The sequence below is a fragment of the Anoplolepis gracilipes genome, chromosome 10, assembly GCF_047496725.1.
Source record: "Anoplolepis gracilipes chromosome 10, ASM4749672v1, whole genome shotgun sequence".
Taxonomy (NCBI): Eukaryota; Metazoa; Arthropoda; class Insecta; order Hymenoptera; family Formicidae; genus Anoplolepis; species Anoplolepis gracilipes.
In genome coordinates this window covers 10352670-10496848 of record NC_132979.1, presented here as the reverse complement: position 1 = coordinate 10496848, position 144179 = coordinate 10352670, and the positions used below count along the sequence as shown (strand labels likewise).

Here is a 144179-nt window from a genome sequence, read left to right as displayed (position 1 = left end):
TGTAAATAATTGGCTAGTTTGTATACAGGACTATTGTTATACATGTAAAACATACAGTGACATTATAAACAAGCTTACCAAAATAGATATCTAGCATCATGGAAAGAAAGAATAAAAACAACTTGTAATAAAGAGGCAATTTGTCATTATTCTCATTGTAACACCGACTCGGTAGTAAAGATCTAGTTTATATTATACTACATTTGTTTCTATTTCCAATATTAATTTAATTTATTAACCAACAAATTTAAGTGATATTTCTTTTGTGGATAAAATGACGTTTAAAATTAGAATTATACAACATAATTTTTTATTTTTTATTTTAACAATTAGATAAAAATAACTATGGTGTACATTCAATGGCCATCGAACCAGAGAAGTGTCAGCTACCGTCACAATCCATGGAAAGCCATTTAAACAACATTATTTTATGGAAAATGGAAACAAATCAAATTAATTTACAAATGATACGCAAGTCGATGAGATATTACGTTTTTATAACACTTTGCGACAAACACGTTTTAACATTTACACATATTAACTTACTAACATTGGATATTTTCATTAGTTTTAATACGCTGAAGAGGATCAGTAAAAACTAATCGAAACGTCCGTTCGAATAATTATGACACTCAATGTATATCGCAGTTTATTAATAATGTTAGTTTTAAAAAATAGACTTTTATTATAGATGTTATTCTTGTTAAAAAGCTGATTGTATAATTTGATATTTTTGCTCTAAAACCAAATATATTCATCATTATTTAAAAAGAAAACTAAAATATTTTATATCTCATGATCGGTTACAGATAATTGAATTTAAAAAATATACAAAAGAAGACATCAAGGACACAAAGGAAGATTGTATAATTTTTTTCAGACTTCAGATGTCTATATAGTATACTATATAGACATATAGTATACTAATGCTAAAAAAAAATTAAGATTTTTTTAAGAATTTTTTTTTAAATGAACCCTTTGAGTAATCCTTTCGAAAAAATTTAGACTAAACCTTCTTTTATACTTTTTACATGAAAAATATGCCAAATAATTCGATTTGGTAGAACAGGTTAAAAACAAATTAAAATGGTGATTTAAAGACTCAATGAATTTAAGTTTATTATAAACACATCAAATAAGCTAGCTTTAAATGATTAAAAAGAGATTAATTCTATTTTCACTTTTATTATTCACTTTCTTTAGTTTTTCAAGGTAAACTGGTCTTTTTTGAAATATTGAAGTAAAAAAATTTTGCTTAAAAAAATATTATTTATTTTTAGGGATTGGTATAGGAAATATTATGTTAGAGTTAGTAGTCATTGATACACTATAGGCAAATCTTTTATTTACTATTTGCAAAATCATATATCAGTTAAAACAGCGTTTAATGACTAATCAGGATAAAAGACGTAAACATTTCTCTTCTTGATAAATCAATAAATACTTCGACGAATAGATTTTTATAACGCTCAGATGACCCTTGTTTTCCTCTCACTCATCACATATTTTTAAACATTACGAGCCCGGTTTAGTTTAATTTAGATATTCATAAATAAAAGGATTTTGTATTTGTGTGATTTTATTTTTAATTATTTTAAATTTTTAATTATCCTAATACTTATGTTATTTTAATTTTAACTCCTTAAGAATGTCTTGCAAATTAATTTTATAATATCTCATTATCAAGATTTGATTTATTCATTTTTTTAAATTTATTACACTCTTAGAAAATAACTAACATTATTGAAAGTGACTAACCAAATTATTTTTTCAACATTTATACCCACATTACATTTAGCAGCTAGTGTTTCTTTTAGAAAATCAATTATAAAACATTTCCAATTCTCCTAATTTTACAATCCATTAAGAACTTATATTTCTTACAGATAGGACTGTTAGAACTTATGCAAGAGACAAATATGTTGATAGAAAAGATTAACATAGGTGTGCTGAACTACCTCGAGAAGAAGAGATTATTTTTTCCGCGATTCTTTTTTCTTAGCAACGATGACATGTTCGAGATTCTTTCAGAAACTAAGGAACCGCTCCGTGTTCAACCGCATCTGAAAAAATGTTTTGAAGGAATAAATAAACTGGGGTATCTTATTAATTTCTCTCTTTATGTATATATTTCTTATACACTTTTCAACAAAATTAAAGGATCACTTAAAATTAGTGTTAAAAAGAGTCAAATTAAACTTCATGTATCTTTGCGAAAAATTGCCGCAGACCGATGTTTAAAAAAGCATTTTAAACCTTGAAACCTCAACTTTCCAATGCTTCAATGAAGATTTTTCTACAGATAGCGCTACTTTAAAGCGAGCCTTGCAAAGTTACAAAATAAACTTCAACTTTGACGGCGTCCACGGGCAAAACAAAGTTTTTTCTACCAACTTTATTAATTGTATTTTAAAATTTAACAATTTTATTTTAAAATTTCCTCTTTAAAGTGCATTTATAATCATTGCGCTACAATTTTTTTTCACTGACAACTTGGATAATACCAATACTGGCGGCAGAATACAGATTTTTGCAGAGAAAAACACTGAAAGTTCACTGCTCACTTCAAATCATCATAACTCAATGAAAAAAAATCGTAGCGCAATGATTAAAAACGTATTTTGAAGAGGAAATGTTACATTTTAAAATACAATTAATAAAGTTAGTAGAAAAATTTTGTTCCGCCCATGTATGCTGCTAAAGTTGAAGTTTATTTGGTAAATTTGCAAGGGTTGCTTTAAAGTTGCGGCATCTGTAGAAAAATCTTTATAAAAAAATCTTTGTTGAGGCGTTGAAAAGTTCAGGTTTCAGAATTTAAAATGCTTTTTAATCGGTCTACGATCATTTTTCGCAAAGATACATGAAATTGAATTAAACCCTTTTTAACGCTAATTTTAAGTGATGCTTTAATTTTATTAAGAAGTGTATTTATTATTATTAAATATATTTATTCTCATACATATATATATTGTTGAGTCCGTGCCACCGATTTGATAATAATCGAAACACACACACACAACACATCAACACTCGCGAGCCGCAAAATAATTAAATTACTTATTTAAAGGAACAAATAAGAACGTTTTAATAAACAATAATAAATTATGTATACCAAATGAGAAATTCGCGAAGCCGTTCGAAAGTACGTCCGACACGGTCGACAGCTATTCAAAAATCTGGCAATCGTTATTTATTTATTAATCTCTTGACAACGGAGACTTTTCCGAGACAACTTTATCTGAAGATAACTTTAGCCCACCGAAAGCAGGGCTGCAACAATATATATATATATATATATATATATATATATATATCATATATTGTTATGTTTATATTGATACACACACATACTGAGTTAATATTTTCATAGGATCTTCCAAAATGCAGTCAAAACAATTTGAAATAAATATGAAATATACAGGGTGTTCGGTAACCAACGCTCGTGAGTAGGTAAAGTGCGGTAAATTGAACATAAAAGTCCTCTACCATTTTGCGATTTTCGCATAATAATAATTGTTAAAATATTGATTAAAAATGCTCATCGAATGAGGGCGCGCTTTGTGCGGCTAGACTATGGGCCGTACGCTCTTTTTTTTTTTTTTTTTTTTACAAGGGAATATCCATCATGGATGGACCCACCGCTCCGAGGAGAGAGATGGGTTATGTCGGACTCCTACCGGCTAAAACCCCTTGGTGGTTTTTCCGTGGCGGTTGAGTGGGTGGACCCTGAAGTCGCTTTTAGCATTCTTACCAGGATCCACCCCCGCCAGTGCCCTCTCTTCCGAAAAGGAGAGAGTACTTCCCTCTCCCGATGCGCCGCCTCAAAATACGACGGCACATCGATGGCGGCATTTCAGGACCACTTCGCAACACCACCGCCACATCCGAGGAATCACGGTAAAATGGAAGGTGTGTATCCCCGCACGCACCTCCCCGTGACCCCTGAGGAGGGCAGAAGTATAAATACTTCCACTCTCCTCTAGTTAACCGTCAGGTCTGACAGCCAGAGTTGGGGTGAGACGCTATTTATTTAAAATAAATAACTCCGAGTCCACGGTCCCGGCCAAATGTCGAAGAGGGGGAAAGGACTCCCCCTAGTGCATCCGGCGACTTTCGGGCGCAAAGTACGCCATAGAGGATGGGTGGGAGCAAACTCCCACCTTCCTCTATTGACCGTCCCTTGTTTGGTGTGCTTTTAACAGTCCTTCCATCACCCGGCGTCCATGAGTCCTAATTATAAGACACGACGGAATACCGGGATTGCTTCAGGGCTGAGCCCCCCCCACCACGACAAGGTGGCACACCATTGGGGGGAGGGCCGTACGCTTTAGGCGTATCAGGGGCGAGTGTCACCAAGCAACGAAAAGTATTGTTTTTGCAAAGCGCGCGCTCATTTGCTGAGCATTTTTAATTAATATTTTAATTATTATTGCGAAAATGCAAATTAGTAGAGGACTTTTATGTTCAGTTTATTACCTTCTACCTGCTCACGAGCGTTAGTCTGTTAATTACCGAACACCCTGTATATAGAGGCGAAATTAGATAATGTTAGTTGCTCTAATTTCATGCATTTTTATTATACCTTTTATACTTTTCGATTTGGATTGTTTTCCGGTATCTCATGGAATGCTTCATAATTAATTCTCGCTGTTGATTAATAAAGGTCAGTAGTTGTGCTATTTCAACATGGCCGAAAGTGATGTATATGCAAGTACTATCAATAGGCTCTAATAATCAGTGTGTGACATTAGATCGAAGTGCAAAAAACATACTTTTTTATTGCATTGAAGATGTCAGATTTCGTATAAAAAAAAGAGCATTTGCGGGAAGCATTACGTTTCTGCTTTTATGTCAAGAAATCTGCTGCTGAAAGTCATCGTTTGCTAGTGAAAGCTTGTGGGAAGCATGCTCTATCTGAAACAACTTGCAGAGATTGGTTTAGACGATTCAAAGACAATGATTTTGACGTAAGTGACAAAGAGTGCCCTGGTCAGTCGAAAAAGTTTGAAGATGGAAAATTGGAGGCATTACTGGAAGAAGATTCATGTCAGACGCTCAAAGAGTTGTCGGAAACATTAAATATCGATCAATCAACTGTTAGTAAACGTTTGAAAACAATGGGAATGATCTAGAAACTGAGAAACTGGGTCCCACATGAATTGAGAGAAAGAGACATTGCAAAACGTTTAACCATTTGTGAATTGCTGCTTCAAAGACAAAAACGGAAGTCGTTTTTGCATCGAATTGTGATGCGATGAAAAATGGATTCATTACGACAATCCTAAGCGCAAGAAATCATGGGTGCGTCCCGGCGAACCATCAATATCAACGCTATAACAGGATATTCATGGAAAGTCATGTTGTGCATTTGGTGAGATCAAGTCGGTGTAGTGTATTATGAGCTGCTACAACCAAGTCAAACTATTAATGTTGAACGTTACCAACGACAATTACTCAATTTGAATCGAGCACTCAAAGAAAAACGCCCGCAATATGTCAAAAGACATGACAAAATTATTTTTCTCTATGACAATGATAGACCACATGTTGCAAGACCAGTGAAGGAAATCTTGGAGGCACTTGGATGAGATGTCTTACCCCACCCGCCCTATTCACCAGACGTTGCTCTTTCAGATTACCATTTATTTCATCGATGCAGCATGGCCTTTCTGAGCAGCACTTCAGATTTTTCGAAAATATCGAAAAATGGCTCGACAATTGGATCGCCTCAAAACAACCTGAATTTTTCTACCGCGGAATCCATGTGTTACCCGAAAAGTGGGAAAAGGTTGTAGCTTTCAAAGGACAATTTTAAATAAAATATAATGTACTGTTCTTTTGAAATAAACATGAGTTTTTGTTGCAAAAACAGCGAGAATTAATTCAAGCATCTAATATGTTTAAAACAATACGACATACAGAGTGTCTGGGAAATCACCCGCAGTACTTCAGGAGGTAATTTAGGACCAAAAAAGAAACAAAAAAGCTATATAAACATAGATCCGGAAATAAATCGTTTCCGAGTTATAACCACTTTTATGTTAAAAATGTAATTTATTTTTCATAATTGTAATTTTCATAATTTATTTCACAATGCTGTAACATAAATAACTTTATTTCGGATTTTTTTGGCGTAACCCAAGATGCACCATGTAAAAGCATAGTCCAAGAATTTAATTTTTTAGTTTTTAATTTTCGTACTCTTCATTTCATATTTGTCATTTTCTTATTTTTACTAAACTTTCGACTATTTTGTAAACTATTTTGAATGTGTAGTATGAGTTCATGTTTTATTTATGTTACAGTATTGTGAAATAAATTATGATTACAATACAGGGTGTATCGTTTTAAACATATATATATATATGTATATAACAAGCTGTATGTATATATATATATACTGTGACCATATATTTCTTTTACTCTATATCAGTGCTCCTTGAAATCATTTTTAGCCGATGAAATGGCCTACGGCACACCTTCGGCGCGATTGCTCTTTTCAATCAATATACTAACTCCCGGAACGATACTAATTTTGGGCGTCAGACACGAAAATTCGCCACTCTAAATTCAATACCCTAAAATCTCAATTTGCAAGAAACGCTAAAAAGAATTGCAACCGCGACGGCAACAAGTCGGCTAACCAGCCTTCGAATTGGTAGAGGGGGGGAGGGGTCTTTAAGAGCGGTTCGGGATCAAGAATCGACAGCGGCAGGTTCTAAATTCTCAGATTGAAATACAACGGATTAAGATAAAAATAATATAATATATTGGAGATAACAAATCGGTGTAGACAGCAGTATAATAAGTCACGGAGAAATAACATATATCTAAAGGCAGCTATGAGCAGTGGTCGCATTCACTGTGCACGTGAAGGGCGCGTGATGACGCGATGCCGCAACCGAACGTTAAGTATCAAATTACATCCGATTTTGGATATTCTGTTAGATGTCAAGAGCTGCTCGTGGTTTGTTAAGGACGCGGCGAAAGTAATATCAAATTAATGTAACTCTTGGTCACGGAACGCTCAAAAATCTCGCAATTAACATAATAAAATATCCTCAAGAATGCGTGTAAACAAGCGCGGCCGACAAGCTTCGACCCTCGATATTTCTAGCTCGATACTGACTGTATTAAAATTCGGCAGACTTACTGCGCAAATACCCTACATAATATTTAACAGATCACATTAACCATTACAAGGTACAAATTATACTCCATAAAGTCCCGGATTACAAGTCGAAACGCGGCGCAAGATACAAAGGTCGCACGCAGCACGTGTTATACGAACTCGTCTCCTGACGGACAAAGGAATGGTACTTACGCAAATAAATGCGCGATAACTAACACTAAAATTAACGCAAAAATTACGGTAATGACTGTCGGCGGCGAATGAGAAAGAGGCGATCTATGCCCTCTAACGACTCGGACGGAACGAGAGCCCTTCGCTTTCTCGACACGGTACGGTACGGTAACGGCAGCTAGTACACGAGTTGGAATATCTGATTTTCCGCTAATCGCGACAGCTACTCAAAACGATAATCGCGATAGGACAACATCCGTCAGAATCGCGTCGAGTTACCGGATTGGCGACCTTACAGGTTCGTCGACTGTCGTCCTCCGGTATCGCTTCAGTTGGTCGTTCGGAATCAGGGGCCTGTCGTCCTCGACTGCTCGCCGAACAGTGACGAGCGGAAGGCCCGCGGGAGACACGCCGGCGAATTAGAGCCAAATTAGGCCACCTGTGGCGGTATCGCGGCCCTCAGGGCCAATCGCGGCTTTGCCTTATCGCGGTCGATTTAATTGCTTGCAATTTCTCGATTTTCATATAGGCTACTTCCTGGCGCGGCTTCTCGGCAGCTTACTGTCGGTTCAGTCTGGTGCCCATGGCTTCTCCGGACTCTCTGGTTTGAGCACGAACCGGTAGCTCCTCGTTGAGGCTCCGATGTCCGTCACATCTGGAGTGGCCATCTTCTTGACCATTTATCTCCGGTCTTTTGTTCCAAGCGAAGGTCCTATGGGTACGAGATTCTTAACGGCAGCCGATGTTTCCGCCGAATTTTGTATATAATAATGTAAACACAATTCTTACCGGACGTGATCTCCCCGCATTAGTTCTGAGCCTCCGCTCTTCGCTGAACTCAGCCTCCGTCTCCCCTCTTGCGTCCGGATGGGAACTCGTTGCTGCCGCCAAATCCATGTAACGCAAATGCGCGAAAAAATATAACGCAAATAGGACGCAGGCTTGTATATATATACATATATATATATATATATATATATATATATATACATATATATATATACAGGGTGTCCGGTAATAATCGCCCAACCTTTCATGGGCAGATAGAGCAGGTCAAACTGAATAGAAAAGTCCTCTACCATTTTGCAATCTTCGTAATAATTACCGAGACATTAATTAACAAAGATTGACAAATCCGGGTGAGTACAAGCGCGCGGTGAAAAGGCCCATCCTACTACTACGCAGTTACTAGGTGCTCATTGAATGATAGGAGGAGCGGTCTATGACTGGCAATGGTTGCGTATGAGTAGCATGCCTAGTAATATACATATATATATATTGTAAATCGCTTGCCTGCGACCTGCTTATGTTTCGAACCGCTAGTAATTCGCACCGCTCGCACCTGTACATAGCCGTAAGCTCTCGCGCAGAAACACACACACACAAATACACCCGCGACAACACGCACACGAGCACACTTGTAAATAAAAGACACCCACTCACACCCATTGTATATAAACACACTCACACGTTACACACAAGCCTGTAAATATTTTGCTTGAATAAACGCTTGTCACCAACAACCCCGTTCTCGTTAATTGGAGTCTTCCCCTTCTCCTGAATCCTGGAACCGACGAGCTAATCCGAGATGTCAAGAAAGGTGAACCGTTACAAATTCTATACTGAATATATGCTTCTGATTATAACAACTGTAGTAGATATCGAAATCTTTCTTTTGGGATATGCTATTTTTAGTGGATTTCTTGAAATGCAGTGAAGTGCGTCTTATATTTTTTCTTTAATCAACATTTTTAAAAACTTATAATAATTAACACGTTCCAAGTGAATAACTACACATTGTGATTTCATATGGATCCTTTTTCCATGCTAGATCGTCGTTATACATCTTGATCGGCTACTTTTCTTTTGGCTTTCTAAACTGTAGGTTTTTATGAAGCTAAAATATTAGCATAGTTGTAATAAAATAAAAAGTAAAATATAATTTGTCACCTCGATCAAGGACATTGCATCTTTAAAATTTAATAATACTTATATGTATAAATATATAAATCGATAACAATAGCATCAATTGTTTGTTTCTGAAATTTAGTCAGTAATTGCGCTCATTACAAAATAAGTCAAGAAAATATTATTTTTATTAAAATATACTTTATAATAAAACTGTAAATTTTCTATCTGATGTGTAAGTGTTCATCATTTAAATAAAAACAAATTCTTTAGCCTTATTATGTTGTCGCGGATACAATAATAGTGATAAAAATATAACAAAAATATGTAATATTATAATAAAATATATACAGTATAATACGTACACACATATCATAATATATTAATATATATTATTCCACGGTGTAAATATATAATATAATTAAAATATAATACACGTACCCTATAAAAAAATTTACGATATTTCATATATACATATATATATTTTGTTTAGTATATTTTTTAGTATATTTATTCTCATTATTTATCGAATTCTTATAGGTTTGACGAAAAATTAGAAATTTATTCCATGTTCAGTGACGATAATGAAGAAGTAACGATGAAAGAATTCATTTCGACAGCAGCAGCGCGCGGATGTGTCGAACGATGGCTCATTCAAGTATAACTTTGTTATTTTATTGAAATTCTTGCACAATAATGTCGAAACACTTACTCAGAAAAAGTTTGAGAACATGAAGGGCAGTGTAAAAGTTTAAACCGATAATTGAGTAAAATTGAATAAAAATCGACACTTGATCGTTTGTGGACGAATGAATAAACATACATAAATTTTCTCTCTAACATGTTTTTAATGCTTTCTTAATAAACAAAAGTAGCTTAAAAATCGAAAAAATAGTGTGTATAATATACATATGTATACTGGGTATTCTAATAAAGGTGGGCAATCTCTTGTGGACATGGTAAGCAGAGTCGGTGGAAGTCATTTCGAATATTTTTTGTAAATTTGGCTAAATTCGTTTTCTTTTAATTAATTCTAATACACAATGTAATTTTGTATTATTTTCAAAATCATTATTCAATTATTACGAATAAAGGTTTACTTTCTATCGATCAAATGCATTTTCCTTGAAAACAGTTTTAACGAAATGAAACAAGAATACCTTTTTTTTAGAGAAAATGTGAATCTAAAAACATAATTTCAAAATAAAAAAGCTCACCGACTTTAAAGTTTTGTAAGTTAAAAGACTTACAGGTGATCTGATTCTGGCTCTCCGAGATGATATAAAAAAATTAATCACACTATGTATATTAAAGATCTTCACTTAATAATAAAAAAAGTTCTTATATATTATGAAAATCTACAGAGTAATATAAAAGTTATTTAAGAAAAATTATTCTCCAGGACACCCTGTATACAAGACATATCATATAGTTTATATCTACAAATTATATATATACATAGCCTTATTTTTTAATAAAAAATGTACCGAAAAAAGAATTTTTTCTACGATATTATTTTAAATTATAAAAATTAATGTCCCCTTTTGTCTGTTTTGTCTAAAATTTAAATTTACGGGTTTTGAGATTTCTGTGGATAAAAATGAAAATTAAAATAAGTCATTCTATATACACAGTCTATTCAGAATCTGGTGTACTGATACCGAAAAAAATGTAAGACGTCAATTATTTTTAAAAAAATTTTTTTTATTTAAAATAAATTTTTTTATTCAATATAACTGGAAGCAATTAAAAATTTGTTTGAAGCAGCTATTATATTCTATTTTCGGAATCACTTTGAAAACCACGATCTTTTGGTTATCTTGAATAGTATCGTAATGCTTTTATTGTTAACTTGAGATTTAAGAATAGTTAGATGTCAAGCAGACAACTACGAGGAATATTCGAACATTGTAATACCTTTCCTGACCAAGAAATCGCATATAATCTTGGATTTATGCATTGGTGCACGATCGTGCAAAAGTGACCAAGAATCTTGTTCTCGATATGCAAATCAAATTCAAAGAATTCTATTCTACAAACAAAATTCAGAACACCTAAATAATAATTAGCATTATTTAATCTTCCGATGAATTCCTTAGACAATGCTTTTTGAATTGAAAAAAACGATAAGCAATGATTAATTTAGTTCTTTCACATGCACACTTCCTTCGATACATCTAAAGACATTGGAACGATTCAAATCACTACTGTACGATCTAAGAATCACTTCTACACTTTTTATTGTTTTACCAGCTATTTTGTTCAGCTTAAAACAAAATTTAATATTGTTCCATAGTATTTTTTCGAATGCCAATAAGGTTATATTACATTTAATCTCCACATTAATGATGCACATGCTAGCCTTGTAATTTTAGGTGATCGTAGCTGAAATAGTTTTAACCAGTAATTAAAAGAGTGCTACAGGAAAAATTAAAAAAAGTCAGTCACATCAGATTTTAAACAAACCATGTACTTATTTAACATAGTTATTTACTTATTTAAAATAGAAGTAATACTTGATAGGAATACTCCCCTTATCTATTGCAATCGGTGTACTTATCTACTTATTATTATGTTAACAAAAAAAATATTTCTTAATTATTTCTATCATCATTGAGCATCATTAGAATTTTCAGTTTTGTAAATTTGTTTCGAAACGCAGAATATAATAATTTTAAATAATTTGCTAACAATAAGTAAAACTAAGTATATCTTTATTATTTTGTACAACAATTGTGCGATTTAATTTTATAATTAATTGATTTTATATTGATCACATTGTATTTAGTCTTATTGCATCAGCTAAATAGAAAATTTATACATACAAACTGAATTTTAGAGTTTTAATCGAATGTTAACATAAGCGTATAAAAAATTGATTTTATTATTTTTATAATACATTTAAATCTAACTCATATTATAGGTTGAGAAACAGATGATACTATCAGTAAGAGAGGAAGTCTATTTAAGTTATTTGGACTATGAGATAAACGAACGAATAACGTGGGTGCTAATTTGGCCTGGCATGGTCGTTTTGTGTGTTTCACAAATCTATTGGAGTCTCGAAGTACAAAATTGTTTAGTTGAACATGCACTTTTTGCGATGGAATCACTTTATGAGAAACTAAAAGTTCAGATCTTGAAATTGGTCGATCTAGTTAGAGGTTTGTATTACAATAAACATTACACTATAGGTATACATATATGTTAAATACTTTGTTCTGGAATGTGTGAAAATTTTGATTAAATTGTAGGACAACTCTCTAAGCAAAATCGAACAACGTTGAATGCTCTTATCACCATCGATGTACATGCAATGGATGTCGTTAAGTCTCTTATCGAAAAACAGATCACTGACGAGATGGATTTTGAATGGTTAGCGCAACTTCGTTATTACTGGGAAGACGATGTTTACGTCAGTATTATCTATTCGACAATAAAGTATGCTTATGAGTACATCGGTAACTGTCCGCGTCTTGTCATCACGCCATTGACTGATAGGTATGTTATCTGCAGAATAAGATAAGATATAAAAGGCGAAATAACAACTCGCTATATAATCACATTTCATAATAATATCACATTTCATTAAATAATAAATAGCTTTTTAATTAACGTAACAAGAAGAAGTTTATAAAAACCTATAACATAGGCTTTTTATAATATTGTTAAGGGGATGCTGGACTACCAACCGAATTCTAATCTAGCAAAACAATATATTTACTTAATATAAAAGTTGCAATTTATACACCTAAAATACAATTAGTACATCCAGGACAGAATTGCATGAAAGAACATTTGTAAACTTTTAGAAATGAGCTTAGAAGCCTAGATAAAAAAATTTTGTTGCAGAAAATGTTGTGCGATCTAAGCTCAATTCTAAAAGTCTACAAATATTTTTTCATACAATTCTGTCCTGAAAGTACCTATTTTATTTTATGTGTATAAATTGCAACTTTTATATTAAGTAAATATATTGTTTTGTTAGGTTAGAACTCGATCGGTAGTCCAGCATCCCCTTAAGTCCGCGAGAAACGATAGGGGAGTTGCCGATATTGTACCGGCTCTTAAATTGTACCATCTTTATATTTTATAAAATCCGAAGGCCTAGTGTCATCTATGTATTATGCGAGATTTGTCTAACCTTATAAAGTTAGTAGAGAGAAGTAAATGTTTGTCCACGAAAGCATCCTATTAAAAAGAGCAAGTAAAGGATTTTTTGTTTTAGAAATAAGTTTTACCTACTTTAACATAAGACATTTAGAGTGTTATAATAGATGTATTAATTGAGCTGCTTGTCATTATTAAATTAAACTATATTAAAATTGGCATATTTGCATGGCATAGTTTGAATATAACCTCATTTTGGTATACTTTATTATTATAATTTGCAAAACACAACTAGCCTCTTAAATCATACCACCTATTGGTTCTTTATATTGTAGCGGTACAATTTAGGAATTTCTTTTCTTTTTTATAAAATGAGTCAAAAGTGAGCTCACAAACCTTGTGCTAACATTGTTTCTAAGAAAGACGATATCTGTGATTGTTGTTCTTAAAATCCACAGAGAGAAAGAGAGTGCGAGAGAGAAAGGGGGGGAGGGAGGAGGGGTGGGAGGGAGAGGGAGAGGGAGCAGTTCATTTGTTTTTTTTTTTTTTTTTTTTTTTGTATTACCTATATTTTTTTGTTTTAATTGGAAAACAAATTTTTGTTTAATGGTTGTCTTTTGGTTTCTTACAATTAGTTAAAAAATGATTTTCTTATAATATTTATACTTTATTGATATAAATTATTTATTAATATAAAAATACTTTATTTTTATAATATTAGTTTTTTTTTTAGTTTTGTAAAGAAAACTGTGATTTTTATAGAAACATGATTTCAACTGTAAATTAATTTGTTAGTTAAGTTTTTAATATAAAAAATATTTTAGTTGTAATAATTAGTTTAATAATTAATTTTTAATTAAAACATTTTTTTATTTAGTTTTTATATAAGTTGTGGTTTAATAAAACAATATTTACTTAAATTATTTGTATGTTATTTTTCTTCTTTCACACTTTTTAAATAAATCATATCGGTACGACAAAAAATACACGGTACAATTTAGGAAACTTTGTGGTACAATTTAAGCAACTGATTTTAAAGAAACGTATCTGCAGTAGATATTGTTGTATAAAAACATCTCAAAAAAATATAGAATATCACAAACAGATTAAAGATAAATCCTAATCAGTTTTTTATTCATTTTTATTAAGTTTTTGCAAGTTATAAAAAAAATTAAAAACTGGTCCAAATTAGGCAATCTTACCCTATATCGTACGCGCGTGATATGAACGGCACTCAAAAGTCGCATCAAATAAAGAAACAAACTTTTAAAAAATAATCACTTTAATAAAGAATACAGTCCAACATAATAACACAATGTACAATAAATAACCGTATAATAGCTAAAGAGAGTGGAGCTGTCGCAAGATACGGTCGCACAGCTCGACAGTTATCACGGAATCTGCGAAATCCGCCGTTTGATAAGAGACTCGTGTGTAGTCCCGGAGATAATTTTCTATTTTTTTGCATCGAGCGGCAAGACATGATGTAGAACATTATACCTGGGAACATAACAATATTAATATGACAAATTATAGTATCAGGTTATTTCGCTGTTTGTTACTTGTTCAGAACATTTATACGTCGATACTACTGTTCAACATTTCATTGTCCATAACATTGCATTGTTCAATATGTTTGTTTATCAATGATTTTATGACAATAAAAGGGTAAAAAAGGGGCTAGGTATTATAAAAAAATTACAACAACGAGTTAATATGAATGCAAAGTCGTATACTCAAGAAAATAAATATAAATAAATTAAAAATAATGATAATGATAATGAATAATTATTAATTCGGCATTTTCCGCTATGAATAATTGTAATTATATGTAAATAATTTATTTGTATTAATTTTATTCTTGACTTACAATTAGCAAAAGGGATACCAGATTTAGAAGAACGTTTTTTCGTAATTTAAGCCAACTTTTAATCTAAAAAAGAGTTTCTCAGCTAACAGTTTCTTTGGCAAATTGTTGATCAAATTTTATCAATAGCATAGTAGAATAGAAGAATATTTGCTAAAGCAAAGATCTTTCAAAATAAACTGTACTATTTTTTAAAATATCTATCACTTCAATTGCCTGTGAGAGAAGTACCTTTAGCTTTAGTAGCTTTAATGCACTATGCAATACACGTTTCCAAAAGAAATAGAATAACAAATGGTGGACAATGGTAAAAATTGTTCACATCACACACGATTTAAAGTTGCAAAATTTAGAACAGTTTATTATTTCTCAAGATATCATCAGCACTAACAAAGAGCCTGAAATTTTTGAGTATCAGTATCGGAATCCAGAGCAAGTTTAGATAATAAAACTGACGAAAATGAAAGCTGTTATTTACATCTCTAATGGAAACTAAAGATTTAAAAAATTGCAATTTAAAAAATGCTAAAGATATTAATTCTTTTTAAGCTTTCAAAATTCATTATTTAATTGTCAAAATAGACAAGTTAATAATGCTCTAATGTGAAACTTTGAATTTTACGGACCAATAAGAATCAGACGCAATGTGATTGTGCGTCAGTTTCATAGAAAATTAACTTTTTATATCAAATACCAAGAAAAAAATTAGTGCTTTGTGTACAGTAATTAGTTTCAGAAAAATTAATTTTTTATGAAACTGACACACAACTATCCTGCATCTGATTTGCGAGATTCAAATTTATGCCAAAATAGACATTTAGCATCAGTCATTTAAATATTTGCTTGAATTATCTTTATTATCTAATTAAATTCTATCAAATGGTTAAAGTAAAATATCTTGAATATTGTGTGTTTAAGATAAATATATTAAGAAAAAAGTTTTAATTTTGACAATTAATAAAAAAGTAATAAAATGTTTCCATTTATAGGAAAGTAAAATTGATTTTGAAATAACCAATTTCTTGATTTAATGTTAAATTAAAATCACAATCTTTTTTCCCTTTTGAAATCAAACAACTTTGTTATGAAAACTTTTACTTTATTCATCTAGATAAAATTTTCTAAACAGGTGTTTTATTTAAATTGAGACACAAAATATTGAAAAAAGTACGCAAAATTAAAAAAATATATTGGATAAAAGTTGTTTTGTTTTGATAAGGCCAACTTAAGATAAGCATAATTCAGTTCAAGTGTTTCTGAGATTTCAAAATTATCATACTTTTTTTTAAATAGAATTATCCTAACATTTTTAATAATCGACTTTTTGCAATAATTGTCAAAAATTTTGAAAATAGTCACAAATTGAATAGTTTACGCGATATTTTGCATTTTAATTTAGAATATTATTTTGACACAGAGGAAATATCTCATAAAATATTCATTTCTTAAATCTTATTTGGTAAAAATTCCGAAAAGGGGACCCAGTCTCAATGACCTTAACTTTGACATATGTTATCAAGATCACACTATTCTGAGTAAACCTGTAAAAGGTTTTAAACTTCGATCGTTGTTTAACTACAAAAAAAGTTTCAGTTATTATATGTATTTTTCATTATATATATGTATTGAATGTGGAACTATATAATGACATAAATTATCATTTCTCCATAGCGAAAGATACGTATAACTAAAACTTTTTTGTTTAAAACTTTTTAATAAACAACAAGCGACGCTTAAAACTTTTTTGAGGATACTTAGGACAGTGATCTTGGCAACATATATCAAGGTCAAAGAGGTTAAGTTTCTTTTTCGGAATTTTTATCTCTTATTGTAATACTTTTATAAATAGAAAATAAGACAAATTAATTGTGTGAAGAAAACATACTCTTATTATAAAAATATGTAGCTTACAGTATGCAACTAATTATGAATTTTTTACATCAATTAATTTTGTAGTGTTTTACACTAGTTAAAATGTATTAAAAAAATTATTTGATTTTGAAGATGAGATGTTTTGTGGTGAGCATTTTATTTTAGGTTGTTTCTGAAATTTCATTATCATTTTTATAATGTTCTAATTTTTAATGTTTTATTCTAACTCTTTCTACATAAATTTTTGCAATATTTGACATACAAAATTGTAAGAGTAGAATAGTCAACAATTTACTTACTTATAAAAAATACTTTAATAAAATTTTAAATTAGGTTCAGTTACAAAGATATGATAAAAATTATTTTTTTTAATACCACTATACAGAATGAGTAAAAAGTATGGAACTGCAAAATCACGAAAACAAGACATTCAAAGAAAATTATTTCATACAAAAGTTATAAAGCGTAAAAAGATGTATTCAACGATAATATGAGTTGGATCATAAGTGACTTATTGTTAGTCAAGGTCAGGGCAAAGTCATCTTGAGTTTTAATAGAACTCCTTATTTTTTATTGCACTTTTTAAGGTCTTTTTAAAACAGTAAATTTTATCCATTTTGAATTAACCGTTTTGAAGTTATCGAATTTTTTATAGTTAAGATATTGATGGCTGTAAACCTAACCTAACCAAACATAAAAATTGTTCATTATCTAGCTTTACGCTTATTTTTATTTATTTTTTTGTTCATATTTTTTCAGCAATCATAAGCTACAACATATGAGAAAACTAATTGATTTTATCGAAATCCAATTTTATAATAAAAACTTTCATTAGTACAAAATTGAATTTACAATAAAATTGGTTCCATACTTTTTACTTATCATGAATAATAAAACAAACTACAATAAATTTTATATGAATGACAAAAGTTCATTTTAAAACGCGAAGATAATAGAAGAATAACTATCTTTAAATCATTATAAAATATTATAAAAGTATAAAGAAAGAAACACAAAGTATAAAAAACATAGATACTAATTCAAATTGTTGTTAAATGGATCAAAAGATGCTATCGTACGTTGATCGGTGCGTATTCTTTGCATCTGAATGGTGCACCTGAAGGTCCAGCAGGAACCGGCAAAACTGAAACTACCAAAGATTTGAGTAGAGTTATCGCTGTACAGTGTATAGTATTCAACTGTTCTGAAGGTCTCGATTACAAGAACATGGGCAAATTCTTCAAGGGTTTGGTGAGCTGTGGCGCGTGGTCTTGCTTCGATGAGTTTAATCGTATTGAATTGGAAGTGCTGTCAGTTGTGGCTCAACAAATATTATCCATAGTACAGGTAATATAATAAATAAACAATACATACTTAAATCTTTTTTGATTTTTGAATGAAGCAGAAAGTATATATATATATATATATACAGGGTACGGCTCTAGAATCCGGACAAAATTCGATTTGAAATTCTCGCTATATTATAATTCCACTGGATGCGCTACATGGCATTAATGTAGATAAAAAGTTTGTAAATAAAAAATAGCGGAACATGGGTTGCATAGAAGAATACGAAGAACAGCGATAATCAAAAGAAAAGCCTTCGCGCCAGACGGATATTGTTTGAAATAATTAATTTCTTCAAATACTCCCTATCAATAGTTACGATATTGTACAAAAGTATACGGCTTCAGAGAAGTCTGAAGAAGTATCCGCCACCCCAGCAACAAAGATACATAATCGGCAGAGAAGTACAAAGACGTCGGAGCTCATAAACAGAACTCAAGAGATTTCGGAAGCTCCAGAGACATCTCTCAAAAAATTAGCATACACTTTGGGGGTGAGCGAGAGAATTGCGCGTCAGCTCAAGAAGTGCACAACAAAACGGTGCACCTGCTCACACCAGCCATTTGGTGCAAAAAATTTGGGTCTCGGATAACGTCGAACTCTTTTGGTCCAAGAATTTCTGGGCTTCTAACAGCCCCGACTTGAACCCCCTGGACTATTATATATAGAGCGTTTTTGAAAAGGTTACTGACAAGTCGAAACATCCTAATATGGCTTTCTTTCAGATCGCTATTGAAGCAGCGTGTACGGACATAGCTTGAGCGTATTTAGAGGCTGCGTGCAAGCGATTCAGGAATCGAATCGAGAGGATAATAACGGCACAAGGGGTTATATTGAACAAAAGAACCCACCAACATGTATATAAAAGCATTTTTTTGTATGTTTCATACTAATATGGAAATCTAAATTTAATATGTGCCTTTTTCGACAAAACTTCTTTTGTCCGGATTCTAACACTGTACCCTGTATAAATTGCGTAACTACTCGTTGTAAATTTTATAATACTTTTTCTTAGAAACATGTTATATATTTTCTTTACATTAATTGATTTTTCTCATTAATCTTAACATAAAAGTATTGAGGTAAAGTAATCAAAAAATGATTATTTTACGAGATATTTATGTAAAATTATGTTTTATTAAAATATAAAATATATCGTAAACTATTAAATTTTTTATCATCACATCTTTATAACTTTTTACGCAGAAAATTGAGAGAAATTAATTTATATAAAAAAATTAGATCCCATTTGAAAAACTAGATTGACTTTGATATAACCTTAACAAGGGCCCAAGGTCAAACTAACATGGCTATCTCTTTTTTCCCTTTGAGCCAAGTAACTTCTCTCTAAAACATTTCTTTTTATAAGAATATTTTAAAAGGCAGCTTTTAGTGACTCACCCTTTATATATAATTGAATTACACATAACACGCAATAAATATGCCATATATGTATTTTAATTTCTATAATTTATATTATTATTTTTTATAATATAGGAGAATTAAAAAAAATAATTTAATAAAATGTAATAATTACATATACAGGGTGTCCCATAATTCGCGAACCATCCATCAGGTGCAGGTAGAATAGGTTAAACTGAGTAAAAGAGTTATGTACCATTTTGCAATTTTCACAATAGTTAATGAGATATTAATTATAAGAGATCAGCTAATCGGCACCCGGCAGGAGCGCGCGGCACGAAGAAGCCTTCCACTGTTATATGATACTAGGCGACGATGTGTCTATGTATCTATGTGACTATGCATGTGACACTTCAGGTTGTCAATGCAGAGTGTTCCTCCCATCGCTTCGTCGGCGCGCCTAGTATCAAGTGACAATGGGAAGCGTCTTCGCGCCGCGAGCTTCTCGCGGCACTTTATTGGCTGATCTTTTACAATTAATATTTCCTTAAATATTGAGAAAATCGCAAAATGATACAGGACTTTTCTGTTCAGAATAACACTCTTTACCTTCCCTTAAAAGATGTTGCGCGAATTGTCGGACACCTTGTATATATATATATATATATATATATATATATATATATATATGTATATATATAGGCTGTGCGTGCTGGTTTGGAGACGTTCGTCTTTGAAGAGACCGAACTCAAATTGAACCCAGCTGTTTTCGTATGTATCACGATGAATCCTGGTTATGCCGGTCGCTCGGAGCTTCCAGACAATTTGAAAGTCTTATTTCGCACAGTCGCTATGATGGTACCAGACTACGCGATGATCGCTGAAATTTTTTTATACTCGTCGGGCTTTGGTTTCGCCCGTGAACTTTCTACAAAAATTGTTACTACATACAAGCTCTGTTCGGAGCAGTTGTCTACGCAGTCACACTATGACTACGGCATGCGTGCTGTTAAAACTGTTCTTTCTGCAGCCCAGAACCTAAAATTAAAACATCCTAGTGAAGATGAGGCTATTCTTCTTCTGCGCTCATTGATTGACGTAAACTTACCTAAGTTCTTAACACGAGACGTGCCCCTCTTCCAGGTATGTAAAAGAATAGTATTAGTTTTTAAAATATATTTCTGATTTTTTATAATAATTGAAGTAGATAGATTTGTAAAAATTTATTATATTCATATAATCTTATTTATATAATATATTTATATAATTATATTAAATATAAATTTATATATTTGTACAATATTTATTGAAAAAAGCTCTGCAGGTTAAAATGTTTGCCTTGGGAAGTAAAAATCTTACCACATTTTCTACTCTACTTATTCGATTATTTTCTATGATAGTTAGAACTTATGTAGTTTGCAAGAAACACTTCACTTTTTACCATAAATCCATAAATTTTAAGACTTAAGATGCAAATTTCAACTCTGCTATTTTGTCGATTCTATTTTTCTTATTTCATCTTTCACATGACAATCAGAATGCTCTACTTATTAATGTTATTTACTTTTACTTATTATTATTACTAATGTTTATTTACTTTTACTTATTATTATTATACTCATTAAGTCTATCATTTATATAATTTATAGCATCTCTTTCTAAGAAGATCAATTTATATTTATGCTATATTTATGTTTTTTGTATCATGTATAATGTTTTTTTTAAAGAACTATAGCTCTTTAATTTTATATATATTATCAAAAAATACAGTAAAATGTACTAGCAAAGATTTAATGTTATATAATTTCAATTTTTATAGAATGTTAAAATACCAAATCAAATTAACGTATATTTATCAACGACACATCTTTATAATAAATTATTTGTATTTTTATATAATTTTTAGAAAGTTATTTTTTAATAATTCTGATAATTACATTACATTATAACGTAATACAAAAAAAATATGTAGAAATTAACTTTTTTCTTATAATTTGAAACGGATAAAATCTTTTGATAATTGATCAATGTAAATTATATGGTTTTCGAATATTTCTATTTTAAATTAATTGAACACTCAATTTGTTCAAATATATATCCCTTTCAGGGTATAGTGTCTGATCTTTTCCCGGGATTGATTCTACCTTCGCCGGACTACAAAGCGCTTCTTTCTGCAGTAAATGATATTGCTCAGAGACAAAATATTCAAACAGTGAGCGTATTTTTACTAAAAATTATACAGACTTATGAAATGATGATGGTTCGCCACGGCTTCATGTTAGTAAGTAATTGAGAAAGTAACGCTACAATGATTTATGAAATTAATTAACTATCTTAAAAATTTTTTACAATATTAAATAATAACAACTTTTTGACAGAATTTAAATATTTATAGTTTTCATTTTACATACCACCTCAAATTTTACAAATGTATATGTGCGTGCGCGTGTGTATAGAGAGAGATTCATTTTAATTAATATAGTCGAATATCTAAAAATCAAGAAGTTTCAGAAAAAAAATATTTCAAACAAAAGTGGTTTAATTCAAAAGGAAAAAGAAAGAGATTTTACTTTAAACTAATGTTTGAGTGTTGGTATTTAGGTTATATATTATAAAGACCTAGTCTTTTTAAATGGAACTATTCTTTTCATAAATATAATATATTTTTATATAAATCGAAACTTCACAATATTCAGCGTTAAAAATAAACTATACCTTATATTGAGCTTAGTCAATATTCTTATAAATATCGAAATAAAAAAAAAATCCTATTACGATTTCATTAATTGAGTGTTAAAAAACAGAGTTTCAGTTTTAATTTCTTTTTTTACTGAATGTTCTATGATTTTTATTCGCTGAGATATTCATTATTAAAGTAAAATCGATTTATTAACTTTGAACACTTATAACTAATAAAAAAAATGATCGTACAATAATTATTAATTTAAGTTTTTGAAATGTACAGAAAAAAATTAGTACTTTGGCCTTTTGTACGAGTAACAGTGGAATGCTTTCTACTTGTAAATGTTGTAAAGTTAATGCAAATTTTAACGCTTTTTCGTTAACTTTCATTGATTTAAATTAAAAAAGATAAATGTGCAATTTTTACTTTATTTTTAAGTAACAATTACGCTTTAAAAATGAATAATGATTGAAAAAACGATAGAAGCATTTTAAAGTGCTAACTTTTCTCTTTAAATTGTTTTTTAATGATTATTGTACAATCATTTTTAATTTCATTTTAATAAAACATTTTTCTGATAACTTTCGATGTTTATTACTCAAAATGTATTAACATTTTTTTGTTAAAAAAATGTCTTATTATAGTGTTTTGGAAAGCTTTTGAGGTAAGCTACAAGAATTTATAATAAAAAATGTGTGTTTCCATTTAAAAAATCTAAAGTAATGGACTGTTACGTCCCAGCACCAAAATTTTTTCATTTACTTTTAAGAAACACTAAACTTATAATATAAATCCAAACAACAAGTTATCGACTACATTTTAGCCGATAAGTTATTCACTAAGACAAGTTACCCATTATAATCGTTACTGACTCTAGCCGACAGCCCGAAACGTTAATCATAAAATAGCCGCTTTCCCACCACCATAAGACTCCCCCGCTATTCCAAACCTTTAGATAACCCTTCCTACGCGTCCACCCCACTCTTCAACCCTGACTCGCGTAAACCGAGGGACCTCGAAACAGTCCCAAAAATCCACACATCAATTCGAGACTCTGAGCGATGCACTTGTCTCTCTAGAAGTGCTCCTCATCCTTGTAATTCTAATTCTATACGTGATTCCATTTCCAACCACTATTCCAAGTCAACTTTCCATATCCACATTCGTTTCCATCTCAGTACGCGATCCTATTTCATACAGTTCCATTTCAACGTCATTCTACCTCACGCGAGCGCCTATTATATCGTTACTTCATTATACTACGTCCGTACACCCTGCGTCAGTTTTCCGTGCCGATAGCTCTCTGATCCATATTCACGCGTCACCACTGTAATCATCCAATGTAAGTTCAGTCGAAATATACATATATTTACGAAATCTCATTGTGCATTAATACCGAAATGTACTTGAATCCAGTCCGCATTTTCTACGTTCGGCGTCATATTAAGTTCCAATCCGACTCTCAACAGACCTGGTTTCGACCAAACCAACGGCGTAGCGGTGCAGACAATTGCAAGCTCTTTACTACCCCTACCCGGCCGATATCGTGCTAAGATTCTGCACATACAGCACTCCCACTCTAAAAACAAGCTTATACCATCTCCTGATAGCATCGTGCTAATATTCTGCACATGCCACCTCCCTACCTCAAAACCAATGGTCGAACCCACGAACACGCGAAACTAATTTGATCTTTTTGTAGATGCCAAAAATAAGAAGAGGCGGACACAAATTCCACGCGCGACGTTTATATTACGAATTCAAATACGCCCCCGTCAGTGAAGCGGATAGTGAATTCCTCGAGACGGATCGCCTATATTTTGACTTAGAATACGAGGCGCACTTTAACCCGGCACTACGAGCGAAGCAGGTCAAACCTTTGAGGACGGACATCCGCATAAAGTCTATGGGATATTTCCCGTGGCCGCGCAAACTAATACCGTTGGACACGCAGCTACTGTTTCCCCCTCTGCCGCCCGCGAATTACGTACCGGGAGATCCGAGGAAGACCCGCTACCTCTAGATACGCGACGAGATATTATACCTATACTACGGGTGTTCCACCCCCGAGCACTGGAGTTCCGCGGAACAACCGATAATAATAGATTAACATTACGCGGAACGAAATATAATAATATCTTGTAGTAGCATACGAAACTTGGAAAACCCAGAGTTTTTTCGTGCCGACACTTTTTACGACTAACCCTTTTTTTTGCTTCCTGCGCTTCGCTTGGGCCAGCTCGCCTTCGGCTAAACCCTTCCGAAATAGTATTTTCGCTCCGCGCTGCCGAGGTCGGTTTACGACCGACCCTTTTTTTAATTTCCTGTGCTTCGCGTTGACCACTCTCTCTCTTGTCGAGATTTTCCCGAAAATAATACTTGCTTCCAAATTAATACTCGTTCCAAATAATGTATAATGCGCGTTTTATTTTATTCATTAAATTGTAAACAATCAATATCTAAACTGAATAAATACAAGAAACCTATCTTTCGTTATTTAATTATTTGTACTCCTTCCTTGTTTCGACCGCAATTAACAACGCTTTATACGGACAATAACAATAATAATATTTAACCATAACTTATTGACGACACACCTACATGTGTTACGGACGACTGCGTCTCGCACAAGAGGGCCACCCCTCCCCTCCCGCCGTCGAAGCGCGTCACTGATTAGAAAACGTCCGTTGCACCTACATCTCGGGATTCGCTCACAAATTAGAACTTACCCCGTATTGCGCATCTTGCCTTGTAAATTCCGACAATATCGATAGAGACTTACGCGTACTTCAACGTACCTCGCGATCGACAGCACGCGCTATTCCGGCGTGTATTGAACGGCCTGTCTTCGTAATCTAGCAGAGTTATTCCCGTTCGACTGCGACCGGTACGTTAACGCTTATGCCGACTTCCTCAGAGGTTTAAGAAATAGAAACATCTCTTACTATTCGTTAGCGGACTCTATTAAAGTCTTCGTTAGCGGAACCATTCCCGAGGGGTTCACATCGCGCGACTTCCCTTAGTCGGTAATCGCTATTTCCTTTTTTGTGTTTGACACTGCCGCATCATCATATACACGGTAACACCACCGCCATATCCCTATTACATCGCCTTTGGTAAGGGAAAACATTTATCGCCCGGATAGGCCTAGTCGCGGGGAATCCCCAGAAGCTTAGCTTCTGAAATACGCGACCGGTCAGGCGAAAGGTCCGAGCACTCTTAGAAGCCGCGACCCCGCTTGACGTAACAGGACCTTGACCTGACCTTGACGATGCCACTCAAGGTCAAACTGATATAACCACTAAATAGATCTTTTTAAACCTTACAACTTTTATATATGAGGAAAATGAATAGTGGTTTTTATGCAAAAATATGAAAACAGCTACATAGTTTTTAAAAGCAACTAATTATGTTTCTTTTATATTAATTAATTCCTGTCATTATGCGCACAAAAGTATTGAGGTGATATTATATAATCGAGAAGTAAGTATTTAATGAGATATTTTACATGTATAGTTATATAAAATTATTGCAAATTAAAGTATAAAATATCTTGTAAATTATTCAATTTTTGACCATTATATTTTTTGTAACTTTTTACGTCGAATATTGCGAGATTGATTTAATCGATTTATATAAAAAATCATAATAGTTCTATTTAAAAAACTAGATTGACTTTTACATGATACCTACCTACACCTAATATAGATACCCTAGATACCTACACTCAAGGTCATACTAATGTAAAATAATCACACAGTAAACGCAAAATATAAGAAAAGAAAATCTTTATTAGATGTAACTCGGTTCGCTCTTGGTCGCTGAATGCTCTCTTGTCCGTACAGGGTTCGGCTTTTATAGCCTTCGAGCTTATCGCGTGGCGTCTTCAAAAATTATCGAAGGATTAGATGAAAGCGCTAGCCGAAACTCGCAGCTTTCTTTCGCTCAGCGATAACACAACGCTAGTACCGCGATATCTTTGAAATCGGACGCCGTAGTCGCGAGCTCACCGACGTGTTCCCGCAAGCAATCACACACAGACAAATACAATATATTTACAGATACGCGGACACACTACGTACACACATATATACACACATTTACTTTGCACGCATATAAGAAATAAGAAATAATAAGTGAAATAGTAATAAGAAATAATAATTCCACACTAATATCTCTATCTTTTTTTTTTCCTTTTGGACTAAACAGTTCTTTGAAACATTTTTTTCTATACTCCTTGATTTTTATTAATTAAAATGGAAACACCTTATAATATTATACAGGGTGTTCTAGAACAACCTTCTGTCCGTAAAATGACGTATTCCTGACACAATTCTAAGACAATTTTCTCTTTACCAAAATTTTATTGATCAAAAGTTGTTCCGGATTGCCGGCCGTTGGACGCTGCAAGTAGCTGATTGCTACACGCGACGTCTCCTAATCTAACCTAACCGGAACAACTTTTGGTCATTAAAGTAACGTTATTTTAAGGAACACGTATTCCTGACGTAATTCTAAGACATTTTCTTCTTTACCAAAATTTTATTTAAAACAACTTTATGTTATAAGATAAAATAGTTAGCGACTCATGCGGTGGTAATCACCCGTCAGACGGTCAGCTGCGCCCGCGCTCACGGTGCGCCGCGCCGCTTTTGCCTGCCTTCTGTACTCGACGCGTGATTTGCTAACTATTTTTGCTTATAACTCAAAAACTACGCTTCAAATCAAATTTTGGTAAAGAAAAAATTGTCTTAGAATTGTGTCAGGAATACGTCATTTTACGGACGGAAGGTTGTTCCGGAACACCCTGTATATATGTATATATATATATATCTACACGGTGTCCCCGAATTGGCGGATCAACTCTCGTGAGTAGATAGAACGTGTTAAACTGAAGAGAAAAATCTTATATTATTTTGCTAAATTCACAATAATTAATGAAATATAAATTAATAAAGATCGTCCAATACGTGCCAGGATAAGCACGCGGCGCGAAGAAGCCTCCTACTTGTTACTAGACGCGCGGTGAGACAGTAGGCGGAGCGCTCTGTAAAGGACGTACAAAGAGCGCACTGAAAGCGACACGTACAGTGCGCTCTGCGTTTATGTCTTACCGCGCGCCTAGTATCAAGTAACAACTGGGTGGTTTCTTCGCTCCGCGCGCTTATATTGGCACGGATTGGCCGATCTTTATTAATTTATATTTCATTAATTATTGCAAATTTAGCAAAATGATATAAGATTTTTTTCTTCAGTTTAACACGCTCTATCTACTCACGAGAGTTGATCCGCCAATTCGGGGACACCCTATATATACAGTGTCCGGTAATAACCGCCTCACCGCTCATATACAGGTAGAGCAGGCCAAACTGAGTAGAAAAGTCCTCTACCATTTTTCGATTTTCGAAATAATTATCGATAAATTAATTAACAAAGATTGACAAATTTGGGCGAGTACAAGCGCGCAGTGAGAAGGCCCATCCTACTGCTACACGGTTACTAGGCGCTCATTGAATGATAGGAGGAGCGGTCTACGACCGGAAATGGATGCGTATGAGTAGCGCGCCTAATAACCGCGTAGCGGTGGGACGGCCTTCTCGCCGCGCGCGCTTTACTCGCGTGGATTCGCCGATCTTTTTTAATTAATTTCTCGATAATTATTTCGAAAATCGAAAAATGGTAGAGGACTTTTCTACTCAGTTTGACCTGCTCTACCTGTATATGAGCGGTGAGGCGGATATTACCGGACACCCTGTATATATGTATATAATATTATAAGGTGTTTCCATTTTAATTAATAAAAATCGTATGTATATAATATATATATGTACAAATTAAATATTGTGACTAAACATACTGGTCGGAGAACCATTCGGAGGCAAGACTACTGTTCTTCGTATTTTGGCTCACACTCTGACGTTGATGTACGAACGTAACGATGAAAACGGCTCGCCAACTACATATTTTGTTCTGAATCCCAAATCCATTACTCTTGGTCAGTTGTATGGTTATTTTGACCCAGTGTCCTCTGAATGGACCGACGGAGTATGCGCTTCCGTTTTTCGAAGGTTCGTTTCGAGTGATTTATTCGAAAGAAAATGGATTGTCTTCGATGGCCCGGTAGATGCCACATGGATAGAAAGTTTGAATACGGTGCTTGACGATAATCGCAAGCTTTGTCTTACGTCTGGCGAAGTAAATAATTTTTTTAAATATTTTATTAAAATATTTATATAACAAATACATAAAAAATTATTAAATTCTGTAAAAAAAGGAAAATCTGATTTGCTTACATTCCTGATTGTCAAAAAATTCATTTGTCTTTAATGTTTTATCGGAAGCTTTGTTTGCTGACATTTTCGATTGTCTACAAGCATTATTGCGCACATGTAATTCAAAATAAGAATATACGTCTGATCATACACATATGATCTTATTATAGACAAGCACATTGCAGATTTAATTTATTGCACACATGCACATGATACACATGACTTTATTGTGCACATTACACACACATGATATTATTACACATACAAACATTACATGTATATACGATGTGTGATAGTAGATCATTTTACTATCTGCTACTTATTCGTAAAACATTTGTACATTATCACTTTACCATCTAACATTTCATCATCCGCGACGTTTCATCGCCTACAACATTTCTATAATTATATTTATATTTATAATTATATTTATAGAATAACATATTTATATTTATAGTTTATTCAATATATTAATTATATTTATAGTTTTATCAATTTACGGTTTCACTGCAATTTTCTGTGTGAAGCGAGATCTATCCTATATTTTCCCGTGCTTTGTCCGAAACGAGATTTATAATTATAATTATAATATTACGTTTTACAAAAATGAGTAATTTTTTGCACGAAGCAAGCTCTAGCTAATTGTTATAACTCAACAATTTTTTTTTCTAAAATATTAATTATTGACGAATACTTATGATAGGTGAGACGATTCTTTCAGAAATTATAACAAAACCACGAGAATAGATGTCAGAGATTGAAATCGTATTCATAAATGAACAATAGATCAATAAAAGTAGACTTATGAAGAACTAGAGTAACTAATAATCAACTAGAGTAGAAAATAAACTTAGATACAACATGGACCGTAGCAGAAACCATCGAGATTTGCTCGCCTGACAGACTACCTTATACAACATCTGCTAGTAATAAAATTCCTAGTGAAATAAACAGCAAAGTAATCTAACATAGTGTTTAACTTCCTCTGATTATACTAAACTTTTCATTAGTTAAAAACTAGTTCTTATTTTATTATGTATCTAATAGAAAGAGAACGAACAATGACTACCGACTTGTGAAACAACATCCCTTGGGAGTTGAGTTGAGTTGAGATACAGACAACAAACTGTCAAATACTCATTAGCATCATTATCATACCGCATTTTGAGTATTCAATTTCTTCGATCTGATTTAAAATGTATAAAATATATGTATGTGATATAATTCCAGAATATAACAGTAAGCGATAATTTCCTCTGACTATATTAAACTCTCTATTCGTTAAGACCAAAACTCTTAAACAGAAGTCTATACTATTCAAATCAGAGCAATCAATACAAGACAAAAGGAAGGATAAAAGAAGACATAATTACATAAACTTTGAAAAATTTCAGAAAATGATACTGAAAAGGAAGAAAAAAATATTATGGAAGAAGACAACGTTAAATATGAAGAGGAAAACGAAGAAAATGAAAGAGATAAAGTAATAAAAGAAGAAAAAGAAGATGAACAAGAAGATGAAATTTTTTTTAAGATGCCAAAGAACAGAAAATAATATCTGATAATGACTACAAACATGTATATTTTGAATATACATTAAGAGACAGACGAACAATTAAACCTCCAGATCGTTATGAAGATAATTACTAACAAAAATCACCAATTGCATTGAAGGGAGAAGCCACTACACATGAGGAAGCAATACAAAGAAATGATTAATTAAAATGGAAGAAGGCTATGCAGGAAGAAATGGAAAACCTCAAAAAGAATGAAAGGTGGTAACTTGTGCAACCTTCATACAATACAAAGGTTCTTGATAATAAATGGGTCCTCAAAATAAAAACAAATCCTGACGAAAGAAGAAAAAAATACAAAGAGAGATTGGTAGGTAAAGGTTTTAAACAAGAAAAAGGACAAGTTCACGACGAAATGTTTAGTCTTGTAGCAAGATTAAAATCAATTCGGATTATACTAGCAATAGCTGCAGCCGAGAAAATGCAATTTGATGTAAAGCTTTTCTCAACGGATCACTTAAAGAAGATATCTATATGAAACAACTCAAAGTTTCGAAAACAGAACGAATAAAGTACGTAAATTACAGAAAAGCCTCCTTGTTTTAAAATAAGCGGCGCATTGTTGGAACAAATTAGTTGAAATATTAAAAGAGATAGGTATGTATTCAATAAAATCCAATAAGATCAAAGCGTATTTATTAATAAAACTTATAGAATTATACTTGCAATTTATATAGACGATGGTCTTTTAGTATCTGAAGAACAAGAAGACATTACTAAAGTTATAAAACATTTAACACAAAAATTTCAAATTAAAACAAGTGAATTAAGTATATTTTTAGGTATCAAGATGAAAACGTTAAAGGATACAATTATATTGTTGACCGGTTTAATCTTATCGAAGCAAATCCTGCAAAAATGCCTGCGGACGTACGTCAAAACATAATTATGTTTGACCGAAATCAAATCAAAATAAAAACAATGACGTGATCTTATCGTGAAATAGTAGAAAGTTTATTATTTTTAGCAACTGTTTCAAGATCAGATATTGCACATGCAGTAAGCATAGCAAGTAAATTTGTAGAAAAATTGAGTAAAGCTCAATGGAATGCGGCTAAAAAAATTATAAGATATATTAAAAGAACTTTAAATTTTGGTTTAATATATAAATCAGGTAATGTGTGTGTGTGTGTGTGTGTGTGATTATAAAAATATTGAAAATATATATCAAAATAAAGCAACAAATCAATAACTATGGCCTTTCGAAATAAAATATTTTTTGTTTATAACTTTCTAACATACAACGAGCGACGGCTAAAATTTTTTGAACGTTACTCAGGACAGTGACCTTGACAATATATGCCAAGGTCATCGGCGAGGGGCTCTCTAATATATATATTTATAAGATATCATTTTACTTAAGAAAAGTTCTTTGAAAAACTATTTATTGTATTATACAATTCAGAAATTTAAGTGTGTAATTGTTTAGAAATTAATTCTTGCGAAAATTAAACTGTGCACAGAGCGCATATTTTATTTGGTGTATTTACTAAGAAACAGATTCTTATTTTTGAGAATTCTATAACCCCTCTTTACCCCTCTATTACCCCTCTAAAGAGATGTTTACTTTTCTTGCTCAAGGACAATAATTTAATCTTATTGTAAGTTTATGTTGTAAGCATTACATTAAATTCCTCTTAATTTTAAAGTGAGATTTGCCTTGTGTGAAATATCTCCTAATATCATCAACATATCAAAAGCACTCATTGCTGAACACCATAATGAAAATATTGAAAATAAATGTAAAATAAATCAACACTTGTGTTAAGAAAAAATTTCAAATTTTATTCCACACAATGCGAAATCTCACTTTGAAATAAAAAAAATTTAATGTAATGTTTACAACATAAACCTACAATAAGATTAAATTACATTGTCCTTAGGCAAGAAAAGTAAACATTGTGCATAAGTTAAAATGTTTATGTTTTGTTTGGAAGTCAATGGAAGAAATTCGAGCATTTGTGAATAAAAATTAATTATTTGCATTTGTTTTAATTGGTTGCACGGATTAAAAAATTTTTTGATAACTATTTCGAATAGGGGACCCAACTCCAATGATCTTGATCTTGACATATGTTATCAAGGTCATGACTCTGAGTAACAGTTAAAAGGTTTTAGCCGTCACTCGTTGTTTATTAAAAAGTTATAAACAAAAAAAGTTTCATAAATAGAACATTATTTTCTCACATGTATATTTAATGAGGCGTACTTTTAATGGATCTATTTATTTAAATGTAATACATTAAATGCGTGGGCGGGGAAGGGCTCTGCCCTTCCCCCTGCACCCCCACCCCACGAAAAACTAACCCAACCCAACCTGTGCCTAAGGTATGAAATAGATTTTGTTTCGTAACATAGGTTGGGTTGAGTTAGTTTTTTGTGGGTGGAGATGCGGGGGAAGGGGCGGAGCCCCCCCGCCACCTACGCATTCAATGTATCACATTTAAATAAAGTCTTCCTTTCAATGTCAAACGTGATATATTATTGTACATTTCATATAGATTCTTGTTTTGATTTTTTCTGTCAAATTTATACATATTTTGTATTGATACGTCTCAACACTTTAAGTGCTCAGCACTCAGTCCATAGAAGTATTTCTGCCAGTGAACATTGTAATAGAAAATTTCGCAATGCATTTGCACGAATTCATAAATATTACACATAATTTTTGGCAATAAATTAATCATTTTTATTTTGTTTCACGTAGAATAATGAAACTTTTTTTGTTTATAACTTTTTAACAAATAACGAGCGACGGCTGAAACCTTTTAAAGGTTATTCAGGACTATGACCTTGATAACATATGTCAAGGTTAAGGTCATTGAACCTGCCTCTTTTAAAGTATATAATTACTAAAAAAACCAACGAACGAATGTCTAAAACATACAGTATAAGAGCGATTTTTTGTCATTAACCTGTTTTTCGGACCTGATAATTCGATCCAAGATGTACAGCAGATGATTTTGCAAAATACTTGCAAAATTCTTGCCTTCTAACCTAACCTTCTAATGACTCATCTGTCCATAGGTCTAGTCATAACACTTACATTGGTCAGTGCTTTGTACGCAAAATGAAATTTATAATTTATACGGTTTTATATGAATTCGTAATTTTCGCGAAGCGTAGATTTATCTGTCCCTCTCATCGCCTGGTTCCGAATGTACGAAATATTTAATTATCAGATTAACTAAGAATTTCATGGGATTCTGTGAGCAATCAATTATCAGTCTGTATTTTTTTGAAAATTGTAATTATGAGTACAATAAATATGTGCACAATATATAAAATCATGTGTAATCTACTTGTGCATAATAAAATTATAAATAAAAAATGTACATTTTTATTTTTAATTATCATATAATATATGCTCAATAATGCTTGTAGGTAGTCGAGAAACGAAGTTATAGGCAACAAAACCGTTGAAAGTGGCAACAAATTTTGGAAAATTTTTTATTCAATTTATATAATATTTTTTTATTAATTTAACATGATTATTTCAAAATAGATAGTTTTTTTTACAATGAACATACAAGATGTCCCGTTTTAAATAGTCTAGCTCAATACCTCAAAAATTCAACCGGATAGGTAGAAATGTGTTAAACAAAGTTTATAAAGTTTTGAAAAAAATGTTAGTAACCTTGATTTAAAGTTTAATTAAGATCATTTTTCAGTAAAAATCGTGTAAAATACGTTTTTTTTAAATAAAAAGAAGTATTTTTATGGCAAATTCTACAAAAAATAGCTCAATTTTATATAGAAAATCCCTAACATATACATATATTTGAAATTCAATAGTGTAGGAGTTATTCAGCAATAAAAAATGTAAGTATTTGACACTACTTGATCATACTCTATTATTATATAAATGTGTTATATAAATGAATTTATAGTAATAATTATATCAATGAGCATTTGTCATTAATGGAATGGAACTGCTTAAATGGTTATCGAGTTTCATCACAAACAGATTACAAGTCGCAAAATTTAGAAACCGTTTTCCTCGAGTTATGTATAAGTGCTACTTTAACTATATCTCAGGAATCGCATTTGGATCCATTCTTGTTTTTTTAGTTCATTTATTAATGATATTAAAGTAGTTTTTGAATATTGTAATTTTCTATTATATGCAAATGACTTTTGAAAAATCTTTCGCCATAAATAACGTTGAAGATGTAACTTTTTTACAAAGTGATCTGTATCGTCTGAATTCTTGATATGACTCAAAAAACTTACATTTTAATAAAGGTAACAATAAGTGCCACGCAATCCATTTTAATCGTAAGATAAGGGATACTCATACATATTTCCTAGATGGGATCCCTCTCTCGATAAAAAATTCTATTTGTGACTTGAGCATAATTTTCTGTAAAGACTTATCCTTCGATAAACATGTACTATTGTGAGTGGTGCGTTATAAAATTGGGATTTGTAAAATGTGGTCTGGTAAATACTTCAAAAACATCAATACATTGAAACTATCATGTTTTTCGCTAGTTTATTCTTAAGGGGTTAGACCACCTTGGAGCCTCAAATTTTAAAGCATTTTTAAGAATTTTTTTAAAGAAAACTATACTGTACAAAGAAAAATTCTTTTTTGGTGTTTATTATGAGTATATTGAAGAATATAAAAAATATTTTTTAAAGTATTTAATATAAAAATTAAGCGCGTGATGGCTATCTTTTTGTATGTGGTTTTGATCGACATGCAAAACGGCAGGCACGATTACTCAGCACTGGTTAGTCGTAGAACAAAAAAACAGAAATATTTATTTTCAACATATTCAAAACTAGGGATGTACGTAGCCGTTTTGAGAAATATACATTTTTGTTAAAATGGCAACGATTTGAAAAAAAAAAGTCATTTTTGGCTTCAAAAATTTGAATGAAATAAAGCGATAGCGGCGAGACTTTTTAAGATATCACAAAAATCCTACGTACAATCCTAGATAATGTTGAAATAAAGATCTGGGTAAAAATTCAAGTCAATCGGATAAAAATTGGCGAAGTTATGCTGCCCGCCGTTTTAAAAAATGCTGTTTCGAGAAAAATGCTGAGCGTCGTTTGGCGTCTGTTCATTCTATAACTGACCTCGTGTCTAAAATAACGGTCAAAATTTTGGCAGAGCCATGTACAGGTACAAAAAAAAATTCATAAGAATAAGTGTCCCTTTGCAGATAACAGGCTCTTTCAATAAGCCGCTTACACGACGTAGCACAACACGGTGACGCGCTTCACTATACTCACTCGAAATATCATTTTCCTTTGCGATTTCGAAGTCGGGTCTAATATATATCATTTTTAAGACTATAAGGAATATTTTAAGCAAAAAAAAATTCGATTTTTTGAAAGTGTCAAGGTAGTCTAACCCCTTAATCAAATATGTATTAATTGAGCACCATTTTCTCTGTAGAATCCAATAGGTTAGCTTTGATCATTCGTATGATTTTATGTTGGCTAAATTGAAGCTAATAACATTAAAGAATAAAAGAATTTTGCTGGACTTACTGTTACTCTTTAAATTGCTAAACGGGCAAGTTATGTGCTCTGGTTTATTGGAGGCTGGATGAGACTGCATATTCCAGCTAGGTTTCTTATAATTAGATGCAGTCTATTTTTTTATATTGAGTTGCATCGAACTTCCTATGGGAAGTTTAAACTCCTAAGCAGGCTGTACTTGTTAGTGAATAAAGTTGTTGACCGCGTGGATTTCTTTTATGAGTCTCTCGACTCGTTTAAATAGCACTTTGCCTTCGTTAAATATTTTCTGTGCTCTGCTGATGTTGTATGACTTAAATTATTTTGTACAAAAGGCTTGTCTTTTGATCCGTTTGCATAAATAAATAAATAATATATTATATACATTAATCATAGAAAATTAATAAATAATTTGCTGTGTAACTAACTTATGTATAATAATTAGAGAAAAATTAATTCTCTGTAAAACTAACGTACTATCAATCTGCGTCTGACTCTTAGTAGTCCGCTTTTAAATATTATGTTTATACATGAAGAGTTTTATTAATTTATTGATTATTAATTTATTACTTAGATTTGCATATGTATATCAAACAAATCATCAAATTAAAAAAAATAATCAAATCTCAAAATTAATAAATAAAAAAAATTGAAAATTCAATCTGAAATTAATCTGAAGTATTAGATTTAAGAGCAATTTTTTAATTCTTTTTATTTCTTTTTCGGCTGTTGAATGAATCTTAAAATTTTCAATGATTTTCAATAATTTTATTGCATATTATTAAGTATACGCGATATTATAGTGCGCATATTTTGATTTTTTTTAAAATAAAACAATCAAATAGAAATGATATGAAAAACTGAATACATATGCTCTGCAGAAATATTTTTTCTCAGTCTTGCTACTAATTGTAAATAATTTAAAAATTGAATTTGCTTGTGAGTGAAAAGATAAAATATGTTGTTAAACTTTTCGTTAAGGGGATACCGTACCGTCCTACCTTACCGATCAAAACGATTATTTAATACTAAACAAAAATTATTTTATTGGTTGTACAGAATGAAAAATGCTTTTCCATGATTAAAGTATATACAGTAACGATCGACGTAGTAGTAGTATAATTTTCAGTAAAAAATGAAGAAAATAAATTACAGTTTTATATTATCGATTGGTAGCGTCAAGTCGTAACTATATTTATTAATATAAAAGTTTTGCAATTTGCATGTACAAAATAAGTTCACTTGTGTGTAAAGAAATGCATGACAGAAAATATGTAAACTTGTAGAAAATGAATTTGATGTGTAGTAAAAATAATTTTTGTCGAATATACTTTCGTGCATATGTATCATACGAAATCGAGGATAAATGGATAAAAAAGAGCAGTAGATTAGTGCACCAGCAGATTGGCTGGTGTCGCGATAGTCAGAGCTATAATCTTTTTCTGTGATAAGGAAAGACAATAGTACTATCCTTGTCTGTTTCATGCGTAGAGTAATATACATGCACGCCGGTGATACCGAACCGGCTCACGGCCCGTGTGACACACACAAACGCGAGCCGTGTGAGCTTGGCACGTGCGCGGCACCACATATACACGACTCGCGCTTGTGTGTGTGTCATACGGAGAGTGAGCCATGCATCTGATTTGGCATTATTGATGCACGCTCTAATATCGTTTAGTGTAGTTTTGTGTAGTGAAGTTATTTGTGTAGTGTTAGTTATTTATCGGTCAACAGCACGATTGGAAATATTTGTCTCTCTGTCAACGTAGAGTTTCCTTCAAGGCTGGATGAAAAGGTTAATATTTTCATTTATATAAAAGGAATTGTTTTAATGTTGTTATATCATATGTTATTTATTATATTATATTGTTATCCAAATATGTTATGGCATATCGTTTTCAAATGAAAGATTTCATTACTCAAAGAGCGATCTTATTTTCCAATAAATTTATATTTTTTATCAAATATGAATTTTGATTCATAAGTTATATATAAATAATATATACATATAAAATATAATAATATATAATATTATTTAAATAATATAATATATATAGAGAAAGTTACAATGTCCCATTTGACACTTTCACTTTTATAAAGCACATACTTTATTCTCTAATAATCAAATTATCAAAATAATAAAATAATGTTATAATGTTCTTGAAATTGTCCATTGATCTAAAAATCTAAATATTTCTATTAACACAAAACGGATTTTTAACGTCATTAATCACACTTTTTGAGTGATGACTTGTATCATTTGAAAACGATAATATTTCGTAATTTGACTTCCATAAGTCCATTAAAACATTAGTATTATGAAAATTATTTTACATTTTTTTTCAAATTATATCTTTAAAATAATTCCTAAATGAAACATATAAGTAGTATATATAAAGTCTATTATTAAAATGTGGTTTGCATGTGCGCATTAGTTAAAAAATAATCCCAGAGGCAATTTATTCGTGAGCTGGTTGCATTTTATGCCAGATGCGGTTTGCATGTGCGCACTGATTAAAAAATTATCCCAGAGGCAATTTAGTCGTAAACTGGTTGCAATATTTTATGCCAGATGCGGTTTGCATGTGCGCACTAGTCAAAAAATTATCCCAGAGGCGATTTAGTCGTAATCTGGTTGCAATATTTTATGCCAGATGCGGTTTGCAAAGCGCACTGGTTAAAAAATTATCCCAGAGGCGATTTATTCGTGAGCTGGTTGTAATATTTCGTACTAAATGCGGTTTGCATGTGCGCATTAGTTAAAAAATAATCCCAAAGGCGATTTATTCGTGAGCTGGTTGCATTTTATGCCAGATGCGGTTTGCATGTGCGCACTAGTCAAAAAATTATCCCAGAGGCGATTTAGTCGTAATCTGGTTGCAATATTTTATGCCAGATGCGGTTTGCAAAGCGCACTTGTTAAAAAATTATCCCAGAGGCTATTTATTCGTGAGCTGGTTGCATTTTATGCCAGATGCGGTTTGCATGTAACATTTTGCGCTGCAATTGTAAAGAACATTTTGTTCCCTCCCTCTATCGATATCGCGGCTATGAAATATAGTTGCTAAAGAAAAAAATTGCAAAAAAAATTGGACAAAGAAAAAGAAAAAAGAGATTAAAACTTGCGGATTATTCATTGATGTTAAAAATCCATGCTTGGGTGCATGCTTCTCCTGATGGGCTCATAGATAAAGATGACCTGGTAGAAATAAAATGTCCTCTATCAGCTGAATATTTAACAGCGGAAGAGACTATAAAGACGCTGCCTCAATTAAAAAACGTTTTTGATAAGAAAAATCTAGATAAGATGAATCCAAAACATCGATTTTTCTATCAAGGCCAGTTAAGTGTAACGCAGCGAGAATATTGTATTTTCACTGTGTGGACGCCAAGAAGCTTAAAAATAGTACGTGTTAATAGGGACAATGTATTTTGGAATACTCAAATGCTACCCTTTTTAACACGTTTCTATTATGATTGCATGCTGCCTGAAATCTTGGATAGTCGAAATAATAGACATATGCCTATTAGAAATTCTAAATATATAATAGAAGTTCAAGAAGCAGCCCCAAATTTACTGGTCGAAAAAATTGTCGACAATATAATATAGACGAAAATATTATCAAAGAAAGTCAATGTTGCGAATCCAATATTTTACCAATGGAAGCAACTAATACTACTGCTACAGTTCTGACAAATGCGGAACAAGATGACGATTGCATCATTGTTAGTTATTCACAAAATAAAGAAGAACTAACTGAAGATGATATAGCGAGACATAAAGAATTTCTCGATAAACAGGTTATTTCTTTTATAGCCCAGTAAAATTGCTTGATATTTCACGATTTGGAAAAAATAATTGAACAAATGCTGCAATTTCGTGGAGGGGTCTGTTTTGGAGTGCTTTTTGACATATCAAAAGTCCCCATGCGTGGAAACTACGGAAAATTCACAGTGGTGACAAAAAACTGGTTTTTCGTAAATAATTCAAAAAGTATCAAGTTTATGAGCAAAAACATTAATATCAAAATTGTAGCTAATAAAATTCCGCACAATTTAGTTTTTTATAGAACACCACACGACCAATAGAAGCCGAGATAGAATTTTTTAAAATATGGATTATTTTGCGACGCGACGAAAACGCGCCCGCGCGTCGTGCATTTTTTGTTAATATTTTGAAAATGGCCATTTGGATCGCAAAATCGTTTAAATGAAAGTTGTAGAGTACTAAATTTCGAATAAATTGCGTTTTCTTTTTATTCCTGTGCGATCGATTTGCGGAGATACGAATATTTAAAAATTTTTTGAGTGCGCTGTGGCTAAAACTACAATTTTCGTGTGAAAAAATCGATTATAACTCGAAAAGTACTGATTGTACGCATATAGCATATATTATAAAAGTAATAGGGAATAAAATTTTGAAACTTTTCATGTATATTTAAATTCATTTTGATAATGAGTGTATGAGATAAAGGCAAGAAAGTTGCAAAATTTGAATTTTGAAAGGTATTTTGCAAAATAGTTCACTTCCAGTTGACTTTAGGCTATAATAACATATACATTAATTAAAGACAATTAAATTATCTTTAAAATGAGTCGCGGCAGACTTTTCTACGATAAATCGTTTATGAATTATAGGTGTTTAAAAATAAAGGCCAATATACATTTTTATTAAAAATTACAGTTATAGTGCAAAAACGTATGGGTAATAATTTTTTTAAAAATTAGTTTCAATCTATTTTTATTAGTTCATATACATATGAAAATGGTCCAGCTGCGTAAGTCCATCACAAGATGTGTTTTACTAAAAAAAACTGGCATTGGAAAATGCTGTATTTCGGATAGATTATACCAAAATTGCATTTTCATTCCTTTTCTTGTCTATATCTTCATTTCTGTCAACTTTACAAAGAAAATGCACAGGACCTAAATTGAAGAAAATTTTGTTACCTTCAATTTAGGTCCTGTGCATTTTCTTTGTAAAGTTGACAGAAATGAAGATATAGACAAGAAAAGGAATGAAAATGCAATTTTGGCATAATCTATCCGAAATACAGCATTTTCCAATGCCAGTTTTTTTAGTAAAACACATCTCGTGATGGACTTACGCAGCTGGACCATTTTCATATGTATATGAACTATAACTGTAATTTTTAATAAAAATGTATATTGGCCTTTATTTTTAAACACCTATAACTCATAAACGATTTATCATAGAAGGGTCTGCCACGGCTCATTTTAAAGATAATTTAATTGTCTTTAATTAATGTATATGTTATTATAGCCTATAGCCAACCGGAAGTGAGCAATTTTGCAAAATACCTTTCAAAACTCAAATTTTGCAATTTTCTTGCCTTTATCTCATACACTCATTACCAAAATGAATTTAAATATACATGAAAAGTTTCAAAATTTTATTCCCTATTACTTTTATACTATATGCTATATGCGTACGATCAGTACTTTTTGAGTTATAATCGATTTTTTTACACGAAAATTGTAGTTTTAGCCACTAACAGCGCACTCAAAAAGTTTTAAATATTCGTATCTCCGCAAATATCGATCGTACAAGAATAAAAAAAAACGCAATTTATTCGCAATTTAGTGCTCTACAACTTTCATTTAAACGATTTTGCGATTCAAATGGCCATTTTCGAAATATTAACGAAAAATGCACAACGCGCGGGCGCGTTTTCGTCGCGTCGCAAAATGATCCATATTTTAAAAAATTCTATCTCGGCTTGATTGTACGGAGTTCTATAAACAATCAAATTGTGCGGAATTTTATTAGCTACAATTTTGATATTCATGTTTTTGCTCGTAAACTTGATACTTTTCGAATTATTTACGAAAAACCGGTTTTTTGGACCTTTTTGTCACCACTGTGAGTTTTCCGTAGCTTCCACGCATGGGGACTTTTGATATGTCAAAAAGCATCCCAAAACACACCTCTTCACGAAATTGCAGCATTTGTTCAATTATTTCTTCAAAAAAATTCCATTTTACTGGGTTATTAATTTAGTAAGGGACAATGTATTACCTGTACGTTACAAACTAAACGACGAATTATTGGACCGATTTTTACGCGTCGTAAGAAATAAATCTCATTTTAAAACACAAAGTGTGCTATATTTAGAATATTCTCATTTAATTGAAGCAAGTCATAGCGACAAAAGCTTACAAATTATTGGAGGAAATTGTAGTGATCACTGGCGATGTATATTTTTTGACAGCACCAAGCTTTGAGTGTACGACAGTTTACCCGGTTGTACATACGATAAATTGGCGTCTAAAGAAAAAAATTACATTGATCATCGTTATCCACAAATAAGTGCAAATGATATAATATTTGCAAAAGTTCAAGTACAACCTGATGGCATATGTTGTGGAATTTATGTTACAGCTTTCGCCACAGCTGTAGCATTAGAAGGAAATTCTTCTAACGAGAAATATTCCAATCGTGTGGAATACATGAGGCAACATTTTCTTAATATTGTAGCAGAAAATGAATTGTCGCCTTTTCCAAAATGGTAATCCAATGAATCATTGGAAAAAGGCGCTTCAATATTATTGATTTCTTTGTACTCGGAGAGACGAAAATAATACATACATTATGGTTGCGTCTTACGAGAATGGGCGATGGAAGGCGCCTATTCTATATATAAAATATTCTATAAATATATTTTATATTATATATGTTATATATAAAGCCAGGGGCGATCTAACGTGTACTGGCATTATACGTTTCTTTTTGTTAATTACACATTGACGTTCCATATGTATATATGTCAAATGATATATTCATATTCTGTTGCATTTCTTTGTTCGACCAAAATTATTGCCATGCAAAGCCATGTGCGGGAGGAATCGTCATGCAAAATGTGTGCAATGAATATAAACAAAATACTTAATTATTTAAGAATTATATTTATATAACATTGTACATCTAATGTTATATACTTATTTTTATCTCTATATAATAAATACAAATAAATTGTTAAACTTTTTCTTTAATTTTATAAATGTATAGTATTATATATATTTGTGAAATAAATATTTTATCATATTTGATATCTCTTAGACACTTTGCACACGTCTACTTCATCTTGTACATAGCTTTATTATATCATGGTTTTGCATATGCCAAACAATAAATATGGAACTAAATATGCTACAATGTTTAATTTGAGAAATATATATGTGTATATAACACTATATATATCTAATATCATACTTTTCTTATTTTTATCTGTATATAATAAGTGCAAATAAATTGTTTATTATTTATAATACATATTAGGTATAGAGTATATAATTATCTCTATTTTGTATTTTATACCATAATGTGTGTGAAAAAAGTTATGAATACGTGTATTTACAATAATAATAAATATATGTATTTATATAATATATATATATTTAATGCTATTATAAAAATACGTTTAAAAATTTCATTCATTATGGTATAAAATACAAAAAAAGCATAATTTTATATTCAATATCTAATTGTATTTCTAATAGACAATTTATTTTCATTTATATTACATACAGATAAAAATAAGAAAAGTGTATGACATTAGATATGTGTTATATATACATATTTCTCAAAAAATATTGTAACATATTTTGTTCCTACTTATTGCATATTTTGCATATGCAAAGCCATGATATAATGAAGCCACGTACAAGATGAAGTAGACATGTGTAAAGTGCTAAGAGATATGAATGATAAAATATTTATTTTACAAATATATATATATAATACTATAAAAGAAAAAGTTTAACAATTTATTTGTATTTATTATATAGATATAAAAATAAGTATGACATTAGATGTTTATATTATATACACATATTTCTCAAATTTAATTTGTTTACACACATTTTGTATGTGCCTATTAGTCCTCTACATTACGTTCAGCCTTGCGACGAAATTTTGGTCGAGAAAAAAAGTCGTTTCTTTATAACAATTGGAAACGACACATGTACAAAGATTACGCATCAGTGTGTATTATTACTACACAACAAATATCTCTTCGCGAGCGAACGAAAGAGACGATAATAGAAGCGAGCGAGACAATAATAGGAACGAAGGAGACAGTAATAAGAGCGAACGAGACAGTAATAAGAGCGAGCGAGAGAGGCATAGCAGCTGGTAGAGAAAACTCGAAGCTCGAGCCTTTCCTTGCACGCTGCTATTCCTCTGTCGTTCGCTCCTATTACTGTCGCGCTCGCTCCTATTGCTATCTCGCTCGCTCCTATTACTGTCTCGCTCACTCTCATGCCGACTGCGTCGGTAATACTTTTTTAGTTCTTTCAAGGCGGCGCTTAAAATCGCGTATGAGTTCGGCCGACGCTTCGGTATCCCCTAATGATTAAGTACTTACATATACCTGAAAGGCAAACGGATTTACAGTAATTAAATACTCCGAACGTGAAAGGAGACTCACATTAATTAAGTATCTTAATCGTAAAAAGCAAAAAAACTGACATTAAGCATAAACCACAAAATGTGAGAGATACTTACGCTAATTACGCATTTTAAGATATGTAATTAAGATATCTGATTCTCATAGTTAATTCTAGATAATGCTAGAAATAAGAATTATATATCCATACGTACGTAAGTGCAAGCACATACATATCACCAAAGGCGCGCGCATACACGCATGCACACATACACACACACACACGTGTGCGCGCACACACGCACACACACACACACACAAATTCGTGAGCACATCATTGTTTATAGAAATTAGCAAAATTAAAAAATTATTTTAGTAAAATTTAATATCATTAATTTTCTCTCTTCTCAAAATCTTATAAATTTTATCTGAAACATTTTGCTTGCTGGGCTCAATTTTCGAGATATTTGGCTGAACTGTTTATAATGGGACATCCCGTACATGGAGATAAAAAAAATAAATAAATTAGTAACACAAAAAATTTATTATTTGAGTAGGTGATGCACATGACCGATAATATGTCAATAATATTTGAAACAATGGATTTAATACATGCATCTCCCGCTACGGTTTCTCGCTGCGGTATGATTTATATGGAACCAGTTATTCTCGGTTGGCGACCTATTCTGAAATCATGGATTCGCGGATTGAATCCTATTTGGGCGACAAATCAAGAGAAAGTGATATACGAGCTATTCCATTGGCTGATGGATCTCTGCTTACAATTCATCAGAAAGGAATGTCATATAACTATAAGCGCCGGACAGATTCATCGTGCTGTGTCAACTATGTCGATTTTCCAGATGCTGATAGAAAATGGCATCGAGGAGAATCCAAAAATGTTTGACCAATATTTGGTAGTTTGGTTTCAAGCAGCCATAATTGTCTCGATGGTGTGGGGTGCGGCTGGTACTTTAGATCTTGAATCTCGACAAAAATTCGATGCGTTTTATCTCAGTATATGGAGAGGTGAGTACCAAGAATCACCTTTACCCATCAGTGTGGCCTCCGATCCTATCTCTCTGCCAAGTGAGGATGCACTTCACGATCAATATTACAGGTTAGAATCATTTAAAAAATATTATAGAACTCTTGTAATCCCAATGTATGTATGTATTATATATATAAGCGCATAATATTATATAATATTTAAGATATATTCGTAGAATATTATATCTTCTAAAAATATACCTTGAATATATCTTAAATATTATATAATATTATGCACTTATAAGGTATATTATGTATATATATATGTATATGTATATATATATATATATATATATATATATATATATATATATATATATATATAATAGTACTTAATAGTACAACGTATTTAATAGAGTCTAACAACTTTACAATTGTTAGGTACTTAAATAGATGTTACTCTAAGTTAATGTATTGTTACATATGTATATATCCATTTTAATTGCCCCAGGCAAATATTTTGAAAAATATGGAAAATACGAAAAAAGGTTTTAGAAAAAATTGTATGGTTTCGAGAAGGATATAAGATGATGTCATTGATTTAACCTTGAATAATTGTTTGAAGGTTACGTCCAGACTCAAAAACCAAGAATGAGATAATGAAAGGAACTTACCCTTGTCGAAACGCGTAAAACCTTAACGCTTTCGACTCGAACGAACTGTGCAAGGCTGGACCTGGTCAAGGACCTCGAGGGTCTTTTTTACTAGGTCAGTAGGCCGTTCGTTCGGTGGTCCCTTTTCGGTAAAGGAAGTTAATCCCAGTTACGCGGGACGGGACTTTGTGCGATCTTGGAGTCAGGGAATGTGTTTGAAAGGGTTAATAAATTTGATTTAAATTTAAAATTTTTAATTTTTATTCATTTATTAAATGAAAATGAAAATGTATATAAGTATATAGGTTTTAAAAAAATATTACCATTTTAATTAGTCTAATTAATCTTATTAATAGATTGAGTGTGTGGGTGTGTGTGTGTGTATTCGCGGGTGTTAAATCAGTTCGGAGGGACGTCAGCCAGGTAAATTGGAAGTGAAAAAATAAAAAAAAAGGATTTATTACCTGACTAGTATTTATACAATAATATTTAAAATTCTAAGAGAAGGGCCAGGAAAAGAATTATACTTCTTCGAAGGTAATCGTGGAAGAAGGAAATTTCTTTCGGAGAGCCTCTATTAGAACGGCGAGGAGATATCTATGACCGGGGAGAAACCATGGGATAACGAATCCCGCAGGGTTGTTTGCAAGGACGGAGTGGTGTTTTTAAATCAACAGGGCCAGGCCCGATTGTATACGAGCCGTCTGGGAGGGCATGTCGGATCCTTGGGAGGTTATTGATTAAATATTGGATAGGATCCTGAGGCGGGGGACAAGGAGGTTCTTGGTGTTTGGAATTTTCGGCGTAACTCGCGTTTTCTTTCTTGAGGTCGACGACGACCTCGGCAATATCACGAAGGGCCTCCCAAATTTCGTCCGATTCTTCTTGAGAATCAGGTGAATTGTGGGAGGAAGATGGGGGTGAATCTTCCAGGACGATGATAGAAGCTGCTGAGGGTGGACATGGAGGGGGTTCAGAGGTAGAGGGAGTTTCGTTGGAAGAGCCCGGTAAACCGAGAGGAGATGGGGAGGGTTGTTCGTGAGAGGACGATGCTATGGGGTGTGAAGAGGGAGGTGAATCGATGGTGATACGAGGAGATGGGTCAGGTGAGCGGGATGGTTCCGGCTCTCTTGAAGGAGGAAGAAGAGGAGGAATGTTTATTGAAATAGGAGGGGAGATGTCAGTTTTTGTTTGCGGGTTTGTTTGTTTAGCTATAAGTAATTTAAATAACTCTACATTAATTTTTGAAAAGTCTACAATGAAATTCTTATCCGCTAAAAGGCCCTAGCCGCGATTCTGACCGTGCGATGGTTATGGCGCTGTTTATTTACTCTTGCGCCCGACTTAATTCTCTTGAGGGTAGCAGGATCCACTATGAATCCCCGCGAGGAAATGTTAATGTTTTATTTTTCTTTGGGGAAACAGTTCTTGGTTAATTTATTTGTTAAATTACAAAACTAGTAAGAATAATGAGACAAACCGAGAACAAAAGATAATATAGAAAATTTTGACACTAATATTAAAATAGTAGGCTTTAAATTAATTGTAGGAACAGTACGACTATGTAAATTGACAAAGTTTTTATTATCAGTATTAGGGTGAACGAGGAAGGGGTATAAGTTCCCTTAACTATATTCAGTAACTTGAGTGGAAATCTCGGTATACACGAATACAGGTAGGAAGAGAAAAATAAAAAGATTACTTTTAACTGTATTTAGTAACCTAACGTGTGAATGTCGGTGTACATAAATACAAGGGTACAAGAGAAATAAAAAGATTACCTTTAACTGTACTTAGTAACCTGACGTGTGAATGTCGGTGTACATAAATACAAAAGTAAAAGAGAAATAAAAAGATTACCTTTAATTGTAGTCAGTAACCTAACGTGTGAATGTCGGTGTACATAAATACAATGGTAAAGAGAAAATTAAAAGATTATCTTTAACTGTATTTAGTAACCTGACGTGTGAATCCCGGTATACATAAATACGGGTAGGAAGATAAAAATAAAAAAATTACCTCTAACTGCATTCAGTAACCTGATGTGTGAATGTCGGTGTACATAAATACAAAGGTAAAAGAGAAATAAAAAGATTACCTTTAACTGTATTTAGTAACCTGACGTGTGAATGTCGGTGTACATAAATACAAAGGTAAAAGAGAAATAATAAAAAGATTACTTTTAACTGTATTTAGTAACCTGACGTGTGGATGTCGGAGTACATAAATACGATGGTAAAGAGAAAAATAAAAATGGGAGTAAAGCAGAGGGGAGGAAGAGGGAACAGGCAAACTAAAATTTAAATATTAATACTTAAATTATTGACTGATAGACCAAGAGCTGTTTCAATGACTTTAAGTTTGCGGGGGGGGGGGGGGGTAGCAATCGTATAAAATTGTTTATTAGAGACTCACTACTTTTTGAGTGCGTTGGTTGGTTTTAAGAGCTGTAGAAGACCTCGGCAGTGGATTTAGCGGCGTCGGTCTGAATTTGGCAGGAACTCTGGTTAGCGATCCAATTCTTCGTATTGAGTGGCCACTTCACAAAGAGTCTGTGTCAATTGTGGAAACGCACGTCGCGGATTTTGAAAGTATAAATACGCGTAAATGTTAATACCCGCAGAATTAATAGCGGAGTGGAGTATCAATTCCGCGTTTCGAACCCGAGGTCGAAGGAAAATGTTCGTACCGGGTGAGAGACCGAACCGAAGTAGTGATAAGGATTATGATGACGATTATACTGATACTGATACTGATCCTGATACTAATGTCGCGGTACATTGCTTTCGCATTAAATACTAGGATTCGTACCTCCTCTCCATTAGACAATTGGACGAATTAGAATTTTAATTAACGCCCCCTTATGCTTAGGGGGTGTTTCCTTCGACTTCGAGTCTCAAAAATTTCTTCTCTATTGGTTCAAGAGATTTTTCCATTTGGCCAATGAGGAGTTTGGTACCGTCAGAGTCGCTTATTGCTATTTAGAAATTTATTATAAACAGCTGTCACTTTAGGTGGTCCGTCAGGCGAGCTCTCTTATCGAATGCTTCTTAAATTTTTCGTCGCCGTTTCAAATTTATGATTGCAGTCCTAAACAACTGTCTTGAGTTACGGCGACTCTGTTTTATTTAAAATTCTTTTGGAGTTTAGAGAGCCGTTCAAATGTTTATTCTTTATTCGATTTCTAAGACTTCTTTGGTTGTCTTATTTAGAGTTGGTCTCGCCTTACGGAGGTTTGTTAAAAATTTTATTATCCACGTAACGTAATATTCGTGGAGTGCAACTAAAGTGACAGTTCTCACGGTTTGATATTTCGCCGTAGAGAGTTCTTAGAATCATTATCTCTAAGTGTTTATGCATTCCTCTCGAAAAAAAAAGAATCGTGAAGTCTACAGGACGTAACAGTTACATAAAAGTCATTTTTAATTTTTTAAATGTTACTCCCTTTTTTCATTGCATTTTCTTATAGCTTATCTGGAGCACTTTCCAAAATACTATAATAAAATATTTTTTCATTAAGTACTTTTCGAGTTATAAGACCTAATGCGTGTGCGCGCGCGCGCGCGCGTGTGTGTGTGTGTGTGTGTGTGACAAACCGTAGAGTTCTTGCTTTGTTACACGCACGCACGCGCGTGCGCGCGCGCAATATAAAAGAGATGTCCGGTAACCTTCACGTGGTATACTTTGGGTAATGCTAATGCCGGGGGTATTGTCAATTTTAAATCTTATAATTCGAAAAGTACTTAATAAAAAAATATTTTATTATAGTGTTTTGCAAACCTATAAAAAATACAATGAAAAAAGGGAATTCTGAATACAATGAAAAAAGGGAGTTCCATTTAAGAAATTAAAAATAACCTTTGTGACCTTATAATTATTCAAAGTTAAAACAAATGGTTTAATCTTATGTCGAAACCATACAACTTTTGTCTGAAACAGATTTTTTCGTATTTTCCATATTTTTTGAGATATTTACTTGGGGCAAATAAAATGAAACATCCTGTATAAAATTAATATTAATTTTTCTCTTATTATAGTTTCCGCGGCAAAGGATCCTGGAAACGCTTTTTTGATGCTGCAAGAGCTGAGCCTATTCTGGATACAGAAAGTATTGCACGCACCATTATTCCAACGATTGATGTTATCAAGTATCAAAATATGATGTCAACACACATCAAGTATCAACGATGTTTTTTACTTTATGGTGATACTGGTACTGGCAAAAGCCTTTATTTGAAAGATTTATTAACTAATAAGCTTAATGAGAATGAGTATCTGCCCAATCTTATCACTTTTGCACCAAGAATCACAGCAGCCCAAACACAGGAATTAGTACTGTTAAAGCTACATAAGAAACGAAAAAATCAATTTGGACCGCCGATAGGCAAACGTTGCGTTGTTTTTATTGATGAGGTAAACACGCCAGCAAAAGAAATTTATGGCGCTCAACCACCAATCGAGCTATTGCGTCAATTTCTTGATTATGGCATTTGGTTTGATCTGAAGAAACCAGAAGTAATCACCATTTTAGATACTATGTTTGTATGTGCGATGGCGTTGCCTGGTGGTAGCAGACAAGAAATTTATCGACGATTTTTACGTCACTTCAACTTATTTAATGTGTGCAAGTTTGCGCGTGAAAGTTTCTTTAGAATTTTTACGAATCTCGCATTTATTGGGCTAAAACGAAATGGTTTTACTGCTGGCGTGTTACCGATCATCAATGACTTCGTAAATGCCACCTTGCGTATTTTTGACAGTGCAATTTATCATTTAAGACCGACACCACTCAAGCCTCACTATCTGTTCAATGTGCGTGACTTTGTACGAGTAATAACTGGTTGCACATTATTAAAAAAAGAGTCTGCGGATAGTAGCAGAACAGTATTTGGCAAACTGTGGGTGCACGAAGTGCTTCGAGTTTTTGGTGATCGTTTGATTGATCAGTCCGATCGAAATTGGTTATTTTTTACTATCAAAGATATAGTGGAAACTATTTTAAAAGAACGCTTCGATATTTTGTTTGATTATCTGCCGAAATTCCAAAACGAAATTACAGAGAAAAGTTTAGATAACCTAATATTCGGCTTTATGGATATTGAAACTGTAGTAGAAGATCGGCGGTATGAAGAGATTCCTTCGATAGAAGAGTATCAACAAGTAACTTCTTCGTTTTTGATGGAATACAACGATACACATCGCGATAAGATTGATATCGTACTATTTCGTTTTGCACTTAAACATCTCGCCAGAATGTGCCGTGTTTTAGCGATTCCATGCGGAAATATGCTGATAGTTGGTACTGGCGGATCAGGAAGACAGAGCTTGACAAAACTCTCTGCCGCAATGAACAAATATGATCTTTGTCAACCAGAGATCAGTAGTATATATGGCATGCAGGAATGGCGGGAGGAAATTAAGAATGTCCTCAGGTGTGTAGTTATTTATGTACTGAATTATTAATTGCAATAATGCATAATTAAAGATTATCTTTTTGCAACAAATCTTTATGATTATTATTATAATTATTATTAAAACGCCATTATTGATTTTATATTTATTGAACTTCCTATTTTTTTATTTGATATTGATCTACACTTTTATACATACACACATATATACTATACATACGTATACTACATGTATATGTACACACACCCACACACCCACACACACACACACACACACACACACACACACACACACACACACACACACACACACACACACACACACACACACACACACACACACACACACACACACACACACACACACACACACACACACACACACACACACAAAATATATGTATATGTATATTATAATACACACACACGCATGCACGCATACGCACACGCACACGCATACACACACACACACAATGTATGATGTAGGCAACAATTTGTTATTTTGTCTATTAAAATTATTGTTTGTTGCTAAATAAATAATTTATTACGATAATCTTTTATTTAAAATAAATAATAATAATAATATTCATTCACAAGATTTCTATTTTATCGAAATTAAATTCTTGATTTTATTAGATTTCTTTGATTTTATAATCCGTGATAAGGGAATATTGCGAGGTATTCCTATTAATGTGATTATCCATTAGTATGTGTTTTTAATAATCTACCCGGTTAACCTACATACGACATGATAGTTTTTATACGATATTTTATACATTATTCTTACATAATTATTTCAGAAGACCAGCTTTATGTACTTCAATGAAAAAGCGTAATTTATTACATACTTTTAATCTATAATTAAATTTTATATTTTTCTTCGGTTCTTTCGCGATTTTAAATATAGGAATAATCTCTTCATTTCTTAACCTTGGAACCAATAGAAAATTTAATTTATTTAAGGTAAAAACCGATGACACTAGTAACAACTGAAAGTTTAGATATATTAATATTTTTGTATTTGTTGAAGGTGATTTCCAAAGAAAAGATAAAACGCAGAACAATTAAAAAAGATTTTAATTTAGTTGCGCTTAACTTACTACGCCTCTTATTATTCCACTATCTAAAGAGTATAGAGTAATAAGGGGAGGTAAATTGCCCCCGAAGATAAACGTAGTGACTCTTTGAAAGTAACTTATAATGAGTAAATGCAATGTGCAATGTTTCAGCTTTCGAAATCTCTTCGTTAGTGTTATCAAGTGAGTTTGAAAAACTAACATATTTTATATCTCTCGAACGGTTAGAGATAATTTAATAAAAAAAATATGCAGAGGGGGCATTAAGGAAACATTATATATTTTTTTCAAATGTCTATATAGTCAGTTAATGCACAAAAAAAATTCAAGATTTTTTTAAGAATTTTTTTCGGAATAAACCCTTCGTATGACCCTCTTGAAAACAATTGAAAATAAACCTTGTTTTATTCTATTTATATAAAAAGTTAGCCAACTAAGTCGATTTGGTGGAATAAGTTAAAAAAAATAAAAATGACAATTTAACTCATGTTTTGTTATTTTTAAATAAAAAAGTGATTTAATTAATTATTATTTTTACATAAAATATTATCATATTGTATATATAACATATTATATACAGGGTGAGGCAATGACTATTATCACCTAAAATATATTCGAATCTGTAAAAAGTCTACAGGAAAATTTGTGTAAACAAAATTGCACAGTACAAAGAGGGTTATTATATAGCGATAATAATTTTTGTCGAGGTGGAAGGAGATATCAACATCTTCTAGTAAATTAAATTGTAAGTTTTTATTTATTTATTAATATTTATTTATTATTTACTTATATTATAGTTATTGTGAATTATTATGAAAAACGTATCTTTTATCGTATTTTTTCTCTTGCTTCTAATTTTGTCAAATGATATTGTGATATGGGTTCTGAATTTGTTATATGTTCCTCTATTATATTATGAAAAGAAAACATCGAATCCATTTAAAAAAATGAAGATGATTTTAATCTCCGAAACGCCTCTACCTGGACAAAAATTGTTATCGCCATATAATAGCTCTCTTTGTACTGTGTAATTTTGAGTACACAAATTTACCTGTAGAGCTTACAAATTCGAAGATATTTCAGGTAGGAATAGTTATTGGTTCACCCTGTACAACATATATAAGAAAAATTAATTATAAAAATATTATGTGTTTATATACACACATATATATATATATAAACATAATATTTTTATAATTAATAATAAATATAATTCTAATATGTTGTTTTTCTTATATATGTTATATATAATATGTTATATATAAAATATTATAATATTTTATGTAAAAATAATAATTAATTAAATTACTTTATAATTTAAAAATAACAAAACATGAGTTAAATTGTCATTTTTATTTTTTTTAACCTGTTCCTCCAAATCGACTGAGTTAGCTAATTTTTCATATAAATAGAATAAAACAAGGTTTATTCTCAATTTTTCTCAAGAGGGTTACTCGAAGGGTTTATTTAGAAAAAAATTCTTTAAAAAATCTTGAATTTTTTTGTACATTAGCTGACTATATAGACAATGGAAAAGTATATACATATAATGTTCCTTTAATGTCCCCTTTTATGTATATTTTTTTAAATTAAATTATTTCTAACCGTTCGGGAGATATAAGATATGTTAGTTTTTCAAACTCACTTCGTAACACCCAAACGAAGAGATTTCGGAAGCTAAAACATTGCACATTGCATTTACTCATTATAAGTTACTTTCAAAGAGTCACTACGTTTATCTTCGGGGGCAATTTACCTCCCCTTATATCGTTATAGCCCTTATACAGGGTTTCCCCAATTTAAATGGCAAAACTTCGGGAGCGTGTAGGGGACCGAGAAACTAAGACAAAAAGTCCTTTAGAGATTTGTTCGTTTTTTCTCCATTTTGGAGAAAACCGCAAAAAAAGAAACAAAATAAGTTTTCGCTTTTTACTTTATTTATTTTGCATTTTATTCATGTTATCATCTATTTAATGCAGATATTGTTCAAAATGCTGCCCTCTTGCAGCAATGCAAGCATTACATGTAGTACTGACCGCATAACTTGCAGCTAGAATTGTTCTGATACAACTGACTAAAAACTGATTAAGGACTCGTAGAAGAAAGCAATAATGTAAACAAACAAAAGAATGTAAAGGATAACATCAAGTGTTTACATATGTAAGGAACCTTGAAGTTTATTTGGTGCCAATCAACTCAAGAGACCAACTGACAATAGGCGATTGCATTTTTGCGATTTTTTCCAAAATAAAGCAAAAACAAGCAAATCTCTAAAGGACTTTTTGTCTTAATTTTTTAGTCCCCTACATGCTCCCGCAGTTTTACAATTTAAATTGGGGACACCCTGTATATGTTATATGTGTTATAAAAAACTGTTATATGGAATACATATATATTTAAAAAATGTTATCCTATTTATTTTTATGTTTTATTCTTCTTCTCAATTCTTCGATTATCATGTATAGGAACTCCGGCGGCATTGGCAAAGATCTCGTATTTCTTCTCGCCGAAGAACAAATTCGGGATGAGGCTTTTTTAGATGACATTAATAGCTTGCTCAACGATGGTGAAGTTCCAAATCTTTTTACGATTGAAGAGAGACAAGAGATTATTGAGATGACACGATTCGCCGCTCAGGGCGGTAAACACATCGATATTTCTATGTTGGCTGTGCTGGCATATTTTGTCAGTCGTTGTCGTGAAAAGTTACATATAATGCTATGTTTAAGTCCAATTGGCGATGCCTTCAGAATTCGCATACGAATGTATCCGAGTTTGGTGAATTGCTGCACTATCGACTGGTTCGATGAATGGCCAGAGGATGCACTCGAGCAGGTAATGCGTTTCTGTATGTATGTGTCTTGTAGTTTGTGTTTTGCATTATATAGTATGACAATCAAGTTTTCAGACTGATTTTATTACTAGTACCTACCTGAATTTATTAAATGAAAGGATTTTTCCCAGATAGTAAACGTCATTTTAACAGCAAATATCATTGATATCAATTAATGTTCGGTTACCTCCATCGACAACTGCGCACATTCATTGATAAATTCTGTTTATATAGTGATCTATGCACAATGACATGGTTTTTAGTCTATCGTTTTTGTGTTTTCTTTGCGTTTTATTCAATGAGATAATGAAAAAGAGCAATGTTTCATTCATGAGTAAAAGATTTGGAAAAATTTAATGTTGAAAAATTAGAAATAGGAATGTATCCCATAGAGATAGTAGACACAGACTTGTGTTTTGCCCATTATAAAATTGCGCGTGATAATCCGAGTTTTGTTTTTTATGTGTATAAGCGCGAACAGTGAGATAGCTGTATTTGTAACGTGTATTTTGTTTGACTTGTCAACTTTGTATTGTGCTGGAATATACTTGATTAATGCTCAATTACGTGTTTATTTTGCTGCCAACATACGTTTCTCTCTACATGCTATCCTGACCAAAGGGTTTTTCCAAAACCATCTAATTTTTTTCTAGATTAATCTCTTCAATAAAACTTAAGTCTTATAGCTTATATGATAGCAGTCATATGCCATTACATGTGTAGCCATTGAGAGCGCTTTCAAAAAACCATTAAACAGACAACTTATTTTTAAACAAAATAAGTTGTCCAATATAAGTCAAATGATCACTCTGGAAGTCACGCATCAAAATAATATGTAGAATTCGGTGTAAACATAATGTTAAAGATGATTTATTTTCTTTATATATTAAAGATATGCCTATTTTCTGAAAGATATTTTCTGGAAGCTATCTTCATATGTACCTATATGTATAAGGAGTTGTTTGGATAATAAATCATTGATCTTTAAAACTCTTATGTAACATAATATACATTTCAAACCTCTTCCAGAAAATAGACATATCTTTAATATATAAAGAAAATAAATCATCTTTAATATTATGTTTATATAGAATTCTACATATTATTTTGATGCGTGACTCCCAGAGTGATCATTTGACTATATATATGTATATATATCTCGCACAAAGAGTGTACTATATTGAGTTTTATTATTAATAAAAAAGGTAGCACATCGCACCATCGCCGATGTGGAACTTGCTGAAAATATCAAGTTTGAAGCTGTAACCATCTGTAAGTTCTTCCATATTTGTGCAAAAGACATGAGTACAAGGTTCTACGAGATTACTGGTAAGAAGACTTATTTCACAACTGCCTCGTTCCTCGATCTTGTGCGAATGTTTTCTAATCTGACGACAGAAAAACGACGAGAACTCGCTCTCAATAGGTAATACCTCAATAGATGTCTAAATAAAAAATATTATTGTTGCATGATACAAAAAAAGCAATACTCTATATCTCATAATCATTTTTTTCCATGTATAAAACTAACATAAGATATTTTATTAGTATGGATCATAAATTGATATATCAAAACAAATAACACTTTATCAAAAATTTAAAAAAATTTACCAAGAAACAGATAAAAAGAACATGTACGAGTCACACACAACATTAATAGGCGCAAACACTGGCGAATTTGGGGGGAGAAGACGGGTTAAACCCCCTCTCCACCCTCGAGAGGGAAAAAAAATCAATTGTGATAAGAAATGATCAAACCGTGAAAATAAGGCATATTGATATTAAATCAAATAATTTTGTCAAACCCTCCCATCTCCCTTACGTCAGGATCCGCTAGTGGGCACAAATAATAAATTACTCTGTGTAGAATTAAAGCATTTAATGTTATGTTAAATGTTTCGGTTCTCTTCGGTATAGATATAAATTAATTTGAAGAAATAATACATACTGTACGAACAATTTAAACATGTAAATGGAATGGAACATTTTCATAATATTATACGTACATCTATTAGGTTGGTGCGTATGAAATGTCGGATTCTTAAGTGATTGTATAAAACTGCATATCTTTCTTCAAAAGCTGTTTATTCAATCAAAGTATGCTCCATTCGCTTCAATACACTTCTCCCAACGAGATTTTAAAGCGTAGATGCCTGTCTTAAAAAAATTTTGGTCTTTAGAATTAATAAACTCTGATATCGAGTTTTTTAGACTGTCTTCATTTTCATAGTGTTTGCCCCTTAAAAACAGCTCTAAATGCTTGAAAAAATGAAAATCGGTCGGCGAGAGATCCGGTGAATATGGTGGATGCTGCAAAACTTCATATTCCAGTTCGTTCAGTTTCGCAATTGTTTTGTGCGATGTATGCGGCGGTATTTCGCTCTGTCAGTGCGTGCGGTACCCACTTGTCCATCTTCTTAACCTTGCCAATCTCAGAAAGGTGTCTCAATATCGTTGTATGGTCAACTTTCATCCTGATAGCAAGTTCCCTCGTGGATACGACTGGATCCGCTTCTACTAGAGCCTTCAGGTCATCATTCTTCACAGACGTTTTGGGTCTTCCGCGCGGCTCATTTTGCAGTGAAAAATCGCCAGTCCGAAATTTTTCGAACCAACGCTGCACTTTCCGATCGTTAACCGTATTCTCCCCAAACGCTTGGTTTATGTTGCGTGCAGCTTTTGCAGCACTATTACCAAGTTTGTACTCATATAAGAAAATGACGCGAATGTCGGCAGAATTCATATCGGCAATAAACTCAAAAGAAATAACAAAAGGGAAGACCTTCGAGAAAACCTATTTTGCTGAAATGAGTCTCTGGCAATGGACAATACGACTATGAATGAGGTTATGCCAAAGACAAAAGTATAACGAAAACAGGGAGACAAACGTCCGCATGTAAAGAGAATCCGACATTTCATACGCACCAACCTAATAGAACAGAGGTTCTCAAGGCGATATCGGCGCCCAAGGGGCGTTGAAATGATTTAGAGGGGCGGTAGTAATCTCGGTTGCAATTGGGGGGCGTTAAATAAAAATAAGGGGTAGTGGAAGCATGAAACAAAAAGAGAAGATAAGAAAACTTTGAAAAACTGTTTATATATGTTTTATATGTTTGTGTGTATTGTATAACATAAAATTAAATGTTGTAGTAATTATTTTATTTTCCAAGTATATATAATATCGGTATATTGCTAACGAAACTCGAACAATGAAGAAAATATTATTCTTATTTTATTTTAATTTTTATTTTAATATTATCCTTCATTATTTTAGTTATTTTATTCTTTTTATTTTAATAATATCTTTCTTAATTTTCTGTGCTTTGGTTAGAGAACATAAAAGTATATACAATCCATACATAGTTTTCTTTTTTAATATAATGTAAGTTACATGCGGAAGACTAATGCGAATGTTATTATGATTGATTTTAATAAATAATTTTATAATTTCAAGTTCTAGGGTGTTTTATTCATACAACATCTTTTTTACTCTATGTTGTATGCTATAGGATAGCTAGAAATATAGGTACATAAAAAACACAAATTTATCACTGCATTTCTCTATTTGTTCGCTTAAAGAAAGTAGATTTTTCAAGGGGGCGCTGAATAATTTTTTTTTTCTGAAAAAGGGGTGATAGGCCAAATAAGTTTGAGAACCTCTGATTTAGAACATAATTAAAAATCTTGTTTATTATACATCTACTTGATGAGCTGACATTCATACGGGAAATGACGAATCTCTTCCTTGATTCCTGACGTGGAAAAGATACGTGCATTCTCTAAACTTTTTCTTGTTTACAGTCATCATGTATCGTTTCTTCAGATTAATTTATTCATATTACGTTGCATGTGAATCGTACTTTTCTTTCTTAGCTATTTATTAGTATTCATACAGACGAGCCTTTAATTCTAAATTTAGTTATTATACAAAATGTTCAGCACCTAAATAAAACAAATATATTCTAAAAAATGTTTCTTTTTAAAAATAAATTTGTTCTTTAAAATCATGTAGGTATGCATTACATCAAAATTGAAATAAAGCAATATTCATTGTTCGTTTTCAAAATTTGTTCTTAGATAATCTCAATAAGATAATCTTAGTGAAAATCGCTTTATTTGAAAAAAATTACTTTAAAATGTTACGTGTTTAACTTTTACCTCAGATAATTTTTGTAGATGAGCAATTGCTTAAAAGTATCTTATTTTGTATAGGACTATCTTTATGAAAATTATGTTTAAGACTATTCTTATTTGCCTTCAACAATTTTGGAAAAAAATATTATAAAGTAAATAAGATAACTAGATTTTTTACTGACTAAATTGAATACAATATTTATAATTTTATTATTGTTAAGATCAAAGTTATTATTCAAATTAGGTTAACGTTCAACATTAAAGATTTTTTACTTGGCAACACTTTTTTAATAAATAATAAGCAATGATTAAAACTCAGTCACTCAGTGACTTATACAACATAGATGTTTAAAGATTAACGTTATTAAATTGAACATGTTCAAAGATTAAAGTTATTGAAATAGAGGACTTATGTAGTAATTTACTCTTTTTTTGTGAAACTTTCGAAAATGTTAATATTCCAATTTTAATAAAGATTTACAGGCACGTAATTTTTATTATTAATTATGTAGTCGAAGGTAAACATTAAGAAAATGAGACCCACCTACTAAGACATCTTGACCTTGACATATACTATCAAAGTCATGACTTTGAGTAACTTCCAAAAGGTTTTAACAGTCGGTCGTTGTTTAAAAAAGTTATTATCAAAAAAAGTTTCATAAATAGGATATAATTTTCTTACATGCATATTTAATGAAGCATACTTTTAATGGATCTATTTATTTAAATGTTATACATTCAATGCGTGCACAAGAGATAAAAAATATTATAAAGATTTGTTTAATGCGCTTTTAATTAATTTAATATTATTTCTTTATTTAATTAATTTAATACTATGTCTTCATTTGTGGAAATTCTATTACTATTGCTATCCTTTTATTTTTAATGAGATTCAATACGCAATAAACTGTTAAAGATAACATATTTAATCACTATTTTCCATAAAAAATTGGTAAAATTGTATTGTGATTTAATAATATATATGTAAACAAATTTTTATGTGTGTTTTTAAAAATCTAAAAGTTGAGTGACATAAAATTGGATGAAAAAAGAGAAAAAAAAACATCACACCTCTATTCTCATGAGGTTTAAAACTGTTGAGTAGGACAGGGCGGAACGAAAGAACTGTTGATTATTTAGTGAGCTTGTTTATTAGACAGTACAATAAGCAATGGATTATTAAAAGAATAATAAAGGCGCGAGTACGTTTTGATACATGTTATAACAGAAACAGTATCGGTAATAGATAGGAGAAAAAATTAGCTAAAGAAAAGCTAGGGGATTTTGAACAAAGAGTAAAAAGAAACAGGAGGGAACATAGGGCTCGAGCTAAACGGACGGAAATGCCTATGTATACCAGCATAAAAGTGGATACTCAAAATGGCTGCTTATGGGCGCCAAAATTGAATGGCTTTTCGGAGATGCTGCAAGAACAAAGTTTTAAATATAAATATGGAATATACTTAATATTTTTAATAAAATCAACTCAATAAGATTAAATTAAAATATATAATTTTAATATGCAACAAATAAAATAATATATATTAATAATATTGAAATTTTAACACATTGTTTACTGTCTTTTAATACTATGTCTTTAAATAGTATATCTAAATAAAACATAACCTTCAAAACATTAAATTCTTGTTATTATATTGATAACAATTATTAACCGATGAAATGTTATCCCATAATTTCGCGCTGTTGTTGTTATGCCACAGGCCTGACAATGCATCATAATTTTATTTCACTATTTTTTTATAATTAATAATTGTGCAAAATAATACGCACATGTGTCTCTCTGACAACAGCAGCAGACAATGCTAATAAGCGTCAAAAAAGTGGACACTCAAGATGGCGGCTTCCGTCAGTGATTTGGCTAGCCCACCGATACATTCCCTCCTGTTTCTTTTTACTTTTTGATTTTGAATCCGTGAGACTTCTGGTGGAGAGATCTTCCTGTCTACAACGAGGGTTAAGCAGCGCGCGATTCAAACTGATATGTTCAACAAAAACAAAAATAATTCATGCACTTTATATTGACTTAACATCAACTTGTACATGTAATGTATGTTCTTTAATCTTTTGACTTGATTATATTCGATTATATTCAATCTTTATTAAGTGCGTTGTTTACTCCTGGCTATTACCAATTTACGGTTATTTATGTACTTTTTATTAAAATTATGCAATTTCTTTATTTACAATTAACGGATAATTTGCGTATGTATACTTAACTTTATGCTTACATAATTTATTAAACACAATAAAACTCTTACATTGTGATTTTATAATATAATTTCATTATTTATAGAATTTTCTTGTAAATCTACATTTAATTAATTGTCAATCTAGTATTTTAAATCTTTTGTAGAGAACGATACCTCAACGGGCTCGACAAACTAGAATATGCAGCTGAGCAAATTTCTCAGATGCGCATTGTATTGACAGAGCTCAAACCGCAATTGGAAGCATCAGCGAAGGAAACGGCGGATACAATGAAGCAAATAGAGACAGAAGAAACGAGCGTCAAACGAGCAACGATTCTGGTAAAGAAAGACGAAAATATTGCAAACATGCAAGCCGAGATCGCCAAGCAATTGAAAACGGAGTGCGAAGCGGATCTAGCTGAAGCTCTGCCAGCCTTAAATGAGGCGATAGGTTTAATTATTTATTCATTTATAAAATATAAAGTGTAAATATAAGTATATACAGGGTGGGCCATTTTAATCGATTCAGTCGAATATTTGAAAAACCAAGCCCGGGAGAGAAAAATGTTTCAGGCAAAAGTGTTTGGTTTCGAGGGAGCCATAAGATGGTATCATTAGTCTGATCTTGAAGAGTCATTTGAAGGTCACATGAACGTCATGTTTAATTTTTTAAATGGGGAACTATATATTAGTGCATATTCTTGTAACTTATCTCGAGAGCTTTCCAAAACACTATAATTAAATGTTTTTTCGTGAAGTACTTTTTGAGTTATAAGGCTTCAAAGTTGCAATATTTTGATAAGTGTTCAGAAAGTTCAGTGTTAAAGTGTTCAGAAAGCTTACGACATATATCGAAACGGTGTTTGCAGTATTGTCAGTACTGAAAGTGAATAACGGAACGCACTCTTAATAAAGCTCATCCTATACCACAAATTCAAAGTAATCATTGTTTTATGCTTCCATCAGAAAATAGGTTATTGATAAAAAAAATATTTAGAAAACTCAGAAAATATTATTTTTGAAATTTAAAAATTTTTTATGTTTCAACTAAATTTTGATTTTGCAATTGTAATAAATTTTCTGTAAAAAAAATAAAATTAAAAAAGAAATGAAAACCAAATTAAAAAGAAAAAAAGGGGACTGAAAAACCTGAATATATTAATTTTTATCAGAAAAGCTCAATTTAAAAATATAGGTAATAAATATAAATAATAAATATAGGTAATAAATAAAAATATAGGTAGTAAATATAGATAATAAAAAAAAAATTTATAATTTAAATACATATAAAAATACATATAACTCATTTTTTTAGCACTGTATATATGTAGTATAACTTATTCAGAAACTGCTATTGGATTTTTGTCATTGATAGAACTTTGAACGGTTAAACAAATATGCAGATGTTTCGATAAATGAATTACTATCAGATGATGTTACTTTAGCATAATGAATATATGTATATATGATTACAATATCAGAAATGTCCGACACATTACTAGTTCAGATATTGAACAAATGTTTTCTATAGAAATTTCACACACGAGGTGCAAATATTATATAATTTATTTGTTCATCGAATTTAAATGCATTAAAATTTGCAAAACCTCATCGATCTAATTTAACATGCTAGATTTCTTGTGAGAAACTCTCATTTAAAAAGATATTGATGATCTTAAAATCTAAAGGACTCCAAACTAAATATTTTATTAATTATAATATTTGTTCTTTCATATTATGTACACAATTTCTTCTTTTAAAAAATTTTATATTATTAAAAATAACAGAGATAATTTGAATGATCACGTAAGATATGATATCCTACTATACAGGGTAGGCCATTTTAATCGATCCAGTCGAATATCTCGAAAACCAAGCCCGGGAGAGAAAAATGTTTCAGGCAAAAGTGTTTGGTTTCGAGGGGACCATAAGATGATATCATTGGTCTGATCTTGAAGAGTCATTTGAAGGTCACATGAACGTCATGTTTAATTTTTTAAATGGGACACCCTATATATTATTGCATATTCTTGTAGCTTATCTCGAGAGCTTTCCAAAACACTATAATCAAATGTTTTTTCGTGAAGTACTTTTCGAGTTATAAGGCTTCAAAGTTGCAATATTTTGACATAAAATACAAGATATCTCGTAAAATATATATTTCTCGATTATCTTACTCTAATACTTTTATGCACAAAATAATGAGACAAATCAATTGGCGTAATTAAAACACATAATTATGTTAAAGTATAAATGTGTAACAGCTAGTTGCAAATTCAGTTTTTTTCTTAAAGATAACTATGTTTTCATTACACCAATTGATTCGTCTCATTATTCTGTGCATAAAAGTATTAGGGTAAGATAATCGAAAAATAAATATTTTACGAGATATCTTGTATTTTATATCAAAATATTGCAACTTTGAAGCTTTATAACTCGAAAAGTATTTAATGAAAAATATTTTATTATAGTTCTATTTATTTCTTGGCAAATACACCAAGTAAAATATGCGCTCTGTGCACGATTCAATTTTCGCGAGAAAGAATTAATTTTTAAATTTACACATTAACATCCGCGCATGGCTCTCATTGCCAAGTCGATAATTACGTGTTTGTAAATGTTACGTCCAGACTCGGAAAAAGAATGAGATAACGAAAGGACGGAACTTACCCTTGTCGAAACGCGTAAAACCTTAACGCTCTCGACTCGAACAAACTATGTCTCTTTTACTAGTTCAGTAGGCCGTTCGTTCGGTGGTCCCTTTTCGGTAAAGGAAGTTAATCCCTGTTACGCGGGACAGGACCTTGTGCGATCTGGGAGTCAGGGAATGTTTGAAAGGATTAATAAATTTGATTAAAATTTTAAAATTTTAATTTTTAGTCATTTATTAAATAAAAATGAAGATATATATATATGTATATGAGATTTAGAAAATTATTAACATTTTAGTTAGACTAATTAATCTTATTAATAGATTGAGTGTGTGTGTGTGTGTGTGTGTGTGTTCGCGGGTGTTACATTAGTTTGGAGGGACGTCAGTCAGGTAAATTGGAAGTGGAAAAATAAAAAAAAGGATTTATTACTTGACTGGTATTCATACAATAATATTTAAAAGTTTAAGCGAAGAACCAGGAAAAGAATTATAACTCTTCAAAGGTAATCGTGAAAGCGGGAAATTTCTTCCAGAGAGCCTCTATTAGAACGGCGAGGGGATATCTATGACCAGGGAGGAACCAATGGGATAACGAATCCTGCAGGGTTGTTTGCAAGAACGGAGTGCAGTGTTTTTAAATCAACAGGGCCAGGCCCGATTGTATACGAGCCGTCTGGGAGGGCATGTCGGATCCTTGGGAGGTTATTGATTAAATATTGGATAGGATCCTGAGGCGGGGGACGAGGAGGTTCTTGGTGTTTGGAATTTTCGGCGTAACTCGCGTTTTCTTTTTCGAGGTCGACGACGACCTCGGCAATATCACGAAGGGCCTCCCAAATTTCGTCCGATTCTTCTTGAGAATCAGGTGAATTGTGGGGGGAAGATGGGGGTGAATCTCCCAGGACGATGATAGAAGCTGCTGAGGGTGGACACGGAGGGGGTTCAGAGGTAGAGGGAGTTTCGTTGGAAGAGCCCGGTAAACCGAGAGGAGATGGGGAGGGTTGTTCGTGAGAGGATGATGCTATGGGGTGTGAAGGGGGAGGTGAATCGATGGTGATACGATGAGATGGGTCAGGTGAGCGGGATGGTTCCCGGCTCTCTTGAAGGAGGAAGAAGAGGAGGAATGTTTATTGAAATAGGAGGGGAGATGTCAGTTTTTGTTTGCGGGTTTGTTTGTTTAGCTATAAGTAATTTAAATAGCTCTACATTAATTTTTGAAAAGTCTACAATGAAATTCTTATCTGCTAAAGCCCTAACCGCGATTCTGACCGTGCGATGGTTATGGCGCCGTTTGTTTACTCTTGCGCCCGACTTAATTCTCTTGAGGGTGGCAGGATCGAACGAAACAGACAAACACAGCTGCATAATCTTAAGAAAGAAACAAATAGTGCCGCTACGCACTGTTGGCTCCACGTCTTTACCTTCTATAAAGATAAAGCAATAATTGCCCGACCAGTCATAAGAGGGCCGCGGAACGAAAAAATGTTTTAAACATTGAAATCGATGTTCAAAGAAATGACCGAAAAGGACCGAAAGCGAGATCCCCTAAATAAATAATGGATAAAAACAGCTGCATAATCCCAGGAGATAACCAAATGAAGAATCTCCAAATTTCTTAAGAGGCCGTACAGAGCCCACCAATCAGCAACAATCAAAAATAAGGAGGAGAAGGATCTCACCGAACGACAGCTTTTTACACGTCAAAATCTCAAAAATATTCCCGCCCAAATTGTTAAAACGCCCTTAAGATTTAATATAAAAAGGGAAGACTCGCGCATTACGAACATCCAAAATTTAAAATCAGTTGACAGTACAACATCAGATTCATTCGGCACAGATTTTTCGGTCGTTCGCTGACTCAAGCAATTCGTCTACACTACGGGAGTTCCGTTTACGTCTTAAAACATATTAGAGTCAGTGCTCAAGAAAGACCACCCGCCGAGTAAGACCACAACTGGAGCCACAACTACACCAGCAGCTAAAACGCAACCAATCTGCCTAAGTAGTAAGTTTAATTTCCTTCTCTTTTGTTTTTTTTCTCTCATCGTCTCCTTTTTTCTTTATTCAACCCTGTTCTTTTACTAAGTATGCCTAAAATCGCGCCGACCCGCCGATTCTCCCGTGCCAACCGAGACCATAGATCGGACGACACGACCGTGTGCGAAATCGCGCCGTAACACATATTACATTTTTGTAAATCTTTATTATTTTTTTTTTTATTATAAACCATTGTAACAAATACCAACCAGAGTAAAATTTTTAGAATCGCACTCCTTCCCCCTCTCTTCTGGTTGATGACCTCCGTACTTATGTAACACCCGCGATCCACACACACAAACACACACACACACTCATACAAATAATTTTAAGGCGGATTTGATAATATCAATAAAGTTATATGTATAATGGTAGGGATCAATTGAATAAATGTTAATTTAAAAATTAAATGATCGGTAAACTTATTTAACTCTTTTACTCCCTCCACGCGGAAGATCACACAAGGTCCCGTCCCGCGTAAAAGAGATTCGATTCTCTTACCAAAAAGGGACCACCGAGAGAGAGCGTTCGCATAACAGAGTAATAACGACACCCGTCGTTTACTAACCTGCAGCTCGCTTGACCGAGTCACTCGTCGATAAGACTTTTGACATTGGAACAGTTCCTGTTACGCCCTTCCTCTGACCCATCCTTTCTACGGGCCTGGACGTAACAGTATTAGAATAGAAAAAATTGACACTAATATTAAAATAATAGGAGGTAATGTAAGTAGAACGACTAAACTAGCCAATAATATCTTTATTTAATATTAAAACGACGTTTCAACCATTTGGTTGTTGTCCTTTTCAAGTTTAACAACAATGAATAACAAATAAATTATAAATTGAACCAAGACGGTAAACGCAGTAAATCAATCAAAAACCAAATAAATTTAGTACATACATTCGAGTGAACAAAGATGTATATCAATGTGTTGTACAAGTAGCAGTTAGTTAAACATGTTGATTTGACGAACCAACAAGTGACGGAACACGTTTTGTCAAAACTAATGTCGAAACTAAACTGTCGATTTTTAAAAAAATATTTTAGACGACCTTTATAATCTTGTCATAAATATTATGTAGATTTTCTGTGTCTTTTTGTAAGTTTATTGTGTTGTTAAATTTCTTGATAAAAAACATTTCTGCTATTTCTCTCTTTTTTATAAATTTCTCGTTATGTAAAATCTCTGGGCTATTCTAGTACTAGCGATTGGAATTTAATAATTTGGAATTTTAAAATAATAGGCTTTAAATTTGTTGTAGTAACAGTACGACTATACAAATTGACAAGATTTTATTATCAGTATTAGGATGAATGAGGAAGGGGTATAAGTTCCCTTAACTATATTTAGTAACCTGAGTGGAAATCCCGGTATACATAAATACGGGTAGGAAGATCAAAATAAAAAAATTACCTCTAACTGCATTCAGTAACCTGACGTGTGAATGTTGGTGTACATAAATACAGGGGTGAAAGGAGAAATAAAAAGATTGCCTTTAACTGTACTTAGTAACCTGACATGTGAATGTCGGTGTACATAAATACAAAGGTAAAAGAGAAATAAAAAGATTACCTTTAATTGTATTTAGTAACCTGACGTGTGAATATCGGTGTACATAAATACAATGGTAAAGAGAAAAATAAAAAGATTACCTTTAACTGTATTCAGTAACCTGACGTGTGAATGTCGGTGTACATAAATACAGGGGTAAAAGAGAAATAAAAAGATTACCTCTAATTATATTCAGTAATCTGACGTGTGAATGTCGGGGTACATAAATGCAGGGATAAAAGAGAAATAAAAAGATTACCTTTAACTGTATTTAGTAACCTGACGTGTGAATGTCGGTGTACATAAATACAATGGTAAAGAGGAAATAATAAAAAAATAAAAATGGAGTAAACGGAGGGAAAGAAGAGGGGACAGACAAACAAAAATTGAAATATTAATATTTAAATTATCTACCAATAGACCAAGAACTGTTTCATAGATTTTTAGTTTAAGAGGAGTACCAATCAAATAAAACTATTTGCTAATGACTTACTACTTCTTGAGTGCGTTAATCGGTTTTAAATCCGGAAGAGGACCTCGGCAGCGAATTTCGTGAGGTCCGTCTGAATTTTACAGGTGCCCTGGTTAGCGATCGAATCTTTTGTGTTGAATGGCACAAACACTTGAAACGTCTAACGCTCGATACTGTGTTGAATTTTTAATGCACACTCAACCACTACACTGAGAGTCTGTGTCAAATATCAGTCAAAGCACACGTCGCGGAATCAAAACTATTAATACCCGAAGGTGTTAACGCTCGAATAATTAACTATGAAGATGGAATAATTAATTCCGCGTCTCGAGGCCGAGGTCGAAGAAAATATTAATACCGTGGACGAGAGATCGAACCGAAGTAGTGATGATGATGTCGTGGAGTGTGACTAAAGTGACAGCTCTCACGGTTTGATATTTTGCCGTAGAAAGTTCTTAGAATCATTATCTCTAAATGTTTATGCATTCCTCTCGAAAAGAAAGAATCGTGAAGTCTACAGGACGTAACATAAATATTGAGAGCCTTATTTATTCGAATTATTTTATTATAATGTTTTGGAAAGCTCTCGAAATAAGCTACAAAAATATGCAATAATATATAGGGTGTCCCATTAAAAAAATTAAATGTGACCTTCAAATAACTCTTCAAGGTCAAACGAATGGTATCCTCTTATGTCTCCCTCGAAACCATACAATTTTTGTCTGAAATATTTTTGTCTTAAACTTATGGATTTTGAGATATTACAGTGCATAGATTAAAATGGCCTACCCTGTATATATGTATATACATATACGTAAATTTAACTGTATAATATATTTATAATGTTATAATATTATAATATATATTATATAAAAAGTATTAATTTTTTTATAATTAATATCTATAATATGTATATATTTCTTGATTCTATTTTATGTATTTATTTATTATGTTATTAAATTTCTTTTATTCTTAAAATTATTGAAAGTTTGTTAATCTTTAACAAATATTAGGTTGTTGCAGATGCATTTTTAAAATTTAATACTTCTTGTGTTGATAATTCAGCTTTTTTTCTCTGTAGTTAGCGCTGTGTATTTGAAAAGTACATATCCTAAGTTAATAAAATATATAACTTTATTTATATTGTGCTGTGTATCATTTGAAAAATATATATCTTAAGTTAATAAAATGTATAACTTTATTTATATGTATTGAACTATATATGAATTTAAAAATCGAGTTTCCGATATCATGGAAAATAAAAAAATTTGAATAATATTTTTGGTAAATCTTTACTGTAACGGACATCTCGACGATGACCTTGACCTTGACATGTTGTAGAGGGTACATTCTTAAATAACGCATGCTTTGAATTTTGCGGCGGTCTCGTTTGATTCCTGAGATATGCAACTTTGAAATATTATAATTTTCGGTAAATATTCACATAAGGTCAGCCTTTTCAGAAGTCAATGACCTTGACATATATTGTCAAGGTAACTGTCCTGAGTAACGTTCAAAAGGTTTTAGCCGTCACTTGTTGTTTGTTAGAAAGTTATAAACAAAAAAATGTTTTATTTAAAAATGCCATAATTATTGTATTTGTTGCTTTATATATATATATCTTGATATATATTTTAAATATTTTCATAATACACACACGCACGGGGAGGTGCAAGGCCCCCCTCCCATACTCGCCCTGTTCACCATGCTTCGCACGTACATTACAAGACAAGGCAAAGTTCACATGGGGTTTGCAACTTTCCACGCAAAGCGAGGTGGACGGAGTGGGTACGGGACAGGGAGGCCGAAGGCCCCCTTTGCACCCCCGCCGTGTGTGTGTATGTGTGTGTGTGTTATGAAAATATTGAAAATATATATCATTAATGAAAATTAATATCAAGTGGTTCATTCGACAGAAAATCGCATGTAAAAAAAGTGAAAAAACTAAAATAATAGTAATAAAATCAAAGTCGCATATCTTAGGAACCAAACAAGACCGCCACAAAATTCGAAGCATATGTTACTTAGGAGTGGACCCTCTACAACATATGTCAAGGTCAAGGTCATCGGCGAGGTCCGTTAAAGTAAAGGTTTACCTTAGTCTCAGAAAGACCTTAGTCTCCGCGATGAGAGAATCCGGTCTGGCATCGGCCCGCTCGCGGGTTAATTTGAATTAAATGAACGGATTAAACGAACGATAACGATTATTTATTCTTCTCCTCTGGCGAAACAAAACAACGGTTAGTGTGACCGTATAATCGAAGGTGCGGTTACAAGAGATGATGATGTAAAACCTGTTTTTAAAAAATTCATTCAATTTTCTCGAAGTATCACATTATATCATATTGAAAGAAATGTATTGTAGTAGGTAGAAGCTATTTTGATTAAGAAAATATGTCTTAAGTTTGTAATATACACGTGAATTAAAAAATCAAAACGACCATTTCATCTGCAACAACCTAGTAATTATTAAATAAATTTAAAATAATTATTTAATGAATAATTTGTTAAAAAATAATAGCCGCACTCAACACGTTGAAGCCAGCGGACATTGCTGTAGTAAAAACTATGAAAAGTCCCCCGGAAGTCATCAAATTGGTAATGGCTGCTGTATGTGTGATGATGAATGTAGCACCGATTAAAATTGATGATCCAACCACTGGTGGCAAAATTCTTGATTATTGGGGGCCTAGTAAAAGATTACTGGGTGACATTAAGTTTTTGGATTCTCTGCGACAATACGACAAAGATAACATTCCAGAACATGTGATACAGGTATGCACATTAAATCAAACACAAATAATGTAACTTTTTTAACCCTATTCTTAAGAAAGACAGTGCGTTAAGGAAATGCCGGAGTAATGGTCGAACTCTGATGGGTAAGTGTCCTCATTTTAACCTAACTAAAAGCACAGTAAATTATCAATGTTTATAATTACATTATCAATTTTATCTACAGTAAATGCTTAGGGACATGTGTATTTTAGAAAAGTAATAAAATAAAAGTTTTTTGCATTGTATTAAATATATTAAAACAAAAAAATATCTTGTATTTATGTTTATATATATATGTACAGGGTATCCGGTAATAACCGCCTCACCGCTCATATATAGGTAGAGCAGGTCAAACTGAAGGCGCTCATTGAATGATAGGAGGAGCGGTCTACGACTGGAAATGAATGCGTATGAGTAGCGCGCCTAGTAACCGCGTAGCGGTGGGACGGCCTTCTCGCCGCGCGCGCTTTACTCGCGTGGATTCGCCGATCTTTTTTAATTAATTTCTCGATAATTATTTCGAAAATCGAAAAATGGTAGAGGACTTTTCTACTCAGTTTGACCTGCTCTACCTGTATATGAGTGGTGAGGCGGTTATTACCGGACACCCTGTATATATTAAACGGTATATACATATACAATATTAAAAGTTGTATTGAATTAGAAACAAATTAAAAGAACATCATAATTAACTAATAAATATAAAAGAATTGAGAATTGTACAATTAATACGTTATTATAATGCATTAGGAGATCAAAAGAACATACATGACAAATAAGAATTTTGAACCAAAAATCGTGGCGCGTGCTTCTCAAGCTGCTGAAGGTCTATGCAAATGGATACGCGCAATGGTATTATATGACGAAGTGGCAAAAATAGTTGCGCCGAAAAAAATCAAACTCGCTGTCGCCGAACGCGATTATGAGAACACCCTGACATTCTTACACGAAAGACGACAGATGTTAGCTGAATTAAATAAGAAGTTAGACATTCTACGCGAAAACCTGCATGAAACAATGACAAAAAAGATTCATCTGGAAAACGAGGTTAGAATTTTTTTTATTTCATCTCTCTTTCTCTCTTGTTTTCTTTTGTACACCCTACTTATATTCTCTCTCTTTTCTCATTCTTTCTTTTTTATCTTTCTCATTTTCTCTCTTTTTTTGATATGTAATTATTAAATACAGAAAATTACTAACAAATAAATGTATGCGTACAATTTTCAATAACAAATATATTAAAATAAAAATAATTTTGACTTTTAATTAAAAATACTTGAGAAAATAAAAATATTTAGTTAAATAATTTCTTTGAATATAATTAAGTTGAACCTTTTTATCCTTGTTTTAAAAATAAATTTTTTTATTTCGAATTTGTATTTATTATACTTATGTTATACTTTATATTTATTATACTTACGTTAAAAAAAATAACATTAATTTTTTAATGTAAAAATTATTTTTTTATCTAAGAATTGTTTTTTAAGGACAAAATTTTTTCCAAAAAATTTTATTCTATTTTGTTGATTTTTGTTATCTTATTATGTAAAATTATTATTTTTCATTGTTCTACTATATGTATAATAGAATATATATTTTATTTTAATGTATTACAGACATATACTAATTATAGCTTACAATAGGTAACGAGTTGTAGAAATAAACTGATTCGTGCGGAAAAGCTAATCAGCGGATTAGGCGGAGAAAAGGATCGCTGGACTGTAGTTGCTGAGAAACTGCAAATGTCGTTCGAGGCGTTGCCTGGTGATATTTTAATATCTTGCGGTGTGATTGCTTATCTAGGACCTTTCACAGCCATCTTTCGCGCTGAGAGTTTGGAAAAATGGCGAATGCACGTAATGAATTCGAGTATACCTTGCTCACGAGAGTATAACTTTGTCGAAGTATTGGGCTCGGAGATCAAGATTAATTCTTGGAACATATTCGGTTTGCCACGAGATGCCTTCTCCATTGAAAATGCCATTATAATGGATAACTCAAACAGATGGAGCCTGTTTATTGATCCACAGGGTCAAACCAATAAATGGATCCGCAATATGGAAAAACCGAACGAGCTCGAAATCGTAAAATTGAGCGACCCCAATTATATGGATGTTATCGAGCGGGCAATCGAACATGGTATTTATACATATACAGTTGGAAAATTGTGTTTTCTCGTTAAAAATTTTGCTGATTAAAATTTAACATATTTACTTGTTAATTTAATATATTGCTATTAATTCAAGTCAAGTGTTAAATTATTAAAACAACTGAAAAAGAGTTAAAGCTAACACAATATGCACGTATTTTTAATTTTACATAAAAATACGTTCCATACTGTTAGCAATAGACTTAGCTATTAAAATTTAAAGAAAAAAACCATTATTTCTCAATATGATCTTGACATGTCTAGATTATCACAATTTGAGATGAACGGATTAAAGTACAACAATAAATATTTAAAGAAAAAATATATATATATTCAAATTTTCGTGGCCTATCAGCTAGACGCGAGAATATAAAATGATATTGCGTCGGTTTAATAGAAAATTAAGTTTTCTATAAAACTTAATTTTCTGTACATACAGGTCATGACCCATTTTAATCTATCACCCCTTATAATTTTGTAGGAAGCGATTATAGCGAAAAATGTTTTATACAAAAGTTTTAGGGCTTTTAATGACGCATTACATAATATAATTAATATGACCTTAAGTAGCATTGTCAAGGTGAGATCAAGGTCATCTTCAATTTTTTAAGCGGAACTTTTTACTTTTTATTGCATATTCTTGTAGTTTATCTCGAGGGCTTTCCAAAACACTATAATTAAGAATTTTTTCGTTAGATATTTTTCGAATTATAAAGCTTGAAAGTTACAATATTTTGACATAAAATACAAAATATCTTGAAAATATCTAAAACATTCAGTTTTCAGTAATCTTACCTTAATACTTATGCACAGAATAATGAGACGAATCAATTGGTGTAAAGAAACTAGAACATAGCTGTCTTAAGAAATTAAATATAAATTTGCAACAAGCAGCTACATATTTTTAGCAGGGAGTATTTTTTCTCTAATACTATTCTTTTAATATTAAATTTTTAAATCTAATTCCAAGAATTCAATGTTATTTTGTCGTTTATTCTGCATTTTTTTATTTTGTTTTTTCATTAAAAATTTTTTCATTACATTTAATGTTAAGTAGTAGAGATGAATAGCTCAGGAGAGTGAAAAATGATATTTTTGTATGAATTCGAATTCAAAATACCATATAATTATTATTAATTTTATTATTAATGTAATGTTAAATACAGATACAGACTGCTTAACTGTTATATTACATTGTCGCGAGTTGACAATTTGAAATGTTTGACATGATTTGTTTTCCTATTATTTTGTTAGGTAAACCAGTTCTAATCGAAAATGTTTTCGAGCAACTGGATGCTGCGCTGGATCCTGTACTGATGCGAAAGACGTATAAATCTGGCGGAATCTTGTATATTGCTTTTGGCGAGAAGAGTATTGAATATAACCCATGCTTCAAATTATATATCACGACTAAACTTCGTAATCCTCACTATTCACCTGAAGTCTTTAATAAGATAACACTAATTAATAGTGCCTTGACGTTGGAAGCATTGGAAGATCAATTGTTAGGTATTGTAGTTGCCAAAGAACAACCGGATCTACAAGAAAAACGCGAATATTTGATTATACAAAGCGCCTTAAACAGCAAAACTCTGAAAGAGGTGGAGGACAATATTTTGCAAATACTGTCGGCCACCGGCATTAGCATACTTGAAGACGAGAAGGCTACCGAGATTTTAGATTCATCAAAAATTCTATCAACCGATATTAAGCGAAAGCAAGTGGCTGCAAAAAAGACAGCAATACAGATTGAAGAATTCCGACAAAATTATCAGCCTATCGCCAAATACAGCGCGACACTTTATTATTCTATAGTCGATTTGTCCAACATTAATCCGATGTATCAATATTCATTATCATGGTTTATTAACTTATATGTCGTGTCCATTGATACGGCCAACAAAAGCAAGAATCTAGAAAGAAGGCTCGACTTTTTGCGTAAAACGTTCACATACAATCTCTACCAAAACATATGCAGATCATTATTTGATAAGAACAAGGTAAAAAACCGTAATTATATCATTAGAGTATAGTATAAAGTTAAGTTAGAAAATAAAAAATCAATAATAATTTTATTGTATAAATTATAATATATAATTTAATTACAACACATTTCGTAAAGCCATTAATTGTATTTTCCTCTAGTATACTGATTTGTTACATTTATAATGCTATTTAAATTTTTCATTACAATAAAAATGCCGTCTTTGATTGAAAATTTATGTCTGATCGTTTTTCTTTCTCAATTAAGAAATTTATTTCTAAATTCACACATGTGCTTAATCATAAAAAATTGTCTAGTTGATTTTAATGCTAATTATTCTCATTAAACTTATAACTATGTAGATTCTTTTGTCACTTGAATTTTGGTAGAAAGAGAAAAATTAGTAAAGAATAAACGTGTGTGTTTGTGTATATATTGTGTATATGTTGTAGGTTGTAGGCAAATGGTTCTTTTAGGAAAATAGCTTTTGACTAGGCAAATGCTATCTGGCTAGTCAAATGGCTTTCATTCGTTTATTTATGTTTAAATGCTCTTTTTCTAGGCAAACAGCATTCTGTCTGAACACTATTTAGGAAAATAGAAATAAAAATTATTTTGTAAAGCAAAAATAGTGGATATTTAAAAATAAAAATTTAGTATGTTTAAAAATATACTACTTTGATATTTTTTACTAATTTTTAACACTACACTAATAAAACAGTCTTGTTTTAAAATACATAATATATATTATATAAAAAATAAAAAACCTCACAATACAAATTAATAACAAATTTAAAAAGCGGGTGACAATTCATGATAAATATGTTTTATTGCAAAAATTTTCTCTTTATGTTTTTTTAAATTAAGATTTTTTGTTTCATCAGTTAACTGATTAGAAAAAATAATGCCTTTAGAAAATACAGAATGTTGACATTTCTTAAAATATCTATGTTTCAAAACATTACAGAGCAATAAATACTTTACTAGCGACTGAATTGATTAGGCTCATACATATCATTTGTCCCCATAGCTCACATTGATAATAATATCTATAGCATGTTTCTATAAACTTGCAAATTCTGAATTGATTTTTAGTATATTTCAGTTACTTATCTTATTAATCCTATTTAACCGAAATACTCGAATCTTTCCACTATTTTTGCTTTACAAAATAATCTTTATTTCTATTTTCCTAAATAGTGTTCAGACAAATGCTGTTTGCCTAGCAAAATAGCATTTCAACGCAAATAAACGAATAAATGCCATTTGACCAGCCAGATAGCATTTGCCTAGTCAAAACCTATTTTCCTAAATTAACCATTTACCTACGACATATATATATATATGTATACACACATATTTTAAAAGCAAGCGATAATAAAAAAAACAAAATAGTACTGGAAATATTAAAATTATGCCATTAGCCATTAAGAGTATAACTTTTATATTTTAATTTTAAATTAATAATTTTAAATAATTTAAAGATATATATACTCGGTAAAATAAAAATTACCTTATTATTAAAGTTATTATTAAAGTTAAAAAAAATTATTTGTTATAAAACTACCTGCAACATTCATTGTTTAACAGATTTTGTATTCATTTATTCTATACACGACGATTCTCTTGGCTTCGGGTGAGATCACTGAAGAGGAGATGTCATTCTTTATTTCTGGCGGCTTCGCTCTAAGTGAACCAGTGGCAAAGAATCCCGCCGTTGATTGGCTTCCTGAGAAATCCTGGAATGAAATATCCAAAATTTCCATCGTTCTACCAACTTTTGCCGACTTTACACGAAGTTTCCAAGAAAATCTGTTATCCTGGAAAGAATATTACGATATATTAGATCCAGTTGATTTATTTCTACCGCAGCCTTGGGGAACAATATTAACGCCCTTCCAAAAATTAATTGTCGTAAGAATGATACGACCGGATACACTACCGATAATGGTATTATAGCAATAATTATGTGTAAATAGAATGTTTTAATATTATATAATTGAATATCCTTTTATATAAATATATATATAATATTATATTATATTATTTAGGTATAGTAGATAATATTTAGATTAGAATTTGGAAAATATTTTACTTCAGCGAAAATGTCATGATAGTAATTTATCGTATCTTTTATTTAATATTAATTCTTTATATAAATATATATATATATATGGGAGCGTGTGTGCGTGCGTGCGTGCGTGTAAGAGAGAGAGAGAAAGAGAGAGAGAGAGAGAGAGAGAGAGAGAGAGAGAGAGAGAGAGAGAGAGAGAGAGAGAGAGAGAGAGAGAGAGAGAGAGAGAGAGAGAGAGAGAGAGAGAGAGAGAGAGGGAGGGAGAGAGAGGGGGAGAGGGGGAGGGATGGAGGGAGGGGAGGGAGGGGGAGAGGGAAGGGAGGGAGGGAGGGAGGGAGGGAGGGGAGAGAGAGAGAGAGAGAGAGAGAGAGAGAGAGAGAGAGAGAGAGAGAGAGAGAGAGAGAGAGAGAGAGAGAGAGAGAGAGAGAGCATTCACGATATATAATTATATATATTTTTTAATTTGTAATTTATAATTAAATTCTAAATTTAAATTTTTGTTAATACTTTTTAAAAAATGTAAGAGAGAGAATTTATTTAAAATTTCTTTTAACAAAAATACGTATATGAACATTATAAATTTTATATTATATGTATATATAATAAAATCAAAATTAATAAAGCTTTCAACTCCAAATTTGTGAAAACGGGAAAAACAGCTTAAACAGATTTAAACAGCCAAGAGTAAGAAATAAGAGAACAAATAAAAATATAAGATTTTTTTATGAAAAGAAAGAAAATTATTTATTATAATATATACAAACGTTTTATTGTCAGTAGTGTTATAGTGGGGATTCTAAGCCATGGGGCTCTGAGGGGGGTGCGGGGGCGGGGGTATCTGGGAGGCGCGAGGGATCTGCTGTTACGGAAAGGGGGGTGGGGGGGTGAAGGGTCCTACACACGTTCGAAAGTAGATGTTTATCTTTGCGGTTGATTTTATAGCCGGGGGTATTTTAGAAGTCATAAAACTGTTTTTTTCTAATTTTATGATCATTTTATGGTCATTATATCATTAAGATTTTAAGCGCCGATGTTCGGCAGCTTTGCACCCTCGCGGAAAATCTCCCATAAAACTGGAGCGAAACATCTTCCATAATTTTTACGGAAAGAACTACAACTGCAAGGTGTTTATCTTTGTGGTTGATTTATAGCCGGGGGGCATTTTAGAAGCCACAAAACTGTTTTTTCTTTTTTTCTAATTTTTATGATCATTTTATGACCATTAGAATATTATGGAAAAAGAGATTTTAAGCGCTGGCGTTCGGCAGCTTTGTACCCTCGCGGAAAATCTCCCATAAAACTGGAGCGAAACATCTTCCATAATTTTTAAGGAAAGAACTGCAACTGCAAGGTGTTTATCTTTGTGGTTGATTTATAGCCGGGGGACATTTTAGAAGCCATAAAAGTCGTGGGAAAACAATAGAAATTTTTGGCCGACGCTGCGACGAACATGTCGGAACGTTTTTATAGATGCAAAAGCGTTGACGTTCGGTAGGATGTGTTAAGACGGCATTAGGCGAAATATAAGAAGAATGAGAGCCCCGTCAAACCATAGTACGATTTGAAAGGCATAGAGAAAGCTGTGGAAAAAAAAAATTTGAGTGGTTACTGTCAGGTATTAGAATTGTTAGTGACACAATAGTGAATAAATGGAAAATATTAATTTCGAAGCGATAATAGACGAGTCGTCAAACGAAGAGCATGCGTTGTCGGACGATAGTAATTATATTAGTGATTGCAGTAATACTGATTTTGACAACAACGTAGTAGAAAATGAACAACTCCGTGCGCAAAATCAACGTAAGATTTGCGCCATACACGCAAAGTTACATCGCCCGATGAGGTGGATATGCGACGGTGCAGCAGCTGACAAATTTTATTACATATAATAATGTCGCGTAATATGTGTTATGTTTGCACACAAAAATAGAGAGAAATAATGGAAAACGTGCAGCAGAAAGAATGCGACTTGTTGGAGCGTTCCCACCAAGTCATCACATTAGGTGAATATTTTGGATGGCTGCAGCATTGCGAGGAGTTTGTCGAAGAGCTTGAAGAACGCAGCCGTGTCAAGCGTCCGCGACTCTCAATCGGAAATAGACAATCTTTGGTGACAAGAATTGCGCGACTCGAGGGTGCAAAAACTCGATTGCAGAGACAGTTTATACCCAGTGGTGGTGATTATAGTAGTGAAAATAACGCGGAGAGACTCATATGGTGAGAAATTGATACGGCGTTTGAGAGCCGCATCTTGACTGGTGCGGTTATAAATTATAATCACATCGAACCTCGTCAATTTTTGGAAGATGCGAGTGACATTGTGTTCGAGCACGTGCGAGACGTTATGCAAAAACATAACGGTGTGAAAATGAATACAGTGTTTAACGGCGAGTTTGTGGCGGGCGATAAGCATGCCAATAAATCAATCAATACGAGAAACTGTGAACTCTTATATACATCCGATTTACGCAAGTGGTATGAGCGGCGAGTCGTCGAGCCAATCCTTGCATCACTCGAAGAATTTCAGGAACGCGATAGCGGATGGGCATTATCGCGTATACTAAATTTGACTGTAAATATAAATAAATATAATCCTATGCGCGCCGGATGTTACGTGCAATTATCGCGAAAGATAATAATGAAACGAGCATTGGTTAATGTGCAATCTAAAGACAATGCATGTTTTGCGTGGGCGATAGTGGCTGCTCTGTATCCAGCTGAAAGATGCACACGCCGACAATCATCGTACCCGCATTATACAACAGTACTGAATCTCCAAGATATTGAGTTTCCAGTCACTCTTAATCAAATTAAAAAATTTGAAATTTATAATGGCATTTCAATGAACGTGTACAGTTTTGAAAACGAAAACATTGTCCTTATTCACCTTATGGAGCAAAAGAGAGGCAAGCAGCGTCAACTTGCTCTACGTGCAAGATGCGCAAGATATCGGACATTTTGCATTTATCAAGAATCTATCTAGACTTGTTAGTATGCAACTCAGCAAACACAAGACTAAAAAATATATCTGCGATCGGTATGTATATTTAATAAAACTGTCTAAAAATATTTAAAACAAGGATATAAAAATTTTAACTTTTATTTTACAGATGCATGCACTATTTTCACTCGGTCGAGAAATTGCAATCACATACAGTAGACTGTGGAAAGATGAACGACTGCGCTATCCGGTTACCGAGCGATAAGGATAAGTGGCTCGCATTCACCAACTACAACAGAAAGGAGCGACTACCTTTCGTCGTGTACGTCGACCTGGAGTGCGTTTTGGTGAAAAAAGAAGAAAATTTTTATCAACATCACCAAGTATTTAATATGGCTTATTATGTACATTGCTCGATAATTCGTTATCCGCGTATCATTCTCGTCGCGAAGCCAATTACGTTGCATGGTTCACCGACGAACTTAAAAATTTGGCGCAACGTGTAGAAAATATTTTAACCACCAATGTCCCCATGGTAAATTTAACGCAAAATGAATGGAAAGAATTTCGAAATGCGACTCAGTGTCATATATGTGAGAAACCATTCGTAGAAGATGATACGCGCGTACGCGATCATTGTCATTTGACCGGGCGGTACACAGGTCCCGCGCATTCAAATTGCAATCTAAATTACAAAGAATCTTTTTGCATTCCAATAGTATTTCACAATTTATCTGGTTATGATTCTCACTTTATAATCGAGGAAATAGCCACAGCGTTCGAAGAGGGAATCGATTTACTTCCGATAACAAAAGAAAAATATATTTCATTTACAAAACATGTTAAAGGTACGAAAGACAAACCGGGAAATCACATTAAATTACGTTTCATAGATTTATATAAATTTCTCACAAGTCTCGACAAATTGGCGTCTTTTCTGAGCAAGGATAAACTCAAAATTTTACAATCGGAATATAAAAATTTATCCGCCGAAGATTTCAATTTATTAACAAGAAAAGGTGTCTTCCCGTACGAGTACATTGACTGCGTAGATAAATTGCAAGATGCGTGTTTACCATCACGAGAATCATTTTACAGTTCCTTGACAGGTAACACAGTATCTGAGAGCGATTACGCGCACGCTGAGACTGTGTGGAAGCGATTCTCCATTCGAACGCTAGGCGAATATAGCGATCTGTACTTAAAAATCGATGTTTTGTTATTAGCAGACATTTTTGAAAATTTCCGAGAGAGTTGTATCAAGAGTTATGGGCTCGACCTCGCGTATTACTATACTCTTCCCAGTTACACGTGGGACGCCATGTTAAAGTATACGAAAATTATATTTGAATTACTCATAGACATTGACATGGTTATGTTTATCGAACGAGGTATACGCGGTGGTCTGAGTCAATGTTCCAACAGGTACGCGCGTGCTAATAACAAATACATGCAGTCGTATGACTCATCAAAACCATCAACGTACTTGATGTATTTCGATGTTAATAATTTATACGGATGGGCAATGTGTCAACCATTGCCCTACGATTTTCAGTGGGTCGATAATGTTTCCAATTTTGATGTATCATCGATCGCGCTCGATTCGTCCACAGGCTACATCCTCGAAGTCGATCTTGAGTATCCGCAGCATCTTCACAATTCGCACACTGACTTACCGTTTTGTTCGACACGCGACAAACCACCCGGCAAGCGCGAGGGCAAGCTTCTCGCAACCGTATACGATAAAAAGCGTTACGTGATACACTACCGCAACCTGCAGCAATGTTCACGTCACGGTCTTCGTGTTACAAAAATTCATCGTATATTACAATTCACTCAATCTCCGTGGCTCCGTACTTATATAGAACTCAACACAAAATTTAGAACACTGGCAAAAAATTATTTTGAAAAAAATTTGTACAAACTAATGAATAATGCAGTGTTTGGCAAAACGATGGAAAATGTGCGCAATCGCGTAGATGTTAAACTTTTAACAAAATGGGACGGAAGGTACGGCGCAGAGACATTGATTGCAAAACCAAATTTTCATAGCAGAAGCATTTTTTCGGAAAATCTAATTGCTGTAGAATTACGTAAACTCGAGGTGAAATTCTACAAACCAATTTACGTAGGTATGTATATTCTCGATATATCCAAGACATATTTGTACGAATTTCACCACGATTATATGGTACCAATGTATCGGGAGAGATGCAAAGTCATGTACACTGATACGCGACATCAGCAGATTTGATACGAGCGACTATGCGATAGACAATGCGTACGGTATATCGCTCGTGAATAAAAAGGGTCTAATAAAGGATGAAAACAACGGTACCATAATGACCGAATTTGTCGGGCTTAGAGCAAAAATGTATGCGTTGCGCGTGGATGGTAAGAAGGATACGAAAAAGATAAAAGGCGTCAAGAGTAACGTTGTTGCGAGAACGATAACGTTTGACGATTACACGCGGTGTTTGAACGAAGAGATTGAAATAACGCGTAGTCAATCGTGTATAAAAATTACACAAGGTATACACCATTCGCGAAACAAAAATTGCTCTAAGTCCGTACGACGACAAGCGGTATATCGTACCTACAACTACTGATACGTTACCGTGGGAACATTATAAGATATCTTTATAAAATATAATGTGTGTGTGATTTTTTTCTTGTATATTTCATATTTTATATATTGTAATGACTATTGGAAAGGATATATTAATAAAGATTTTGTATATTTCAAATATTTCATATATTTTTATATTGAATACATTGTATTTCTTATAAAATTAAATTACATGATCCTTATGTACCCAAGAATTGTGCGAGTTATCAAATCCCAGCCATTTCACGTAAACCTCGTCACCCCTCTTGCGCAGTACTTTCTCCACGAGATACACATCTGGATAATTCGCGCGATACAACTCGTGCTCGTAAAACGCTCCAGCGATAGATTTTTTGCGATAATCCTCGAGTAGATATGTTACGGGATTAGTATGTTGCACTTTAACAATCTTAAACACCTCGGTTATCCAATTTGACGTGTAACCCTTTTCGAAAAGTTTTTTGTATTTGCTAACGCGTACCAGGTCACCTACTTTAAACTTTGCAGGAGCAGTAATTTTTATACTGTTGTATACCGTATTTAAAAGTCTATCAGCGATCGTGGGAGTAACATCAATAGGTCTCATATTGATAGTGCGATGTTTTCGCGCGTTATATTCTGCAACGAGTCGGGATAGCGCGTCGATCTACTTGTAAGTTCCGTTCAGCGTAAACATCTTCCACATGTCGTTCTTCAGCGTGCGATTGAATCGCTCGACGACAGACGCCTTCAATACCGATCATGTGGAATAGTGATTAATGTTATGTTTCCGTACAAGCCGTTGCACATCGGTATTGTAAAATTCCTTCCCGTTATCAGTTTGTATGTTTTTCGGGCATCTCTTGCTATCTCGAATTATTTTGGCGATTGCATCAACCGTCTCCCTTCCATCTTTACTCTTGAGTAGTACAGCCCATGCATACTTGCTCAACACATCGATGACGGTGAGTATGTAGTGGTAACCTTTGTTGAAACGAGAATACGGACACATCTCGACGATGTCGGCTTGCCACAGATCATCATATCCCCGCACTATGACGTGTCTTCAGGGAAAATTTTTTCTCGCCGGCGCGTGCAGTTCGTTCACCAACTGTCGTCTCTCCAAACTATGTTGATTCTTTGCTTTGTCAGTTTTTCTCGATGCCCGTTTGTTGTTCGCTTTTTTTTCACTCATTTTCGTTTATCGCCTTTAATTACCGTTCTTGACCTGTTCTGACCTGTTCTAACCTGTTCTTGACTTGTTCTAACCTGTTTTTGACCTGTTTTTGACCTGTTCTATCGCGTTCTTGACCTGTTTTGACCTGTTCTTGACCTTTTCTGACCTGTTCTTGACCTGTTCGTAGCCGTTCTTGACCTGTTCTTGCGTTGTTCACCGCCGTTCTTCACCCATTCGAAAATCGTTCTTGACCCGTTCGCAGCCTTTTTCGCAGTCGTTTTTGACTCGTTCGTAGCCGCTTCTGACCCGTTCGTAGCCTCGTTCACAGACGTCTTTTGACCGATCGTAGGAGTTCTTGAGTTGTTTGTAACCTTGAGTGTAGCCGTTAAGAACGTGTTCGTAGCCTCGTTCGCAGCCCTGCTTGAGATGCTGATAGCCTCGTTCGAAGCTGTTGCAGCTGTTACTGCTGCTGCTGCTAGGTCCTTTACTGCCACTGCCACTACCACTCATTATAGTTAGATAACAGTTCGATAATTGTTCGCAGCCGTTCAATAATCCTTCGTAACTGTTCGATAACCGTTTGATAGCCGTTCCTAACTCGTTCATTGATGCTCATTTAGGTTGATAGCTGTTTCTGAGTTAGCGTTAGCCAGGCGTTGAAGTTCGTTTAGCACTCTGTATTGCTCGCACGTCCTTCTCAAGCGAAATCAGCTTCTCGTCTGATTCTTTCTGTTGATTCATTAATCTTTTAACGCAAGACTCCACGTACAGTTTGTTGACGGCATCGGTGTCAGCCTCTGGTTGCGCTACACGACGAATCTTACGTGATCTTGCATGGAAGTCTGTAACGACGCGACACAAAGCGTTTTCGTGCACATAACTTTTTACCAATCTATTCCAAGAACCATTTGTGCCGGTTGCATCATTTCTTGGATCGAATAATCCAAATTTGTTGATAGGCATTTTTTTTCTGATGCTTTGTAAAGTGTCACGCAACGCTGATCGACTGATTAGTTTGAGAGTTTTGTCGAGACACCATTTAATTTATAATAATTCCTGCTTCACGAAATTCCTCGATGATCGACTGGATCTCGTTGTCGTGAGCGTTGTGACCAGCTTGGCGCGAAGCGTTGAGCAATCGTAGCCGATCTACTAGTTCGTTGGGATCGTCCCAGTGCACGTAATCAATCATATTGTTGGTTAGCGTCATAGCGCGAAGCATAGATATCTCCCCTCCAGATTTTGTATTTTTCGATTCAAGCAACATCAACGGTGCAATTATACTTGTACAATTGTTGCAATTAGTTTGTACTTGTACCCCCTGTTACCCTTCAAATGGCCCTGCGCATCATAATCGCGCCTATGCGCGTTCGTCACCAATAATATGCTCTTGTATTTTTCCCCCCTCGTGTAAAGTTCGTCATCGGGAATTCTCTTGAAGATCAACTCGTACAATCCTGGCGTTCCAATGTACCGCACATCATCTATGATAATAGAGTCATCTTTGTTGATGTTGAATCGTTTGTTGTCGAGTCGCATTTCATTCTTTCTGTCAAAATAGACTCCATACACATGATCAATCTCGTGATTTTTGTCGCCACTGAGCAAAACGCCTATGTACTTTTGCCCAAGTGGTCCAAAGTACTCCCGCAATGTTTCTTGACTTTCCGGCGTTTGTAACTTGTTTCGAACAAACGATGATTCAAACATGTTGCCCGAGGTTTCGAAAACATCTTCGTTTACGCTTGTTGGTGCGGTTAACGGCGTAGAGGCTATCGATGGTTCATACAGTAAAACGTCCGATCGTTTCCTTTTTTTCGGTGTCGCATCTTCCTCTTCCTCTTCTTCTACCTCCTCATCTTTAGCCTCTTCGTTCTCATCCTTCTTGTATCGCTTGATGGGTAAGATTTTAATCTTTGCGCTACTCTCCGACTTATTTTTCACCGCGAACGAGTTGTCGACAATCTTTTGCAGCGGCTCGATAATAGGTTTAAAATGGGTCTTGACCGCGATATCGTCATCGATGTTACCGGTCTTCAAAGCGCGATGTTTCTTGCGGATCGATTCGCACGTTTTCGCAATCTCCTTCGCCATCTTTTCACGCTCGTGAATATTATCACTCCCAGCCATATCGATAGAGAGTGTTGAACGCTCGCGTTTCACCCCTCACGACAGAATGTAGGCAACGACTAATCGTTTTGTGGTATCGCAAACACGTTAAATCCGTTTCTGTATCGCCCGTTTGTAAGCAAGCTATCCTTGTCTATTACGAGAAATCCATACTTTTGCTGCCAACAAGTACGACATAACTCACTGAAATCCTCGTAAGACATGTCGGTATTCACGTGATCGTTGTACACGTGTTTCAAGTTGGTGCCATCCTGTTTAAACAAGATTAGCAGGTTCGCATTGTCGCGTAAAAGATGTTTCGGTATTCTCGCGTATATCTGGCAGAGATAGAAGCAGTTGACGTTCGAGTGGCGTCCCATTGAGAAATATTCTCTTATCGTATTTTGTTTGTCGCACGCCACGTCATCGAAAATGAAAATCGAGTTTGGACGTGCTTCGCTCGGTGGAATGATGTCACTGTTATTGGAGAATGTAAAATAGCCGATTTCATCGATCGACGTTAACAAATTCTTCAGATATCGATATTTTGGTTGTTGCAGTGACTTTGAATACACGTACACATTTTCAAAGCGGAAGCCGTGCGGGCTTTCTATCAAACTAATCAACACGTTAGTTTTACCGCAATTCGAAGGGCCGCAAACGATTGCGTGTACAGTATTCGGCAGCATCGTACCGTGCCTACGCATCTCCGCGTTGTCACCCATCGAGCGTAATCTGGCGTCGTAATTTGTCACGCGTATTGCGAAAGGTTGTCGCACGAATTTCATTTTCCCACTTCCGATTCGGATCGCACGCCTGTCTATTTATAGCTGCGCGAAACTACAAAGTGTTCAGTAACGAAAAAATGTTTGTCCTGCTATCAAGTCCTTACGATATTCTCGATTTGAGTGCCGAACAGCTACAGTTTGTATCTAAAGCAGTTTTATTGCGAATGTGTGGCAATCACGTTCACTACGTGTGGAACAAACTTCCGGAATACATAAAGGCGGATTCGGAGTTCAGACCTATCGTCACTGTTTCGAACGTTACAATCAACCGTGGCAACAAACGCACATTGACGGTCCAACGCCAATGATAAAAGATTGTCGTGAATGTCAACGCAAATAAGTAGAGGTCTATTAAATCGTGCGATAAACTTGTCGTGAATGTCACCGCAAATAGGCAGAGGTCTATTAAATCGTGCGATAAACGCGCTTGCTATCGAATTGCATATTGCATTCCTGGATACCAGTTTTGCAGTCCGGGCACGCGGCTAGAAAAACGATTGGCTAAAGGTGATCGAGGTATCAACCCATTGGACGCAGCGTGTCATGAACACAATATAGCGTACTTTCGGAGTAACGATCTTGCCGAAAGACACGCGGCGGATAGGATACTCGCCAAAAAGGCGCAAACTCGCATCACTGCGAAAGATTCGTCTCTCGGTGAGAGAGCCACAGCCACAGCTGTTTGGACAGCGATGAAAACCAAAACGAAGTTCGGTATGGGTCTAAAGACGAAAACGAAGAAAAAGACGGTGAAAAAATGAATACTTTCGGTAGCGAAACGCGGGGGTGTATTACCAATTCTACCAGTGTTGGGTGCTCTCGGATCTCTGATTGGTGGAGCGGCTGGTGTAGCAAAGATGGTAAACGACGGAAAAGCTACACAACGTCAGTTTCAAGAGATGCTACGTCATAATCGCGCCATGGAAGGTCGCGGATTGTATCTCGCGTCATACAAATACGGACGAGGAGTCTCAATGAAAAAGAAGAAAAAAAAAACGTCAAAGAGACGCTAAAAATGCCAGAGGGCGTAACTACCAACATACAATTGCTGCAACTAGCAAAACGTATGCACATTTTATATTTTAGAGGTGTTTTTATGCGTAACTCATTACCGATCGGTGGTATATATCGAAACGAGAGCGGCATCATAAATTTGGATAACGCTAAAGGCTCGGGTACTCACTGGGTAGCGTATGCAAAGAGGGGGAATCGAGCTATACATTTTGACAGTTTTGGCAATCTTCGACTGCCGAATGAATTGGTGCGATATTTAAATGTGACAAAAATAGAATATAATCACACATCCTATCAAACTTATAATCAAAGCATCTGCGGACAATTGTGCTTGCAGTTTCTCCGAACGGTCGATGCACGCGAATTTAAAGATATACATTGCGCTAACTTAGTATTCGTTGAACAGTTTGGTCAACATGTCTATGACATTCACGCTGACTGGAAAGAGCAGCGTTCTCGCCGCAAACTACTTTTCCAACGTAGATTTAAGCGACGGTGAATACGAGCTTGGTCTAGTGGATTTTGAAAGTTATCACACGATATCAAACGTGAATTCCTCGAATAATAAATTTTACTTTGGTAAAGACGATACGGAAATTACGATTCCCGAGGAATCGTACGAGCTGCAAGCGATACATGAATTTTTGAAACATACAATTTCACGAAAACGTTCGCAACACACAGTTCGTGATGGTGATAAAAAACACACTGACGACGACGCTGATTTTGAGGCTGGAGAATGGCCTATAGTGCTCCGCGCTAATTACAATACGATGAGGAGCGAGATCAAATGCGCCTACAGATTAAATTTTAGCAAGCCTAACAATATTGGATCGCTGCTAGGATTTTCGAACCGTATACTGCAGCCGCGAAAATGGTACGAGTTGGACGTGCCGATTAACATTATCAACGTGAACATTATCCGCGTCGAATGTAATGTGACCGCGGGTGCGTACAACAACGGCAAACTCGTTCATACGATACACGAATTTTCACCGAGGGTACTACCAGGATATAAGATATCGGAAACACCGGCGCACATCATTTACCTACCGATCATCGTAATGCGGTGCATTACGGATTTAACGTTACGTGTTGTCGACCAGGAAGGACGATTACTCAATTTTCGAGGAGAAGAGATCACCATTAGATTGCATGTACGGCGGCGGCAAAATTAGTATGTGATGCTCGTGTTGAACGGATCGAAAGACGTGAGAGACAACACAATCTTTACGACGCCAGCGACAACGACATTTGCTAATATCCAATCATCCGGCACTAAGAAAAAGAAATTGAACGCATCAAACGTTGCGTTTTTACAATCTTTGGGATTCGTGGTGCGAAACATTTGAACGATAACTGACATTCTCAACATCGCGGACGAGCCAATCTTTGACGATCGCATCATCAAGATTGAGACTCACTCCTATAACCCATTCGCCAACACAACGTTCGGACACAGTGATGAGATAAGAATACCCATACAACAGGATCTGTATACATTGCCGTACAAGAGTTTCTTATACATCGAGGGAGAATTAAAGATAAAGAAGCCAGCTGGCGGATCCAATGTGGTACTGCAAAATAATTGCGTTGCATTCATGTTTGACGAGATTCGATACGAACTCGATGGTGTGGAGATTGATCGGAATAGAAACGTGGGACTAACAAGTATGCTCAAAAACTATGTAACAATATCATCCGATAGAAGCGTGATTATGAGAAATGCTGGCTGAAGTGAGCCAACTATTGTGGATGGACACTTTAATTTTTGCGTACCGCTCTACATGTTATTGGGATTTTGCGAGGATTATAGACGCATAGTAATTAACGCTCGTCACGAGTTGATCTTAATACGATCGCGCAATGACAACAATTGTCTGCTTGGAGCTTCGACGCTGGAGCCTGTGATCAACATATTCAAGATACAATGGCGAATGCCACATGTGTTGTTGAGTGAAATTAAAAAGCTGTCTATGCTGCGCGCTCTGGAAAGCGGACGCTACCTCAGCATGGGTTTTCGCTCGTGGGATCTGTACGAGTTTCCGCTGTTGCAGCGTACAACCAAGCATTCGTGGGCCATTAAGACCGCAACTCAGCTGGAGAAACCACGATACGTTATCTTTGCTCTACAGACAGGCCGGAAGAATGTTATGTCCGAGGATGCGAGTAAATTCGACGACTGTAAATTAACAAACGTGAAACTCTATCTGAACTCGGAATGTTATCATGAATCTGGATTTCGATAAAAACAGATGGTCGATTCTGTACGATACGTACGCGCGGTTCTGCAAAAACTATTACGGATACGAGTACCTCGAACTGAGTGTCACCGTCTCACTGTTTCTACAGTACGGTCCGTTTGTGATCATCGATTGTTCAACCGTGGATGTGCGATTGGAATTTGAGTGTAAGGAGAATGTGTCTAATAATACGACTGCGTACTGTCTCATCATACACGATCGCGTGATCCAGTACAACCCGTTGACCAACGTTGTGCGCAAAATTACCTAAGTGTTTGCGACAATAATTTAGAGAAAGGGGAAGCAGGATATAAATCCGAGTGTTATGAGATGGTTGTCATTCTTCTTAACTGACGAAAAGAGATCTCATCATGTCTGTACCAACGTTTGTCGATCTGCAAGGATTTGTCGTTTCGAATAAATTCATCGCAAAGGAGGTGGCGGTGCTGAGAAGAGGAACTGTTCTCGCACACTACATTTTTCGGAGTCTTATACCATGGCATCTCCTTACAAAATCCGAAAAGTGTCAAGCTTCATGGTTGATGGCGAATCATCATGGACTACAATGGGAAGATGGAATCGTTGCGTACAGCATGGCGAAACGATTGATTACAACAGCTGTAGTTGAAGAAGAAGATGATAAAATGCAGTGTATCGTATACGTTAAAGGATGCCAGAAACGAGAATGGCTTGCTAATATGCTCGGCGACGATACGAGAGAAAATTTAATCATTGAGACCTTGGATGCTGATTACGACGATATCGAATCTCTAAATAATCTAGATGTTAAAAATACTATACGATGTGGAAAACATGTTAAGAATTGCGCATTACAAAATGTATTCAAAATATTTAACTGGTGGTCGCAACGCCAGAAAGAATTGCAAGATTTGGAAAAATAAAATATTTAAACATTAATATGTTTTATTTCTTATTCCCCCTTCTCATTCCCTCCCTCCCTCACGAGTCATTTAAGAATTCTTTTTATCCGAGTATCGTCTCTACCTTCTCCTAAAAATTTCAGAGCACTAAAGTATTCTAGAATCTCCCACCACATTTATCACTAATCTCCCCCCACTACTTTGAAAAAACGGGGTGTCACGTATATTTGATTCTTCATATTTGATTCTTCATACGGTCCGTGTTGCGTTAACCGTTCGTGAAAGTAGTCCACTTTTGAAATCTGGAAATATGTACTACGTCTAAAGAAGCAGTGGCGGCCCCAGCAGAAGCGTGAATAATTACGTACCGAGTCGTTATGAAACTCCATCGTTTGAGAACAAATGTGACAAGTAAGTTTTTGTTTAACTTCTTTCAATTTTTTCACAAATTGTTTTTAAACTAATTTTTTTTTTAATTTTATTTTTCTACAGCATTTCGTTGAAGCGTCGTGCGATTCGTATACTAAGTAGACGATACGCATTGACAACCACGGAATTCAAATTCCTTGAAATTAGTATCAACGTGGGTACACCGAGTTACGTGGAAATTGTCATAGGAGATCATCAAGGAAAGAAACTGGTATTATCTCTCGAAACGTGGAAGGGAATCTACGAGCAACGTCGCAATATTCACGATTTACTGCGAAAGGACTCTAAAGATACCTATAATTTTATAAGTGTTGGACCGCTAACAGTGCGAGTTCATACCATTAACGATACTAAACTTATAAGTCTCGAATCTTTAAACGTACGCATGATGATGATGATTGAACCGACGTTACACCGTATGTTTGATCTCGATCAATGCATCGATGTAACCTTTGATTGATTGGTTAAAATCACCGAGACAGTCGATATTAAGTTTACACAATTCTCCAATATCGCGTCCACTATAACGGATAATAAAGAAGTATCAAATGTAATACGCGCCAGCGACGCCTTCAATAAACATCAATTCGTCGATTGCGAACTGGTAGCTTTAGTTTTTAGTCACAATATGTAATAATAAAAAAAATATAAAAAAGAATAAAGTTTTTTTTTAAATTTAAATCATGATATAATTTATTCGCACGCATTTCCCATCCGTGCTTCCTCCCACCCGTAAACAGTCCCAGTTCTCATACGTAGCTCGTTGCGGGGAATGACGTCATGCTGGGAAGGGAGAATGCGAAGCTAGGGACCGCGAGAGAGTAAATGCTAGGAAAGAAAGAGATAGCGCGAGGCGAAGGAGAGCGAGAGAGTAAGTGCTAGGAAAGAAAGAGATAGCGCGAGGCGAAGGAGAGCGAGAGAGTAAGTGCTAGGAAAGAAAGAAAGAAATAGCGCCAGGCGAAGGAGAGCGAGAACGCAAACAGAAATTTTTTTTCTTTTTTTCTTTTTATAATTTTTTTCTTTTTTTCTTTTTATAACTTTCTTTTTTTTCTTTTTATTATTTTTTTCTTTTTTCTTTTTATTATTTTTTTATTTTTTTTCTTTTTATATTTTTTTTATATTAAATATTAAGTTATTATATCTAATTATATCTAGTATATGAAGGAAGAAGGATGGGATAGATGAAGGAAACGCAAGCAAGCAATTATATGTGTTTAACATAATTTTTTTTTATTTAAAAAGTGTGTGTGTGTTTATTTACAAAAGCTGTGCGTGCGTGCGTGCCTGCGCGCGCGCGCGTGTGTGTGTGTGTGTGCGTGTGCGTGTGCGTGCGTGTGTGTGTGTGAATTTAAAAATAAAAAAAAAGATATAAAAAAATATATAAAAGATTGCATAACGATGGTCGAGCGGTACGGCACGACGGCGACTGCTGCTGCGAGGCGCTGGAGGGGATGATCGAGCGGTGGTGGTGGCGTCCAGGTAGTGGCTCCTGCATAACAAAAAAAAATTTATTAATATTTTCATAATTTGAAAAAGAATACTTACACATCAAAGATTACTTACAATTACTGATCAGACTCAGTATCAGAATCTGGATCATTGTCGATGACATGTTATAGATACAACAAGTTATCGATATGTTGACGGATTTCCCAATGGATTTCTTGTAACTGCTCAGGACATGCTTGCCGATTTCCGCCTGGTAAACAGCAATTCTCGCAAAGCTTTCCCTTTAGTCTGTTGTTTTCATTCGTCCATATATAGTACTTTGTAGTTTGAAGATCACTGTTAAGGAATTTTTTATGCCAAGTTCGCGATTTCGTTGAAACTTCCCCACCGCATTCAATATTTTTTCGGTCACCATTTTTCACAGCACTTAGTCCTAGCAAATGTCTACAAAAGTTTATTGCTGCGCACAAAAACGGCACACACTACATGCTATTACTTGGCACAGTGAGTATCCACAGTTATTGCACGAGTTCCAACCGTGATAAATATATTGTCCAGTTTCATGTTTATACACAATTTTACCTTGTGTATATGAATCTTGAACTTCAATGAAACACCCAGAACAAAATTTTTCACTATTTTCCTCGTCGTCGTCGTACTTTTTCACTTCATAATAAAATATGATATTACACATTTCCTGCCGTTCAATTATAATTCGTAAATCTTCACGCACTAACGGCACTTCTTGCTCATTTAAATAGTCTTCCGGATCACTCTCATAATCAGAGTCAATCACTATTTCCACTTCTTCATCGCTGTCGTCGATGATAACCACATCTTCATTGTCTTCATTGTCTTCGATGACAATCACAACTTCTATATTCATTTTAGCACTAAATCGAAAGACACTCGACGACTGTTGAATACGTTTTAACGCGGAGACAGATTCTCAAATTCGAGCAGCCGAATGTTGACGCTGATGCGTTGCATTCTTTCCTTAAAAATTATGGAAGATGTTTCGCTCCAGTTTTATGGGAGATTTTCTGCGAGGGTGCAAAGCTGCCGAACGCCGGCGATTAAAATCTTTTTTTCCATAATGGCGCTGATGCGTTGCATTCTTTCCTTAAAATTGTGGAAGATGTTTCGCTCCAGTTTTATGGGAGATTTTCCGCGAGGGTGCAAAGCTGCCGAACGTCGGCGCTTAAAATCCTAATGATATAATGACCATAAAATTAGAAAAAAACAGTTTTATGACTTCTAAAATGCCCCCGGCTATAAAATCAACCGCAAAGATAAACATCTACTTTCGAACGTGTGTAGGACCCTTTACCCCCCACCTCACCCCTCTTTCCGTAACACCAGACCCCTCGCGCCTCCCAGATACCCCCGCCCCCGCACCCCCCTCGGCGCTCCATGGCTTAGAATCCCCACTATAACACTACTATTGTCAGTCCGTTTTTGGACCATCTTCAATGTTACAATAAAAAGAGGTGCTTATAAATACCGCAACGTTCTCTTAATAGTGCACAAGTACGTAACATGTAATGGGCCCTCCAATGACTCGCCACTATAAAGATCAAATTATAAAGTGCATATTCAAATACACAATGTAACATCATAATGGTAACATTAAAAAAAAAAAGCGAATTATGATGAGACCAATCACAAATATCGATTGCGCAATCGCAATAATGCGCATACAACCGTGACTGAATGCGTCAAACGCACAAGTGAAGACAACAAAGTCGGAAGTTGTCTATGAGTCGTCAGCAATAAAACTCTACCAATAAACATAGGAGAGGAAGAAATTCAACTAACAAAGAGCGGAATTTTTCAAATTTGTGACATATTTTCCACAATAAATAAATGTATGCTTAATTTAAACACTCTGTATCTTCTTGTTGATTCAAACCATTCTTTTGGCATCTTCTGATTTTATTGTCTTTATTTGTGCGCCCATCACTGACGCATCAATGACGGTTATGTGCGCATTGTCGCAATCGTTCAAAAATAATAATAACTAAAATATAAAAAGTCGAAAACATTTAAAAAGTTTAAACTCTAAAAATCCAAACTTATAAATTCTATGAACTCGAAATTCATAAATCCAAGAAACTAAATGATCTTTAAATGAAAGTTACTTAAAGCACTTATGATGTATGCATCAATACATACGTATGTATTTGTAATTTTAATATCTTTAAAGTAGTATAGCTCAGAAAACAAAATATATGAGCATGATTAAAACTGGATTTTGAAGGGGAAAATTAGTACTGTGCAACATTATCAAAAATATTCAAAAATATTTAAAGTCTTAAATATATGCAAAAAATTGTCTAAAATTGTCAATTTTGACACCTTTAACTTTATTTATTTCAAAAACCTGATCTGAGATCAATTCTGAGATCAAATTTGGATTCAGCGTATACAAAATTACCTATGATACTTCGTTTACTCAAACATGTTTTAAAATTCTCTATTATGTAGACCTGTGTAATTAATAATATTTTTAACTTACAAAAGCTTAAATCCATATTTTGAGACTTCTTTCAGAAAAATATTTAAAAATTATCATAAAATTATTAAAATTATTAGAACTGTACAATGTAATCTAACTTAATTTGTTTAACAGGTGCAACGATTCGTGGAAAATGGAATGGGTTTGCCTTTTGTGATACTTCCTTCCTTTGATATTTCAAAAGCATATGCCGATTCAAGTTGCCTAATACCTCTTATATTTATTTTATCTGCTGGATCCGACCCTATGGGCGCATTAACAAAATTTGTGGAGAGTGAGAATTATTTCGAGCGTTTTGAGTCAATTTCATTAGGTCAAGGTCAAGGACCTATAGCGCAAAAAATGATTGAACGAGCTCAAATGGAAGGTTTATGGATCTGTTTGCAAAATTGTCATTTAGCGGCTTCATGGATGCCCAATTTAGAAAAAATCTGCGAGAGTCTTGATCATACAAATACTGTATCGAACTTTCGTCTATGGTTGACTAGTTATCCATCGGCTCAGTTCCCTATTAGTATTTTACAAGACAGTGTCAAGATGACTACCGAGCCTCCAATGGGTTTACAAAACAATATAATGAGGTAATATGTTTGGATCACTCTCAAAAATCGCATTTTTTCAGCATAATATATAAATAAAAGTGTTCAGGAAAGCTCGTTAAATGGACCAAATTAAGAATGTCAATGAAGGCTATACCGAGCACATGTTTTTGGATAGACTGTAGTATATTTCTTGAATGATTACATAAAATTGTGGTACGTTTCGGCCACTACTGGTGCCTCTTCAGCCACTTACATTAAATCTTAATCTATAATAAAGTATAAAAATTGTAGCCATGAATATACTAATTTTTTTATATATAACAATACTTGCAATTATAATGGATGTAAAAAGTAAAATGTTGCACGTTTCGGACTCATGATAGTCAGCCGAAAAAATTAAAAATTCTCTGACTTTTTCACAGTCACTACTTTCCAATCTAGAAATTAATGCTACGGATATTGTAATATCATTAGACGCGACGTCACTTTTTACTAATGTTTCCATTGATTTAGCAATAACAACTGTTAACAATAGGTGGTCGTACATTGAAAAAACATAAAAATTCCGCAAAATGAATTTGTTAACATGGTCAAATTTGTTCTGACTTTTACATATTTTTGCTTTGATAACAATATTTATAAACAAATTTTTACCCCTATTAAGCTGGACCCCCCACCATCGCCAAATAAGATCGCACCTATCAAAAAATTTAGTGCTAATTATGTGCTAATTTGTTGCCGTAGTCCGGATTTTGTTGCTCTCACCGTTTAGCAAGAATTCACGTTCAAAATGGGGGGGGGGGCAGCTTGACATTAAACTAGTCCCCCCATAATGAAAAAAGTATATAGAGTGCTCAAAACAAAAAATCGTTTGCACTAGAATTTGTTGCTATTTTGTAGCTCTAAGATAGCATGAAAATAATTTTAAAAAATTATATAGACATATGAAAACTTGATATCTTGTTGTGTAACAGGTTCGCCGCGCACTAAAATCATTATAATTCCATAAAAAATGTGTTGCCAGCATGTATATGGTACTAAACTAACCTGTGAGCAATATACTATCGAAATATATATGTTATTGAATTTGTTGCTCGTTTTAATGTGTCGAAAATCGACACTTTGTCGTCAGCTATGGGAGCTAGCTTAATGTCAAGCCCCCATCTAGTTCTATTAGATATTGAAAACAAAGCGCTTTATAAGATAAGTTTTAACTATTATTGTATTTTAGATACGTAGATGACATTATTCTAACAGTTCTGAGGGTATATTTAGACTATGTTAACACAATAACAAAAATTTAAAACTCTTTTCACGAAAGAATACAGTTTACATATGAGACTGAGACTGACAGAAGTATAAGCTTTCTGGAATTAAATATTAAAAGAGATAACAATAGATTAACCTTAGATTGGTTCCACAAAAATACATTTTCTGGTATTTATCTTTCCTTTCTGGTCACCCATTATGTCACAAGATTGGAACAACTTACAGCTTAGTTGATAGAGCAGTACTTCTGTCACACCCTCAGCATCATGAAAAGAACATAATTTTTTGTATCAACACATTAATTGAGAATAAATATCCGTTACCGGTCATTTTTAAATATATCAAGATAAGACTAAAACTATTAACCACAAAATTAAATTATAGAACAGGAGGGACATTGGCGAGTGATAATGAAAAGGAAAGAGAAGAAAAAAACAAAAAGTTTATAGAGCTCCCGTATATAAAAGGCCTTTCTGAATTTGTCAGCATAGCGTTCAGAGGGATTGAGTTCTCCACTGGTTATAAATGTTTTAGTCGTCTGACCGACATAATGAAGACACACAAAGATGTCACTCCGTTCACGGACAACAACAATGTCATTTACAAAATTAATTGCATAAATTGTGATGCAAGTTACGTTGGTCAGACGAAGAGAAAGTTGAAAACCAGGATTAAAGAACATATTGCGAACATCAAACAACATAATTTATCGGTTATTTCTCCACATATGTTGGCGCATAATCACAGAATGGACTGGGATAACGTTGAGATCTTAGATTATGAAACAAATTACATTAAAAGAATTATATCAGAGACTATTTTTATTAAACTACAAAAAAATGCTCTAAACATTGTGTTACGTCTTGTCCGCTCCACGTTTTTCCTCCCACGAAATGAACAATAATCGTCCGATCGATCACAAAAAACGGGTCCCGCAATAAAAAAGAACCGTTATTATCAAATAATGTTTAGACCTACTAAAAACGATATCTAAACAAATACCGGAAGGGATCAATAACGAAATCCTCTAAACAACGAAACAGACAAACACAGCTGCATAATCTTAAGAAAGAAACAAATAATACCGCTACGCACTGTCGGCTCCACGTTTTTCCTCCCACGAAAATGAAGCAATAATCGCCCGACTAATCATAAAAGGGATTGCGCGACGAAAAATATTTTAAAACATTGAAACCGATGTTCAAAGGAAACGACCGGAAAGGATCGATAGTGAGATCCTCTAAATGAATAAATCAACAAACACAGCTGCATAATCCTAAGAAAGAAACAAATAATGCCGCTACGCACTGTCGGCTCCACGTCTTTACCTTCTATAAAGATAAAGCAATAATTGCCCGACCAGTCATAAGAGGGCCGCGGAACGAAAAAAATGTTTTAAACATTGAAATTGATGTTCAAAGAAATGACCGAAAAGAACCGAAAGCGAGATCCCCTAAATAAATAATGGATAAAAACAGCCGCATAATCCCAGGAGATAACCAAATGAAGAATCTCCAAATTTCCTAAGAGGCCGTCCAGAGCCCACCAATCAGCAACAATCAAAAATAAGGAGGAGACGGATCTCACCGAACGACAGCTTTTACACGTCAAAATCTCAAAAATACTCCCGCCCAAATTGTTAATACGCCCTCAAGATTTAATATAAAAAGGGAAGACTCGCGCATTACGATCAATCCAAAATTTAAAATCAGATTCATTTCGGTCGTTCGCTGACTCAAGCAATTCGTCTACACTACGGGAGTTCCGTTTACGTCTCAAAAACTATTAGAGTCAGTGCTCAACAAGACCACCCGCCGAGTAAGACCACAACTACACCAGCAGCTAAAACGCAACCAATCTGCCTAAGTAGTAAGTTTAATTTCCTTCTCTTTTGTTTGTTTTTTTTTTCTCTCATCGTCTCCTTTCTCCTTTATTCAACCTTATTCTTTATTTAAAGTGCCTAAAATCGCGCCGACCCGCCGATTCTCGCGAGCAAATCGAGACAATAGATCGGACGACACGACCGAGAACGAAATCAATAGTTTAGATTCCTCCTTTTCTTCACCGCAGTATTCGCGCTGCTCCACCCCGTTAAAAACCCTTTTCCCATCTACTCATAGTTACCCTGAAGTAGATTTTCCTTCCCCATCGTATTCCCCCGTATTTACCCCTTTCACCTTCAGTCATCGATATATCCGATGACTCACCGCCGTCGTTTCCTCTAACATTTTCCGATTCCTCGTCCGTAATCCTCTCGGATAATTCATCGAACCACACGATAGAATTACCCGACTCCTCTTTGGAATACTCTCCAGCAGACTCTGACACCTCTGCGCTCCCCTCCTTAGAATCAAAACTTGCATCCATATCCGATTCCGCTCTCCTCAGCATTATAGATAGCGTCTTCGAAGACATCAACATCGCGCCGTAACACACATAACACCGTTCCCAAATTATTATTATTTTTTTTTTCTTATTATAAACTATTGTACAAATACCAACCAGAATAAAATCTTTAGACTCGTTCCCCTTCTTTTCTGATTGATGACCTCCGTACTTTTGTAACACCCGCGATCCACACACACAAACACACACACACTCATACAAATAATTTTAAGGCGGATTTGATAATATCAATAAAGTTATATGTATAATGGTAGGGATCAATTGAATAAATGTTCATTTAAAAATTAAATGATCGGTAAACTTATTTAACTCCCTCACTCCCTCCACGCGAAAGATCACACAAGGTCCCGTCCCGCGTAAAAGAGATTCGATTCTCTTACCAAAAAGGGACCACCGAGAGAGAGCGTTCGCATAACACAGTAATAACGACACCTGTCGTTTACCTGTTTGCTAACCTGCAGCTCGCTCGACCGAATCACTTGTCGATAAGACTTTTGACATCGGAACAGTTCCTGTTACGCCCTTCCTCTGACCCATCCTTTTTACGGGCCTGGACGTAACATACTGAAAAATTGGGGGCTCGTCCGGGATTGATTGAAATGTATGATTTTAAGCTGGAATGAATAAAGGGACTAGAGGGCAAACCGATAAAGACGAAGTAGAACGAAATTTTCAATTAGCGCTAGAGAAACACAAACGGCCGAAATTCGATAAACCAGAACCACCTTACACTTCAACACCTACTACATCTACTTCCACACGATCTCCGAAAATTATTAATTTTTCTTCAATCGAAGTAACCACTGAGACAAGTAGTGAACAACATTCCTATACTAGTGGCACGCCTGATAGCGATATTTCTGTAAACGACGCCGAATATAAAATTGAAATAGAGTTAGAAAATTTTTACGATAACACCATGACGCAGAATAATCCTTTCGCTACTCTTAAATACGCGGTCGAGGCCGTTTCTTATTTTGACGGTCAAAATATTCCGTTAAATTATTTTATCGAGGGATGTGAAGAAGCAAAATCTATGCTACCTAAAGAAACAGAACCACAGCTAACAAGAATAATAAGAACGAGAATAATCGGTAAAGCCCAAAAAGATCAAAATTTTGATAGCGTTTCACAATTAACCACTTACTTAAAGCAGATATACGGGCCAACTAAAAATATTTATCAATTGCAAGGAGAATTAGGGTGTATATATCAAAAGGGCGACGAAAATGTAGTAACATACGCAAACAGAGTTAAATTCCTAGGAAAACGAATTTTAGAAGCATATAAAACCGCAGGAAATATTGAGGTTGATCAGAGTATTAAGGCATCATTAGAAAAGGACATGAACAAATGCTTCATTAAAGGATTAAAACCAGAAATCGAGCAAAGAATCTCGAAAACTTTAGAAGTAGATGCGACAGTAGCCGACGCTCTAAGAATAGAGAGAGAGCTTCGGGAAATGACAGAATTACGACAGGGAACGGACCACTCAGGAAGACAAAAAAACGCCAGCTCAAGAGAAATCTGTCAAATCTGTTATAAGCAAGGGCACGTGGCCAATGACTGCAGAAAATATTTACAGGTATCTCAGACCACTAACAACCGCACAGATTTAGGAACGGACATTCTAATTTGCCAGATTTGCAAAAAACGAGGACACACCGCGGACAAGTGCCGATATCGCGACCCTCAAGTCCGTCGGCCGGTCAATATAATACAAGAAAAATTAATTACATGTCAATTATGTTCAAAATCCGGTCACAATGCAAAAATTTGTCAACAAGGTAACGTGAACAATACAGCTAACAGAATTTCAATAATTTGTCAATGGTGCGAAAAACCTGGACATTCAGCTAATAACTGTTGGAGGAAACAAAATTAAAATCGGCCCAAGATCACGTGTCAAATTTGTAATAATTACGGACATGTTGCAAAGGATTGCCGATCCAGCATGAACCAACAGGGAAGAACCAGAAACTCATTGTTTTGTCGATACTGCAAGGAACAAGGACACCTTCTAGAAAATTGCCAAGTGCGCTTTACTAACAATCAAAAGAAAAACAAGGCACAGGGAACCTACAATGGCCCCTCGACATCGGGTGCGCAGCAGGGGCCCAAACAAGAAAAGCGCCCACACAAAACTCAAGTAATCAAGTAGGTAAAACCGAAACAAAAATAAGACCCGTAACCGTAAATCTCGACAAACAGAGTCGCGTGCCTACCGTCCAAATAACCATAAGTGACACGATTAAGATAATTTTTATGTTAGACACAGGATCCGGACCAAACGTTATTAAAGAAAATTTCGTACCTGAAAGAATAAGTATTAACTGTACGAACATCTTAAAATTAAACAGTATAAATAATTATCCTGTTTACACTCTGGGCGAAATTACGCTAATTCTCTTCGAAAGACCGGTTACCTTCCATATCGTTTCTAACGATTTCCCGATCTCGCAATCTGGGATTCTCGGAAATGATTTTTTCGAACAAACCTCGTCGAAAATCGACTACGCCCAAGAACATTTAAACGTTTCCGGAATAAACATACCTTTCTTATCACCTGAAACTATTACAGTGGCTCCCCGTTCCGAATCAGTATTTTATGTAAGAGTGGAAAACCCAGAGATAAAAGTCGGATATATACCAAGATTAAAAATAGCATCTGGAATTCATTTAGGGGATACTATCGTTGAAAACATCGATGGAAAAGCATATTTAAACATTATAAGCACTCTGGATGAAGAAATGGAAGTTCAAGTACCTTATGCTTGAAATCTTTAAGCGATCTATTCAACAATCACAAACCAGAGGAAACTTCAACTAATCCAACGGAAGAAGAATTTACAAATAACGAAATAAAAAACGAAGAAAATCAACAAAATCCTACCATCGAAGAAACTCATTATGAAGACGAAGAAGAAAAAATTAATCAAGAAGAAATTGAAAATAATAATAAAAATAAAATTGAGAGGGAAATTAAAAACATCAATAATTCAAAATTTTCCGGAGAGAAAAGTTACCAAATCTCTCCTAAAAATCTCGAAGGTCCAACCATCCTCGGAAGGGGAAGTTACCAAACCTCTCCTAAAAAATTAACTAATTCCAAAATCTCCAGAGGTTACCAAGCCTTCCAAAAGGAAGATAATTCTAGGATTTCGGAGGGAAATTTCCAAACCTCGACAGAAAATCCTAGCTCCGTCGATTACGAGGAGGGAAGTTACCAAACCTCACTACGTGATTCGACAAAAACCTATATAAGGGAAGAAGCCCTTTATTCTTCTCAGATTTTAAATTTACGCAGGTTGGACTACTTACAAAAACAAATAAAATTAAATCAGAAACCTCTCACGTTACCAAAGAAGAGCATTCTAAAGGAGCTCAAGAAAATAATTCAAATGAAAGAAAATTTTTAAAAATTAAATACAAAAATAAACCGTCTTCAGAAGTTTCTTCCCTTTTATTAAATCAATCTCAAGAAATTATAAAAAATTCCAAAGCTACGCGCAAATCAAAACATAAAGAAAGTTCACCAATCAAGAGTGAAAAATGTTTAACAATCACCAAAGAAGAAAAGGACGGTCGATTCACCGAAATTATACAATCATTAAGATTGAAACATTTAAACAGAATCGAGAGAGACAGTATAATAAAGTTAATAACGGACAGTCACGATAGATTCTATATTCCGGGAGAAAAATTAACTGCAACGCACGTGATACAACATAAAATACCAACCACAGACAATCAACCTATAAATACTCGACAATACCGTTTTCCTCAGACGCATAAGGAAGAAATAAATAAACAGGTAGAGGAACTCGTTGAAGGAGGAATCGTAAAACATTCACAGTCTCCATACAATACTCCCATATGGATAGTATTAAAAAAGGAGGATTCAAAAGGAAATAAGCGATGGAGAATGGTTCTAGACTTCCGCGCCTTAAATGATAAAACCATTGGGGACGCATATCCATTACCAAATATTATCGATATATTAGATCAATTAGGAGGAGCGCGATATTTTTCGATATGCGATTTAGCATCCGGATTTCACCAGATTAAAATGGATCCTGAAGACTGTCATAAAACAGCTTTTACAACCCCTTATGGACACTATGAATTCGACCGGATGCCTTTCGGTCTAAAAAACGCACCTGCTACTTTCTAACGCCTAATGGACTTAGTATTAACTGGGTTACAAAGACAAGAATTATTCGTCTACATGGACGATATCGTTATCTACGCTACTTCTTTAGAAGAACATGAAAGAAAATATAACGCTTTAATAGAACGACTCCGTAAGGCTAATCTAAAATTGCAACCAGATAAATGCGAATTTTTGAAAACAGAAGTAACGTATCTAGGACACGTAATTAGCAGGGACGGAGTAAAACCAGATCCGAAAAAATTAGAAGCAGTACAACAATTTCCAAGACCCAAGACGCCGAAAAACATTAAACAATTCTTAGGACTTGCAGGATATTATAGACGATTTATACCAAATTTTTCCCAATTTGCCAAACCATTAACAATATTATTGAAAAACGATATCCACTTTGAATGGACACCTGTACAAGAAGAATCTTTTCAATTTTTAAAACAAAATTTATGTGAGGAACCGGTATTACAGTATCCAGACTTTTTTAAACCGTTTATTTTAACTACGGACGCCTCTGGAATAGCTGTGGGCGGCATATTATCGCAGGGAGAAATAAATAAAGATCGCCCCATAGCATATGCCTCACGAACTTTAACAGACAATGAATTAAAATACGACACTTACGAGAAGAAAGCATTAGCTATCGTCTACTGCGTTAAACATTTTCGACCTTATTTATACGGAAGGAGATTCACTCTAGTTACAGATCATAAATCATTAATGTGGTTTAAGAACGCGCAAGATGCAAATATGCGAATACTGCGCTGGAGATTAAAATTATCAGAATACGACTACGATGTCGTATAACGTAAACGCAGATGCATTATCACGAAATCCTGTAGATTTTCAAGGAACAGATTGTAAAATTATGAAAAATAAAATTTTAAACCCAGATAACCCAAGAGACGCAGAAATAATTTCCAGAATGTTAGATGAATCAGATAACGAAGAAGAAGAAGATGACGATTTTACTTTACGCTTCTCAGACAACGAAACAGACGATGAGATAGATAAAATAGAATACGAAATAAATGAAACAGACCAAACAATCGATACAGATACATTACCCTGCACACTCGAAAAATTAAATAAAATTCCCGAATCACAGATTACTCAAAATAAAATACAAACAAGAAGTCAAACAGCAAGATTAGATTTTAAACAAAACGAAATGATTAAAGAACTTCCTAATAACAACACGGAAGAACCCGAAGAAAGAAATGATCCGCCGGATAAGGACAACAGTACCGGAAAAGAAGACGAAGAGGAAATTATCAACCAAAATCTAAAATCACGGAAAATAAAACCTCACCTTTAAAAATTACGCGGACTTAATCATAGAATCCCGCGAACTATTATTCCTACGAAAAGACAACGTAGCATATTTCGTCGACACTAACGGGAACCCTTTGAATTCTGGTTCACAAAAACTTTTCGAGAGAAACGAGTTACCAAACCTAAGGTCCCTTACCTTAAACGAACCTAAGGTCATAAAACATAAAAGTTTTTACCACATAGCCTTACCCGTTAGCGAAACGCAACAGGAAGGACCGACGCTAACTCTAAACCGAATTGTTGCCGCTATAACTAATTTGCGCGATATAAGTGAAGAATTAAATTTAGAAACAATTAGTATTGCAAAGACTGAAATGATCAATAATGTACCGTGGAGTAATATTAAATCATCACTTCAGTTAACATTCTTCGATGCACCGACTAAAATAATTATTTGCAACGGATTAATTAAATATCCTCCTAAAGACTTACGACCTATTATTATCGGAGAAATGCACTGCCTACCTACGGGAAGACATCGCGGTGTCACAAAAACATATAACAGAATCAAGCATAACTATTACTGGGAAAATTTAAAACTACACGTTCAACAATACATTCAACAATGTTTACAATACCAATTAAAAAAACTCGTTCGAGTTAAAACCAAACAACCAATGATAATCACCGACACGCCAGGATCTTCCTTCGATAAAGTTGCGATGGATATTGTAGGACCACTACCGAAAACCGAAAGAGGCAACGAATATATTTTAACGTTACAAGACCAATTAACAAAATTTTGCATGGGAGTACCGTTACCAAATCAAATTTCCGAAACCATTGCGAAGCTTTTGTGGATAGATTTATCTGCATACTCGGAGCACTGAAGGCAGTATTGACAGACCAAGGACGGAACTTTATTAGTGATTTAATGAAGAAGGTTGCCAAATTATTCAAAATTCGCAAATTTCGCACAACTGCCTTTCATCCTCAATCAAACGGGTCACTAGAACGATCACACTACGCATTAGGAGAATATCTGAAATAATATGCAAATGAACAAAAACAATGGGATAGATGGATCAGTCTCGCGATATTTAATTATAATACCAGCGTACACGAGGCAACTAAACACACTCCATACGAACTAGTTTTCGGTAAAATAGCGAGAATTCCATCGAACCTCTCACATCAGAAGATAAATTAGCAAGCTACGACGAATACTTAATAAATCTAGTCACACAGTTACATACGATTCAAAGAAACGCGCGCGATAACGTCATACAGGCAAAAATTAAATCAAAAACCCATTATGATAAGAAAATCAACCCACAAAAATTTAAACCGAGAGACCAGGTATTTTTGTTAAAAGGTCCGAAACCAGGTAAATTCGAAGATCAATATACTGGACCTCACGAAGTTTTAGAAATCTTAAATAAAAACAACGTAAAGGTTAGGATAAAGAAAAATAGTCGAATTGTACATCCGAATCGGTTGCGAATATCACATATCAGACCAAATGTTAATTAATTATATGCACTTTCAGATGGATTCCAGAATTAGGAAAATTGTCGCAATAATAACAATGTTAATGATTAAATTTTATCAAACACATGGAATAATAGGCTACGATTGTGGATCTCCTGCAACAAATTTAACTACCTTATCGCTATTAACTATCGGCGAATGTGACATTCCAGTACAAAAAGTTAATCAAGATCAAATATACCTTCAGTTACTACAAATCATCGAATTCGAATCTGTACAAGTAATACAATGCAAAGTCGAAATCGACCGGATAATCAGGAAATAGGGAATGTTCTCTCATAGTATGGATGTGTATAACGGAAAATATTCATACGTGGAAGAAATACCTCGCGAAGCATGCAAACGAATGCATAATCAAGGCAGTTATCAATTAGGAAGTACATACATATCCGGTTTAAAATCTAACCAGACAACCATGCGACCAATAACGCTCGCTGGCAGCGTCGACAATAGCGGAGCATGTATCGGAGGAGCATACTCCGATCCTTATGGAACATGGGCAGATATAATCGTACTAGCGAGTGTAAAAATTACATTGCAAGATTATACCGCCGACGTACGAATAAATACCAACCGGGTGCAACTCAGATCCGGCGTCACGTGTGAATTTGGCGCTACATATTGCACTGACATAGAAGGAGGAAATACATACTGGGACCCTGTACCAACCGATACTTGCAAATTTTCCAACTACGGATTACTATTCGAAGGATATGCACACAAAGTTATCGACAACAATAGAGATCACCCTCAAACAATTTATTCATTAGTCACACAAGAAGCCATTTTCGCGCTAACTAGTAAAGGGAAACAAGACGTTTGTGGATATTTACTCGTCCGAACTGAACATCCAAAATTACTGATTTTCGAAACAGTACGCGGAAGCGAAATTTTCAAGAAATATTCTCGCACTTCAAATCTTGATATGTTCACCTACATGAACTCGAAATTCGTGTATGTAGAAAAACACATCCGCACTCAAATAAACGAACTATATAGAAATGTATTACAGCATCAATGCAAATTAGAACGAAAAATGTTACGAAACGCACTAGCCATAGCTAGCCAAGCACCGGATATTTTTGCATATCATTTAATGAATGGACCTGGATACATGGCTTTCCGAGCAGGAGAAGTAATTCACATAATAAAATGTGTGCCAGTCGATGTAAAACTCGCGTGAACCAAGGAATGTTACGACCAATTACCAGTTATTAGAGGAAATCAAACACACTTTTTAATGCCTCAAACTCACATACTATTACGACAAGGAACACAAACCGCCTGCAACCCGTTCGCACCTGCCATGTACCTTTTGGGAGATTCATGGTACAAATTTTTACCGAATCCAGTGGACACCCTACCACCAACCATTATGAAACCATTAACCAAACCTACCTGGAAGTACATAAGCCCAGGGTCACTCGCAACCAGCGGCATATATTCTGAAAACGAACTGAAAGAACTAAGAAATCACATAATGTTCCCCGTTGAGCGGCCCGCACTTCTAAATACGGTAGCAAGGGGAGTAATGGGAATGTCCAGTTCACTACAGGAAGGATCAATCTCCAACCTTCTAGACGAAGCTTCAGTGGAAAAAATAGCCGCCTCTGCTTGGAAAAAATTTTGGAACAAATTTCTGATTTTCGGAAATATTAGCGCTGGAATAATCGGAATATATTTAACCGCAAGAGTTTCTAAATTAATCCTAGACACACTCGTGCACGGATACGCACTACATACCGTATATGGATGGTCACTGTATTTATTTGGAGCAGTTTGGGATTCTCTCACTCATCTTTTATTGCATCTAGGACGACAAAAACGTTCCGAAAAGATACCGCCGAGTGCACCGCACGAAGACAATAAAACCATAACAAAACCAACTACGCAAGGAAACTATAATCCAGACACTTCAGAAAGAAACGCGATATATCCTCTGCTGCATACACGAGAAAATGCGAATTATACATTAGAACTAAAAGAATAAAAATAGATATACCTCATAATCACCCATAGAAATAATAATAATAATAATAACAGCAATTAGAAAAAAGGGGGAAATAAATGATAAAAATAATAAAATTGATCAAACAATACACGCAGAACGGTTTCTTTTTCCACCCCCTTTCCCTCCCTAAATATAAAAAAAAACCCCACCTTTCTAATCCACACTAAACTATTTTAGAAATGGAAATCAAAGGCATCAACACTCATGATTTAACCCGTGGACGCCTGGAAATACGAACTATCCAGGTGGAATCCCCACATCTCATATGGCTACACCTAAAAAACAGCGAGAAGGACCTAGCAGAACTTCTGGAAGAATTAAACTTCCGGATGGATCGACGACATACCTACCTCCACATATGGCCCGAACACCTGAAAGAAAACGAACCAGTTGCCGTAAAGATAAAGGACCTATGGCAACGCGGTCTCATTACTAAAATAAATAGGACAACGAGCATGGTAAAAATCGATCTAAAGGATTGGGGAGCGACCATCTGGAGACGGATGTCACAAGTGTTTCTCCTAGAAGACCGATTTCGAGAGCTCTCGTGGCAAGCCATCAGGTGCGGCCTAGCATATACGGCCCCCTCTTGGAAAACCACCAAATGGCTACAAAAGACGATCGCGCTATGCAAGATCCTAGCAGAAAAACAGGAAGGGTGAATGAAAATAGTTCACCCCCTTGGCGACGGGGCCGCCATGATTAAGTTGATTATATATAACCAATATAACGACGGCGCTTGCAATTTACGAGACTCATTAATCCAACTAGGGCATGCTCAACTTAGCGACTGCGCTAAAACATCCGTATCGCCTACCATTTAAAAAAAAAAAAAAAAAACCTACACTTTCCTTTTTATTGCATTAATTAAAATAAGGATAAAAAAAAATACATATATACATATATATAACACTAATAATAATAATATTAAAATCATTATAAAAATATATATATATATATCCCTCCTTTTTTTTTATATATTTGTTCAATTAATTAACGTAAAAACTAAAAGAAAAGAAAATTTTATATATTTTCTACAAACTATATATATAATATATATACATACACATATATATATATGTATATATACCTTACTATATTCACAATATTACGTAGCAACATTATTCTATAGCATTACATATACATTGCATGATTACGTTAACATATGTATTATATCATTATAAGATAGTTTAATATCCACGTAATAATAAAAAAAAAAAAAAAAAAAAAAAAAAATATGTGTAAAAGGAAAACAAAAGAAATAGGAAGAGGTTTTGGAGGTTGCCTTTTTCTTTCCTCTTTTTTTTCTTTATAAACAAACAGCGTGCGAAAACATAGACACATAAGCAAACCTAAACGAAATTCGTGGAAAAGAAAAATATATCTCTCCCCTTTTTCTGCAAATGTTGGGTTTCTCCCCAACATTTGTCTAAGGCGGGGGGTGTTACGTCCTGTCGGCTCCACGTTTTTCTTCCCACGAAATGAACAATAATCGTCCGATCACAAAAAACGGGTCGCGCAATAAAAAAAGAATCGTTATTATCAAATAATGTTTAGACCTACTAAAAACGATATCTAAACAAATACCGGAAGGGATCAATAACGAAATCCTCTAAACAACGAAACAGACAAACACAGCTGCATAATCTTAAGAAAGAAACAAATAATGCCGCTACGCACTGTCGGCTCCACGTTTTTTCTCCCACGAAAATGAAGCAATAATCGCCCGACTAATCATAAAAGGGATCGCGCGACGAAAAATATTTTAAAACATTGAAACCGATGTTCAAAGGAAACGACCGAAAAGGATCGATAGTGAGATCCTCTAAATGAATAAATCAACAAACATAACTGCATAATCCTAAGAAAGAAACAAATAATGCCGCTACGCACTGTCGGCTCCACGTCTTTACCTTCTATAAAGATAAAGCAATAATTGCCCGACCAGTCGGCCGTATAGAGGGCCGCGGAACGAAAAAAATGTTTTAAACATTAAAATCAATGTTCAAAGAAATGACCGAAAAGGACCGAAAGCGAGATCCCCTAAATAAATAATGGATAAAAACAGCCGCATAATCTCAGGAGATAACCAAATGAAGAATCTCCAAATTTCCTAAGAGGCCGTACAGAGCCCACCAATCAGCAACAATCAAAAATTAGGAGGAGAAAGATCTCACCGAACGACAGCTTTTATACGTCAAAATCTCAAAAATACTCCCGCCCAAATTGTTAACACGCCCTCAAGATTTAATATAAAAAGAGAAGACTCGCGCATTACGATCAATCCAAAATTTAAAATCAGATTCATTTCGGTCGTTCGCTGACTCAAGCAATTCGTCTACACTACGGGAGTTCCGTTTACGTCTCAAAAACTATTAGAGTCAGTGCTCAACAAGACCACCCGCCGAGTAAGACCACAACTACACCAGCAGCTAAAACGCAACCAATCTGCCTAAGTAGTAAGTTTAATTTCCTTCTCTTTTGTTTGTTTTTTTTTCTCTTATCGTCTCCTTTCCCCTTTATTCAACCTTATTCTTTATTTAAAGTGCCTAAAATCGCGCCGACCCGCCGATTCTCGCGAGCCAATCGAGACAATAGATCGGACGACACGACCGAGAACGAAATCAACAGTTTAGATTCCCCCTTTTCTTCACCGCAGTATTCGCGCTGCTCCACCCCGTTAAAAACCCTTTTCTACTCATAGTTACCCTGAAGTAGATTTTACTTTCCCATCGTATTCCCCCGTACCCCTTTCACCTTCAGTCATCGATATATCCGATGACTCACCGCCGTCGTCTCCTCTAACATTTTCCGATTCCTCGTCCGTAATCCTCTCGGATAATTCATCGAACCACACGATAGAATTACCCGACTCCTCTTTGGAATACTCTCCAGCAGACTCTGACACCTCTGCGCTCCCCTCCTTAGTATCAAAACTTGCATCCATATCCGATTCCGCTCTCCTCAGCATTATAGATAGCGTCTTCGAAGACATCGACATCGCGCCGTAACACACATAACACCGTTCCCAAATTATTATTTTTTTTTCTTATTATAAACTATTGTACAAATACCAACCAGAATAAAATCTTTAGACTCGTTCCCCTTCTTTTCTGGTTGATGACCTCCGTACTTTTGTAACACCCGCGATCCACACACACAAATACACACACACAAATAATTTTAAGGCGGATTTGATAATATCAATAAAGTTATATGTAGGGATCAATTGAATAAATGTTCATTTAAAAATTAAATGATCGGTAAACTTATTTAACTCCCTCACTCCCTCCACGCGAAAGATCACACAAGGTCCCGTCCCGCGTAAAAGAGATTCGATTCTCTTATCAAAAAGGGACCACCAAGAGAGAGCGTTCGCATAACAGGGTAATAACGACACCCGTCGTTTACCTGTTTGCTAACCTGCAGCTCGCTCGACCGAGTCACTCGTCGATAAGACTTTTGACATCGGAACAGTTCCTGTTACGCCCTTCCTCTGACCATCCTTTGTACGGGCCTGGACGTAACAATTGTAAAGGATACGGACTCTTTAAACGAACAGTATTTTCCGTTATTTATGACCTTAACTGACAATAAATACTGTTGACACTCACACATATTTTTAAAGCTTGACAGATATCATTAGATTAATTGCACGCTTAGTAATGACTGTGAAAGAGTCGGAGAATTTTTAATTTTTTCGGCTGACCATCATGGGTTCAAAACGTGCAACATTTTACTTTTTACGTCCATTATAATTGCAAGTATTGTTATATATATAAAAAAAAATTTAGTGTGTTCATAACTACAATTTTTATACTTTATTAGAGATTAAGATTTAATATAAGTGGCTAAAGAAGCAGTGCCAAAACGTACCACAATTTTATGTAATCATTGAAGAAATATACAGTCTATCCAAAAACATGTGCTCGGTATAGTCTTCATTGACATTCTTAATTTGATATATAATATATAATTAAGCATATAATATATAGTTTACTGTATATGCACTTCAAGGTCAGTAATTTATTTTAATCGATCTATATATGTATAATAGTTAAATCAAAAAACGTTTTAAGAAGAGTTGTTTGCTTTTAAGACATAATCTTTGATCTTACAAGGAAAGGGTTGGAAGTGTCCCCCTCCGATTTTAATGAACTTTGAATATGTTGTAGTCTAGGTCAAAATAAAAGTTTTGTGGTTTTTAATGTATTTTAAAACTGCATAATCAGATTTTTCAAAAATTGTAGGGGGAAGGGGGATGTCGAAAAATATGACATTTTCGAAAAATCTGATTATGCCGTTTTAAAGTACATTAAAAACCATAAAATAATAAAAATTAGAAACTTTTTTTATCTCTCTTACCGTTTCGACGGTATTCGCTCAGAAATATAAAAACCGATTTTTTTCAAGAGGATGTTTCACACCCTTAACCGGCATAAGAGCACATATAAAAAAATACGAGTCTCCTATTTTGACCTAGACTACAACATATTCAAAGCTCATCAAAATCGGAAGGGGACATTTCCAACCCTTTCCTTGTTAGATAAAAATATTAAAAACATATTAAGACATATTGACATAGATTATTTTTAAATTTTTAAATTGAAGTCCATATTAATGGATATCTACATTATACTGAACTATTTTTAATACTGTGGATACTGCGGGTCATTTTATCAAGATTTGTGAGAAGGGGAGTAGTAGTAGTAGAAGTAGTAATAGGATTAGCGGGTGAGACTAATAGAGTCCCTAATTTGTAACCTAGATCTGAAAGTTTCTCTGTAACCTAACCCCGCTGGTTATTTAAGGTTGATTAAGACAAGCTCGGCTTGTTCCGCCAAGCTACATAGGTTAACTATTTTTATTGTTATTTAGATCGTATTTGATCGAAGGAGCGAAAGAGTTGGAATCTTTGGAGAAAGATCCGTTAAAGAAAAGAACATTCTTCAAATTATTATACGCTCTATGTTTCTTCCACGCGATAATCCAAGAACGACGAAACTATGGTCCCCAAGGCTGGAATATTCGATATGGTTTTAGCACTTACTTAATTAACATTTTGACCTCACATCTAGGATCTTTCAGCATCAATATTTCTTTTAGATTTCAACGAATCTGATTTGCAAATATCCGCCCAACAACTTAAAATGTTTGTTCAGGATTACGAGCAAGTACCGTTCAAGGCAATCACATATCTTACAGGTGAATGTAATTACGGAGGTAGAGTAACAGATGAAAGAGATAGAAGGTGTCTCATCACTATTCTAAAGGATTTTTTCAATCCGGACGTAATTACAAATCCGAACTATTCATTTGCGGATATCGGTCCAGAGTACACTATACCGAAAAAGTACTTGCTATTTCACAGTCTTAATTTAAATGATTGATTCTCTGATTAATCTCCAAAGATAAAAAATAGAATTGAATTTATTTCATATACTCTAGAAACAAATAATAAATATAAAAAGTAACGAATAATAAATAATAAGTTGGACCAAGCGTTGAGAGTCGGTGCATACCCATTAAGATGCTACCAAGACTTATTTTAAAATTTTACGTTTAAGAAACTTTCAATTAGAATATCTCAGAAACTAAAGCCATAAAAAGGTTATAACATCTAACAGCACTTTTATTATAAAATATTAACACGAACTTTTGCTTACAATCAGTTCGAATAAGATTAATGCAGAAATATGATAATCATAAATCAGAATTGGTACATTTCTCATCAATTTACTCTTCAGTTTTACGTATTCTTCAGTCTCACGTATGTATGCTTACACGCACATATATCATTCGATTAGAGCAAAGTTTCAACTTAAAAAGCTATTATTGGAATTGCGATATGATGCTTTTTAAGGGAGTTATGAGCAATAAAAGTCAAAATGCTCATTTTCTATTTAATCGGCGATAACTCAATAACAAAAAATCATATACAAATAAAAAAACAATTTTATAAGGAAACTTTAAGCTTTCACATTAGAAAATTTAAAATTTTTACAGATTATTTTTTAGACGCGTGACAGGTCCACAAAGTGAGAAAAATTTTACATTTTGTTCTGCTGGTAGTTTTCCACGTAAAAATTACTAAACTCACAGAAACATAATAATGATGAGCTTTCGAAAGCAGAAATTTTACGCTTCAGAACTTTTTTTATAGATTTAAATTTTGTTCAGTTTTAACGAAGTTACAATTAGCTGGAATTTTGTCTAGTTTTTTAAATTTAGATTTTGTGAGGAGTGCTTAAATACGGAAAATATAATACCAAAAAGATTTTTTGAAAAAAATAAATGCTTAAACCAACGGCAATCAGGATTCAATGGTTTGAGTCTAAGCACCTATTTTTTTCATAAAATCTTTTGGTATTTTCGCATTTAATAAAGTACAATATATATTTAATATATAAAATATAAGTCTCAAGCTTTATTTTGTGTCGTAGTTGCATGTAACACGTCGTAATCAAAATTATTGTTCATACAAAAATAACAAAATCGCCTTTTTTACTACATTTAACAAAGAGCATAATCTAGTTTTTTCATAAAAATTATTGATATCATCAATTGAGTTGCTCATTTTTTAAATTAAATTCATATTTTTAGAAAATAAGAATTATGCGTACAAAACTTCTGTTTTACAACTTACAAAAGTTTATATTTTAAAAATACATTTAAAAATAAATTCTTTCTTTGCATTAAAAAGAAGCAGTTACAAATTCATCAGAGAATCTAACATTGAGATAAGATACCAATTTACCAATTTGTATATGACATTATGCATTAAGTATATATAAATATTTACGAATAAAAATATATAACAGACATGGTTATGAGGACTATGTGAAACATATACAATCGATTCCCTTGAATCCATTACCGGAAGTGTTTGGTCTCCATGTAAATGCAGGAATAACTCGCAATCTTGTACTCACGGCTAGCTTATTCGATTCTATGACATTAATACGGAGTGCCATAATCGTGGGTGACACTAGAAAGCAAAATGAAATTTTATTGAATATGAAGAAGGATATATACGAAAGAATACCGGAGTTATTTGACATCGAAGAAGCTCAAAACCGCTATCCAATTACGTACATAGAATCAATGAACACTGTATTAGTCCAAGAATTAGAGAGATATAATGATCTTTTGGCAGAAATACGGAATAGTTTAACAACATTGGAAAAGGCAATAGAAGGATTCATAGTAATGACGCCATTGTTAGAGGTATGTTTCACTTATGCACAATTAAATTATGAAAAAATATTTGTAAATATTGCAATTTAAAGTTTTAAGTAGTAATGAACGCACGTGTGTTATTTGTAAATATGTGTGTATCCAATATTTATGGCATCTAAAATGTATGGCGTGACGTATTGAATGTCAAATGCTGTTAAATACTTATTTTATGCAAGTTCCTTTGTCTCTCACGTCGGGATGCTTATCATACTATTAAAAAAAAATGACCTAGAAATAAATACATTAAGAATTTAATAAATGTTCAAAAACATCAATGCAGCGTTGTAGCCGAAAGACGAAATGATGAATCAAACTTAATAACAAATGTCAATTCTTTGATATGCTTATATTATTCGTTTCCTCATGTCAGCTATCGTCGTCGGCGGTCTTACAAAAACGATGTCTTAATAAACCCCACATGATAAAAAATTTTGTGTTAAATTTAACACATTTCTCGTGTCCCAATTTGTACACTCTAATTTTAATGTTAATTTAATAGAAGGCAAATATGTAAACAAATAACACAAATAATATGTAAAAAATTAACACAAAAGTGTGAATTAGTGTAAGATTTACTTGTTAATTGTGTTGTTTTAAGTCTTAGAAACGGTAAATATTAACTCAACGCAGAAAAGTTAAAATAACATAACAATAGTATGTTATATTAATATAAGAGTATGTTAAAAATTTAACACAAAAATTTCTACACAAGAAAATTTCAACAAAAATACAAAATGTTTTTTACCATGCATTAAAAAAAATTAAGCGAAGATAGATCAGGAGAACGGAAGCGATACATTTAAACACAGTAAAATTCGACATGGTTCAAATAGACACGAAATTTTGGACACCGTTTACTTCGACACCGTTTATTTGGACACCGAAATGAGATCTATAATTATACGATTTTACGTGGGTTTACGACTTTTTGTGCAAAGCAAGGTACAATTCATATCGTTTGTGCTTTGCATGCGTAACAAGGTCTATAATTATACGATTTCACGTAGGTTTGCGACTTTTCGTTTTCGGTGTCGAACTAAACGATGTCCAAATGAACAGTGTCCAAATGAATGGTGTCCAATTGAACAGTATCCAAGTGAACAGCGCGCATTTTTTTGTGTCCAAATGAACGGTGTCCAAATAAAGGACGGGATCCTATAGGGCACAATGCTAATTGGCCAGTGAACATTAGGATCTTCTGATTGGCTAACTGTGCTGGTTATCCTAGGCATCGGTCAATATGTATTGTGTACTATCGGGATGTGTATTAATGGGACCCTTCCCCAAATAAATGGTGCCTAAATGAATGGTGTCCAAGTGATCAGTGTCCATTTGAACCGTGTCTATTTGCAACGTGTCCAAGTGAAGGTCGTTCCGGGAGAACGAGATGGCCATTCTATAGGTCCTGCATGTCCGTTTCATTTCTGAGGGAACCTTTCATTCAAAAAACGTTGAACTCTTTGGTGGTTATGTGCTGGTGCACCATCATACTGAAACCAAGCATTAAATCTTGTGTGGTAATCGACATTTTCAATAAAAGTCGGTAAATTATTATACAGAGAATGCAAATATTGTTGCCCATTTAAAATATCGTCAAAAAAGTAAAATTCTATAAAATATGCATTAAGAATCCCATACCAAACATTCAAGCTTCAATGTTGATGTGTAATCTGCCGAAACCATCGAGGATTTTCTTCCGCCCAATTGTGGCAATTATGTCTGTTTAACTGCCTAGTATTGTGAAGTATTACTTCATCATTAAACAAGACATAAGAGAATATACATAAAGAAATCTGGGTCTTCCCACAACGTATTTTGTGATCACCTACAATATTCGACCCTATGTATTATATCATTATCAGACAGTATCTGTGTGAGAGTCACATGGTAAAAGTGAAAATTTAAAGATCATAAATACTTGGAAGCTATGCTTCTTAAAATACCAAACTCGCTCTCTATTTGTCGAATACTTACATTTGGATTCATAACAAGCATCTAATACAGCAATAGTACGCACATCTTCAATATTATTATGCTCTCTAGGTTGTCTATTTCATCTCCGAATCCTGCGTCTTTCGCGATGCTCTATTACGCGAATCGTACTATCATTTGAATAAGAGATCGCCTTCTTCTAGGAAACCTCTGACGATATAAAGCTGCAGCTCTGCGATAGTTACTTCTGCACTCACCAAGCATTAGAAGTATATCGACAATCTCATTCACGTTGCAATCAGGCATATTGATCAGATATCAAATAACCAGAGTAACAGAATAATTACGAGCTACATATAATTATTTAAAATATACATACATATAACGAAATGCCCTCACCTTAAGTGACCTTGTCAAAATCAGGTCAAGGTCATTAATGTTTTTTTAAATAAAAACGTCTATTTTTTATTCAAAATTGCAGTATTTTGACATAAAATACAATATCATTTCTCGATTATCTTACCCTAATACTTTTATGCACAGAATAATGAGACAAATCAATTGGCGTAATTAAAACACATAGTTATCTTTAAGAAAAAATCTGAATTTGCAACTAGCAGTTACACATTTTTACTTTAACATAATTATTGTCAAAATACTGCAACTTTGAAGTCTTATAACTCTAAAAGTATTTAATGAAAAAACATTTTATTATAGTGTTTCGGAAAGCTCTCGAGATAAGTTACAAGAATATGTAATAAAAAATAGAGGTTTTCATTTAAAAAAACATTAATGATTTTGACCTGATTATGACAAGGTCACTTAAGATCAAGTCCACATTTCCATCATATTGCCCTCTTCAAACCATGCAACTTTTGTCTGAAACATTTTTCAATAAAATCATCAATTCGTAAGATAATCGACCATATCACTTAAAATGAAACACCTTGTATTATATATGTATATATATTGATATTTTAAGAAAAATATCATATTTAAAATACCATAATTATTTATTATTGTTGAGGTTATTTATATTCGCGTTCGCACGATGCATATACATAGAACCTAACTTTACATAAATTGTATATGTTGGAAAAAGAGAACAATACTCTGATGTTGCTTTCTCTTTCTAGACAGGTCACGTGACTCAGAAACAATAGCTGCGCTCATTCCAGTTAGGATGTAGTTCAATGATTGGATTGCAATTACCATGTGTCCGTTTATTATTGTGTCCGATTGGCATTGTGTCCGATTTGCACTGTGTCCGATTTGCACTGTGTTTGATTAGCAATGTGTCCGATTTGCACTGTGTCCGATTTCAACTACCGTGTGTCCGTTTCTTGTTGTGTCCGATTTGCACTGTGTCCGATTAGCAATGTGTCCGATTATCACTCTGTCCGATTTCAACTATCGTGTGTCCGTTTCTTGTTGTGTCCGATTGGACTTGTGTCCGATTCATTTCACCTACTGTATCCGATTTATTCTGTGAGCAACTGGGATTTCCCCGCAAAAACAGCGAGCTAAAAATAGATATCGCCGCTTACCGATATACCGACACCACCACCCGACATCGAGAACTGTAACATATCAGCAAATGAGATACACCGTAATTGTAAAATGAAGCAAAACGAATTAATTATAAGTCTACAGACACACACGCACGCACGCACGCATGCACACACCGAATGCACTATCCACAACACAGCGATTAGACATACACCCAACACACATCACACAATACACACATATATATTACTTGTACACACAATTTGCAATACAATAAAACGACTTTCAAAAACAGAATCTTGCGTCACAACTCGACTATACCTCGAACCCTGATCTCGACCGAGTTGTCCGGCGATCGTTCGCGGGAGCGACCGTAATATACATTTTAAATGTAATAAAAATATAGTAAAAATATGTTAACAAAGATACAATTTTAAAAAATTTAACTTTTTAAAACAAAGTTTTAAAATAAAACGTTCTCTCACCTAATTATTAAAAGACAATTACTTCCACTTATTAACATATATGTATGTAATGTTAATAACAGGAAATGCTCAACAATATATTTCAACATATGTTTAATATATATACGTTTAATATATATATATATATATATATATATATATATAATTAATATATATTAATATATATATGTTAATGACAGGAAATGGCCCACAATATACTTAATGCGAAAATTCCGCTCAATTGGATGAAAGCGTGCGCCTATCCTACTTTGAAGCGACTACCAAATTTCGTGGATGATCTTTCGAAACGACTTGGCATATTGCAAAATTGGTTAGATTATGGAAAACCAACGACATTTTGGATATCCGGATTCTCATTTGCGCACGCCTTTCTTACGGCGATTGCTCAAAATTATGCCAGAAAGTACAAGATACCAATCGACAAAATCGACTTTGATTTCGAGGTATGCCGAACTACCCGTAATAGCAAATATGTATAATAAAACATTAGATTAATTACAAAATAATTTTAATTTTTTATTAATGTAAGTTAGTTTATAAATGTAATATTTTATACATATATAAATCTCATAAAACTATTTTACATCTTCGTAATTATATTTTCTAATAATGGCAACGATATAAAAAGGTCTTCGTTCAGCGAAAATGTCGAAGTTATTTATTATATATCTTTTCAATTTTTAATATTTTATATATCTTTATAATTAAACTTTTAAATTAAAAATCTGTTAAAGCAAAGTTGACTTGAAATCATATAACTTGAAATTATTAGATATATTTAAAAATATATATATTTACTATTGTTGTGGAAATGTGAAGTGACTGAAACGTATTTTTCTCTTCGGGCAATTTAAATCAAAATACGTTCCGCATATCTTTCAACGTATAATTTCTTTCACTTTATATAATAAAATTAATTATAGCTAAAGAAGTGTTGTTACGTGCTTTTGATTTTTCAAGGAAACATATCAATATAATAACTATGACTTATAGCTCTTTTGAAATTATGCAACTTTTTAATAAATGTTCAGATTAACTTACAATTCATTTTTTGATATATACATATTATGGGGTATATTTTTAAATAATAAATGCTTTGAATTGTGTGATGCTATCTTTTAGTTCTGCTATCTTTTAGTTCTGCTATCTTTTCCTGAGATATGTGATTTTGAAACATTTATTTTTATTGGAGGGGTTTACTTGCACACCAATTTGACGGGAGCGTTCAAATTACCCACGTTTGGAATGGCTACTGTTAAATTTGATCACGTTAGAATTGACCTCATTCGAAATTGCCAAGTTCGAAATTTCCATGTTGCTTTTCCACCATGTCTTCTATAATATATGTAGAAATGAAAACAATTCACAAGCTATGTAAATTAATGTAAACATTAACTCTTTTTTTCCTAAAAATATTATTTTTACAATATTTCAAAATAGTATATCTTAAAAACCAAAAAGAAGCGTACTATAAAATTCAAAATGTGTATAACTTAGGAATATATATTTTTTATAAAATATACATACATATATCAAAATAAAAATAATCCGTAAGATGTAAGTTAATCCGAATATTTACACAAATCTTTTTGTATAACAATTTTTCACATCAATCATTTAATAAATATTTTATAAGTTATTTAAGATGTATAAATAAGGTGCCTTATACTCTGTTTTTTTAAATGACACATGATATTTTGAACTCTAGAAAGTAATATCCCGTTCCAAGGTAAGTTAATGATATCAAATCAAATATGTTAATGATACCAAATCAAATGCACGTACATACTGTTTATCAGATTTTATCTCCACGTAATACATCCTGGATAACATTAAAGAAGTCAAACATTTTATAACCTAAAAATATCTATTTATATTTAAAATCTATTTCAAGATCAACATTTGATATGATTGAACTCATTTTAGGATACTACCTTCTGATGTTCAAAATATTATATACCATTTAAAAAATATACTACATGTACTTTTATTTGAACAATTATTTCTTAACAATTATTGTTTTAGTTATTATTTTATTTCGGACACTTTGTATTGCTATTATATTAATTTAATTCTATTAATACAATATTATATTATTATATAATCTAAATAATGCATATATTATATTTATTATATTTTTGTAAAAACAAAGAAAGAAATATTTTTTATTTAGTTAAAAAATAAATCAACATTATTTAGGTAATTTCGATGCATCAGTCCAAGATAGTCAGTCCGCCTATCGATGGAGCTTACATTTATGGAATGTATTTAAGCGGAGCACGTTGGGACCTCCAGCGAATGTTGCTGGCCGAGAGTTATCCAAAAATACTGTGGGATCCTATGCCAATTGTATGGCTAAAACCCTGCGATGTGGCAATTATTTTTATCAGAGAGCGATACGAGTGTCCGCTTTATATAACATCAGCGCGTTTTGGTGTGCTCAAGACTACAGGACATTCTTCAAATTATATATTATCAATTTTTTTGGATACAAATTACTCTGTGAATCACTGGATCAAAAGAGGATTAGCTTTACTTTGTCAACTGGATGATTGAATATTTACATTTGTTTTATTATTAATAAATAATCCTATTTATACTTCTAATCAATCATTTATACTTATAATTAATCTATCATATAGAAAATATTATATTTTTATCAATTTTTCAATTTTTTAAATAAAAAATTATTATGATTCGCAAATATACGTCCTGATTATGAAAACAGAAAAGTAATAGTTACAATAGAATATAAAAGCTTATTATGTCTTTATTTTAAAATTATTAGGAATAATTTATAAAATAATAAATTAATAAAATTTTAAATTGATAAAATTCCAGAAAATGATTACCCAAACCCTTGGTGCCCAATTTTAATAACCTTAATATATTATATAACATTATGATATATATACTATTAAGAGGTGAGTGTCGATTGGACACAATGTTTATTGGCCAGATGAAAATGAGATCCTTTGATTGATCTTCTTCTTTTATTTCTTGTCTTATTGGCACTGATCCGTCCGGATCATTCTGCCAGATATCTTCTTGATGGGGAATTTTCACAGTTAATATGTTTATCTCTTATTCCTCCTCCTTATTCCCTCCCTCCCTCACGAGTCGTTTAAGAATTCTTTTTTATCCGAATATCGTCTCTCCCTTCTCTTAAAAATTTCAGAGCACTAAAGTATTCTAGAATCTCTCACCACATTTACCACTAATCTCCCCTCCCCCACTATTTTGAAAAAACGGGGTGTCACGTATATTTGATTCTTCATATTTGATTCTTCATACGGTCAGTGTTGCGTTAACCGTTCGTGAAAGTGGTTCATTTTTGAAATCTGGAAATATGTACTACGTCGAAAGAAGCAGCGGCAGCCCCAGCAGAAGCGTGAATAATTACGTACCGAGTCGTAATGAAACTCCATCGTTTGAGAACAAATGTGAGAAGTAAGTTTTTGTTTAACTTCTTTTCATTTTTTCACAAATTGTTTTTTAAACTAATTTTATTTTTATTTTTCTACAGCATTTCGTTGAAGCGTCGTGCGATTCGTATACTAGGTAGACGATACGCATTGACAGCCACAGAATTCAAATTCCTTGAAATTAGTATCAACGTGGGTACACCGAGTTACGTGGAAATTGTCATAGGAGATCATCAAGGGAAGAAACTGGTATTATCTCTCGAAACGTGGAAGGGACTCTACGAGCAACGTCGCAATATTCACGATTTACTGCGAAAGGACTCTAAAGATACCTATAATTTTATAAGTGTTGGACCGCTAACAGTGCGAGTTCATACCATTAACGATACTAAACTTATAAGTCTCGAATCTTTAAACGTACGCATGATGATGATGATTGAACCGACGTTACACCGTATGTTTGATCTCGATCAATGCATCGATGTAACCTTTGATCGATTGGTTAGAATCACCGAGACAGTCGATATTAAGTTTACACAATTCTCCAATATCGCGTCCACTGTAACGGATAATAAAGAAGTATCAAATGTAATACGCGCCAGCGACGCCTTCAATAAACATCAACTAGTCAATTGCGAACTGGCAACTTTAGTTTTTAGTCACAATATGTAATAATAAAAAAAATGTAAAAGAGAAGAATAAAGTTTTTTAAATTTAAATCATGATATAATTTATTCGCACGCATTTCCCATCCGTGCTTCCTCCCACCCGTAAACAGTCCCAGTTCTCATACGTAGCTCGATGCGGGGGATGACGTCATGCTGGGAAGGGAGAATGCGAAGGGACCGCGAGAGAGAGCCAACACCTAAAAGTTAGATAGCGCGAGACGAAGAAGAGCGAGAAAGTAAGCGCTAGGAAAGAAAGAGATAGCGCTACATTAAGGCGAAGAAGATGATACGAGAATGCAAACAGAGAATTTTTTTTTTATATTAAATATTAATTTATTATATCTAATTATATATATATATATAATATATGAAGGAAGAAGGATAGGATAGATAAAAGCAGCGCAAGTAAGCAATATACGTATTTATCATAAATATAATATTTATTCAAGAAGGTGTGTGTTTATTTACAAAAAATCTCTCTCTCTCTCTCTCTCTTTCTGTGTGCGTGCGTGCGTGCGTGCGTGCGTGCGTGCGTGCGTGCGTGCGTGCGTGCGTGCGTGCGTGCGTGCGTGCGTGCGTGCGTGCGTGCGTGCGGATAAAAATAAAATTAAATTAAAATTAATTAAAATTAAAATAAGGGGGCGGGAGGGAGAAGGCGCAGCATCTCTGAAACAAAAAAAGGAACATCTTTATTAGTATTTTAAAATATATTTAAAATTTGAGCATATTATGTAGAGATACTTACAATACGAGGGGCTCTTCTCCGAATAAGCTGCGGAGGTCGAATATGTCCACGTATATATGGGGGTGCGCAGCATCTAATTCGCGGGCACGGGAGCCATCACACCATAAGTCCTCCCATTCTTCAGACTCCTTTCGACAAGCCCGCACCCAGCGCACATTCTCCATGGCACTATATTTATGTATCCCGGGATGTGGTGGTGGCAACTATATTTGTAATGCTGTAAAAGGTAAAAACGTACACATATAAATATATTATAAATATATTATAAAAATATAAAGCGTATAAAATAATAAAATAATAAAAAACTACTTATATCGTCGAATAAAACGTCCAGTAACGCTCGGAACAGAGCGCGAGCCAAATTCTTCGCCCGACGAAGTGAACGGCGATAATATCGCCTATCAACCCATTCAGGAAGTATCATGCGACGGTACCCGGCCTTGAACATAGCATCCAGAAACGATAATATTCGCGACATTTTTTTTTAAACTTTTCACAGAATACACTGGACCACAGTCACTTTATGACTGTCTCAGTGGAGGCTAGGTAACGTCTCGGTAAAAAGGGTAGAGGATGTGCAGAACTTCTCTGTTTACCACATGTGTGTATTCATTAAATGAGAGACAAGCCGCTTTCTTCTCTCTTCTAAAAAGTCTACATGTTGTAGATACAACAGCCATTCAATATGTTCGCGGATTTCCCGATGGATTTCTTGCAACTGCTCAGAACATGCTTGCCGATTCCCGCCTGGTAAACAACAATTCTCGCAAGGCTTTCCTTTTAGTCTATCGTTTTCACTAGTCCATATATAAGATCGTAGATTGGAGATCACGGTTGAAGAATTTTTTATACCAAGTTCGCGATTTCGTTGAAACTGCACCACCGTATTCAATAGTTTTTTGCTCATCATTTTCACAGCACTTAGTCCTAGCAATGTCTACAAAAGTTTATTCCTGCGCACAAAAACGGCACACACTACATGCTATTATTTGGCACAGTGAACGTCGACAGTTATTGCATGAGTTCCAACTATGATGAATATATTGTCCAGTTTGATGTTTGTACACAGTTTTACCATGTGTATATGAGTCTGGTACTTCAATGAAACACCCAGAACAAAATTTCTCATATTTCCTTCGTTGTACTTTTCCACTTCATAATAAAATATGATATTGCACATTTGCCGTCATTCGGTTATATTTCGTAAGTCTTCACGCACTAACGGCACTACTTGCTCATTTAAATAGTCTTCGGGGTCACTCTCATAATCACTATTTCCACTTTTTCATCGTTCATATCTTCATCACTGTCATCGATGATAATCACATCTTCATTGTCTTCGATGACAATCATCTTCTGCTTTTATATTCATTTTGCACTTAATAGAATGACACTCGACGACTGCTGAATATGTTTTAACGCGGAGACAGATTTTCAAATTCGAGCAGCCGAACGTTGGCGCTGATGCGTTACATTCTTTCCTTAAAAATTATGGAAGATGTTTCGTTCCAGTTTTATGGGAAATTTTCCGCGAAAATGCAAAGCTGCCGAACGTCGGCGCTTAAAATCTCTTTTTCCATAATATCCCAATGGTCATAAAATGATCATAAAAATTAGAAAAAAAAACAGTTTTATGGACTCTAGAGCGCCCATTTATATTCGAGCAGCCGAACGTTGGCGCTGATGCGTTGCATTCTTCCTTAAATTAATAAGGAAGATGTCATACTTCAGTTTTATGGGAGATTTTCCGCGAGGGTGCAAAGCTGTCGAACGTCGGCGCTTAAAATCTCTTTTTCCATAATGTCCTAATGGTCATAAAATGATCGTAAAAATTAGAAAAGAAAAGTTTTATGACTTCTAAAATGCTCTGGCTATAAATCAATCACAAAAATAAACATCTGCTTTCGAACGTAAGTAGGACCCTTCACAATTCCCCCTCCCCCCTTCCCGTAATACCAGACCCCTCGCGCCTCCCAGATACCCCCGCCCCCGCACTCCCCTCGAGCTCCTGGGTTAAAATCCCGCTCTAACACCTACTATCGATATATCACCCGTAAACGACGATGTAATATATGTTTCCTGGCGATTGCGACAAATCCGTTGTTCCCTCCCCGTTAACAAATGTAGTGATAGCAGCGTACACGATAGCACAGGCGCGTTTAAGATTATATTCGTATTTAGAGCGATTAGATCGTCGCGTTTTATATTACGATACCGATTCATGTATTTATGTGAGCAGCAGTGACCAAAATGAATATAAACCTCGTACGGAAAACTTTTTGAGCGATTTGACGGATGAGCTCGAAAGCTACGGCCATGATAGTTATATCGAGACATTTGTGTCCGGTGGCCCAAAATTTTATGCCTACGTTGTTTGTACACGCATGGCAAACACGCAAATGTTGTAAAGTGAAGATTATAACTTAAACTAAGAACAATAAATTATAATCGGCAATAGAGAGCAAAAATGTGTCATGACAAACGGAATAGATAATAATTAACGAATGATATAATAAATAACAAAGTAAGGTATATTATAAATGATATCAGAAAATTTTGGACTTAATCATACATATGTCGCAATATATACGCAAATAATACGCTCTAGTAATAAATTACTAATAACCAAATTATATATCGCAATAACGCAAAGTTACATAATCGATGATATTAAAAAACGATAAATGTTAAAAGAAATTAAAATACAATTAACTACATTGAATGCGGACGTTTCGAGCTCTAATTTTGAGTCTTCTTCAGCGCAATAATTATGTTACGTCCTGTCGGCTCCACGTTTTTCCTCCCACGAAATGAACAATAATCGTCCGATCGGTTACAAAAAACGGGTCGCGCAATAGAAAAAAACCGTTATTATCAAATAATGTTTAGACCCACTAAAAACGATATCTAAACAAATACCGGAAGGGATCAATAACGAAATCCTCTAAACAACGAAACAGACAAACACAGCTGCATAATCTTAAGAAAGAAACAAATAATGCCGCTATGCACTGTTGGCTCCACGTTTTTCCTCCCACGAAAATGAAGCAATAATCGCCCGACTAATCATAAAAAGGATCGCGGGACGAAAAATATTTTAAAACATTGAAAACGATGTCAAAAGAAACGACCGGAAAGGACCGATAGTGAGATCCTCTAAATGAATAAATCGACAAACACAGCTGCATAATCTTAGGAAAGAAACAAATAATGCCGCTACGCACTGTCGGCTCTACGTCTTTACCTCTTATAAAGATAAAGCAATAATTGCCCGACCAGTCATAAGAGGGCCGCGGAACGAAAAAATGTTTTAAACATTGAAATCGATGTTCAAAGAAATGACCGAAAAGGATCGATAGCGAGATCCCCTAAATAAATAAATGGATAAAAACAGCCGCATAATCCCAGGAGATAACCAAATGAAGAATCTCCAATTTTCCTAAGAGGCCGTACAGAGCCCACCGATCAGCAACAATCAAAATAAGAAGGATCTCACCGAACGACAGCTTTTTACACGTCAAAATCTCAAAAATACTCTCGCCCAAATTGTTAACACGCCCTCAAGATTTAATATAAAAAGGGAAGACTCGCGCATTAGACACCACAAAATTAAAATCAGTCGATAGTACCGTGTCTGATTCATTCGGCACAGATTTTTCGGTCGTTCGCTGACTCAAGCAATTCGTTTTACACAGCGGGAGTTCCGATTACGTCTTAAAACCTATTAGAGTCAGTGCTCAACAACGATTACCCGCCGAGCAAGACCCATAACTGGGGCCACAACTACACCAGCTGCTAAAACGCAACCAATCTGCCTAAGTAGTAAGTTTAATTTCCTTCTCTTTTGTTTTTTTTTTACATCGTTTTTACATCCTTTCTCCTTTATTCAACCCTGTTCTTTATTTAAAGTGCCTAAAATCGCGCCGACCCGCCGATTGTCGCGAGCAAATAGAGATCATAGATCGGACGACACGATCGTGAGCGAAACCAACAGTTTAGATTCCCCCTTTTCTTCACCGCAGTACCCGCGCTGTTCCACCCCGTTAAAGACGCTTTTCCCACCTACCCATAGTTACCCTGAAATAGATTTTCCTTCCCCATCATATTCCCCCGTACCCCTTTCACCTTCGGTCATCGATATATCCGATGACTCACCGCCGTCGTCTCCCCCAACATTTTCCGATTCCTCGTCCGTAATCCTCTCGGATAATTCATCGAACCACACGATAGAATTACCCGACTCCTCTTTGGAATACTCCCTAGCAGACTCTGACACCTCTGCGCTTCCCTCCTTAGAATCAAAGCTTGCATCCATGTCCGATTCCGCTCTCCTCAACATTATAGATAGCGTCTTCGAAGACATCGACATCGCGCCGTAACATACATAACACTTTTCGCAAATCTTTATTATTATTTTTTTTTTTTTTCATAAACTATTGTAACAAATACCAACCAGGATAAAATCTTTAGAATTGCACTCGTTCCCCCTCCTTTCTGGTTGATGACCTCCGTACTTATGTAACACCTGCAATCCACACTCTCATACAAATAATTTTAAGGCCGATATTAATAAGATCATATGTACAACGTTAGGAATTAATTGAATAAATGTTAAATTAAATATTAAATGATCAGTAAATTTATTTAACTCCCTCACTCTCTCCACGCGAAAGATCACTTGGTCCCATCCCGCGTAAAAGAGATTCGATTCTCTTACCAAAAAGGGACCACCGAGAGAGCGTTCGCATAACAGAGTAATAATGACACCCGTCGTTTACCTGTTTGCTAACCTGCAGCTTGCTCGACCGAGTCACTCGTCGATAAGACTTTTGACATCGGAACAGTTCCTGTTACGCCCTTCCTCTGACCCATCCTTTCTACGGGCCTGGACGTAACAATTAAACTATAATTATAAAAATTAGGTGAACCGAGAAATATAAATAATAAATTATAAATAAAAGTGTAATTAAGCTATTGACTTAAACTATTATGGACCGTCTCCGATGGGTGTTTAATTATGATTTAACAGACGACGGAGTGAACATTACAAAGAAGTCACTGACCTGGCAATATTGTATGTGAATAAACAATGATCGTTGAAATCTGTAAAATTGGTGATGTTTAAAAGAAAGTAAAATCTGACTTGATAATCACTATTCAATAACTGTTGGGCGCTCACTCACTCTTTAACAATATTTTGTGACGGTTGATAATAAATTGTTGACTCAACTACGTGTACTGTGGAGATCGCTCGGATAATGTCAAAAAACAATATAAGTTACGTGTTTATATAATGTGTTCCCACCACTAAATTTTTGGAAGAATATTAACAATATCATGATAGACACTCGGTAAATTTTCCGTGTCAGTTTGTAGATTCAGACCATTCCTTTGTCTTTTGATAAATAGCATCTCAGAGATAAGCCTCTTGGTATAAAATGAAGCCTCATCAAATATTCTAACATTATCCCAGTCAAAATCATGGTTAAAATCCCGTCTGATTAGTGATTACCGAGTTTGTGTTTGTATTATGATGTGTATGTCTTTTATGCTCTGTGATTCTTTTTAGCTTCCGGGATGTTTGGTCAACATATGAGGTATCACACTGGTTACAGTTAATTTTATATATGACGTTAGTTTTTAATTCTGTTGGAATGATGTCTTTGTGAGCTCTAATTAATTAATTATTTTGTTAAGACTATACTGCGCGAGTTTCACTCTCGAATTTTTTGTTATGCTATTAAATTTCTCTGTTAATCCATGTATATAAAGGATCGTGAAATAAACCGGTTTCACTTCACTTGGTGTGTCACTAGTGAGGATTTTATTGTTAATGATAGATTTTAAACGTAGCTGGATGACATTAAAAATTAGTTTTAATGGGTAATTATTATCTAAAAGAATTCTAATGATCATGTCTAAATTTTTACTGTGATATCTGGGATTTGAGAGGAAAATTGCTCTGTCCACTAATCCGATGATTGTGCCCCGTTTTTGGTGGAATGGGTTGTGTGAGAAGTAGTTTAGGTATCTCCCTGAAAAGGTGGGTTTGATACCAGTCAAATATTAAAATATTATTTTCCGTCTTGAAAGTTATGTCAAGGAAATTGATTTTATGATCCTTCTCTACCTAGTGAACTGTAGTCTAATATGTTGTGAATTGAAAGTATTAAGTGTGTAATCAATAGAGTCAGAGGGTACAGCCATAATTATGTCATCCACGAATCTAAAGTAAAATGGAGGATTAAAATATAATGTGTTCAAAGCTTTCATCTCTAAGTCTTGCATAACTATGTCCGCTATGATGGGAGATAATGGTGAGCCCATGGAAGTCCCAAATGTTTGTCTATATATAACGTTGTTAAATGTAAAATACGTGCAGTTTAAGATCATCTTGATACCATTTAAAAACTCTGCTCCAGAAAAATCACAGTTATTGTTTAAAAATTCCCATCTATTTGAAATGCTGTCAAGCGCCAAATTTATAGGAATGTTTGTGAAAAGCGAAGTCATATCTAACGAAATAAATTTCATATCATTATCTATGTGGATGTTATTCAACTTATTGACAATATCATAACTATTCTTCACATAACTAGGAGATCTCGGAAAATTATTGACCATGAGCTTGTGTAAAAAAATGGCTAAAGAATGTAGTGGGCTGTTTATGGAAGATACTATTAATCTATATGGTGTGTTCGGTTTATGGATTTTTGGCAAGCCATAAGCACGTGGTAATGTGTCATCTGTAAATAATAAGGATTTGTATGTGGCAGTGGAGATGTGTCCGCGGTTCTTCCATCTGACTAATACTCGTTTTTGTCGAGGGCTACTGTCACATTTCCCTTATCAGCTCTGGTAAGGATTACATTTTTATTGTTTTTTAGGAATTATATTGTGGAGGAATATAAACTAATTAACCATTCATCAGATTCATTTTTTTGATAAGTGTAAGAAGGAATAGTTTTTATGATATCTCTGGAAAAAACTCTCATGTACATTCTCTCCTTTACAGGGAGTTTATTTATGCTATTCTCAACATTTTTTATAAACTCAATCGTTAATGTTGTTTTATTGGTAAAAGGAAGACTGAAATTACCTCCTAGTTGTAAAAAACATTGAATGGAGTACAGGTATTCCTGAGAGATTGATGAACCACTTATCTTTGATCTTATTTAAACTAGGTTGTATGTTTTCATAATTTGCGGATTCAATGTGAACTTTCGTGGTCTTGTTTGTCAGAGTATTGTTATAGGGATTATTATGCGAAGAAAAGCTATAATCGGTTCGAGTTCTTTGGTAAACATTGGTGACATTGTGGTTGTAAAAACAATAATAATGTATAGGTTTAATAATGTCATTTGTTCGTTGTTTTGTCAACATAAACTTAAACTTATCATCAAATCTCTTTGTTTCTTTTTTTAAATATGAAAATAGTGGTCGACTCTGTTTGTTGAAGAAATTATTACAAATAACTATTGATAAGGCCTCATATATTTCCATTGAAATATGAAAGATTCTATCAAAGGATCTTTTTAGAAATGAGTATAAATCTCTGAGTTCGATGCTTAATAGTCTTTTAAAGAATGTGTTTTTCGCCCGATTAAAATTATGTAATGATCTACTGTTGTTCAAATTCAATTTAAATTTCGATAATAACCGTTCGATGTGTGGTGAGAATACATTGTGAGTTATACAATGCTTAAAGAATTTTATCTTGATTTTGTGTAATATAATGAGTCGTCGAAGACCGATCCATGACTTGAGTAATTTTACAGTTCTATAATTAAATGTATGATTAATGTAAGCAAAGAACGAGCAATTATTAACACGTATGTTTCAGCCTACGTATAAATTACATAAATAAATAAAATTAGTGCTCTCTTTAATATAAACTAAGAACAATAAATTATAATCGGCAATAGAGAGCAAAAATGTGTCATGACAAACGGAATAGGTAATAAAATTAACGAATGATATAATAAATAACAAAGTAAGGTATATTATAAATGATATCAGAAAATTTTGGACTTAATCATACATATGTCGCAATACGCTCCAGTAATAAATTACTAATAACCAAATGGTATAAACTTAAATTATCAAAATTCGCAGTTAGTAAATTTCAGTAGTATAAAAAATTTATTATTATTCAAAGAGGGAGTAAATGAAAATGAGGAAGATCAGGCTGAAATATTGATAATTCTTCACTTTAGATCAATTCGTCGTACCATGTTTCATAAGATTATAACACGGGATGAAACTAAAGTATGCGTTCTTGTGTTACTAAAACACAGATATATAAATAACAAATTGTCGTTATCGTTATCCGTATGGATACCCGTCGGTATAATAATATTTTCTTTAATTTTTCGAGTCTTTTCATATATTTGTTAGGAAATAATGAAAATTAATAAAATGGCCAATGTTACGTCCTGTAGACTTCACGATTCTTTTTTTTTCGAGAGGAATACATAAACATTTAGAGATAACGATTCTAAGAACTCTCTACGGGAAATATCAAACCGTGAGAGCTGTCACTTTAGTTGCACTCCACGAATATTACGTTACGTGGATAATAAAAATTTTAACAAACCTCCGTAAGGCGAGACCAACTCTAAATAAGACAACCAAAGAAGTCTTAGAAATCGAATAAAGAATAAACATTTGAACGGCTCTCTAAACTCCAAAAGAATTTTAAATAAAACAGAGTCGCCGTAACTCGAGGCAGTTGTTTAGAACTGCAATCATAAATTTGAAACGGCGACGAAAACCTAAGAAGCATTCGATAAGAGAGCTCGCCTGACGGACCACCTAAAGTGACAGCTGTTTATTATAAATTCCTAAATAGCGATAAGCGACTCTGACGGTACCAAACTCCTCATTGGCCAAATGAAAAAATCTCTTGAACCAATAGAGAAGAAATTTTTGAGACTCGAAGTCAAAGGAAACACCTCTTAAGCATAAGGGGGCGTTAATTAAAATTCTAATTCGTCCAATTGCTCAATGGAGAGAAGGTACGAATCCTAGTATTTAAAGCGAAGAGCAATGCGCCGCGACATCAGTTTCTGTATCGGGATCGGTATCAGTATCAGTATCATTATCTTCACCATCACTACTTCTGCTCTATCTCTCGTTCGGTACGAATTATTTCTTCGACCTCGGCTTCGAGACGCGGAATTGATACTCTATCTCCGCTATTAATTCTGCGGGTGTTAACACTTACGAGTATTAATACTTTCAAATCCGCGACGTGCGTTTCGGCTCTTAATTAACACAGACTCTTGTGAAGTGGTTGCGTGCAAGTTAAAAGTTCAAAACGATAACGAGTATCAATTATTGTGAGTGGTTGTGCCATTTAATACGAAGGATTGGACCGCTAACCAGAGTTCCTGCCAAATTCAGACCGACGCCGCTAAATCCACTGCCGAGGTTCTTTTAAAACTATCAACGTACGCAATAAGTAGTGAGTACCGAGTGAAAAACTTTATTTGTTGATTTCACTTTCCTCAGTTAAAATTTGGTTATTGTAATTATCGCGAGACGGTTCTTGATTTTTTTTGTTCTTTTATTTTATTATTACTGTTTGATCAATTACTCCTCATTTTACCCTTGCCATTATAATTAGTTCTCCTTTTCTTGTTGTTTATGTTTATTTCCCATCCTCTTCATTTTCACGTAGTCTTTCAATTTTCTCTGCGAGTACTTGTGTATTTTGCGGAACCGGTATCTCGTGTACTGGTACAAAATATAACTAGGTTGAACTTGCAAATTCTTTCTATTTTCTCTGCGAGTACCTGTGTATTTTCCGGAACCGATATCTTGTGTACTGGTACAAAATATAACTACGTTGAACTTGCAAATTCTTTCTATTTTCTCTGCGGGTACCTGTGTATTTTGCGGAACCGGTATCTCATATACTGGTACAAAATATAACTAGGCAAAACCTGCAAATTCTTTCTATTTTCTCTGCGGGTACCTGTATATTTTGTGGAACCGGCATCTCGTGTACTGGTACAAAATATAATTAGGCAGAACTTGCAAATTCTTTCAATTTTCTCTGCGGGTACCTGTGTATTTTGCGAAACCGGTATCTCGTATACTGGTACAAAATATAACTAAGCAGAACCTGCAAATTCTTTCTATTTTCTCTGCGGGTACCTGTGTATTTTGCAGAACCGGTATCTCGTATACTGGTACAAAATATAACTAGACAAAACCTGCAAATTCTTTCTATTTTCTCTGCGAGTACCTGTATATTTTGCGGAACCGGTATCTCGTATACTGGTACAAAATATAACTAGGCAGAACCTGCAAATTCTTTCTATTATCTCTGCGGATACCTGTGTATTTTGCGGAACCGGTATCTCGTATACTGGTACAAAATATAACTAGGCAAAACCTGCAAATTCTTTCTATTATCTCTGCGAGTACCTGTGTATTTTGCGGAACCGGCATCTCGTGTACTGGTACAAAATATAATTAGGCAGAACCTGTAAATTCTTTCAATTTTCTCTACAGAAGCAAACTTCTCCGGAATTCTATTTTTCCTCTGGTCTTTTAATCATTCATTACAATTTATTCATTACTTCCTTCCTTTTGTGCTATTCCTTTTTTTTTATTTTTTTTTATTTTTTTTTTCTTTTCTCTTTTCCTCTTTCTTCTTCTCCCTCCTCTCTCCTCTTTATAGTATGCGTTTTAAATAATATAATTTCTTGACTTAAATTATATTAAGAATATTATAAATTTTACTAATTAGAACTGTCTCGCCGAAAATAAACGATAAGTTTTTTTAACATTTGCGTGGATTCATAGTGGAGCCCGTTCATCCGAAACGCCTAAAGGCTAAAGCGAAACGTCGCCGCAGCCTTAAGAACCGATGTGACCGAAGAGTTTTGGCTCAGGCGACAGCAAGTTATAATTTTAAGAACGATATTTCCAATCTTAAGATAGAATTAAAAAATCAATTTTTTCGCGAACAGTCATCACACACACACGCAGAGTCCCATCCTCTCCTCCTCCTTCAAGAGAGCCGAAACCACCCCTCTTACCTGACCCTTCTCCTCGCACCCCCATCAATCCCCCTCCCCTTTCACATTCAGTAGTATCATCCTCGCACGAGCAACCCTCCCCATCATCTCTCGATTTACCGGGCTCTTCCAACAAAACTCCCTCTACTTCTGAACCCCCTCCACCTCCACCCTCAGCAGCTTCTACCATCGTCCTGGGAGATTCACCCTCATCTTCCCACAATTCACCTGATTCTCAAGAAGAATCGGATGAAATTTGGGAGGCCCTTCGTGATATTGCCGAGGTCGTCATAGACCCCGAGAAAGAAAACGCAAGTCACGCCGAAAATTCCAAACACCAAGAACCTCCTCGTCTCCCGCCTCAGGATCCTATCCAATATTTAATTAATAATCTCCCAAGGATCCGACATCCCCTCCCAGACGGCTCGTATACAATCGAGCCTGGTCCTGTTGATTTGAAAACATTGCACTCCATCCTTGCTACCAACTCTCCCATGGTTCCTCCCCGGTCATAGATATCCCCTCGCCGTTCCGATAGAGGCTCTCTGGAAGAAATTTCCCCCTTCCACGATTACCTTTAAAGAAGTATAATTCTTTTCCTGGCCTTTCCCTTAGAATTTTAAATATTATTATATAAATACCAGTCAGGTAATAAATCCTTTTTTATTTTTCCACTTCCAATTTACTTGACTGACGTCCCTCCGAACTGATGTAACACCCGCGAATACACACACACACACACTTAATTAATTAATAAGATTAATTAATCTAATTAACATCCCAATTTTTTTTGAATCTCATACACATATATATATTTTTTTATTTTTATTTAATAAATGAATAAAAATTAGAATTTTAAAATTTTAATCAAATTTATTAACCCTTTCAAAAACATTCCCTGACTCCCAGATCGCACAAGGTCCCGTCCCGCGTAAAAGGGATTAACTTTCTTTACCGAAAAGGGACCACCGAACGAACAGCCTACTGACCTAGTAAAAGAGACCCTCGAGGTCTTTGACCAGGGCCTTGCACAGTTCGTTCGAGTCGAAAGCGTTAAGGTTTTACGCGTTTGGACAAGGGTAAGTTCTGTCCTTTCATTATCTCATTCTTTGTTTTCGAGTCCGTAACACCAAAAATGTAAATTAAATGTAAATAGGAAATTTTATTAATGTAAATATAAATATAAAAATTTAAATAAAAACTTTCTCAATATAAAATATCAGATATTTTTCATAATACTCCTATAGTAGATAGAATAAGAGAGTTTTAATACCGGGATCTGAGGGGGGTGAGGTAAGCGGTCCCCTCCGCTTACCTCACCCCCCAGTACTGATTGTTCGTGAGGGAGGGGTACTAAATGTCCTCCCAGATTGAGGGGGAAGGGGGTACCAAATGTCCCCCTAGATTGACGGGGAAGGGGGGGGTACATATGGTTCTGGAGATGGAGGGAGTGTGCTCTCCGACTGATTGCGGAGGTCTGATGGTGAGAGAGAGGAATGTCAACTGTTATACATAAAATATTCACTCCACTCTGTTTATCCATAACGTATATTTGCAATAAATAATTAGATTAATATTAATAAATATTTATATCCCCATGGTAACAACGCGATAGGCGTTCGTAACGTGGTATAGAGAGAGACGGTGCGATAGGCGTTCGCAACGCGGTAGAGAGAGACGGTGCGATAGGCGTTCGCAACGTGGTAGAGAGAGACAGTGCTATAGGCGTTCTATATAGCGTAGGACAAGGAGAGTATGACGTGGTGTAAGAAGGAAGGCGCTGTATGTGTATGATAGGAAAAGGAGAGCATGATGGTAGGAAAAGGAGATATGGGTGTGCATATCTCCTTTTCCTATCATTATACACTCCTTGTCATATACATACAGCGCCTTCCTTCTTACACCACGCGGCCCCCCCCCCTTGCCTCACCCTCCTCAGATCCCTGTATTAGAACTCTCTTATTCTATCTACTTCCTATCTTTTTCCTTTTCCCTCTTGTTTTTTCTCTTTTTCTAAACGAACAATCGCCAGCCAATCAACGCGGTAATGCACTATCGGCAGTCCAATCAGTGCGCCGCGTCCTTAACACATTCATACTTGCACAGGCGTTTATTATCCCTTCCATATGATTCTTTCGCCGGAGACTCAGATAGTCGGGTAAACGAATCCTTATATAAATATATAAAAAAAAATTTCTCTTTCTTTAACCTTTTCTCCAGATAGCCATTTCGTTTTTCCTTTTCTCTCTCGTTTTCTCTCTTTTTTCACGCTCGTCAGCCAATCATCGCGTTAATGCACTATGGGCAGTCAATCGACACGATGCGTTCCATCCTCCTCATTCGGTGCTCTTGCGTAACATACCTTTCAACATAATATATTTCATATATTTCCTTATCTAACAAGATTTCATTTAGCCCAGCATACTAGGAGCACGAACGGACATGCGGAGAACTCAATGTCAAATCCGAGTAAAATTAGAAAAAAAGGAGCACACCTTCACCTTAAATACACTATATATTTCTTAGTCTAGTAAGATCTTATTTATCCCAGCGTATTAGGTCCAGGATCGGAAATGCAGAGGTCCCAGGTTCAAATCCGAGAAAAATAAAAGAAATTTCTTATACTTGACCATGTGACGTCATGGTCAGCCCCTCTTTTTTTCATCAGTTTAGCTCGGTGGTGGGTAAGGGGGAAGCGGGTCAGTTCGTCAGTGGTGGGAGAAGCCAGACAGGCCCCGTGGTGGAGGAAGCCAAACAGGTCCCGTGGTGGGGGAAGCGAGACAGACACAGTGGTGGAGGAAGGGGGAAGGTCGACGTCAGGGGGCAATGGTGGAGGTTTGTTTTGATGGGCCATAGTGCATTATATTTACTAGAGTACATAAATGGGGCAGTTGGAGCGTATTGCCCAACTTACCCCACATAATAGTTGAATGTATTAATTGGAATATTAATTTTGAAGTTTTTTATTTATTTTAGGATGCGAACATAAACGAAAGACTATAGAGCTTCTGCAACACAGAAACAAACAAACAAAAACTTTGTTTAGAAGCTTATTCAGAGAGTCTGCCGGAAGAAGAATGAATACAGTGTCGTAAATGCCAAAATTGGGCTCATAATAAATGCAAGTCTGGTACTGGAGTAATACTTGTTTGTGTTAATTGTGATAACGATTTAGATTCATCATTTCTTATATAATATATTATGTTCCTATATTATTATATTTATACAGTTTATATAGTTTATATTGATAGTTTAAATAAGTATAAAGTAAATATAAAGAAGTATTTTTATCATAAAGTGTCATACATAATGTTAATTTCTTTTTACTTTTTTTAAAAGGTTGTTTCATTTTTTATTTTAAAATCTAAATGGGCAAATTTCATGTTGTTTTGATTTTGAAAAATGTTTTAAATTAATATAAAGGTTATAATAATATTAAATGTTAATTTCATTAAAATTATTCAATAATATAATTGTTTTTCATTGGTTTCATATCTATTTTCAGTTTTTCACCTCACTGCCCAACTTACTTTACACGCTGGCACAACTTACCCCACTAGTAAGGCACATTGACCCACTTGATCTATCTTCATTTGAGACGTTTTTTCTCTGTTATGAATACATATTTAACATTTTTCTAGTCATAATTAAGAACTCAAATGTCAAGCCCTTCATTTGACATAATTTTTATTATTGTATTATAAATAAATAAATATTTATATGACTTCAAAGTGAAAGTGGCTTTACTAGCCCCGCTCTATCCTAATAACGATTCAATTCCATTAGAATATAGCAATCTAATAACATTGCTTAATAGAAGCATATGCTCTATTTCAATTCAAATTTATATAATATTGAAAATGCACTAATGAAGGAAATACATCGCGGTGTATTTGATAGATAGTATTAATAGAGAGTAGCCTTCACTTGGACATAGTTCAATTAGACACGTTGCAATTGGACACGGTTCAAATAGACATGATATTTTGCGCACCGTTCATTTACACACCGTTCACTTGCACACCGAGCCTAAGTGACGGTGCGCAAGTGAACGGTGTGCAAATGAATGGTGCGCGAGCGAACGGTGCGCAACAGCACAATATCCAATTGAATCATGTGCAAAATATCGTGTCTATTTGAAACGTGTCCAAGTGCATCCGATTCGTACCATAGTGCATTATTGGTCTTGATTCACCGATGTCCGTTGGTTTGGAAAAAGATAGAAAACGAGATAAAGAAGAAACAAAGATGATAAGTGTCTACGCTGGAAATATTGCGTAGTTTATGACACCCTTTCGTTTTTCCTGGTGAAAGAAAGAAAAAATATTTTACACGTAAGAATATGCTTCTTACGTTCGCACAAGTTTGCTCGACTACGTCGCAGGTAGCGCGTTACGTCAAAAGGGTTCGAGCACCGAGTAACAGTATTGTATGTAGAAGAGTAATAAATTATGCAAGTTTTATTAGCGTTAGGAATGCTATAAACAAAGAAAAAAATATTAAAATATTAAGTTTTTAGGATATGCAAAATATCGTCAGGTTCCAAATAAACTTGATAATATTAAAACTATTGTAAGACCTTCTTTCATTGAAAAGAATATTTTTTTTGTAAAAATTCGTCAAAAAAACTCGTACTATCATAAACTGATATCCGATAGACAAATACTGGAGAAAACTTTTTCTCTGGAAAAGCGATATTTTGGAACGCACGTAGGATTACGCTTTAGTATAATTCTCGATAGTTGCATAACGATCTCCGCCCTATATATTTTCTTTTGCTATAGTTTTATATAATTAGTGACGATTTAAATCCAGTTCAAAATCGAGGATTCGATTAAGATTCGTGACATCAGTACATCATCAATTTAAGCCTTCAATAGTAAGTTAACCAAAATCTTTCAATATCTTTCTTTTTCTTCTTCCATTTTTAACACGTACCTACTTATAATGTTAAAGTCACTCCATTCGTTATGCATAATTAAAGGAACCGACGAAATAAACACAGAGTCGTATCGAAACAACCTACCCACCGCTCGCTGAGACTCGTAGAAAGGAAGAATAAGAAAACATCGGCATACACTTTTCCTCCGAAAATCCGCCGCATATTTTCCTTCGAAGAAGATCCTCTCTGGGCTTTAATATCGAATATATTTGATGACTTTACAGTCCCTGAATATTCAAAAAACTACCAACAAAAAATTCTGTTCCTGCATATACACACACTCACATACACATTCTCGCACACGCTCAACAAACATTCATAATTTTATGTATATATATGTATAAATAACTATTTATATTTTACTATATATTATAATTTATAATATTATTTAACTTTTAAACTTTGCAAAAGAACAATCGTTATTTGTTTCGTCTTTTCACGAAAGAAGTTTTCCGTCGTACTTCTGCTACACTCGATAGATCCGTAGTGTTAGTTGGAAATAATCGTGTGCAAGCGAGTAGTAAAAATAATTATAAAAAATGTCGTCTGTTCAAGAAATTATTAGGAAGTGCATTGTACTTTGCGGAAACTTGCGCCGACGATGGAAACCGCGAAATATTTGACCGCGTTGAGTGATAATAATCGGTCAAATTATCACGTGTTGTTCGCGTTTGCTAGCATATATCCTAGCGTTATGCTAGCGACTTTATTCCGGTTAGGACATTTCTGTAACAATGCGCGCATGTTATTCACGGCTGGTGAAATGTTAGAATCGGGCCGTACCATGGGATAAGAGGAAGATGTCGGAGGTCACATCGCTTTCCTCCTAGTAAATTACCACTGAAATTTACCAACTGGTAAGTTAATATATAATATTTATCGTTAAAATCTTTAAATCTCCTCGTTATATTATTCTAAATTTTCTTTCAATAAAATTATAGATAATCTTCCAAATGTCGGCGTGATGGCTCCTCACATAGTTCTAAAACTAAGACATCCTACGGAGGAAGAAATTGAAACTGAAACCTTTGCATAAGTTTACGATAATGCTAGAAATGATGTTCAGAAAATTTATAAGATATTAATAAAATATTAATATTAAATTTCATATTTTTAGGAAGAGCTCGTGTACGTTCTCCTTCGCCTTTTCCCGCATATGATGAAGTCGACAACGAAACGGCGAAGATAACCGCACTGTGAGCACGTCCGATCCCGAGATTTTCACTCAGAGTAAGTTTTTCAAAATATATAAATTTTTCATACACTAAATTATCATGTAAAATATTTGTATATAGTAAAAATTTAAAAGCAGATAAAATTAATATTGTTTTTATTTGTAAAGAGGTGGCGTAATTTCCGATACAAGAGGAAAATAATAGAAAAGACCGCATTATTGAAACCATATTCATCGATGATGATGATAATGAAGAAGAGAATAGCGAATACGGTGCTTTTGTATCGGAAGAAGATAACGTCGTTATTTTATTATAGAGTATTAATGTTCGAATTTAATCTCGAGTGAATGTAATTCTTTTTTTCATAGAGTTTAACTACGCCCCGCGACGTAGCGGTATTTCATATTTGCCGATATATCAATAGCTGATCGGTGACAGAAAAGAAAATGCAAAATAACAGCGTAAGCACTCTTATAATTAAATCTGAATATGAATAAAGAGCAATCACATAAATTCAATTTTCATTTTTTATTAACGATAATTTTGTTTTTATTTACAGAAGTGCAAAGAGGAGGCGATGTGGCACGCATTGTCGTGGATTCGGCAAGGAAAATGCCGTCCCCGTGGAACAACGCATCTGCGCTAGAGGAGGAGGAGGAGGAGGAGGAACTGCAGCAGCATCAGCTTCATAGTCAGGTGCAACAATGTCGTAGGTCACAGAAAATTTTAGATACATTATCGTATTATCGGAAAATATGCGTAGATTTAAAAATTTCGGGGTAATCAGTAGAGATTCGAGTATCGCGATATGTCAGTTGGCTGAAGGCAGCGGTATTTATCAGTCTTTAGAAAACGCGTTCTGCGAGATTCACGCGTACGCTGTGCAATCGTGCATACCGGGTGATTACGTTACAGGATTATCATTTGATTCGTCAAACTTGACTCATGAGTCTGCAGGGTTTCCCTCCCCCGATGGCACATCACTTTGTCGTGGTGGGGGGCTCACCCTTGAGGTGATCGTCCGGTGTGGTCGTCAAGTCCTAGAACTCACGCCCCCCGGATGATCCGAGTGGGTGCTGCTAAGAGTGTGCCAAAAAATGAGATGGGGAAAAAGAGAACATCTTTTTCCGCAGTTTCGGATGCTGCGGGCCAGGGGGGGGGGAGATTGTTCCCGTTCTCGCCTTGTCGTCCAGAGAGAGAAGGGCTACCCGAGGGCTCAATGGCGAGGCCCTCGGGGGCATTGGCGATCGCTAAAAAAGAGTTGGTCACCACGGGGCTACTTAAAGCCTGAATAGGGTGTGCAAAGGGTGAGGCCCTCATCAACAAGATGAGGGGCATATTTGGGACACTCGCCGGGAAGGTGAATCCACTCTTTGATGAGTGGGTTGCACTCCATGATTCTCTCTCTGCGAGTGTCCTAAGTAGGAATGTGGCCACGCAAGTGGTCATAGAGGATCTCCCTATAATATCATGAGGAGATCATTCCATCATGCATGAGAAGGGGGAGGTCGAGGCTGAGCCCTCACCTCCACCCAATATGGGACTATGGGGATTGTTGAGGCTGAGGCCTCACCCCCACCCAAAGTGAATGGTGAGGCGGTAAGCTTCTTGGTCTCACCCCCGGACGATTCCCCGACTTGGTCGGAGGTCGTCTGGAGGAAGAGAGGGAAGAGGAGGTCGAAGAAATCGCCCTCCTTTTCAAAGCTGTCCGATGGTCCCTCGCCGAGCGTGGAGTGCTCGGGGGAGCCAATAAAAGGCAGCAAGAGGAAGGTTGTGGGTACCGGGAGCGCCTGGCATACTAGTGTTACGTCCCAGCACCAAAATTTTTCCATTAGCTTTAAAAAAAACACCAAACCTATAATCGAAGTCTAAGCAATAAGTTACCGACTTCATTTTAGCCAAAAAGTTACTCATTATATAAGTTACCTATTACATTTGTTACTGACTCTAGCCGATAGTTCGAAAACGCTAATCGTAAATAGCCGCCTTCCCATTACTATGGGACTCCCCTGCTATTCCGAACTCTTAGATAACCCTTCCCACGCATCCACCCCACTCCTAAACCCTGACCCGCACAAACCAAAGGACCTCGAAACAGTCCCGAAATTCGACACACTAACTCGAGACTCTGAGCGAAGCACTTCTCTCTCTAGAAATGCTCCTCATTCTTGCGATTCCATTTTAATACGCGATTCCATTTCCAAATACTATTCCTCTCCAACACGCTTTTCCATATCTATATTCGTTTCTATTTCAGTACGCGATCCTATTTCTTACAGCTCCACTTCAACACTATTCTACTTCACGCGAACGTATACTATACTATTATTTCGTTATATTGCGCCTATACACCTAGCGTCAGCTTTCCGTGCCGATAGCTCTCAGACTTCACTCATGTGTCACCTCTGTAAGCCATTCAATGTAAGTGTAGCTAAAAATATACAAATATTTGTGAAATTACATTGTGTACTAATAACTAAAACG

General features: G+C 34.3%; 3 protein-coding genes, 2 long non-coding RNA genes and 3 pseudogenes across 5 annotated transcripts; 7 read left to right on the top strand and 1 right to left on the bottom strand.

Moving 5' to 3' along the window:
- Nucleotides 1-18298: 18298 nt before the first annotated feature.
- Nucleotides 18299-21961, top strand: LOC140670168 (uncharacterized). Its single transcript, XR_012047479.1, has 3 exons — nucleotides 18299-18407; nucleotides 20472-20912; nucleotides 21877-21961. It is a non-coding gene; the product is annotated as an uncharacterized lncRNA (long non-coding RNA).
- Nucleotides 21962-44528: 22567 nt separating this feature from the next.
- Nucleotides 44529-98564, top strand: LOC140670391 (dynein axonemal heavy chain 7-like). The gene is made up of 13 exons (XM_072900947.1): nucleotides 44529-45304; nucleotides 49865-51259; nucleotides 54780-55149; nucleotides 56353-56573; nucleotides 61656-61942; nucleotides 70730-70983; nucleotides 71734-72030; nucleotides 72627-73122; nucleotides 74387-75132; nucleotides 76707-77066; nucleotides 95441-95907; nucleotides 97522-97900; nucleotides 98559-98564. Exons 1-13 carry the CDS (start codon nucleotides 44745-44747, stop codon nucleotides 98562-98564), a joined length of 5838 nt encoding a protein of 1945 aa, XP_072757048.1. The 5' UTR covers nucleotides 44529-44744.
- On the top strand, nucleotides 80164-82532 carry LOC140670424 (uncharacterized; annotated as a pseudogene).
- Nucleotides 98565-100162: 1598 nt separating the features above from the next.
- On the top strand, nucleotides 100163-102321 carry LOC140670390 (uncharacterized; annotated as a pseudogene).
- Nucleotides 102322-106382: 4061 nt separating this feature from the next.
- Nucleotides 106383-108524, top strand: LOC140670389 (uncharacterized; annotated as a pseudogene).
- Nucleotides 108525-113695: 5171 nt separating this feature from the next.
- LOC140670388 (dynein axonemal heavy chain 12-like) lies at nucleotides 113696-116388 on the top strand. Its single transcript, XM_072900946.1, has 3 exons — nucleotides 113696-113898; nucleotides 115367-115772; nucleotides 116383-116388. The coding sequence occupies exons 1-3, from the start codon at nucleotides 113696-113698 to the stop codon at nucleotides 116386-116388; spliced, it is 615 nt and encodes a 204-aa protein (XP_072757047.1).
- A 147-nt stretch (nucleotides 116389-116535) lies between these two features.
- Nucleotides 116536-118322, bottom strand: LOC140670167 (uncharacterized). Its single transcript, XR_012047478.1, has 3 exons — nucleotides 117759-118322; nucleotides 117423-117609; nucleotides 116536-117274 (listed from the first exon to the last, which is right to left on the bottom strand). It is a non-coding gene; the product is annotated as an uncharacterized lncRNA (long non-coding RNA).
- A 1570-nt stretch (nucleotides 118323-119892) lies between these two features.
- On the top strand, nucleotides 119893-122266 carry LOC140670387 (dynein axonemal heavy chain 12-like). The gene is made up of 3 exons (XM_072900945.1): nucleotides 119893-120153; nucleotides 121419-121439; nucleotides 121910-122266. Exons 1-3 carry the CDS (start codon nucleotides 119893-119895, stop codon nucleotides 122264-122266), a joined length of 639 nt encoding a protein of 212 aa, XP_072757046.1.
- The last annotated feature ends 21913 nt before the right edge of the window (nucleotides 122267-144179 follow it).

Bases quoted from the DNA above. Each gene is read 5' to 3' on its own strand.
- LOC140670391 (XM_072900947.1), top strand. From the start codon at position 44,745: ATGCACATGACCGATAATATGTCAATAATATTTGAAACAATGGATTTA. The intron at 45,305-49,864 runs GTTAGAATCATT...CTCTTATTATAG, and splicing joins CTTCACGATCAATATTACAG to TTTCCGCGGCAAAGGATCCT. The intron at 51,260-54,779 runs GTGTGTAGTTAT...TATCATGTATAG, and splicing joins GAAATTAAGAATGTCCTCAG to GAACTCCGGCGGCATTGGCA.
- LOC140670388 (XM_072900946.1), top strand. From the start codon at position 113,696: ATGTTTGTTCAGGATTACGAGCAAGTACCGTTCAAGGCAATCACATAT. The intron at 113,899-115,366 runs GTACTTGCTATT...AATATATAACAG, and splicing joins GAGTACACTATACCGAAAAA to ACATGGTTATGAGGACTATG.
- LOC140670387 (XM_072900945.1), top strand. From the start codon at position 119,893: ATGGCCCACAATATACTTAATGCGAAAATTCCGCTCAATTGGATGAAA. The intron at 120,154-121,418 runs GTATGCCGAACT...TTTGAACTCTAG, and splicing joins AAATCGACTTTGATTTCGAG to AAAGTAATATCCCGTTCCAA. The intron at 121,440-121,909 runs GTAAGTTAATGA...AACATTATTTAG, and splicing joins AAGTAATATCCCGTTCCAAG to GTAATTTCGATGCATCAGTC.